We start from the raw sequence: 142,427 nt of genomic DNA on the forward strand, positions 1-142,427 counted from the left end.
AATCACAGCCCCCAGCGCCACGCCAACGAGCCCCACCGCCACCACCTTAAATATTTTCTTCATCAGGCTGCGGGATTGCAACGCCTCCTCGCGCAAACTGGGGCTGGGGGATGGTGGAACCTGTGGTCTTATATTGAGATTTTCCTTATCTTGTGCCCTCTTCCTCTCCTCCTCCCTGATTGCCTCTACCTCCAGGTACATGGCGTTGGTGTAACACCCTCCACCGTTGTCCTCCACAACCTGCTCCACCTTCCCCAGCAGCTGGTGAACTTGCTGCACATCGCTGGGCGCCCAGTTGTTGAACACGTGGTACCTGCCTCCACACCTGTCAATCAAAGCCTTGAGGCTAGCAGGCGCGCTGGCCAGGTACTCCTCTATCGGCCCCTCCAGGTCATCTCCCCTGGTGAACAGCACCACCGTGTGGTTGCTGACCGCCGCTTCTCCAAATACATCAGCCATCATAGTGACGACCATGTTCTCCTCCTCTGTGTAGCGTCCCACCTGGACCACCAAGAGGAAGGCGTGGGCGCCGGGGGCCGTCAGGGCAACGCCTTGACTGATCTCCGTGAGGATCTGCTCCCGGGTCAGGTGTGTGTCTCCAAAACCTGGCATGTCCAACACCACCACCTTCTTCCTCCCCGCCTCTTCCCCCACATGGTAGTCAGTGGTCCCCAGCTGGCAGACCTTGGTAACGGAGCTGGCGCTAGGCTTTGACTGGAAGTGTCGTCAGCCCAGGATTAGGGTTAGGGTTAGGGTTGGGGTTGGGATTAGGGTTAAGGTTGGGGTTAGGGTTGGGATTAGGGTTAGGGGAAGGGGTGAGGTTAGGGTTAGGGTTGGGGTTAGGGGAAGGGGAGAGGTTAGGGTTAGGGTTGGGGTTGGGGTTAGGGTGGGGGTTAGGGTTGGTGTGGGGGTTAGGGTTAGGGTTAGGAGAAGGGGAGAGGTTAGGGTTGGGATTAGGGTTAGGGTTAGGGTTGGGGTTAGGGGAAGGGGGGAGGTTGGGGTTGGGGTTAGGGCAGGGGTCGGCAACCCAAAATGTTGAAAGAGCCATATTGGACCAAAAAAACAAAAACAAATATGTCTGGAGCCGCAAAAAATTAAAAGCCTTATATAACCCTTATAATGAAGGCAACGCATGCTGTATGTATCTATAGTAGCTATATTAGCTTATCAAAATGACTAAATTAACTACAAATACATAATGAGCCTTCATGATTTAGGCCAAGTCCACACGTACCAAAACGATCTTTTTTTTCTCCGTTTTCCCTGGCATCGTTTCAAGAACATTTGCGTCCACACGGATCCATCTCAATACGACTCAACACGCTACTTCATGTTCCAGGCGTATAGGTGGCGCTGTTTTAACCCTTTTGATCGTCTCAATTGGCGCACGCATGGCTGTTGTTTGTTTGTAAAATGTGGCTTATGTGGTTGTCCATCAGTCTTTTTTGCTCAGCGTGGTGGCACAGGAGCATAATATTTTGCGTAGTGGTGGGCCGTTATCGGCGTTAACGTGCTGCGTTAACGCGAGACTCTTATCGGGCGATAAAAAAAATATCGCCGTTAATCTATTCTCAAAATTGAACTAACCAGAAGCTGAGTGTTTAATCAAATATACTGTCCATAATCGCGCCATATGCTGGAGACAATGTAGCAATGATAATAGAAACAACTTGGGTGAGCGATGACACGTTTTGGGTTGATCGTGACATCAGAGCGTCGAAATAGTTGGTGTTGTTGTTGTTGTAATAATCCAAATCTTCCTCCGAGCTACCCGCCTTGGTACGGCGGTAGGCGGACGCGTACCAGCCGTCTGCCGTCAACGCCGCCGCCCCGGCTGCCGCGACGCGCACCGGAGACGAGCGTGCCGTGGACCTGTAGCGAGAGCACGTCCCGGCGCCGTTATATTTTCCCGCGTTTGAGTTTGTGATAGTAAGCGTGTAGTAAATTATACTAGAGTTTGTGATGCATTTTGGAAACAGGAGATGAGCCCCTGGTCTAATGCGCCACCTGGCTTGAGAAACCCCATCTTTTTCCATTTTCAAACATTTTTGAAAAAGCTCCAGGGAGCCACTAGGCGGCGTTAAAGAGCCGCATGCGGCTCTAGAGCCGCGGGTTGCCGACCCCTGGGTTAGGGGAAGGGGGGAGGTTAGGTGTGGGGAAGGGGTAGAGGTTGGGGTTAGGGTGGGATGTGGAAAAAGGGAGGGGGTTAGAGTTAGGGTAGGGGTTGGGGTAAGGGCTGGATGTGGGAAAGGGGAAAGGGAGGGGGTTGGGGTTAGGATGGCAGCCAAGAGGTAGGTTGGTGGTGTGTGTGTGTGTTGTATGGTATGTAGGGTGGAGGATAGTGGTGAGGTAGCTGGTGTAGAGTCGGGGGTAGTGTTTGAAGTTGTGTGTGGGGAGGGTGGGGAGCGAGTAGGAGCGAGTTGTGCTAGTGTGTCTGTTTTAATTGTCCTGAGAAACCTTTTGCTGTAACCACGTGCCCTGAGTGCTGTGAAGAGTGTGCTGATGGCGTGGTGGAGGTCCGTGTGGGGGGTGCAGATTCTGTGGTAACGGGTGATTTAATAATGCCTCTAAATGTATGTTTTGGGTGATAACTGTGTTTGTGAAGGAGTGAGTGTGTGTCCATGGGTTTGAAGTAGGTTGATGGTTGTTGGTGGTAGGGGTGGAGGTCCCGTGGTGGGATCCGGCAATGGTAGGCCGGTCCCTGCTGGTGGGGGTGAAGGTCCCGTAGTGGGATCCGGCGAAGGTAGGCCAGTCCCTGAGGTCTGGCTTGAGAGTTGAAGGGGCTCTGGCGTGGGTTAAAAGTCTTTAATGATTGTGTGGGTCTGTGCCCATTCTGTTCCATTCTGGTTGGGGTGAGGACTTGGTGGGAGGCCCAGTGATGGTCTGGGCCTCTAGCTTGGTAAGAGTCCTACCCACAGCTTTTGAAAACCTTGTTGTTTAATAAATTTAGAAAAAAATCTTTAAAAAGGGCAAATGTGCCATTAAAACAATGAAAATGATCACCTGGGAGGTCTGGTGAAAGAGAAGGTGCCCTGACGTTTCGCAGCTTTACTGACTCTTCAGAGGGCAAAAGAGATGGAGAGATCTCACTGCCCTGGGGTAAACAGGGATAGCCCCTGTCGCCCAACAAAATCCCATTGAACTGTCCTAGAAAACATGAAGTGATCATTAAATACTTGTTTAAGATAGTTTAAGGTTAAAGCCGAAATAAAAAAGGTACTCCTACCTTGTGTAAACCTCCTTGACAGGTCTGATTCCCGGAAAATCCTGGCATCATGGACAGAGCCAGGCCACTTTGCCTCAATATTCGTGATGAGGCAATTTTCTGCACACACCATCTGAAAGAAATGATAGGATTGATGTGAATTGCTTGGTAGAAAGGCAGTGGCTGTGCTCATAAGTAATGTAACAATGTGTTTGATCTAAGATCTAAGTGGAGTGTTTGTCTTATACTAATAACTATCCTGCATATTCCCAGCTGGTCCTATACATACTGTACCTGTATATTAACACTATGGAAGGATTTCCGATTTACATAGTCTGCCTCATCAGGTCCAGATGGCGCCCGGATCCGCACATGGGTGCATTCTATTGCCCCTAGAACATTAGGAAAGCCTGGAGGAGATATTAGTTAGTTATTCTGCTGAGGTATTCCAACACGACATGACTACTTTGACATATATTAATTTGATCATCACATACCTGCAATTGAATAAAATGCTTCCTTCATCCTCTGTGGTGTAAGATGGCCAGGGAAAGTGATGAATACATTCAACAACTTTTTTAGTGCAAGGCACACTCTTCTGATCTCCCTGCAGATGGTGGCTTTGGAGAGACCCTCTGCGTCACCCACAGTGTAAAGGAAAGTCCCTGATGCCAAAAAGCGCAGCGTCACACACACGGACTGTATCGTGGTGAGGGCCTGACTGCGCCGAGTACTTATTTGAGGCTCAAGCAAACAGGACAGGTACACAATACTGGACCTTGTGAATCTGTACCTCTCCCACAAGTACTCATCACTGAAGGCCAGTGGGTTGGTCCAGTCCCTGAAGATCCTCGGGGCTGGTAGCTGGAATGCCTGCCTTATTATCTGCGCACCCACATCAATTGGCTCTTCATCTATAAAAGGGCATGCCATTCTTGGTTTGCTCTAACAGGGATATAAGTGGTGCTGCTTATATACCCTAGTCCTATTGGAAGGCCCCTCCTACCAATCAATTTATAGATTCAATTAACCTAATAATAAACTCACCTGAATGGAATTTATGTGGATGACAATTTCCCATGCAGCAGCTTGGGAAATTGTGTCATTGTCATTGTGACAAAGACTTCACTTTCAGTAACATTAATATTAACATTAACTTTACCATGGGTTTTTGCAAGTTGTATTTAGGTTCTAGGGAAATTGTAAGACACATTTATTATAAAAATAAATTGTTTGGCCTACTTTCTCTGAGATAAAGGGAATGACAAAAATAATCCATTGACATTGCCTGGACGCAAACACCGGTCTCCTACACTTCACCTCATCAACAGCCCACTGACCTAACTGCTGGTGCTGAATTGCAGCACGATACACACATACACACACACACACACACACACACACACACACACACACACACACACACACACACACACACACACACACACACACACATATATGTGTGTGTGTGTGTGTTGAGAAAATATCCACGATGACAATATATAGTAATTCATTGAATTATTTCATTTGCATCATTTAATCTTAGACCCTTAGTGAAAATATACGCTGTTTGTACTTCATATATGTACATTTATGACAAAATTGTGAGGACTAGGCTTGGCGGAACCTTCTGATGGTACAATTGTTGCTGACAGATGGATTTCTCTGAAACACCGCTCAAGTTAGCCTGACAGTTAACCTGCTTCTGACCAGGTTAGTTTGGTCAGATAAGTTGCCATGGTTACTTAGCGGAAATTCCCTTAAGTGACATTCGTGGAACGCAGCTCCAGCTGAAAGAAGCCTGGCTAAGCGGAATAAGCCCGGCTTTGCGTTCAGCCTGGTTGGTGGAACACCCCTCGGGTTGCCTCCGCTGTGTTTGTAGCTGATCAGCTGGCAGGCTGAGCACATCACTGTATATTGTCGCTGAATGCAATTATGGCTTTAAAAAGCTCGGAAACAACGTGTGCCGTTTGAGGATGTACTTACAACCGGACAAAACTAAATAATTGGTTGAAATCGTAATGAATGAATGACTGACGGGCGATTGTTTACATCGATCTCGTAGTAACCGGTAAAGCCCACAATTCGCGCAAAGCATCACGGGGCGGTGGAAACTTGTGGATACAAAAAACTGTCTGATGTCTGACACATTTTATGAATAAAGTGTTCCCAAAAAGCATTGGACATATGACCCACTATGTTGTGCTCCATGTACCCAATGTTGACAACGTGACATGACATGACTAAGCTACCAACACAAACAAAGAAAGGAAATTAACTATGTGTTTAAGTTGTGAAGAGGTAGGCTAAACATGTGGCTAGCACTAAAAGCACTAAAAATGTCAAGATTGAAAAAGCTAAAACTATTTGTTGCACAGCTGAACACTGTATCGCATCATGAGCTGGCTGTTCTCAATTCACAACATGCATCCATCCAATCTAAATCAGGCATTCTGACCAAAACTCATGTACTCCCCGCCACAGTTATTCCACTAATTACTCCACTATCGTCATCTCCACTATACCCAACACTGTACGAACGCAAACCGTGGATAAGTCAGGCTACTTGGTGGCTATGGCCAGTGTTGGGCAAGTTACTCAAAAAAAGTAATTAGTTAAAGTACTAGTTACTTCTCCCAGAAAGTAACTAAAGTAGTAACTGAGTTACAAACTCTAAAAGTAACTACAAACAGAAATCCACAGTGCACAAATCTAAACAATTTTAACGTTGCTGTGGGAATGTGAGACTACACAATATATCTTTTGGAACTTGATATTTATTGAACCTCAACAGGTCACAACTAAGCAAAAATAAATGATGCTTGTAAAGCAATGTACCAAAAATAAATAATAAATATATTTACTCTTTGTAGTGTAAATTAGGGAAAAAAACAGTAGACATACTGTACGTATGGTTTTATGCAATGTAAGTGATTTCTTCCTCGAAGAAATAGAACAGTCAACTGTGTAACAATAAGTGCTTTCAATATTACTGAAAAGTGCAATGTATAGAAAAACATCCAAATATGAACATGTAATACATTGAGAATAATTTTAAAAAATGCAAAAAGAAATCTCTTTCTCTGGCCATTGACAATTTCACCTAAGTAGGCCACAGCCAGGCAACAAATACCGGTATATCTAAATTAAATGATGCTCTCTAAGCAATGTACAAAAAATGTATTATTGCAAATCTAATAAGATGCAGCACAACTTTAGACAACAGGTAGACATACTGTATCCAACTTTAGCATGAACATTCACTCATTCATTCATCTATCCATCCATGCATTCATTCACTCTTCTATCCATTCATCAATCAATCCATCCATCCACCCAAGTCATCCAATCTTCATTCCATTCTCTCCATCAAAGCTAACCTATCTACTTATCCATCCATCCATTCTTGCCACTGAACCAGTGGTTGTATCTTAAAACCAAAAGCTTCTCAAACCTCTGGTCAGAGAACCACACACAAAGAGAATCTCAGCCGATTTGTTGCTCTCCGATCGTAAATACAAATACATGAGATTCAAACACAAGACGGAACACCACACACTATTGGACAATCTTATCCGATAATTGCCCGCTGCAGGGCCGTGGAGGTAGAACTAGAGCCACTCGTCAACAGTGAAAATGGATCAGCGTCTTTTGACAGCAGTGGTTTCCGCGGTGCTTATGCTTACATAATATCAGAGAATATCCACATCAGTTCGGCCGCGGCGCAATTAATGAATAAACATCATAAACTGAATGCTGTACAAGTGTTCTGAGACACGGCTGCAAACCGGCAACTTTCAAAAAAGTAGTGCCGGTTTGGGGACGGTCCCGTGCCGCTGCCGTATCCAGTGGAATAGCCTACATTGACTATAATGGTTTCTAATGTCTTCGGCGAACGTTTTTATTGCCTAGCAGTGCCTTAGGTGCTTAGCAGTGGTCAATTATCAAAAAACAATTCACCGCCGGAAGTCGGGAAGGCCCATGCAAGTGAAGTGAGTGTTCCACAGCACTGAGAAGAGCCGTGTAATAATCCATAATATTTAAACTCAAGTTTTGTTGTCTTTTTAAGTGGTGGGTACAAAGTGAATCTTGACGAAAACTGGTGGGTAGGCCTACTCGACCCCAGCGTAATTGGAAAAATAATGCATACATTAGATATCTATATATCTTAGGGACTTATAGACTGTATCTCTGTTGCTGCAGCAGCAGAGTTTATTCTGTCTTGACACTTTGTATTGATATTTTGTATTACATTCTTCCCTTCAATTATTATGTTTACAGTGATTGTTTTATATGGTTTTTTTTAATGTATGTCGCTTTGGATAAAAGCGTCTGCCAAATACTTAAACATAAATAAACACCTGAAAGTTTTTATATCAGCTAAAACCACCAATCTGTTTCACTGGATTCAGAATAAAACCAAATTCTGTGTTACCCAACAATGTTAGTATTTGAATATTGTTACTTGAGCGACTTATTCATGGTTACAATTATACTGTTAAGAAAGTATTGTCTTATACTTTGCCTAAAATTTGACAAAATAGAACATTTCCTTACAAAGACGAATGGGGCCGGGGAACTAAGTTTTAACTTAATATTTGCCTTGTAGAATTCAGCAAGATTAAAAGTGCAAATATATCAATAACAATTGGGAATTATACACAAGTTAACATTCAATTCAATTTTATTTATAGAGCGCCAAAACATTACACGCCTCACGGCGCTTTACAGAGTATTGAACATTCAGAGAGAGCCCATGAGTAACAGGGGCGAGGAAAAACTCCCTAGAATTGGAGATACACGTAGGAAGAAACCTCGAGCAGATCCACTACTCGAGGGCCTGACCCATCTGCCTAGGGTCAGTTACAGGGCAGTGAGGTTTGTATACGTGATATAAATGAATAGGTTAGTTAGGTGTAGCGAATAGAACATGGTGTTTAGAGCCACCTGGGGTGTATGTTACAAAGAGGTCTACTTATAAGATGCTGCGTCTACTTATAAGATGTCTATGCGCGACACCCTCCTCACGACACCACAGCCACGTGCCGCTTTACGGCAGCTGGGCCACTTCCTTTTAGCGTCGTCAGGCCGACCCGCCGATCTCTCCACCGCCGCGCGGTTCTAATAAATTTCTCCTTTTGACGTCAAAACGTCTGAGGTAAAGCCAGACTCCGTTCTGTGAATATGCATGAAAACGTAAGCTTTACAACCTCGTTTTTCATTTTTCATTTCCACGCCACCGTACTGTCGTATATATATGTGTTGTGTGTGTGTGTCCGATGCTGATTAGCATAGCCATGCTAAGTGGAGCTATGCTAATGCTAACCACCTGGCTGGCCCCTTCTCACCGGCCTAGCTCGTTGTGTTAGCCACAGCAGCATCGGCTACGTGTCATTGTTGTCACATGTTGGTCATCTCGTGTTTTAATGTCACGGCCGGTGTGTCATTGTGTGTGTCATGACGCCTTCGAATCGGCGCACCCTTCAGGCCCCCCTGAGCTCCTCCGTCCGCGGACGCCGGGCTACAGGATGCTAAACCCGGCGCTAACCCCCATCCGGGACCGGGCTGTGCTAGCCTCTGTATGCTGGGAGGCTGGGGGACTCCTTCCTGGGTCTGGTGGTCGCCTAGGCCCTCTGTGGGTCAGCCATGGCCTCAGGATTATGATGCCTTACGGGGTTTATCTTCATTCTGAGGCCATAGCTGCAATACCGCAGTGGTGCTGCTGTGTCCAAGGCCCGATGATGCGTTAGGGACTATAGGAGTTAAATCATCCTCATGTGTCGTCACTTGAGTAATTCAATGTACGTGAACGCACCAATGTCTGGCTCTGGTTTGTGCTTTGCACGTTGTGTCTGTAACTGTACTGTACTGTACGTGTGTGTGTGTGTGTGTGTGTGTGTGTATTTGTATGTGGTGGCCGTTGTTTCCAATACAACCAATACAACATTTCCTTTGGGTGCCCATGAAGTAACATTGAGTGTTCAATCCTGATCATTGGAGGCTCCGGAGATGGCCAAGTTCCACGCCCCTGTGATCCAGGACAACCCGTCGGGTTGGGGTCCCTGCGCGGTGCCGGACAAGTTCAAGGACATGCCGTACCAGCCCTTCAGCAAGGGAGACCGCCTGGGGAAGGTGCGTCTCTCCGTCTCGTATCTGGGGGACGTTTTCTGTGGAGGATTATTTGTTGTTTAGTTTTTTCTCGTTCGTATGTTGTTGTTTTTGTTGGGAGTGTGAGTCGTATTCTGACGAGACGTTGTGTTTCTGCAGGTGGCCGACTGGACCGGGGCCACGTATCAAGACAAGCGATACACGAGTAAGGAAGCTCAGGGTTAAAATGCCTGTTCTGTTGATTTAATGGCACTTAAAAAATAGTACTGAGACCCGTGATGCATCTTATCCTAGCTTCACGGGTTTCACACTTTATTGTCCCCCAAAAAGGGACAATAAAGTGTAACTTAACTTAATCCTAGCTATCTTTGTTGTATACAGGGAACAGGTAAACCTAGTGATGGTTAGTGCTCGGCACTTGGTTCTATGAACATCCTCACTATACCAAAGCTGTATGGTTGTTTCTCTTTCTTTTGACAAATGTACTTAAGTCGCTTTGGATAAAAGCGTCGGCTAAATGTAAAGTTAAATAAGCAGCTGTTGTTGAGTGCCCTGTTGGTGGTGGTGTCTGACCTGGACCTTGGCTCCTCCCCTCTTCAGATAAGTACTCCTCCCAGTTCGGCGGCGGGAGCCACTATGCCTACTTCCACGAGGAGGACGAGACCAGCTTCCAGCTGGTGGACACGGCCAAGACGCAGAAGACGGCCTACCAGAGGAACCGCATGAGGTTCGCTCAGGTAACGTCGCCCTCTGTCGCCTTTTAGAACGCCTTTGTGGCCCGTGATGATGGACCGCCCTTCAGCCTCGGTGTAGTAACCACCAGTCAGTCGGTCCTCTGATGTGCAGGAGGTTTGTTTCCACAGAGGAACCTGCGGCGGGACAAGGACCGCAGGAACATGACCCAGTTCAACATGCAGACGCTGCCCAAGAGCGCCAAGCAGAAGGAGAGGTGAGGCTCTACCCGTCGTCTCTCAGATCAGCGTTGTTATGTTGGTGTGTCCGTGGCTCCGGCAGCTGTCAGTCTCTGGAGTGGATTCAGGGGGCGGGCCACCAGGCAGTGATGGTAGTGACTGATTACCGGTATTGGTTCCCACCGGTGTTGGGGTGGTCTGATTGGTCGGACCCTGTAGGCTTTATTCTCTTTAGTCTTCTGCTGCCCCCGAGCTGAGCCAGCTTTAACGTGAGCCTTGTTCCAGGGACCGCATGCGCCTGCAGAAGAAGTTCCAGAAGCAGTTTGGTGTTCGTCAGAAGTGGGACCAGAAATCTCAGGTGAGCTTCAAATGTAGAATACTGAGTAATAAACCCTCACTAAAGTAACGTTGTTTTGGGAGTCCAGGCCTTCACTTTATTGCAACAGCGTTTTCTTTGACTACTGTTAGCAGTGGTAGGCTGATCAACATTTGCCTGCCGCTTCTCTTTGATAACCACATGGGGGCGGCTGTGGCTCAGGAGGTAGAGCGGGTCGGCTGGTAACCTGAAGGGTCGCTGGTTCGATCCCCAGCTCCTCCTCCTAGCTGTGAGTGTGGAGGTGTCCCTGAGCGAGACGCCCTCACCCTGACTGCTCCTGACCAGCTGGCAGTCACCCTGCGTGGTCTGACTCCGCCAGTCGGTGTGTGAATGAATGAACGGGTGAATGTGAGGCAGTGTTGTAAAGAGCTTTGAGTGAAAGCGCTTCATCAATGCAGTCCATTTACGTGGGTGCGGAGACATACTTGGATTTGTGTGAATGTCAGAAGAGACGATGCATTCTCCATCTAAAAAGGATCAGGTATTCAGGTTAACGTGTCAGTGAAGGTTGGGCCTGACTGTGACCCGGTTGTCTCTCCCCCCCCCCCCCCCCCCCCAGCTGAAGCCCCGCGACTCCTCTGTGGAGGTGAGGAGTGACTGGGAGGTGAAGGAGGAGATGGACTTCCCCCGCCTCATGAAGATGAGATACATGGAGGTGGCGGAGCCAACTGACATGTGAGTCACCGCATAAAATCCAACAATGGACAGACGGTCCACAGTGCCTACCCCCCCTTGTTCGCTGAGTGTTAGCGTGTGTAGCGTACGTCCAGGGTACCTAGCCTCCCTCGTAGCTGAGTGTTAGCATGTGGCGTAGCATACGTCCAGGGTACCTAGCCTCGCTGAGTGTTAGCATGCGGCGTAGCGTACGTCCAGGGTACCTAGCCTCGCTGAGTGTTAGCATGCGGCGTAGCGTACGTCCAGGGTACCTAGCCTCCCTCGTAGCTGGGCGTTAGCGTGTGTAGCGTACGTCCAGGGTACCTAGCCTCCCTGGTCGCTGGGCGTTAGCGGTAGCGTACGTCCAGGGTAGCTAGCCTCCCTGGTCGCTGGGCGTTAGCGGTAGCGTACGTCCAGGGTACCTAGCCTCCCTGGTCGCTGGGCGTTAGCGGTAGCGTACGTCCAGGGTACCTAGCCTCCCTGGTCGCTGGGCGTTAGCGGTAGCGTACGTCCAGGGTACCTAGCCTCCCTGGTCGCTGGGCGTTAGCGGTAGCGTACGTCCAGGGTAGCTAGCCTCCCTGGTCGCTGGGCGTTAGCGGTAGCGTACGTCCAGGGTACCTAGCCTCCCTGGTCGCTGGGCGTTAGCGGTAGCGTACGTCCAGGGTACCTAGCCTCCCTGGTCGCTGGGCGTTAGCGGTAGCGTACGTCCTGCTGTAGCCTCACCCGGCCGTGTCTTGCAGTGAGAGCTGTGGCGCCCTGGAGTTCTACGACAAGGCCTTCGACCGCATCACCACCCGCAACGAGAAGCAGCTGCGCAGCATCAAGAGGATCTTCCACACCGTCACCACCACCGACGACCCCGTCATCCGCAAGGTGAGGGCCCCCCCCCCCCACACAATTAATCACATTTAATTGTGATTAATTGTGATTAATTTTTTTCTATTCTAAATGTTCCTGGAAAAGTGGATCGGCTTGCTTTGTGCAAATGCTTTATATTGAAAACAACATTGGCTTATTTTATTTATTTTCTGACGTCGTAGTTAAGGCGACAGGCCTGTGTTGCTTAGGTGGCTGTCCTCACTGAAGTGCTACTGTGTTGTGGTACTGACGGACTTCCTGTGTGTTTTTATCTCTGCAGCTCGCCAAGACCGTGGGCAACGTGTTCGCCACGGACGCCATCCTGGCCACCCTGATGTGCTGCACCCGCTCGGTCAACTCCTGGGACATCATCGTCCAGCGCGTCGGCAACAAGCTGTTCTTCGACAAGAGGGACAACTCTGACTTTGGTACGTTGTGCGGACCGCGGCCCCGGGGTCTCCGTCCATGTGGCCCCCAGCCTCTCTCCCTCATCAGACCTCTGATCTGATCTCCAATCAGGGTGGGGCGGGCGTCGCTCTTTAAAAGACCGTTTTTCGAAACGATAACAAAAGGCCTGCAAGAGTTTCAAGGCAGGCAGGTTGAAGAGGGGTTTTGAGGAGAGTTATGGAGGTGGCCAGGGATGAGACATTTTGAATGTCGGGGGTGTGAGAGCTCCAGGGGGTGGGGGCTCGGTCGCCACAGGTTCTTATCCTTTTGCCCCCCCCCCCCCCAGATCTGCTGACGGTGAGCGAGACGGCCAACGAGCCCCCCCAGGACGAGGGCAACTCCTTCAACTCCCCCCGCAACCTGGCCATGGAGGCCACCTACATCAACCACAACTTCAGCCAGCAGTGTCTGCGTGTGGTCAGTCATAGTCCTCCTCCTCCTCCTCCTACTCCTTTACAGTCCACCACCTCCTCCACCACCTCCTCCTCTACAGTCCACCACCACCACCTTCTCAACTCCTCCTGCTGCTCCACCTCATCCTCTTCCATACCTCCTCACACCTCCTCTTCCACACCACCTCCTCCACCTCCTGCCCCAGAACGCCCGCTCTCTCCTCGGCCTGGCGGCTCTGTGTGGATCTAAAGTTGTTGGTTCTAATCGGGTGTTTCTTCTTCTTCTTCTTCTTCTCCTCCTCAGGGAGGCGAGCGCCACAAGTTCCCCAACCCCAACCCCTTCGTGGAGGAGGACATGGACAAGAGCGAGGTGGCGTCGGTGGCCTACAGGTGGGTACCGCCCCCTGCTGGCCGCAAGCGCCCTCCAGCCAGGCCTGGGGGGGGGGGGCCTCTGACCTCCGTCAGGGCCAGGGCCTCCAGCCAGGCCTGGGGGGCCTCCACCTCCGTCAGGGCCAGGGCCTCCAGCCAGGCCTGGGGGGCCTCCAGGCCGGAACGCTTAACACTCAGACTTAAGGTCCTTAAGGAGCCACCTAGCTTTAAGATAAGGGTGAGACTAACGCCCCCCGCCCCCCCCTCAGGTACCGGCGCTGGCAGCTGGGCGAGGACATCGACCTGATCGTCCGCTGCGAACACGACGGTGTGATGACCGGCGCCAACGGAGAGGCGTCCTTCATCAACATCAAGACCCTCAACGAGTGGGACTCCCGGGTGAGGGGTGTGTGTGTGTGTGTGTGTGTGTGTGTGTGTGTGTGTGTGTGTGTGTGTGTGTGTGTGTGTGTGTGGACTGTGTGTGTGTGTGTGTGTGTGTGTGGACTGTGTGTGGGGCACTGTAACGGGGTGGACTGTGTGTGTGTGTGAGCAGCACTGTAACGGGGTGGACTGTGTGTGTGTGTGAGCAGCACTGTAACGGGGTGGACTGTGTGTGTGTGTGTGAGCAGCACTGTAACGGGGTGGACTGGCGCCAGAAGCTGGACTCTCAGAGGGGAGCGGTTCTCGCCACGGAGCTGAAGAACAACAGCTACAAGCTGGCCCGCTGGACCTGCTGCGCCCTGCTGGCCGGATCAGAGTACCTCAAGCTGGGGTGAGGACTCCACCCTACTCCACCCTCACCTCCACCCTGTCCCCTACTCCACCCTCACCTCCACCCTGTCCCCTACTCCACCCTCACCTCCACCCTGTCCCCTACTCCACCCTCACCTCCACCCTGTCCCCTACTCCACCCTCACCTCCACCCTGTCCCCTACTCCACCCTCACCTCCACCCTGTCCCCTACTCCACCCTCACCTCCACCCTCACCTCCACCCTGTCCCCTACTCCACCCTCACCTCCACCCTGTCCCCTACCCCACCCTCACCTCCACCCTGTCCCCTACCCCACCCTCACCTCCACCCTGTCCCCTACTCCACCCTCACCTCCACACTGTCCCCTACTCCACCCTCACCTCCACACTGTCCCCTACTCCACCCTCACCTCCACCCTGTCCCCTCCTCCACCCTGTCCCCTACCCCACCCTCACCTCCACCCTGTCCCCTACCCCACCCTACACCCTACGTCATCTATTAAGATGTGCCCTCGTGGTTAATGGGCTCGCCCAATAGTCACTATAAAGAAAAGTCAATCTGATCTAAATGTGTTCTGAGGATGTCCGTATGGGAGTTCGAAGTTTATTTATTTCAGAAAGAAACAAAGAACATTTAAAAAATAATAATAAAGTAAATATACAGGATTATAGCCAAAGGCAGATTTCCATCCTTAGTCCCTGACAGGTAGATAGATGGTCCCTAAATAAATGAAACTAATCAGAGTAAAACATCATAATATACATCATAGAGGAACGAGTGTTACCGTCCCTCTATGGTTCATGACCCCGTCCAGACAGACAGACAGACAGACACAGACAGACAGACAGTCTCCTGAGAGCTGAGCCTCCCTGTGCCCCCCCCCCCGGTCCTCAGGTACGTGTCCCGCTACCACGTGAAGGACTCTGCGCGCCACGTGGTCCTTGGGACGCAGCAGTTCAAGCCCAACGAGTTCGCCTCGCAGATCAACCTGAGCATGGAGAACGCCTGGGGCATCCTGCGCTGCGTCATCGACATCTGCCGCGCCCTGGACGAGGGCAAGTACCTCATCCTCAAGGACCCCAACAAGGTGAGGGCCCCCGTCCGGTCGCCAGGGGCCACTAGGGCCCCGTCTCTGTCTCTCTCGACGCCTTCTATCTCGGCCTAGCTCTCTGCGTATCTCTGTCTCGCTCTCTGTCACTCTCTCTCTCTTTCTCTCTCCCAGTCTCTCTCTCCCTCTCTCTCTCTGGTCTTTCTGTTCTGTTGTCTGTCTGTGTCTGTGTCTCTCTCTCACCCTGGTCTCTCTGTCGTCTCCACAGCAAGTGATCCGCGTCTACAGCCTCCCCGACGGAACCTTCAGCTCCGACGAGGATGAGGAGGAGGACGACGATGAAGAGGACGAGGAGGAAGAGGGTGAGTCTACAAAGCCTCACGTAGACCGGCCCATCGAGGGGTTCGTCAGAAGACCCGGGCCCCGCGCCCGGGCACAAGGCGGACAGACACACGACTGTAGAGCGGGTTCAGGGGATTCCTGTTGAGCGGTCGTTGCTCTCAGATTCTGCTCTCACTTAAACGGGCTTAGGAGCCGTTTCTTCCATTTAATAATGTTTATTTCACACACCCACAGCTTGTCACCATTGTTGTCTTCCACAAAATAAAATTGATTGCTTTAGGATGCAATGTTCATCACAAAAAAATGTCCTGCTCATAGTCTCTGGGCGGGAGAACCCACTGGTGTCCATTGGTCACGCAAACACCCAACACTGGTGTGTCGTGTTGCTGCTGTGCCTTCATGATGACCAGTATCTGCTGTCCTTTGCTTTCCCCAGATGAGGAGAACTAAGCCGGACTGTTGCAGCGCCCCGACCTCAGCGCCGTCACCTCCGCCCTGTGTGGAAACGCTTATCTCCTTTTACACAAGAAATAAATAAAGATATGGAAGATTGGACATCTGTTTATTCGTCATTTCTTCTGTGATATTATGAACACTTTGTGTGTTTGCGCTACCGCCTGGAAATACTGATCCCTGATAGGACAGTACAGACACGGTAACTCAGCACACCTTTCAAATATAATCTGTAAGGGCTAAAAAAAAATACAAAATTAAAAGTCAATTAATCATCTAAAAGTCCAGCAATAAACTCAGTCTGGACAGACGGGGTGTGGTCAGTCATCCAACCAGCCCCCTTGTGTCGTCCTGGCGACGGCCCCCCCCCCCCCTCCTCCAGGTGTCCTCAGGGCGTCCCGCCCCCCTGGGGGGCCGCGTCCCAGGTGAACGCCAGGTTCATGCCCCCCACGCGCTCCTGAACCACCCGGTCGAAGCGCTCGCTCTGAGCCACGGTGAAGCTGTTCTTCCAGTCCCCGACACGGCCTGCAGCGGAGAGACAAACGGTTCAGAACCCAGAGACTGTACAGGTGAACGCTCACCCTAACCTGTACAGGTAAACGCCCACCTCACCCTGACCTGTACAGGTAAACACCCACCTCACCCTGACCTATACAGGTAAACACCCACCTCACCCTGACCTATACAGGTAAACACCCACCTCACCCTGACCTATACAGGTAAACGCCCACCTCACCCTGACCTATACAGGTAAACGCCCCCGTCCAGGTGGAGTTCTGTTACCTGTCCTCATGAAGCTGCCCGTCATCACGTTCGCGGGCAGGAACTCGTAGTTGGCCTTGGGGTCTTTCTTCATGTTGCGGAACGTGGATTTCTCCACGATCTGACGGATGCTGTCGTCACTGAGGGCTTTACCCAAGAAGAGGACGATCCTGCTCACTGCTGCCTTCAGGTCCTGGAACGACCAGCAGAGAGATGCTGACCTTCACACTTTATAGTATCTGTCATTTATTTTGTACCAAATTGTATACTTTACAGATCCATAGCCCTGATATATAGTAAAATGTACTATTTATTAGGGCTATGGATCTGTAGAGTTTCATTTTGCCTTTCATTTTATACTATCCATGGTGCAATCATTCACTAAGTAAAATGAAACTTTACAGATCCATAGCCCCGGTATATAGTAAACGATTGGAACATTTATTTATTTAGCATTTAGGTCTCAGCTCTCTTACTTGTGTTTCTTATACTTTCTTTTATTGCACTGTTGAAGGCGCCTGAGACAAGAATTTCATTGCCAGGGACTGCTTCCATAATTGTTGTGCACATGACAATAAACAATCTTGAAAGGTCAAATGAAAGATGTTGTACTGCTCTCTCTCGGCGTGCCACACCCGGATGTGATCGAACCACGACGAGGCACCGACTGCAAGGACACAAAACAACTTCTCTCTGTTTCAGTTTGCAATTTAAAAAGATCAACATTTTCCAAACTAAACGAAGGCTACTGGTGGAACACGGTGGTGGTTTGGAACCAGTTCCTGAACGCACTGTAGTATCAGTACCTGTGAAAATGAACCTCTGGGCTCACGCCACTTCAGGATGTGGTCAACTGGATTCAAGAGTGAGACGAGGGCAATTCCAAAGAGAAGTTTTATTCACTTCCCACAAAACAAATCGAACAATAAATGAACATAAAATAAATCAATGGTTCCAAAAATACAAATTAACATTTGAAAAGAATGAAAACAAAAGCTGTTGGCAATTTTCTAGCTGAACTACAGCATCATTTAGCCCAACAAGAGGGTGTAAGTAGCGGCCTCGCGTCAAGCCACCTCTTCCTTAACCCTCCGAAGAAACAATGCAACACCCCTTAAATAGGCCACCTAATTAGTCACAGTCACAGGTAATCAAGGCCCATTAGGCCATACCATGTGTCAGGGGGGACCATTTTGAACATAGCAAACCGTCCTGTCGCTGGAAGTGAGAAAGGTTTCACTTTCTCACAGTACCCATTAGTAGAACAGTTTGGTGTTTTCAGAAAGCAAAAACAAAATCTTCCCTGGCGTTGCAGGGTCATGTTTTGTTCCTGGCGACATTCACTGATCAAATATGTGTATAAATGTACAACAACTTTTAGACCATTGCATTTTAGTTCCACTAATAATTCCAAAATGTATGGATGTGTATATATATATACTGTATGCTGTGTTTGTGTATCAATCATATAATAATTAGGTTTACCTTCAGTTAGACTTATGAAGTTGTTTACACACTTGCCACACATAGCGTCATAAAGAGAAAAGGAATACCAGGAACATCTCTACCTTTGCCCTCCAGATACTGCTCCAGAAAGTCCTCAAAGCTCTTGGGGGTTTCCAGGTTGGCCCAGGCGTGACAGAAGTGATAATAAGACACCACGTTGTCCTTTGGGTTCCTCATCACATAGATGATCTGCAGAGAAGACGGCCGATGTGGTTAAAGGGGCTTCAGGTGAGAGGGAGAGTTGTAAAGAGAGAGGGCAGAGGGCACAATTCTGAAACCAAACCACCCAAGAAGAGCTCTCCCCTCCCAGCCTAGGTTTCTCCTTCATTGAGAAGTACTCAAGCACCTGTGATTGACAGGCAAGATGGAATCTCCGAGCCAATCAGGGAATAGGTACCCTGATTGGTCAGAAATGAGTCGGGAGCGTTCTTCTTAAAAAACGACCTCATTGTTTGTTAAGCAACGTAAACTTTAGACTGCATTTCACTCAATGTGATGACTGGGGTTCCTTTAATGCAATGACTGTTCCTTTAATGCAATGACTGTTCCTTTAATGCAATGACTGTTCCTTTAATGCAGTGACTGGGGTTCCTTTAATGCAGTGACTGGGGTTCCTTTAATGCAGTGACTGGGGTTCCTTTAATGCAGTGACTGTTCCTTTAATGCAGTGACTGTTCCTTTAATGCAGTGACTGTTCCTTTAGTACAGTGACTGTTCCTTTAATGCAGTGACTGTTCCTTTAATGCAGTGACTGTTCCTTTAGTACAGTGACTGATCCTTTAATGCAGTGACTGTTCCTTTAATGCAGTGACTGTTCCTTTAATGCAGTGACTGTTCCTTTAGTACAGTGACTGATCCTTTAATGCAGTGACTGTTCCTTTAGTACAGTGACTGTTCCTTTAATGCAGTGACTGTTCCTTTAATGCAGTGACTGGGGTTCCTTTAATGCAGTGACTGTTCCTTTAATGTAGGGTGACCAGACGTCCCCGTTTTCAGGGACCTGTCCCCGACTACTGCTGTCCCCGGAAATGTCCCCGGATTTCACTGTGAGTGAAAGAAAGACCCCCCCCCCCCCCGCGTCAACAATCCCGTCCGGGCAGTGTCCCCGGATTTTGTCTCAGAAGTCTGGTCACCTTACTTTAATGCAGTGACTGTTCCTTTAATGCAGTGACTGGGGTTCCTTTGATGCAGTGACTGGGGTTCCTCCTACCTTTGCCTTCTTGCTCCTGAGCCCTGGAGGTAGGAGCGTGGGGGTGAGGTGGGAGGCGAACAGCCGCGGAGAGGGTCTCAGCGAGTAGTCCTCCCGGCCCTCCAGGTACTCCAGCCACGGCATCCGCTCCAGGTTGTTGGGGTAAGGAACGTGGTCGTCGTCATCCAGCTCGTAGATGGACGTGATGATCTGCTGGGTCCATATCGTTCCTGCGTCAGGATGCAAAATACATTCTTCATATCTCTTTGTATGGTTTGTTTTTAGTTGTAGGCCTTGTACGGTATCACACCAGACTCACCGGACTTTGGGTAAGTGACCAGGAAGACGTCGCTGTCACGGATCTCAAAGCTCTGAAGGGAGTCGATGTATTCTGCGGTGGTCAGACCGATCCCGAAGTTATAATCCTTATACCTACACAGAGAATCACTTATCTTCTCCATAGCTCTCTTTTGATCTGGATCATACAGCACCTAAATGTGTTGCGTAGAGCATTAACCGCAACAAACCTAGTGTGCACACGAGATAAGACAATTGGACAACATGTACTTTGGAGTTTCTGCTTGTAGTTCCCCAGATGAACACTGGGCGGCACTGCAGCGAAGGTCAATGAAGTTGAACTTCATAAACTTTTCTGATGAAGTTTTACGCATGCTGTCACTTAAACGAATAACCAATTAGTACTAAGCGTAAAATCTAGTTCCAATTTTCTTTTTTATGAATATACTAATTTAGTCTTCACCTGTAAAAAGTAACGTCCATATATGTTCCATATATCACCAAGGCTTGTTTATTATACAATTCTAAAATAATTACAAAGTCCAAGGGTAATAGATGTGTTTGAGGTAATAAAGATAAAAGGTATAGCCAGGTAACAGGTGCTCTATAACCCGGATGTAACTTCCTGAGACGGAGGGGAGACACACACACATGAATGATTGAATGCTTTCCAACAGTTTCATTTGACCATCTCTGAGTGAATGAGTTATGTTTAACACAATCATAACCACACACCCTTAACTCAACATATTAATGATGGGGCCATGGTTCTCAGTAATCTGGCCAGTATTTGCAAACAGAACTTTTTAATGGAAGGGCCGGTTCTCGATAATATTGTTCATATTATGCAGTGGTGACTTCAGTTTGAAGCCTGTGGCCTAAAGGTAATTCAGTTCCTCTGGGCCCGGTTCCTTGGTTCCCTTCTGAATCCGGGTTTACACAACTAGACGCTTCTAGTTCTGACAATATTCAAGAGGATAAAAAACACAAGCAACACTCAAGCAGGTTGGCAATGAAGAAGCCTGAAATGAGTGGGGTGTCACAGCTCTTTTTAAACGTCTGCAGAATTATTCAAGTTATGTGTGTGTGTGTGTGCACCCCCCCCCCCCCCCCCCACATTGTCACCAGATTTTGACACATGATTGTATTATTTTTCCACAAAATACAAATTATTGCTTTAGGATACAAAGTTCATCATAGAAAATGTGCTGCTGTCAGGCTCTGGGCGGTAGACTCCCACGAATGAGTTTGACTGAAGATGTGGACGATTGCTCCCGCGAACACACAACATTGGTGTGCAGAATGTGCAATATTGCAACATTTTTATTGACTTTACTGATTGTCCATTTTGTTGTTTGTCAACTGTACGATCTGTCGACTGACTTTGTGAACTACTGGATAACTGAATTTGAATGAAGAATCTATCCATCTATTCTATCTATCTTGGTGTGTCGTATGAGGACCAACATGGTCCTGAGGGCGGCCGTCCTGCCTGCTCCACTACACGTGACTCCTCCGAGTCGGAGGAGTTATGTTGGAAGTTCCAACATAAATCAATGGGATAACATTTTTATAATTGTAACGATTCAGCACATGAAAAATGTATTGGAATAAAAGTATTAAAGTCATCAAAAATATGTAGTGAATTAAAAGTAGGAGAAAAAAAATAATACTCCAGTAAAGTACAGATACAGCATGTTAGTACTTAAGTACAGTAGTTCTATTTCATTACCATACATCTCTGCCGTGGACTCAAGCCACGCCGGACACAATTTAACTTCGATTGATTATTCCCGATTGCAGCCTCTGCTGGCCAATCAGTGGCCAGCATCCTGTTTACGTTACACAAAAGTACAAGTTCAGCTCGCCTGGAATCTCTACGGAGGGGCTAGGCCTACTGAAAAAAAAGTACCAGGTACTTTTTTCGGCGATGGAAACGCAAAAAAAGGCGGGCCAAGTCGAGGCGATTTAAAAAAAAAAATTTACCAGTCAAATGTGAAATGTATGTTCCCTTGGCTTTGGTTGAATGATGCATGTCTATAAATTAAATCATCAGTAAAAGTGTTTATACCAAAGACTAGGCCAAATCCACTGAATTCTGCCAGTTGTACACAGTTGTGTAGCGACCGAGCATTGGATAGAATAACTAGCGTGATACTTTGACTTTTATTGAAAAACAAAAACACTCCAATTATTCCCAGCTTGATAGAAAAACTTTTATTTTCCCCTGTCACAAAAGAAATGAAGGAAGGGATACATCAGTTCACATCCCATCTGCACCAGTTTTTTTTTCTTACTGCTACAACCAATTCATTCGTCGTTTCACATTCTTCTCTAAAGTATCAGGCTCCACCTGTCCCATGGTCGTAGCATCATTGAGACAAAATTAAATGGTCCGCTATAAAACAACGAAAACAAAAAAAATTCTTTACATAAAAAGAATATTGCAAAAAAACTTTTAAAGTCTAAAACATTTGTGCACGTCGGCACAAAAAGAAATTACCCAAATGAAACAAAGTTGAAATTAAAAAAAACGACTATCCTTATAAAAACTAAAATGACTAAAATTCAACTTGTGGAAAACCATTACACTTTAGTCTGCTTATGCATAAAGATTAGCATATGGCTACAACTCGAGGGTTTGTACCTCGATTTTACCCTCTGTCTGGCACCAACATCACTGAGAATTTGTGCAATAAAGCTGTTCTATAGCTGGGTGAACATCTTTCAGTGCCGAGACCGCGAGAACAGTCACACCAAACCATCAACATTTGCCTTTCAGTAACTGCCAGGGAAGTTCCCAATAGAAACCCCCTTCTTGGGGGGGGGGGCTTTTATCCATTATGCTGTTGCATTTACGTTACAGATGTACTAAAATATAACTATAAAAAGAATGCAGACACTGACCTGATGTGCCAGAACACAAAGGAAATCCTTTGAGTATCAAGTATTTACTGAAGTCTATATTAATTCAATGGCAATTTTTGGCAGAAGTAACCTGACCCAGGGGTCTGTGATAAGTAACTCGGTAGTGTCAACTAGCAGGTAAATGTTGATGGCTGGGGAGGCTTCATTAGACAGGCAGGGCCTATAACATATCAGCTAGGGGCTGGTGCAAGATAAGATCTAAGAAACACTCCCTTGTCCACACAATCGAAAGTCAAACGTTGACAGAAACCCGACTTAATTGTCCAGAAGTGTCCACTATGGCCATTGGACAAAACGTTTTGACTCCAATATAGAGCACAACCCTTTCACCCACACACACGTTAGGGAGGACCATTAGGGTAGAGTCAACATTCCCAGGCTTACCCTACACAGTATTAACGGGAGTGTATATGGCAACTGGCAACCAGTCACAAGTTGTATCATATCATATGAACCAAACACTCCAGCAGCGATTTTAATTGCAATAGACAAAGCTCTTTAAAAAGGAAGATCCCTGGAAGGGATTGTTTTATGTCTGACATGACAAACTCAATTCCACAACACACTGTCTGGCAGGAAAACTTCGAAATTATAATACTTCAATTAAGACATCCCCTCCCACTAAAACCTATTCAACTTATTTAAAAAAAAAAGAAAAAAAAAAGGTGCTACCTTAAAGCTTTCCCTATGCACCGATAGCTCAAGTCTAACCAATACATATTCAGATTCCTTAAATGATGATGATACCAGCATTATTATATTCATTCAGTGTCAAAATACCCCATGGAAACCAGAGGCAGTTATTTATTTTTACCCTACTCACAAGTGTTTAGGAAACCTTACATGAATCACTAATTTGAGTACTTTCCTCGAGGATGGTGGCAATAACAAAATTACACAGGCCTTGTGCTTCACCAATATATAATTTGCTTACCTAGGCAAAAATTACATATAAAAGAAAATGCATACCTTAAGACAGGTACATTAATACTCAGCATACCTATGAGATCCTAACTTCTTATAAAAAAAAAAGGAAAGTGCAAATACGCTCATGAGAAACTGCTTTAACTTTTAAGCCCATGTTTCTTCTCTGAAGTTCATTTAGTAAGTACTCTAAAAACAAAGGAACAGCAGCAGCGAAAGTATTATCCTCTTGCCCAGTTTCTCTACCAGGGTTTGCTTTTAAGCCAGTCTCCCCACTACCATATCCAAGATACGCTTGCATAAGACCGCAAAACCTCTAATAAAAAGGCCTGCTAAGAACAGAACAGCCGTAAACCACCAGAACCGATGGAAAACACCAGCTACCGCATTCTTTCTGGATCACCCTTAGAAAAAACTACCAACTGTTGATTGAGCAATAACATCCCGATTTCTTTTTAAGGAAAGAACTCCATATATGGTGGCTCAACATGTCTGATGCAACAGACATGTCTTACTATTCAGGGGAGAATACCATGATCTTGAAAAGGCAAAATAAAATTGTCTGAAGTGTACACTAGACAAGGGAACTCACCCTGTGTACTTCATGTTGTTTGCATAAAATGGTACAAATTATTGTTGTACATATCTCCCATACATTACTGCAAAAGAAAAAAGTTAAATAAATAAAAGTTTTGCTTTTTTTTTTACACCCTGACTAGCCTAGTGGTAGTTAGCGTTAGTAGCATAAGGGTCCCAATCCCACAGTCTGATGGGTTATGTCTTACGTGGACAGGGGCAGATCGCCATGGTAATGTGCATCACCTTTTGAAACCGTCAAAGCCCCTATGCTGATTACCGTTGAACCCGCTACCCCCGCCCATTGTCTTAATAGAACTATTGACGCGATAAGGACCAGGAGGGCCAGCACTTGTGCTAGGTAACACCCCTAACCTCACCCTCCCTCGACCCCACCCACCCCGGCTCCCTGGAACCCTGGTGTGGTGTTATGGATTGTGAGTGTGACAGATTTAGCTAGGTTGCATTTTATCCCCCCAGAGGTATGTATGATTCCCCGCTTCTCCCCTCCCACCCACCCTCAGGACAGAGACACGTTGCGCAGGGCTTGCGAGGAGGCCATCTGCAGAGTGGAGGATTGAGGACAGCTGCTGCAGCTCTCCTGGTCCGGCTCCATCTACCTCGCGCTCCAACCTCTCTCCCCCACCCTACCAGGGCAGTGCAATTACATAGATGGATGAGTTTCCCAGTAACCCTCCCCTAGATTAACCTGGGAAAAGACGAGGGGGGTCAGGAGGGGGAGAGAAAAACAAGAGACGTTGATCCATCATTACAGTGGATACTGGCATTTACTTTCGTAAGAGATTTGATTGCTAATTTGATTATTCATTAAAGCTTGTGTTGGTTGGTCTACCTAACAGGTCAGTTTTCCCGTGTGGACCCCGGGGCTTCAGGTGCTAGACTCCGTAGCAGGCCGAGAGGCGCTCCTTCAGCAGAGGGGGGAACTGCTCAGAGAACTGCTGCCAGTTCTCTTCCCCTACCTGCTCCTTGAAGCCATGCAGGATCTGGAAAAAATAAAAACTACAGTTAACCACCAAGACCAGACTTTCAGACAGAGTGGAGGTTTTAGAGCCTTTGCTTAAACACAAATATATCCTTGAGCTGAGACAATGGTGCTAGTAGAGACTACACTGGATCGTCAAAGACTAAGTAAGCGCCCATTTGTTCAGAGAAAAGAAAGGTATTAAATTTCAAGGAGCCATCATGTCCAAGGAGTATTTGTGGTTTAGGGCTTCTGAAATAAATTCTAAATATAATATTTCAAAGCAGCTTTAAAGGACAATTCCGGTATTTTGTTCCAAATCAATTATCGTAGCGAAATACAGTTTGTCGTGTTTTATTTGGCATTTTGTAAATCGTTTGGTTGTAGTCTTTTCACTGAGACAGAACCGAGCGAAAAGACTACAACCAAACGTAAACAGCCAGCCTTTCTGTTTCCTGTCTCAATGGGATTTACAAAATAGGGTTAGTATAGAATAGAATAGAATAGAATAGTTAGTATAGAATAGAACACGACAAACTGTATTTCGCTACAATACTTGATTTGGAACATCAACGAACACCACTAACCACTGAGTTGCACATTTCTGAAAACAAACGTTTAGGGTTGTTTTAAGGACAGGTTTGTGAATGCCCGAAGCCAGCCATTCTGAAGCAGGCAGGGGCGATGCAAAATGAGCCAAATACCCGAGACGGGACCAATAGTCAAAATACCGGAATTGTCCTTTAAGAAGCTTTTTATTTAAAAATACCAAGCAAATGCCATTAAACAAGCCAATCATGTGCCTAGCAGTCATTAAAAGCCATACCGAGGTCAACGCTTCCTCAGAATACACTTTGGAATAACACTCACCTTATAAAACATTTCCCTCAGGTCATCTTTAGGACTGACCCAGGAAGCCACAGCGTCACAGAAGAAAATAAAGTCCTGCACACAAAAAAAGTATTCATTACGTCACTCTACATGCTATTGGACACGTATATTCTGACACCATGCCTGGTCTCAGAAAATAATATCCACACAAAATTCAGATTTCGAATGTCTGTTTTCAGGTTCCTCATAGACCACATTTTCACAGCAGCTAGACTACAATGGCTTGCTGACCTGCACTACGCCACCAGGGTTGACTCCGATCATGATGCAGATCCCCCGGAATGCAGAGTCTTTCTCCTCGTTGTCTCGGATGTTCCTCAGCGAGGTACACCTGGACGGATCAACCAATGCGTCAAGCCAAGTGGATGAGGTTCACACCCTGAATCTACAGACACACTGAGGTTCTTTAATATCGATCTAGCCATCCAAGTTTTAAAGGTCCCATGACATTCCACCAGGTGTGATTGTGATTAGCCTTACAAGCCGTACAAAAAAGTCTGTTATGACATTACAAGTGGGGGTGTCCACCTAGATGTATTCTGGATAGATCAGTCTACAAGCCAGTGCACTTTAGCAAACGTTGCTCATCTATCCGTCAAACATCTAGGTGGACACGCCCACCTGTGATGTTCTAACAGACAGATTTTCAAAACGACTTGTAACGGCTAATCACACCACACCTGGTGGCATGTCATGGGACCTTTCAGGTGTAAAGCAGTCCCTCACCATGGTCTGATGAACTGCTGCAGCTGTGGTGCCACCTCCTGAGGACAGACGTAACCCAGTCTTCCGATGGTTATGGCTGAGGATTAGAAAGAAGAAAAGACTCAAAGATCCAACACGGGCAGACTTGAGTTATGATCAAACACGTGCATTTATTTTACTGGGTTGTTGCTGCACACACTCAGACGCTTTAACTCCACAAGTGTTAATTCAGATTTCGAATGTCTGAAAAAAAGGCATCATCACTTGTGTGCAGTTATGGAGTCACAAGGCCAGAATAAAGAGGAACCATCACACTGATATTTTCTAGACTAGTAACAGGTTCATATGACTTAAAAAAAAGAAAGAAAAAAGGCCACAACATAAATTCCTGACATCATTAGTCAAACCTTTCCTCATTTTGACAGTTGCCGTTACAGGCCTTGACTTTTTGACTTGTATGAAGCCGTACTTTTATCAGAAAATAGGATGCCGTGATAATAAGTAATAGTTAATTATACATAATAGTAGGCAATATGTGAGTTTATGTACCGGTATTTTCCAGCAGGGTTTTTGGAGTGTTGGGTCTGTTGATGATTTCCACCAGGTGTGGCAGTACCACACTGACGTAGGGCTGCATCTCAGCACCTACACACACAGAGAGACAGAGACAGAGACAGAGAGACAGAGACAGAGAGACAGAGAGACAGAGAGACAGAGAGAGAGAGAGAGACAGAGACAGAGACAGAGACAGAGAGACAGAGAGAGAGAGAGAGACACTTAACTGGGCTACCTTTAATGCCAGTAGACCTGGAGTAAATATAAAGTGAAGGAAAACATAAATCTCATTTGGAGGCGGCCCCCAATATGAAGATAAATAAGTAGTCGTCACATTTTTTTATAACAAAGACTAGCCAATAATTTGAATGAATCTGGATTAATATCAACTCCCATCTTCTATCCCAAGGCAGAAAAAACAAGCTTGTGGCATAAATTTGTAACCAGATTAAAAAGAAAAATGCTGTAAACAGTATGATGAACTAAAATAAAAAATGCCTGAACTACTGAATAATGATTTGCTAGTTTTTAGGGGCGCTGATCAGCTCAGTGAAAAACCAAAAGCCAGTAATCTTGCAGAAATGGTCTTTCTGCCCAAACATTGGTAAACCAACCAATTATTGTCCTCTTAACACCCTAAGCTCACCTGATGACTCCCCTGTCTGCTCCTTGACATCACTTCCTGCAGGGATACCATACACACCATCACTAACCTAACAAATAATCCATCACTGCTTAAGCACACCAAATCAATTCTCAAAACCAGAATGGTTTAAAAATAAGACCATTGACAAATGGAATGTGGACCCTAAAATAGGGTTTGAATCGCACATAGCATTTTGTAACAAGACATGGATGCACACAGCAATCCCCACAAAACCCAATGCAGCTGGAAAAAGGGAACTACGTCATACATTAAGCGAGGAGATAGATCGGGGCAGAGGCACAACAAAAGCAACACGACCACAGCGTAGTTTCTGACTAACTACCTGGGAATGGATAAACAGCAGCTTGCTAAAGGACAATTCCGGTATTTTGAACATTGAGCCCCATTTCTGGTTTGTCTAGGATGAAATGGAGTCAGTGTTTCCCCCAGGAAAAGTCTTAGTCAAGGTAGTCGCTGCCCAGAGCGGCGAAAACTTTGGGGGTATTTTGCTCAAAAATTTCCAATCCGCACTAATGACATAAACAACTGTTTATTTGAATACAAATGGATCTTATTTGTGCCACAGCTGACAAGCATTTGCGCATGCTATCCTGCGTGGCTGTATACAACCACCAGATGCCTCCGTTTCAATTCCATTCAAAAAGCTTTATTGGCTATTGTTGTTAACAGTATTACCAATGCATTATTTATCTATATTTTTTGTACCTGATGGAAGTACGTTTTCCTTCCCTACAAGAGTTTTGTACTTTGTTTATGCATAGTAATAATAATTAAAAAAAATTCTTCAATACATTGGTAGTCAAGGCGGGTGTTAAGATGGCTGCCTTAACCATATAGTGCTGGGGGAAACAGAGGGGTTGACACTGAAAGTTTGACTAGTGGTCCTGTCTCGGGTATTTGGGTCATTTAGAATACCCGAGACAGGCCCAATAGTCAAAATTTCAGTGTCAACCACTCTATTTCATCCTAGACAAACCAGAAATGGGGCTCAATGTTCAAAACACAGGAATTGTCCTTTAAATATCAGGGCAAGATTAAGAGTGCTCTCCTACCCATCTGCATGGAGATCTCTCCAATGGCCCAGGTGGCGTTGTTACACACAGAGATGAACTCCGGGTTCAGGTTCAGGCCAAGGATGGGCATGAACTCCGCTGTGGAGAGGACACACACACACACACACACTCAGGAAGGAACACCTATCAAAGTGCAGGTTGTGCATCTGCATTTACCTTATGAATCCAATTAAGAAGCTGTAAGAAGGGTTTCAACAAGTTAAATGAAAGACCTTTATGAATGCCATTTAAGACCTATTTAACCTACATACTGGCAAAAAAACAAAGGGTATGAAGGAACATCGACTACCAGAATTATTTGCAAAGTAAATGTATACACATTCAAAAGAACAAGACCACGCAGTACTGTGTACGCAAGAGTTGTACTTGAGTATAATATGCAATGCTTCATTAAACAAAAACATAGATCCTACTAGAGACATTGTAGTCTAGGCCCGTCACGATAAGCAATAAATCAATTAATCACATGATCAATTTTAATGAGCTTGATCATTTTGCCGGCCGCAATAATTTCCATTTGCATACTTTTTTTAAAATCTCGTATCTCTATCAAAGAGACCGGAAGAAAAGAGTTTTCACTCCGGAGCATCGGTCTCGACAGACCCCTCTCGCTTCATTAGCGTAATGAGGAGTTAACCCTCGAGTCGTGTCAGCCGCATGGTCTCTGTGTGGGGAGTCAGAGCCCTTCTACGCCCGTCATAGCACTTGAGTCCGAGACTCGAGTCCGACTCATGAGCTAAATAAGAGACTTGACTTGGAGTTGAGCACTGAATGACTTGAGCTCGTGCATTCGGACTCGCGAATTAAGACGAGGACTCAACTTTTTTTTGATGTTGATATGTGCAATTAACTATTTTCGGGGTTAAAACCACACCCCTTTCAAAAGTCAATGGCTCATGGGTGCTTTAAACTTTATTGTACAGACTAATCTTTATGTCAAATTGAAGATAATGGTCCATAGATGATATGGGCTAAAGGATTTTTTTGTAAGTCAAAAAACCTGGGATCCTTAGGCAATTTTAGTGCGGGTTAGTGCAGTGTGGGTCATGCTGGGACCGGACTTTGATGCTCCCAATGTGAACACAATAATATCTGGAGAGGGCAGGTGTTTACCGGTACTTGTTACAGTGGTTTTATGTTTTTCTGACTTCCCATGCGACTAATGCCTATATACCAAAAGTTCCTAATTCAAGTTTTCTTGCATAAGGTGCAGCGCTGTTCTCAAGCCAGATCTTGTTGAAGTTGCACTTACCCATCGTGAATTAAATCAACATTAACAAGCTATTTTTTTGATGAGAGGAGACACCACTAGCCTCCACGACACACTAGCTGGATGTGCTCCTATAAATTCTAACCGGGTTGCACAGCTTGCATTAGTTGTTATTCGTTCCATAATCCAAGACATTTTTAAGACCTGTCACAATCTTATTTAAGACATTTTAAGGCCTAAAATTCTGATTATTGTATATAAGACTTTATGGACCCGCAGAAACCCTGATGTTTGCATGGTTGGGGTTTCATTTACAGCGCTAGGCCATAGTATATTCAAACACTTCCAGTAGAATGGACTCACCAATGCAGGGCTTCACATGAGGGAAGCAGGCCTTGGTAAGATCACCCAGGAGGGCGAATGAACTCTGTCTCACCTCAGGCATGCTGTCCTGTAACACGCACAGAAGATGATGCATACAAATAAACAATCCATAGCAACCACAGGGCTTCACAGATCATATTGTGGAGAATTTCCACCGGAGGGTGCGGGTCGGTTCAGTCTGCAAAGGTGTGGCACAGGTTGCGTCTCCACCGCCAAAAGAGGGCATGACCCGGACTAAGCCGTATTGAGCCGTGCTCGTCTCACAGTACCGCACCCTCACTACTGGGCAGAGGCTTGCTGGGTCCGAAGCATACCCGTCAGTGGAAATGTACCATTACTCAATCATGTTTAGCATCCCGGATTATTGAATATGGATTAACCGGATCTTAAGAAAAATGAATAGAGGGGGCTTTCATTACATCCAGCACCGACATAAGAGATTCTAGGCTCTCCGACAAGGGCTCCTCATACCTGCATGCACTGGAAGAGGAGGGTCATGATGTTGGAGCGAGACACCAGCTGGTCCACATGGCCCCCCAGGCCCTCAGCCAAGCCACTCAGCAGGTCCAGAGCAACGATCATGAAGTCCTTGTCTGGGGCCTCGTACTGGTCAGGGTGCTGGTTGTACATCTGGGACAAACAAGATTTTGTCAATTGCCATATGATGATAATGTGTGAAGTCTTCATAATAAATATAGCTGCAAAGCAGCAATGATGGGGTCAAGCGTGGCTGCAACTTTTGCCTGTCCTGACTCAATGTAACAAGTTTGGTGTTGATACGGAAAAGTTTGGCTAATTTGGCTTTTTGACTTGTGGTGGAAGATTAACAAATGTAATATGCGCATTCAGGATGATGTCACGAGTCCACGTACCAAGTTTGGTGTTCGATACGTGAAATTGTTAGTAATTATAGTGCCCCGGTGGTCAAACGTCAACAAATCTGTTGACGTCCTAAGGATGGGGCCTCGAGGCCAAGTACTAAGTTTAGTTTTGATAAGTTAAAGCGTGTCTGAGATACAACCTCACTTCTTGTCATTATTGTGCCCCCTGGGGTCACTGAAGTTATTGGGCGTCCTCAGGATGGGGTTCCACGAGACTCATAGTGGGGTTATCTCAGCCATGGTTGAGAAGGAATTGGTAACCACGACATGGAGGAAAAAGGGATTGTTGCCCGGGATTGTCAATCCCGGGCAACAATCCCTTTCTCCTCCATTTCGCGGTTCAGTCTGTAGGCCTACTTAATATTGACGTGGAAGTGGAAGAACCAGAGGCGTCTGAGAAACCGACGCAGTCATTTGAGATTCATAATATCATCCAGAGGTGCAAACAGCTTTTGACCCTGATAATATATTGTATTATATAGATATCTCTATATAATATGATATTATTTAGATATAGAGCTCCAGGACTCCCGCCGGAGCACCCGGAGTGTTCAGCGTTCCACTGTAAACACTAGCGCATGGTACCGTGGCAACAAGCTGCTCAGGGCCACACCCCCACCCTCCACCTTGACCCGCCTCTAAAAACGGCATGTTTGTGGAGAGCTCATTGTGGGACTGGCTCGTAATTTTTTGAACGTCTTCAAATACTGTATTAGGGGCCCATTAACACCTATGTATAAGCATCTTCAACCTTCATTCAAACCTTTAACAAGTCAACAAACCTGTATCTTCAACTATATCAGATTTCTTAATATAATTTATACTTTAAACTAGGGGTGTCAACAATAATCGATTCGGCGATGCATCGCAATGCGGGGCATGCACGATTCAGCATCGATGCGGCAACGTGCCGTAATCGATTATGTCGCTGTTTATTTTCTGGCCTCGAGTGGACAATAAAGTTGTGAAGTTTCAATTACTTCCGGCGGCATTTCCGGAGCAACGTAGCTACATGCTAAGCGGCGGCGCTAGCTAGCACAACAGGATGGCTGAGGCGGAGGGAGATGACCACGAAAGACGGGTAATTAAAAACGCACCCAAAGCTTGGAAAGCGGACATTTGGGCACATTTCGGATTCTACGAAGTTAATGGGATACTAGACAAGACTTACGCGGTGTGTAAAATATGCCACACTAAAATCAAGCACGTCGGCAATACAACTAACTTCACGAACCATGTTGATCGTTGGCATCCTGAGTTGGCTTCAACAATTACAACAACAACACAAAAAGTCGACACATCCCAGCCAAGAATTGACCAGTCGCTAGTGTCAACGTTGCCACACAACTCCGAGAGAGCAAAGAGGATTACACGATCAGTGGCATGCTTCATAGCTGCTATTTTACTGTGTGTAAAAAACAAACAAACACTTATGGTCACTGCTGGAAAAAGTTGGCTGTTATTGCTATATTTACATACAAATGGTTCTAAAGCAGAGAGAAGAGAATATTTCTCATTCAAAGTACTGAAAGCAGTGATTTATGTTTTCTTTTTAAGGTAAAATGCCATATCCAACCCTGTACCATTTTATTTTATGACATTTATGTCAGATACAGGAGAGTGAATACACACATAGCAGCCAATAAAATCTGTTGTTATATCTCACTCCTTGTATTGCCTCATGATTGATGAAAAATTTGCCTTATTGTGTGCAGTAGAATTTTGATGCATCGCAATGCATCGCAATGCATCGTAGAATCGAATCGTTACCTGCTGAATCGTAATCGAATCGAATCGTGAGGGCAGTGCCAATGCACACCCCTACTTTAAACCCGCTTTGTATATTTTCAGTTGGTCTTGTGACCTCCGTTGAGGCTAGAGCATGAGAATTCCACCCGCTCTAGCCCAAGATGGCCATCACAAAAGCAAGCAATTTTAGATGTCACAAAGCCTAACATCAATATTTAACCTAGAAACACAATGTTAAACTTTAACAGTTATAGCATTTCCTGTTTCACTGGCGCTAAATAGTGTGTACCAGTGTGCCTGCGTAACTGTGCGTTCGTAACGGTGTGCGTGCGTGTGTCAATTCTAGTGCTACCTCTTTGTACAGCTGACAACAATAATAGGAATAGGAATAAATATTCCTCCTGCGTGAATTCTCCGTAGCTGAATAGTAGACTGCCCTACGTTACTGTATTTTATACCATCGGTCATACTGGTACTTGGGGAGACTAACTTTTTATACCACGTACCAAATATTTGAGAACCACTGCTCTATAGTGTACAGTAACTATAGCGATGGATTCAGCAATTGTGTGCATGTGTATATTTTCACCATGGCCTGGGCTAGCGTCTTCTGGACTAGTGTGACGCAGCGCTGGTAGACTGGCTCACAGTAAGGCAGGAAACCACTCTGCAGCGCGGTGGCCACCGAGGAAAGACACTGCATGTAACACAAAACAGGGTTAGTTTCAAGACATGTTCAGGCATCAAACAGGTTTGACAGATGTTTGTGGGACACGTTGGTTTACCTCCAGTAGAGGGAAAAGATCCTTATCTTCATCCTTCAGTTCATTCCACTTGTTGATAAGCGGAGGCATCAACTTCTGGATGTATTCCTGTGCAGAGGAACAAAAAGGTCTGATTTTACAAGTGATCCTATTGTTCATGAATAATCACTTATAATGCACTGATTTGACCCCTAAAATCTTAAATTTTATGAATTTAGATTATGTCGGCCAACAAGGGAAAAAATATCCTTTAGTCAGTGGTCAATTATGTCAGGTATGTAAAAGTGGATTTGAAACGGGGGGTGAGACACTCACTGGTTGGTTGAGGTGGTGTCCCACCGAGTCAGCCAGGGTTCCTATAGCATCGTACAGGATGAGCAGATTCTTGTGTTGGTACTTTCCGAATGCAAAGACCAACGTGTCCAGGATGAAGCTGAGGTAGGGCACCAGCTCTGTGCACGCCTCCTCCTCCAGCGTGGCAAAAGCACTAATAATAAAAAAGGTAGGGATGCACAGATACCATTTTTTAACAAACCGATACGATACTGATACTTTTATTTGTGTACTTGCCGATACCGAGTACCGATATACTTTCTAGATTTGGTCTCTATGAAAGAAGTGCAATTAATTTGAAGGCATTTTATTTTCTCCTCTGAAGATTATATCAAGCCTTTAGTAAGGCTATACAAAATGAACAGAAGGCTATTCCAAGCCAAAATAAACAGCTTTCTGGTTTAAACAAAAAAGCCTTCTAAGACAAAATGCCATCACATTAGACAAAAATAAATAACAAAAAGTGAGCAGAACTAATTGCTTAATAAGCACATTATCATCACATTTCAAAAGTCTCCTTTCAAGTATTCAATCATTCAATCATATCTTCCCTCTAAATGGGTGGGCCCGCTGTGAGGGACACGAATCACGAGCCAATAAATAAACTAGCTAGCTAGCTTATTCACAAATTATTTGGTTTACTTCACAATGGCAGCCGCCGCGAATAACGTAACCGCTAGTGAGGACATTGTTTCAGATTTTTATTATCTACGCCGTTTTCTAGGTTAACTTTTAATAAAAAGTTGGAGTTAGTCTGAACAGGAAGACCCACACCAGAGCTAAAATTGGTTCAGAAAACCAAAGCTTTTGAAAGGCATTTCAACTCCACCAACTATACGTGATACCGATAAGGAGCAAAAGTAAATTAAAAGCAAAGGATCAGTCACCATCAACCACTTCATCCAAAAGGACAGGAGGATGGACTTTGTTTTCAAGTAATGCGATCATCAAAGGGTAAGTTATTTAAAAACGTATAGCCCGCCGTGCCAACTGATTTTATTCTGGCCGCCTCTGCCACTGTTTTGTGTATGCTAAGGTTTATTTGGGAAAACGGTCATTGTGCAGAATTACCAGTCAATCTGTAAATTTACCTACTCAGCGTTCATTATGCACGGTAAATGTGCACAACATTTCATGTAATGCTGTGCGCACTGTAGCGACAGACTTCAGAACCATGGACAGACAGTGAGAAACCGCAGCGTCCACGGAGTCCACGGACCCGCTCCCAAGGGGGACACGGATCAGCGTTTCGCCGTGTGTGTCGCTCCTTTCCCGGGGCTAGAGTTAGGCTGCGCGTGGTTGTGTATGTCCGGCGTGGCTGGAGTCCACGGACCCGCTCCAGAGGGGGACACGGATCAGTGTTTCACTGTTTCGTTTTTGTGTCGTTCGAGTTTCGCCTCGATCAACGTTACCGTATGACAACAATAGACGCGCACTCATTGCGCTTTTTATTTTATTTTATTTCCCATCCCATTTCCCATCATAACCTTTCCTGGGAATCAGGAAATAGTCTTGATCAGATTCAGATTACTGATATAGTGGTATCGGTGCATGGTATCCGCCCGATACTGGTATCGGTATCAGTGCATCCCTAATAAAAAGGGGTTGGAAAAGTGATTCCATTTGGACCATCATGTGACCGAACGTTACACAAGCATCTGAATGGGTTTCTTAATCAGCGAATTCATATGGAAACAAAAACTATCATTGGCTAATAGGGATGTCCCGATCCCATCCACGGCATCAGGCCGATAATGTCCCAGGCCAGTACGCTGTGTTGGATAGCGGAGAGGAGAAAAAAATATGAACCAATGCACACATCTTTTCTTGCGATAACATTTAGTAGCCATTTAGTCTTATGGCGCATTTCCACCGAGCAGTGCGGTAGTTTGGTGTGTTACGGTTAGGTGCGTTACAGTTCGCATTTCCACCTGCAAAACGTTGGCTGGGTCCCATAATGAGCCGCACCTATTTTTCAGTACTCCTCTGTTGGGGTACCAAGAGGTCTGAAAGGGTGCCAAAAAAGTTGGAGCTACACACACACCGTCTGTTGATTGGTCGACAGAATCATCACTTCTGTGCGACAGGCTGATAAAAACAAACAGTATCCACAAGGTATTTCTGGACAACGGCGAAAGCTTCGGATATTGAAAAAAATGTCGGCAAAAGTTTGCCCTTTGTTTAATGTGTTGCTTTCTTTTTCATTTAATTTATTATTAGCAGGCTACACTGTCGGGCTGCCATGATGTCACGTTGATTATGTAGCTGCTACGCCATCCGGCAAAATCCCGCCCTATCATAAGGGTACTGTCGGTGGTGGAAACACAAGCTGTAACTGAGTGGTGTAGTCAAACCATGCCCCCCCCCCTCTTCTCACCTGCAGGCAGCCTCCTGGACCCTCTTGTTCCCATCCAGGATTCGCTTGAGCAGCTCTGTCATCAGGGGCTTCAGGTGGGAGTCCGGGGGCTGGGAGACCACCCAGTGGGCATAGCGGCTGAGCGTCCAGCAGGCAATGGAGCGCACCAGAGCCTTCTTGTCACAAAGACACGCGATGAGGTGAGGGAGGAGCTCTGGCAGGTAGGGCACCATGCCTTGCATGCAGCCTAGAGAGAGGCGTTACCAGAGTAACCAGGGACATAATGACCTTTTTAATCTACACAGAAGTCTTTGATTTTCTACTTTGGATTAGGTTTGGGAGATTTGGCCTTAAAAAATTTAAATAAATTCAAACTAAGTGACATTTTTCAATTTTAAAGCAAGATTGCTTTTACTAAACTAAAAATACCCCAAAATATTGTCCATCGTTCGCAGCATTTTAAGATGACCCCTTTTTTCTACTGTATAAATGGGGACCTGACTTTTTCGATGTAATACATCACCTCTTCTGTGATCGCTTGCCTGCATGGTCTTTCCTTGTCATAAGGAAAGTGTTGAAAATAGTGTTGCCCAGGTTAACTGCTTTTTTGCATGCACTTTTTGGCTTAAAGGAGACATATTATACCACCATGTATGAGTGTGATTAGCCGTTACAAGCCGTTTCGAAAATCTGCCTCTTCTGACTAGGGTTTAATCCCGGGAGACGGGATTCCCGGGAAATCTGATAAAAACCACTTCCCGATTCCCGGGAAAGGTTATGACGGGAAACCGCAAATAAAATAAAAAACGCAATGAGTGCATGTCTATTGTTTTCATACGGTAACAATGGTGGGAGTGCAGGAATTTGATGGATGTCTGTCCCGTGTGTATCGGGGCACCATATGCCCTTGAGATGGTGGGGGAGGGGGGCAGGCCTAGAGTGAGCAATGTTGATTAGCGCTCCGCCGAGCAGAGTGCGGGTGTGTGTGGGTCTGGCGGGGCTGGAGTTCAGAGTCCACAGACCCGCTCCCGAGGGGGACACGGATCAGCGTTTCGCCGTGCAGAGTACGTGTGTGTGCCCTAATAATGATACAAATAATAAAAAAAAAAAGAGCTATTTCCCGGGATCTGATTCGTCACATTTTCGGGAAAAATATTGAACCCTACGTCTGACATCACAAGTGGTTGTGTCCACCTAGATGTGTGCTGGATAGTTCAGTCTACCAGTGAAGTTTAGCAAACGTTGCTCATCTATTGCGGACGTGGACATGCCCACTTATGACAGAAGAGGCAGATTTTCAAAACTGCTTATCACACTCACACGGTGGTATAATATGTCACCTTTAAGCTGGCATCTGCATTTCTTGGTGCTACACATCTTTCGGAATAGTTAAAAAGAATCCCAAAGGTGACATGAGTCGCCAGACACCCCCTCCTTCCCAGAACTCACAAAACACTGCAAACACTATCTAAAAATACAGCAGGTTCACTTGCTCTTTAGTCTGTTCACTTTCTCTTTAATGCAAAGGGAATCTGCAGAGTCTGAACCGCAAAACAATTAAATAAAGTTCTAAACATCTAATGCTCCGTAGGAAAGTAAAAAGGCAAGTGACTCATTCAACCCAAGATCACCCAGCACTGCTATAATGTATTGGCCAGCTGTGTGAGCTGTGTCAAAACGACTCCCAGGTACACAGGATAAAACTACAAGAGCTAAATAAGAAAAAAAAAAAAAAATAAAGCTTGTTTGGGCCAGCAATCAAATTGAAAGGGAGTTTAAAAAAATCCACACCCAATTAGCAGATTTGGCAAACGAGCATTTAGATGTTCTGCCATGTTTGACAGGCATTCAAGAGAACAAAGCCAAGAAAATATATGTCAGGAAAATGCTACCAAGAAATGCTGAAGTAAAGAATTATATGATTTTAAGGAGCACACTGGATCAGAGTATAAGGAACATGAATTTTCATTGTATTTCAATGAGCTGGGTTTGTCATCATTTCCAGGGTAGTAATATATACAACAGCATAATATTAATTGAAAAAGAGTATTGATTGTATGTTTAGCTCGACATTTACTATTGTAAAACAGCAACACTTGGAACCTGACCTATAAGCAGAACCTCTCCTACATTTACATAGAGCAGCCATTCCACATGACTTAAGTCAGCAGACCCCTTGCTACCACCAAGGTTCCCAAAGGGTCACTATTAAAGGTCCCATGGCATGACATTTTTGGTGTAAAGCGATTGGTGTTAAGCAAGCCCTGGGTATCCTGCGCTTTAAAGCTACAGACACAGAAACGGCACGTTTCTGTAATTCTGCACCAAGGCTGAATATGGGGAAAGACTTCAGATACAGGATTAGGGGACCACTAAGACCTATATAAAAGCATCCAAAAAGTAGCATGCCATGGGACCTTTAAGCCCTCAATTAATTCGCTCCATGTGTTGACCCTTAAATGCAAGGAGACAAATCTGGGGGTAGATGGCCCAGGGCGAGGCTGGACTTACCCTCAGCGATGGCGCCGAGCACCAGGATACCAGACTCCTTGATGACCCAGTCGGGGTGAAAAAGCAAGCCCTTGAGCAGGGGCAGCAGGTGCGGCAGCAGCTCGTCGCGAAACACGTTGGCCAACACGTCCAACGCCGCCGCCGAACACTTTCCTGCACGGTCATGAACACAAGCACTGACTACAGAACGCAGTCAGATCATACTCATTTCTAGTCCAGGGCTTCCAATGCATTTTAGGAAATCAGACACCCTGAAAAGTGGGAGACATTAACAAAAGAAAGGACCAATATAAAATGGTGGCTGGGTGTACCCTGGATCAGAATATAAGGAACATGAATTTTCATTGCATTTCAATGAGCTGGGTTTATCATCATTTCCAGGATCCTTAAATAAAACCACCACCAGCAATAGTGAAACTTACAAGGAGGACCCATGAGCAGAACATAGTCCACCTCATAAATAAATTAAAAGTAACAAACACCACCCCCCCAAACGGATGACAGGACTCACGCAGGTTCCAGTCTGACAGCGTGTCATCATCGTCGTCGTCGTCGTCATCGTCTATGTCCTCTTCCTCCTCGCCGCCCCCGCCCTCATGTTGGAGGGTGACAGTGCGAGACTTGTGGAAGCGCGGCTTGATGTCCTGCTCGCTGTCGGGCACAGCCTCGTCTTCCTCCACATCGCCCTGCATAGAGCAGCACAGAACCCTGCCATCAACCCATCACTGGCCCCAGTGACACTCTAATGGGGTGAGGGGGGTGGGAAAATTGCCACTACAATGGAAATATTTTTTCGATTCATCTCCAAAATTAACTAATGACATTTGATGGCAATATAAGGTAATGTCCACGTTAACCTGACTTCAGCACAAAACCCATTTAGATTTTAGATCAGATATGTAGCGTTTTATTTATACTTAAAATACTTAAGTATAGAATATTATATTTGTCGGGGGCGTTCAGTTCTGCAAGCAAAGCAACCCTTTTTTGCCAGAAAACATTGAATAGTGTAAATGAGCTTTAAAAAGAAGCGACAAAAAAAAAAAAAAAAAAAAAACTTGTTTCAAAGGTGGTGAGTTGTCACCAGTACACTGAGAACACGTCCGGTGTCAGGAAAAGGGTGCAGAATTTAATAAGAAAGTATGAGTAGACAGACATCAGTCTCATGGTGAATAAGCTGTCATCACAGGCATGTGTGAAGGAGGGGGAGCAGCACATAATTACTTTTCTATTAAAAGAGACTACACAAGCTCACCTTGAGGAGAATGATGTCTATCTCAGAGTACTTCATCCCATTCACCAGGATGGGAATCAGTCTGTAAGAAGTAGAAGAAAAGAAAATACACAAAACACACGACAAACTCAAACAAAGCACCCCACTGTGTTAAGATGAACACGCTGATTTGATCCATCCAGATAGATAAGAGAGTAAATGGACATGGAGTGTATTCACGTGTCAAACATTGTTCATGCCCAACAAGGACGTTTCTGACAAACACTTGAAAAGAAAATGACAGCACAACATGATTGAAAACACACCCAGTGGTCAGCGACGCCAAGTGGACCATAAGAGGTCAGTTGTCACCTTAATGAATTAGAGGGTCGCCATTAAGTTAGATAAGTTTATGTTAGGGCTGCTAATGACCATTGTTTAAATTGTCCATTCACCTATCGATTCTTTATTGACCGCTTCTCTAACAAAATTCAATCAAAACATACCAGTTTCCCACAAAGAAAGATATGAAATAGTAGCACCACAAAAAAGGGCTTGTGGCTTTGGGAAGAACCCTGGATCAGAATATAAGGAACATTAATTTTCATTGTATTTCAATGAGCTGGGTTTGTCATCATTTCCAGAGTATTGCACTATATAAAATGCTGATTAAAATATGACTCAACCTAGGGAACAATTTGATCAACTGATTATTTCCACAGATTACTGTGGAAAACGTTAGACTAACACAACACATTTGTTTTCCAGTGTGAGCGACCACTGCAGCGGGCCAGGGGGTATGTCCAAGGGGACTTACTGCACCAAGTGTCCAGAGAGCACGTCCTTACAGATGGGCTGCTCTGCCAGGGTCAGCCAGAATTCGCAGGCCTCCAGAGCCACGTTCTCATCCGGGTCCTGGGTCCGTTGGAGCATGTACTATAGAAGAATGGGTACGATACACCAAGTTTGTGATAGGCCTTAACTGCCTTAAAGCCAACATGTTCTGGTCTGGGTTTGTCATTGGACAATATAAGGATGGTGCTTGAATGGTGGAGACCCTGGATCAGAATATAAGGAACATAATTTTCATTGTTTTTCAATGAGCTGGGTCTGTCATCATTTCCAGGGTCTAAAAGCCCAGTCTCATGTGATAATAGAGGTTGGGTGATCATTATGTACTTTCTCATTATGTTTGGCCTGCAGAATGGTGGTTATTATTTTAGATAGCAACTATATTTGAAGCTGGTTTCAGTTTCTTAGAGTAATATGGGGGATGGACCTCTATGATGGTCTTACGGTTGTGACAATTTATATTGCACAACCGAGAGAGAATTGACAAGAGTCCAAAAGTGTCCATCAATAGATATTTCCCTCCATTGTTCGCATCGTTATTTTAGTTTAAGGCAGTATTTTACGTCATTCTGACCAGGTTCACTACATATGTGCGACAAATTAGACAAACTTCGCACAACAGACAAAACATTTTGATGACCATGGTCGCGATTCAGGTCATATGGACTTTAGGTCATAATATGGGCCATTTTCAACTAACTCCAATTTGGCCGTATGTTAAATAAATCAAACTAGATTATATGTAAATAACATTATACAAATATTGGAGAAAAAAAAACTATACCAAACTATTTTTTTTTTAAATTGGTGGCAGCATGGCAGTATAGGATTAGTGTTACGATACTGGATTTTCCAACTTGATACAACACCTTGAAAAATATTGATATTCAATACTATTTTCAATACCACTGGGAAAACTTCAGACAATAACATACAAAAAAAAAGTACATCTCCACAACTGTGAGAATTATTATAGGTCTTCTTGGTGCCAAAAGATTGTTGTGCAAGTTAAATATTCAATGTGTATACTACTTGGTTAGAGTGAATTAAGCTGGAACACAGCATAAGTGGAAGATAACATTTCCACATTTCCACCTTAAATAATTATCTTTATAATAAAATTATTATATAATGTACTGCAAAACAAACGGGTAGATATCTTGAGAACCCATTGTACAATTTTGACACTAGACCCCTCTATTGAAAGTTCAGGGCAGATACAATTGAATGACACCAAACCAAACACTTGCAAATACACCATATGGCCACCAGATAGCGTTGAAGGACACGTGTTCTGATTGAAGGGAATTTATCCATTTCCTCTATCCTGGAAACCCAGAGTTCTCGCGAGAGCACGATTTGAATTTGCTCTGCGAGTCACTCTGGGAACGAGCAATATACTCACTCCTTTTTTTTTTTTTCATCAGCCTTAGCCGATGACCAATACGCCGATACCGATTCCCCTTGCCCAGAACATTAACCAATCACATCGGTGTATCTGATATAGGCGGGCCAAAAGCGTTGCTGTTTTACCGACCGAATACGGCAAAAGTCTTATCTATTGGTTAGCTCCGCTGGTCTGGATACGTCACCCCTTGTATTCTTCTGATTGGTCATAGTGTTATCCAATTGCGTGCAGTGACATTTTCAAATGCATGCTTTGTGCAGCCCCTCAAGTTGGGCCATTTTCATCACACCTTTTAGTCATAGATGTTTAGTTGGAAATTTGGCCCAGAGACTGGATTATCTGTTTATGGTGGTTTATGGTTTGTTTTTGTGGACAAAAAGAAAAAAAGGTATGACATCATTTTTGGTGTTAAAAGAAAAGGGGAAGTTTGTGTTCTCATATGCAAGAACAGTATTCTTGCATATGGGTATACATGCATCTTTTGACTTTCCTTTGTAATTTGCCTCAAAGCATAAGTAGGCTAATTTTGAACAGCACTCCTGCCATTTTCTTTGTCTACCTAAAACGTTCGGAGGAGCTGCACTTGACATGGCAGCTGTGTTTATCGATGATTATCAAAGAAATCAATATTTTTGACAACAGATAATAATAGGATTATTTGCAAGTAGTCATGAGTCGGTTACTCTGAGTAGACATTTCTCATAATTTACAGAAAATGTACTATATCCCCCACTAATATGGGGGATGTTCCATGGAAAATATCAACTGCTTTCTTGTCCCCAAAACAGAAAGACTACATCATTTTGTAGTCCTTAAACAAGGGGACCAACATGTCTCAACTGGGCAGTACCATATTGAGAGTGTGTTTACCTGAATGATGCTGAACATGTGGGGGATGAGGCGGTCGACACGGACCTCCAGCAGCATCACCAGTGCCCTGCAGACATTCTTCCTCACTTCAGAATCTTCATCGGCTGCCAAGGCAAAAAGGCTCTGGATGGACAAGCACAAAAACGAAAAAGGACAAATTGAGAAAGGATTTGTTGATTAGGAAAATGGGATATGGATGTTTTAAGTTCACTCCCCTAATGGAGGTGGACACATGACGAGCTTGCCGTCCAGGTAAACTCGCCTCTATGAAGGTGTCAATGTTATCCATCAAGGCCTGGGCGCGGCCGATGATGAACTGGTTTACACAGGCTATGGCATGGGACCTGCAATCGGAGAGAGAAGCATGCATTGAAGTATTGAGGCATCACTACCATCTGCCTCCTCAGGGAGATGGACAAGAGGAAACCTAACACGGCATCAGGAGATGAAAGGGCCAAAACCAATGTTTACTCAAGGATTGCAGCCTTTGGATCAGACAGTACAAGTAATACCGTAGAGTATATAATAGAGTAGCATTAAGAATGAATGAATGAATGAATAAACATCACTGGACCTGATCTTTGGACTGCAATGCTTGAAGAACTGAAGGAACTTTGGGATCATGATGTTCAGTGGTCTATTCAGGGCATCACTGTCCAGCAACTCAGACGAGTCCTCACAGATCTTCTGCAGCGCTCCAAAAGAGCCCTGTGAATGCACAAAAACTTGTCAGATAAAATACAAACAGTACCAAACCTAAAACGTGCTTGGGGATGAACCCTGGATCAGAATATAAGGAACATGAATTTTCATTGTATTCAATCAGCTGGGTTTGTCATCACTTCCAGGGAGTGAAGTACCAGTCTGTGGTGGATACCGACCATCAACTGAATGTCAGAATTTATCTAGTTTGTGCTGCAACTGACATTAAAAGTGGCCACTCTTGAGACAAGTCTCTTCCGATCCAATGATCGGTTTTGAGAATATTTTCAAATATGCAGTGATTGCCGCTTTACACAACACTATAAAAAAGAGGCACCATCAAGAATGGTGAGTGAATGAGTTCAAACCTCGCATGTATTGTAGTCCTCCGAGTTGAGCAGGTTGCAGAGCTGTGGCAGCAGTTCAGGCCATGTCTGCAGGTCGCCCTTGGAGGCAATGGTGGTGATAAGGATGCCTGGTAGAGGGAGAGACAGGGCAACCATGAGAAAGACTGAGATACATGCCTGAGATGCAGCCTTCAGTAGAACCAAGGCATGATGAATAAAAAGGTCATGCTCATAGGAGAGGACAAGAGTGCCAGAATAGTCCAAAAAATAGTCTATACATTAGTCATTTTTTGGGAATGTTAGAATGTCCAGAGCATCCACAGTTAGGGTCATATTATTAATAAAAGGCAAATACGATTATAATTTTATGCTGAATATTTATTCAAGTCTGCAAGCCCATTACTTAGATCTCATATGGAAAGTACTTCAGTTCTGTGTGTGCACCATCTGTAGTGGGAAGGCCTGTATGAGTAAAAACAACTCCAGTTGTAGGGGGTTTATGCATTGCCTACTGCCATAATAGACATAAGGTTCAGGAGGAAAACATTAACCAGAACGGACGATAAGTCTTGACTAAAAATTTCTAAAAAGCCCTTTTTGTATAAGTTTATCAGGAACAACTCCATTCATACAGACCCAAATTATCAGATCAAGTATCAAAAAGGTAAAACATACAAAATGTGCTTTTGGATTTATTATGGTGACCCTGGATCAGAATAATATAGAACAAGATTTTTCATTGTATTTCAATGAGCTGGGTATGTCATCATTTCCAGGGTACAACAGCACTCAGAGGACAATTCCGGTAATTAACACATTGAGCCCCCTTTCTGGGATGTCTAGGATGAAAGTGGTTTTGACTATTGGTCCAGTTTTCGTGAGAGCACAATTTGAATTTGCTCAGCAATTCACTCTGAGAACGAGCAATATAATCCCTCCCCGATGCCCCTCTCCCAGCACATTAGCCAATCACATCGGTGTATCTGCTATAGGCGGGCCAAAAGCGTTGCTGTTTTACCGACTGGATACGTCAAGTCTTCTCTATTGGTTAGCTCTGCTGGTCTAGATACGTCACCCCTTGTATTCTTCTGATTGGTTGTAGTGTTATCCAAGTATGTGCAGTGACATTTTCAAATGCATGCTTGGTGCTGCCCCTCGAGTTGGGCCATTTTATTACTCAATGCCAGACCCTACAGCTTTTTAGATGTGGGTCCGGATTTCCAGGCTACCCATCTCGGCTATTTGGCTAATTTAGAATCGCCCCTGCCTGCTTCAGAATGGCTGGCTACGGGGATTCACAAACCTGTCCTTAAAACAACCCTAAACGTTTGTTTTCAGAAATGTGCAACTCACCGAGTGGTTAGTGGTGTTCGTTGATTTTCCAAATCAAGTATCGTAGCAAAATACAGTTTCTGTCGCGTTTTATTTGGCATTTTGTAAATCCCATTGAAAAGGAAACCGGACCGGAACCGGAAAGGGGAGCTGTTTACGTTTGGTTGTAGTCTTTTCGCATGGCTCTAGCCCTACTGTTGAGATGAAGAATGGAGCGAAAAGAACACAACCACTTTCTGTTTCAATGGGATTTACAAAATGCCAAATAAAACAGAAAAAGTAGTTCGCTACAATACTTGATTTTGAACATCAAGTAACACCACTAACCACTCGGTGAGTTGCACATATCTGAAAACAAACGTTTCTGGTTGTTTTGTGAATGCCTGTAGCCAGCCATTCTGAAGCAGGCAGGGTTTGATTAGAAATGAGCCAAATACCCGAGACAGGACCAACAGTCAAAATTTCAGTGTCAACCACTATTTCATCCTAGACAACCCAGAAGGGGGGCTCAATGTGCTAAATACCGGAATTGTCCTTTAGACTTTAGATAACTGAGTCTCAACTATTCCAATGATCATGCAGTATTGAGTATTTAACATGTTTTGTTTGAGAGTTTCCTTCTCAATGGCATTACTTGTAAATGCGTAGTGTGTGAAAGTGCCAACAAGTAACAAAGGGATGAGGTCCTACTCAACAAGTGATATATAGTGAAATGTAGGGTTTCGTAAGACTGCGATACACTCCATCATATTTTTCAGTCAGTAACATGATTGTCAAGGTTATAAAATAAAAAACCCACCAATGGTAGCACGGATGAGAGGTGATGGATCCCCGATGTTGGAGAGACATTCCTGTTTGATGAACTCTGCCACAGTGGTCGGAAAGTTCTGGTAGTGGGCCTTCACATTGTTCTTCAGTATCAGGCCGCTCAGTGACCGAGTGGGCTCATCTGAACAGACAGAATGTTAGGAACGTTAGGACTGGTCAAAGTCATACGAGGTGAGAGTCAATAAAGGCACTTCAATGCTAATTAATGTGCTAATAATGTAGCACTGAATATTTGAGTAACAGTTCAGCTATGTTTGGAAATGCTAATACAACTATACACATTACCTGGATCAGAATATAAGGAACATTATTTTTCATTGCATTTCAATGAGCTGGGTTTGTCGTCATTTCCAGGAAAAGATTTAATAAAAGACATTTACATTTTTGACTGCATTATTTAAAAGGTCCCATGACATGCCACCAGGTGTCGTGTGATTAGCCGTTACAGGCCGTTTTGAAAATCTGTCTTATGACATCACAGGTGGACGTGTCCACCCAGATGTGTGACGGATAGATGAGCAACGTTTGCTGCAGTCCACTGAGTAGGCTGATAGACTGATCTATACAGCTGTTCAAAACCTGGCAGATACATAGAGGCTCTTCTGATATTACTAGTACACACTAAATTGCTTTACAGATTTGGCAGTGCTAGAACATGCGCTACATTTCTCACACTGCTACATCTTGGGCAGACAGCCAAACCAAAATAACAGCATGCATGACATTTTGTGTATGCCGTTATGTCAGAAACTGACTCACCTTCAGTTTTAAGACGTGTGAGGACAAAAATAAGATAGTTGTTGAAGTCTGGGAATTGGTTGAGCTGTTCAAGTTTCTGGTTTAACGGTTAAGGACCAGGGTTAAACAGAAATATTCAGTACATCTTTATCTATTTAGCAGAGGCTTTTATCCTAAGAGAATGCAGATACAGGTGACCAAGCAGAAGGTAGGAGACAGATGTCCAGCTCAAGAATGCCCACAAGTATGGCTCAAATCAAGCACTGTTTGTCTGAGAGCCAAAATAGTAACTAAGGTAACAGGTGTAAAGAACAGGGGTGCAAATTGGTTATAAGAAACATTATTCTAAACAAACTAGCAGTGCTAAAAATTAGATAATCAGTCCCATTTAAAAAAACAACAACATTTTTTGTGAAATGTCAAATAAATTAAAAGTGACTTGCAAAAAGATATAGATGTACTTTTATGAAAAAGTGCATTGCAATGACTTGATCATTTTTGCTAGTGAAGACCGTTCACCTACGTACCTACCTGCGTTTTCCTGCACATTTAAGCATTCATTTTACACAGATAAATCTTTATAAAAGCCAGTAACAAAGCCAGAATAACATAACCTTACAAAATGCTATCCATGGAACCAGCTTATTTCAGACTAGGGATGCAATACTTTTTATATAATACAGTCCAAATATCAGCCAGTATGCGTTTTGCAGGTGGGATATTTTTGTCCACGATTGTTTTCAGTCATTGTAAAAAGCCCCTTTGTTCAGAGGGAATTCGAGGCCACTGAGGAAGGATACTTGTTGGACAGCTCTCTGTGTGGCCGTGTTCGGCGACTGGGAGTCCTTAAGAAGCTGTAGGACCTGCTGCAGTCCCTGCTCATCCGGCTGCCACTCCATCCTAGAACCCAAACACGCATTACCCATTTTTTAAATTCCTCCCTTGAAAAGAATGTGGAATAAGTAGAATTCACCCTACATCGTCAATGGCTGGATCAGGCCGTATGAATACAAACACCATCACTGGTTTGTCAGATGCAATTTTATACACCATCCCCAGATTGGGAATCAAACATCAATATACTCAAGACCTTAGAAAATAACAGACTATAGTTTCTCACAGGGCATATGTGGAAATACTCAAGCTTTGCCTGTATACATGTCAATAATAGCATGCCAGTACGAGTGTATGTGTTCTGCTGGAAATATTTATCGAACCTACATTGAATACAACTTTCATGGGCTTGAATTATAGGACCTCATTTGTCTCAGTCTATTTATTTGCTTTCATAGTCCCACTTGGGTATAACGATTTAGGATACATTATCATGTTGAGATTTCCGTTCTCAACCAGCCAGCAGACACGTGTCAGACGCACAACGGAATTGCTTGCGGTTCGAGACCTCAAATGTGTAGATTGCACACCAACGAAGCCATAAACAAAGGAATGGCGTTATGATATATGATATTGCCTTAGACATACTAAGGCAATATCAATCACCAAACAACGCGGCTTAAAAAAAAGAAGTTGAGCAACTCTGCAATCAGCTACTAGATAACGACGGTGTGTCGTGCACATGGTGCTGGGGTCGTGGTGGAGTAGGAGGCCTTCACTCAACCAACGCTGGCTGAATCCTTTTTCTGATAGATTAACCAGGCTGTGGAAAAACAGCCCGTCTCAAATAGAAATGCCTGCCAATGTAGGTATAATTTATATATGGTGATGGCGCACGGAAAAACCCGATGACGTTCAGGACCGCAAGACCAAGAAAATCTGTGACTAGACATAATCGTTTAATACTCCCCACTCCACCAGCCGCCTCGACAAAGTCAAAGTCAAAAAAAATGTTGTTTTTTGAATACGCAGGAATTAAATCGAACCGATGACTCGAAACAGACCACACCAAAGGTGCGACGAGGGTGGGTCTTCAATGGATCACGTTTGTTCGAAAGCGTTTAAAGTTGGAGGGAACGGGCAAGTATTGTGCGTTTCCTGTACTGCCGCCCATGCCGAGGAACAATTGGCCATGTGGCGATTGCACGTATACAGACTAGACTAAGGCTTACTGATCGATATTGGATCTATTAATCGGACCCCTTCTGATCACACCCACCCGTGCAACGAGGACGAGTGTTTTTAACGCCGAACCAAACAACGTGTCCTTGCCGGGCCTGTGGGGCTGTCACGAGCTCAGGGGCTAGAACGTGTTGTCTCGATACAGTTCAACACAGAGAAGCGACAAAACACTTTAATAACGAGCCATCATCGACGAATGTATATTAATACAATCGTTCACAATACAAATGTGACTTTGCTGGCGCCAAGGAGAAACGAACTTGCAACAACACGTTTTCCTAGCAGCTAAGCTAATGAGCTAGCCGCGGCTTAGACTATGCTAGTGCTAGGTAGCAACTATTGGCTCATTCTAGTCAAGACTCCCATCAATCCCTCCAGTAAGGCATTCTCAAATAGACATCCCCAACTTAGATGAACCAACGACTTCATAGTAGTACATATAGTTTTAGAACAAGGTAAGAGTACTTTACGTACAATATCAGCTTTTCAGTTGCTCGTTCACCACGGGGCCGCTGCTCTGGCTCGTGCTGCTGATCCTCGCAATTGTTTGAAAAAAACGCACAGGCGGAAATGGTTCTTGCTCGGCTTCCGTTGAGAGACCATGTTTGAATTGTAAATAGGTGTATAAAATTATATATATATGTAAATAGAAACCTGGTTATTAACTATAACCCATAGTCAACTTGGATTGCCATTGCCCATAGTTTTACTTTTACCTAGTCACGGGTTATAGGCCTAATATTAGCATATAGGTTACTGTAATGTGCACTATTATTAACATTGTTTATAATTTTTTGCATCCCCATCGTTAAGAATATTCCTAATATTGAGCACCATTATCGAGTCAGGAAAGTACGTGGAAAGATAGATACTTGTTGTACCGTCTTTGGTTTTGCAAATTCAATCCATTGCTTCATCACGTTACATGGTAGGATGTAACACTGTATACGTTTTACAAACATGCCTTTTTGCAAGATAGGCCTACACCACTTTCAATTCATTTATAAATTACTCCTGCTGCATTTTTCCAAGCTGAAACTTATAGCAAGTAGGCCTTCTTTAATACCATTAATTCACGTTTAACACAGTCCTACCGTTTTCTAAAGTGCATTTTGGCAACATTTAAGATACATTTTTTAAGAGCTTGTTTTGTCAAGGGGGAACTGTATTGTACACTTGAGACATTCACACACGTGGAAACATTAAAACTATTTAATAAAAAATGATTTAACAGTGATAAAAAAGTAAAAATAATACATTGCGCCGTTATTGACAACGCCAATCCATCGCATTCCCATCAAAGACACATAATTTCCATAGCAGTTGGAATGAAGTGCTTCTCATAATCCGAAGGCCACATGTCTCTGTCCTCGTCTGAGTCTGTCATTTTGCTGTAGCAGTCCTCTCTAGAAGCAGCGTTCCCTTCGCCGGCCAATTCCCCCTGGTCCTTCAGACCCTCCATGGCCCCCTGTGATCCTCGGTCTCCAATCTTTCCTCCGGCCAACTCATCTAGGTATTTAACAATCTCCAGGTGAGACAGCACAGGGTCCGGCTCTTCCACAGAGACGCAATTGTTGAACATGGAGCCGTTGATCTACGAAAACAAGATTAAATTCGGTTGACGGACCATTCATCATCAAACTATTGTTGAGTACAGCAAATTAATTATTGTGCATAGGAATGCACAATCTTGATATCCCTTTTCCGTTCCGTTCTTCTTCCCACCAAACTTGTGCAATTAATGTGGCCAAAACTACCGAACCAATCGATTCCATTCACAAAGGCCTTTTTGTCATACATTTGGGCAATGACTTTTTATATTTGTAAACTTTAAACTTTGAGATATTCTCTGACACGCCCATTCTCTGACACTTACTACTTTCAGACTTCGTAACTTGGTCAATTTTTTATCGTTAACCTTCTTTCAAAGGTTTAACAAATGAAGACACTTATATCACACACAGTATCTTCAATAATCTGAAAACAGACTTTCAATTACCTTTATACTTTTTTCATCTCATTGATTGCGGTTACATTGTCGGACCAGATCGACTTATCATGGATTAAGCCATATAACGATGTTGCCACTCGACGGGGGGGCTGTCACTTGTCTGAGTATACATACATCGGATCAGATTGGAATAATGGTCGGAGACCTGGCTGACTCCGCTATGCTAGGTGGCGCTGTAGCCCTTTCAACAAGTGGTACTAGAGCCACTTTTGGTTCACGGCAACGTAAAAGCAACAACAAACTATCTGGCGGCCCCTGTCACTCTGGTGTGTTTTGGTCTGACCGCAGACAGCAACGGAGGCAGAATGGGCAGAACTCATCGCCATCATCTTAAATGTTGCTGCAGCGATCCATCATATATTCCATTGCACAACATCCGCATCAATCGATGAATTTTCTTGCCTAATTTGACTACTTTTAAACACGTTAGGCTGGAAAGCGAGTACATTCAATTTTGGCTGGTTTTAAAAAGAACTGGCGGGATTATTATAATTCTTTCTACAACCATCAATCAATACCATGCCTTTCATATGGCATATAGTTTGTGCAGCTAGTACAACTATTACTTCAGCTACTACTTCTACTACTACTACTACTATCATCTTCCAGCTTTGACAGTATTACAGTTTAGCTTCCAGCTTTTGTAACAATGTATTTCAGGACTTTGCTTCTTCAGGTAATGCAATTCAGCGTCAATAAGTTTTCGATTTCAGCTTCCAGGTTTTTCAGCAGTGCACTCCAATACATTTGACCTTTCAGATTCTTCAGTTCAATTCATTTTACATTTCTGCATTTTTAGCAATGCTTTTCATTCAGTTGTCACATTATTTGTTTCCAACTATTTACATTTTTTGAATGGTGTGCATGTTTACATTGTTTACTCCATTTTGACTTTTGAACTCTGTTCAAACCCCTTCACTTGATTTAAGCCATTTAACATATTTATTATTTGTTATTAAAACATATTTTCAACCTCAATTTGTATTACAGCACTCACCGCATTTTCTGCAGGAAGGTAATTTTCTATTATTGAGTGTGATTTACATTTTAAGAAGCATATCTAACTACCTCCCTCATCTTACCCACAGCAGATGGCTTTATCCAAAGCGACATGCAAAAAGTTCATAAAGATCACAGGCATTTCTATGCACAGTAATCCCTTATGCGTGGGATTACATTTTCTAGTTAGATAGATATAATCGTAGGTCTATCCAAAAAGTGGGTATCTCACCTGGTGGTTCATCTTTTGAAAAACATGGCTGTTGCTTGGGTCAGGCACGTTCTTAAAACCAATGCATTCCTTAAATACACTAAACAGAGACATACATATAAATATGGGTGTGTAATACAACACACTATCCTCAAATCTGATTTAAACAAATATTACAAAACAGTATAACGTCTGATCATTGACAGGGAGAAGTGCCTCACCAGGAGAATTTCCTCATCAAGAGGAAGGATATGAATGGAAAAAGCACAGCCAGGACAAACAGAATGGTATAATCTGTGCAGGGAATGAAACAAATTATTAAACAAATAAAGAATACATCATATAGAAATAACCTGACATTCAGATCGATAAATGCATTTTTTTTGTGAACCAAGATGAATCCCTTAGTTTAGGCCAAAACACTGAACATACAGAAATTAGAGAAATATATTTTTATTTGAAAAAAGCAAGGGCACAATGCATCCAAACACACATTGTCAGAATAATGTTTTAGGCACGACTTCATAACTCGTAATAACTTTATCATCCGGATGTGTCAGTAGCTGGTACCGTATCTAAGGCACCACTTTTAAACTTTTAATAACTTTATCATAGACAAAAGAAACTGGTACCGTACCAAAGTCTTCAAGGTCCTCTGTTTTGATCGTCACTGTGGACTTTGGTCCTGGCCCAGCCTCAGTGATGGCCCTGATCCAAATCTCGTAGTTTTGGCCAGGGTCGAGGTAATCCAACCGAAAGCTCCCGTTTTTATCACCTTGATGCTTACTCAAATTATACACTGGGAGGGGGAGGGAGAGAGAGAAAATCACTTTAATCAAGCAGCCAACGTAGAATAACAGCTATCATATGTATTCTGTGTTCTGAGTTCTTATCTCTCTCAATCAATTCGGTCTGTGGATTACTATGGCAGGAAATTCTTCATGCATTGCAATAGCCAATCATTTTGTGGATATGATTCATTATTATTAATATAATTCCACCATTTAGTGATGGCTGCAGTAATGTAATAACACAGCAGAGTTTAAAAAATGTTCTACCTTTTTGGCTGTCCAATCCTATTTGATAGCATACAATCACCCCTCTCCTCTGAGGAAGGAGAATTGGCTTCCAAGTCACCGTCACACTGTTGGCCTCGACGTTAACCACTTCGAACAAGGGCACTTTGGGAGGGACTGAGAATAGATGAGGAGCGGGGTGAGGTTATTTTAGTGCTTAAAAGGGGTAAATTAAAACATTAGAAAGTACTTAAACATGAATTCTTACTTCCTTGATGAACATATCCAACAGTAGATGAAATGTGATCACTTGTCCCGTTGGGAGATACTAAGAACAATGCCACTTGGTAGGCAATGTAATTCTCAAACTGGCCTGTAGACGGAGACAGACACAAAGCTGGAAGGTCACACGATTTCAAATCTAATATAAAGTTCACTTAAGATTACTTAATATAATTTAATATAAATTACTTAATATATAAATTAAAGTATTATGTCCCTAAATGAACTAGCTGGAGTAATATGGATTTCTGTCTGAAAATGAAACTAAAGGTTACGCAGACCTGTCAGGGTGGCAGACATCTGGGTCCTGTCCAGTCTGATCCAATCAAAGCCTTTAGTTTGAAGTTTGAGTCCAGCCTGCTTATACTGCACAACATATTTAGATTGGTTGTTTATGAATCGAGTAGGGGGATTCCAAGACACCGAAAGTCCTTCAGAGTTCACTTTTAGCTGAAGAGCTTCCCCTCTGTTTTCTTGTTCTTGAGAAAGAGTGCAAGAGTGAATGTCAATTGAGGTCAAAGTTACTTTTTACTTTTTAATTATTATTATTATTTTGAATTATTTTAATTTGTTGTTTGCATTGTTTTCAAAGGACAGACATACCAGTGTTATTAATTTAGAATACAAAATTACTAATTTAGACAACACAAGTATATAAGCAAGTATATGGCTGCTGGTAATACAGATATCATAATCCACTAGATTCAACTAACATCCAAAAAACACATATTCTGCTTGAAATCAGTGGCAACATGAACATATGATTCAATTGTGACCAATGGTGTGTAATTGTACAGGTCTATCAGAATCACAATGTACCCAGCAGTCATTTATGTTGATGAAAACATTTTTTCACGTTACCTGTCAGAGGTAAACGTAGACAAGCAGGTGTTGTGGCACCATATGCAGTGTAGGCTGATACATTCACAGCTGTCACATCTATAAGAGTGGCCATAAGGTGGCACATCTTCTTGTCACATGTCAATTGGTCGCTTGCCTTAGCAACCGTGGATGCATTCACCAGGGTTACCGTGCCGTTACAACGGGACAACGTTACCACATAACCGAGGATTTCACTTCCAGCATGCCACCTTGGAGGCCTCTGTGTGAAGAAAGTAAATTACTATAAGGTAAGTTTGAAGGATAGTTTGTGCTTGCAAAGCTCCAACATTTCTGAGGTCAGCCACAGGCGACAAATTTATCGCTGTCTGAACCCTGCCCGAGGGCCTGGATGACATCATTCCTGTTTCATGTTAGCTTTATTTGGTTTTAAGGCTATGCTGCTAATTTAGCTACACCGGAGCACATAAGATGGTAATGCTGTTCATCCACTTTATGTTTCAAGCTGAATAAAATGTTTTAGGTGAAACTGGTTTGCATACCTTCCACATGAGCACGCACTCAGAGCTTTGAGGTGATAATTTGCAATCACTCCATATGTCCAGCAGACCAACAGGAGCTGGAACACAAACACATGAGGCCAGAACGACAGGGAGTGAGAACACAATCCAAACCAAACCATTTTTTGTAGTAAAATCATGTAGTTAAAGGAAGACCTGGATTTTTCGATCATTTTAGATTTAAGGGACTATATGGACAACATATTTTTAACCATCATGTATATCCTATACATGTCAAAGGTGCATGTTTTCATCATTGACATGCTCAAATATATATTCTAGCATTATGGAAAGGATCCCTACAGAGAAATAAAACAAGCTCAACCACTCAAAGAGTTGTTGAGTTGAGAAGAACTGAAAGAGCTTTGATTTGATTTGAAAATCTTTAAGTTGTTGCAGGAAGAGAACTGACTCTGAAAATTGGACTACAGAAAGCATAGCTTGGTGTTATCTAAAATATTGGGGTGAAGGAGTAATGCCAATAGAGAAATTACCTGCAGCAACAACGAGATTTCAAAGCAAGACTATACTTGAGCGAAACTTGGTTGAACAAAATAACAAACAGACAGGTATCAAGGGAATGGTATAGAAACACGTTTAATTTCTCTGTAGAGATCCTTATAATGTTATATAATCTCAGCCTGTCAGTGGCAGAACCTAGCACTTTTAAAGGATGTACATTGACAGTTGTAAGTAGTTGCAAACATATCGACGGTCATTCTAGATTGAATGTAGCATACACTACCTCCAGATGTGGTTTTGACAATGGTTGGCTTAACTGACCTCGCCAGGGGCTTCTCCGGGGCGGAAGCTAGATGCTACTCAACCTTGTGCTACAAAATTAGTATGAGTGGGCTTGGGTGGGGCTGGGTCCGAGCTGGGTCTACGGCTGGACTTAGAAGTGGAGCAGGACAATGCCAAGCTCCACCTATTGGTTCTACAGTGTGCAGCCTCTCTTTGAGATGGAGAAAACGTCTCACTTTGCACCACGACCTCACAACCGTTTTAAATTCAGCATTTGAAGAGAGATTCAAACTGCTCATGTAGGGGCAATAAAGAACTCGACATGCAAGAATTAGGGGTGACCTCAAATAAGATTTTGCATAGTCTAATATGATTCTTCAGGCCAGACCCACTGTCGAATGACCAATAGAATAACTGATCAATGATGCCTAATTTAGTTTTTTACTTTTGTGTGGTTTAAATGCTTTCAGGGTTTCCTACAACTGTCTTCCAATCACCCCTACAAACAAATTTACATCGGCAATGTATGCGTCCATTCATATCAGCATCTTCATTATTCAGAAAATAAAAGGCTACTATTAGACTAATATACTAAAATATTAGCATATATAATATACCATAAATAATATAATTAATGAAATAATAAAATATAATACATCATACAACATCCTGCATTGATAAAAAAAGACTTCAGAAGCATTTGACTGATTACAAATTGAATATACATGTTCATGTACCTTCATGCTGCACCACGCGAAAATGCACTACCGAGTACTGACCGAGGGAATCATTTTCTCCAGCATGAGACTGTTGGCATTTGCCTTTTTTTGCATCAGCTTTAATGGTTTCTAAATTAAGGAGACTGAGTCAATCCCCAACCCCAACGAAAAAACATTATAGAACTTATAGGCTGTTACTTCTAGAAGCCCAGCAATGAGGGGGTATCACTCATTTAGCACCCCCATCCTTCCAACAAAATGTCCTGCTGTTACACACGCACAGTTTTCTTGACGCAACGATTTGACTATTAAAGTCAAATCGTGAGTAAATGTCTTTCTAGCAAAGATTCTATTACATTTTTCATAACTACAAACATGAAAAATAAAATTGTTAGAATAAATTTTGTACAAAACCATGTATATTCATGAAATATAGATAGGTCACTGTATGCAAACTATGCATATAAATAAGATAAGATAAATTTTGAAAAACGTGCGTACTTATTAGCAACTAAAAGTACAAGAACAAGAGTGACATTGCATAGTATGTTGTGGACTGACCTGCTCGGGGGCTCTCCACTTTATACACTTTGCTCCAGTCACTCAGTGAGCTCCCAAGACACACACAGCGCACTTGGAACTCATACCATGAATATGGAAGGGCATTTTCTAAGCAGTAGACGCCCTGGAAGCCTTCCTCTACCTGAATAACAATGAGAAATATGTACCTTAAGTGATCTAAAGATCTCTAGTCAAAAAGCGTGGTTAAAGAGCAGGGCAGATTTTAAATGGTTTGTAACGGCTAATTACACTATAACCTGGTGGTTAAATAGGGGCCCTTTAAAAAGAGCAATGCAGAGTCATTTTTGTATACACACTTTTTCACTTTTTATTTGGGGAGGAAGCGAAACTACTGAACTATAGAAAGACGAGAGAGAGAGAGAGAGAGAGAGAGAGAGAGAGAGAGAGAGAGAGAGAGAGAGAGAGAGAGAGAGAGAGAGAGAGAGAGAGAGAGAGAGAGAGAGAGAGAGAGAGAGAGAGAGAACTCACAATGTACATTACATTAAATGAACTAAAACAAGGCAAAATACAATAATAGTCCTAAAGGAAAGACCTCTGCTGTAAATGTCTACACAGAGTAAACAAATGATAAAGGCTGTGTTAGTGATACAAACAAAACATAGAAGTAGTCAGGAAGCTCTTTTACAGCAGGAAGTAAGAGAGAATATATATATATATATATATATATATATTACTTACTTTGGTTAAAAGCCTGTGCTAAATGACAAAAGAGTGTTAAACCAGAAGCCTATAATGCATTAATTGAAGCCTATCTGAATACAAAAAGATGTGGATAAAAAAGCCTATCTGAATACAAAAAGATGTGGATAAAAACCTCTACTGAATGACTAAAAGTTTTTTCTGTCAACAGCCTGTTGTTGTACTTCATATAAATAAAGCATGAAAGAAATTATGAATAAGATATCTCTATCCATTTATCAAGGGTTAGGGTTAGGTAGGATTAGATACAAACAGCACTATTACTGCATTACAAGTCCCACTGACCTCTGCCCAGCTTACATCTGGGGCCACTCGGTGGCGAACCTGGCAGTGGCCCTCAGAGAGACCCTGCTTTGAACACTTTGACTCCCAGTATATCTCCAGGGGCGCCAGTTCGTGCTGAGTGATATTGGGAGTAGCTGGTTTCACTACACACATACCCACACAAAAAATAAACACACACACACACACACAAAAACTTAAGGACTTGATTGGAATTATAAATGACAGTGAACACTGCTTAACAGCACAAAATGAGAAAACCACAAAATAAACATCCTGTTAGACAGAACACGCAGTTTCTGTTGCACAAAGATATTTTTAAATAAGACAAACAGCCACGTGTGTATAGGGTTAGTCATTAAAGTCATTCAATTCAAGTGTGTCATGAAACAATCAGAAAAAGGACATTTCAGACCCAGCTGCTCCCTGGTACCCATTGGGACAGACGTGCCAAGGAAGTACTCACTGATGTTGGCTGTGTTGAAGGTGGACCTTGGAGAGGAGGCAGAACCGTGCTGGTTCTTGGCCTCAACCCACACACTCAGCTCACTGTGGCTGGACACCAGCGTCGGTGAAATATACGCACTTGAATTACTCCCCCTGACACTCTGCTCTCTGTTACACAGAGAGAATAGGAAAAGAGAGTAGAAGAAAATAGGAGGAAAGGAGAGAAGATTACAGAAGTGAAAAGGGGAGGATGAGAGGAGAGTGGAGAGGAGAGGAGAGGAGAGAGAAGGAAGAGGAAAAACGGTAACCACATCATAATCATTATAATGGACTCGCTTTGAGCTTTGTTGATCAGCAAGTATGCCATACCTTCTGTCAGCAGACTCCCAGTGTAAGGTGTAGATGGAGGGGGTCTCTGAGTGAGGCCCTGGGTCCCAGACGCACTGGATGGCTGCCCGCACCATCATGCCGCTATCCTCCTCATAGGGAATATGGCATCCAAGATGAGATGGGGGAGGCGGACCACCTTGACATTAACACAAGAATGTTGGGAGGAGGGAACCGAAACATCATTCACATACGATATGATACATCTTTATTAATCCCCCGTAGGATACATTTGTTTGTTGCACGCACGCACGCACGCACGCACGCACGCACGCACGCACGCACGCACGCACGCACGCACGCACGCACGCACGCACGCACGCACGCACGCACGCACGCACGCACGCACGCACGCACGCACGCACGCACGCACGCACGCACGCACGCACGCACGCACGCACGCACGCACGCACGCACGCACGCACGCACGCACGCACGCACGCACGCACGCACGCACGCACGCACGCACGCACGCACGCACGCACGCACGCACGCACGCACGCACGCACGCACGCACGCACGCACGCACGCACGCACGCACGCACGCACGCACGCACGCACGCACGCACGCACGCACGCACGCACGCACGCACGCACGCACGCACGCACGCACGCACGCACGCACGCACGCACGCACGCACGCACGCACGCACGCACGCACGCACGCACGCACGCACGCACGCACGCACGCACGCACGCACGCACGCACGCACGCACGCACGCACGCACGCACGCACGCACGCACGCACGCACGCACGCACGCACGCACGCACGCACACACACACACACACACACACACACACACACACACACACACACACACACACACACACACACACACACACACACACACACACACACACACACCTGGGGGGAAATGAATCTGTGGCTAAAGGTGCTCCCCATCTGCCACAGCTCAACATAGAGGGGATGGGAGGGGTTACCCAAGATGGACTTGAATTTGTCCCTCATTCTCCTCTCCACCACTACCTCCAGACTGTCCAGTTCTAGTCCCACAACAGAGCTAGCCTTCCCAGCTCATTGAGTCTGTTGGACTCCCCAGCCTTGATGCCTCCTCCCCAGCACACCCCAGCAAAGAACAGTGTGCTGGCTACCACAGACTGATAGAACATCTTTAATAGCCTGCCACACACGTCAAATGACCTGAGCCTCCTGAGGAAGAAGAGTCTGCTCTGGCTCTTCCTATAAAGGGCCTCTGTGTTGTCTGTCCAGTCCAGCTTATTGTTTATGTGCACTCCAAGGAACTTGTACGACTCCACCGTCTCTATTTCAACCCCCTGGATGGTAAAGGGGGTTGGGGGCTTCCTGCTCCGTCCATGAATCAACTTTCTCAACATTGTATTGCTGTGGGTTTGCTGTGGGCTACGATGGATGTTTATTACTTTAAAAACAAATGTATGACATTATACAAATGTATGCTGTTTGTGTGTGCATTTCCTATATCATAATGCTATATTGAGGTCAGAAGAGTAATTTAGTAATACATGTAATTTCTAGTTCATAAGCACTCGTAAGACTCATACCTCATATGACGATGAGTCAGAAAAGAAACAAATGACAAAACACACAAACCAACATCTATCGTAACTATTCACTTCTGCATACAAACAGTTAGGATAAGGTATGTTATACAAGGTTATACCAGGAAGCAAACACGTAATATTCCTCCTTTCTTTGATTGTTGGTTATCCAGAAACAGGCCTAGGCCATCAGATATGACCAGTAAAATGATCTGTGTACCTGGCGTCCATTTTACAATATCTTTTTTTCAAAAGTCTTTAAGGTATCCATAAATAAAGTAGCTCAGCTTATGAATAGCAAGAGCAGGAAGACCTCCAGAATCGTTTTACCTTGTTGGGTTAGACAGCCCTTCATGTTGTACATAGTGTCTGGCACGATGATCAAAAAGATGGAGAGAAGCCATCTGTTGCCAAGTCTGTCCATGGACACAAGGTCTTGTGTGTGCGCGCGCGCGCACACACACACACACACACACACACACACACACACACACACACACACACACACACACACACACACACACACACACACACACACACACACACACACACACACACACACACACACACACACACACACACACACACACACACAATTAGTAGTAGTTGAAGTAGTAGTATTAATATTATTTTCTCAAAGTATATAGTCGGTAAGTGGTTAACAACTAACAAAAAGTATTAGTTATCAAAACTATGAACATAATTCCTTTACCTCATAGAAAGAGGGCAAAATCCAGAGAAGATGTCTTCGCCACCATTTACTCACGCGGAAACTGTATCGAGTTGCTACAAGATTTGACATGAATAGCTCCGCCCCGCCCAAAATGCACTTTTGAGTCCGCCCTACCAGGAAATTCCTGTGACACATTTCCTAGCAAGCAACCTGCAAGCAACCGGTTAAATGTCCACTTCAATGGGCTGCATAGAACAGCTTTTTTTAGTGCGTCGAAAGTCGACGGTCATTGGATAATGCTGCGATTATGTCCCTCCCACGGACGCTCAGCGTCTCTGGGAGTGAAAGGAGGAGTAGGCCGGCCTGGACGCTGGGCATCTGCGTGATGATTGGCGGGTCTGCGAAAGACTGAGTTGCCGTTTGATTGACAGCGATTTTGAACTATAAAAAGTCGCCGGAGCGCTCTTCATTCCTCAGTCCCACCGTGGAGTTTGCAAGCGAGTCGAAAGACGAACTGCAACCTATTTCTTGATATTTGCTTGGCGAAATTGCTAGACAATTTTCATCGTACATTTCATACATTTTTATTCACACAATTCCTTACTTCAGTTTAACATAACATTCCCACATTTCCTTTTTCAAGTTTAATATCGTTTTGGTAGTTGGCCATCACTTTGATTCAGGGAGCCTGAGGTCTGAACTTCAAGTCCTGTATTCAGATCAGGAATTGCAGGATGACAAGGGAAAGCTGTGTTATTTCTTGGTGTTCCTTAAAGACATGGAGTGCAATGCCTCAGCTTTACAAACTGTTCTCATTAGTGGCAACAATTGGAGCTACATCTGCAGGTGTAGAAAGGAGCTTCTCCTGTTTAAAGTGGCTCAAGTCCTACACCTAACACAATGGACCAAGGCTGTTTAAGCAGCCTAGCTCTGCTGGCCATTGAGAGGACACTGGTCAAGTCACTGGAAAAGACAGCTAGTTGGTATGACAGAGCATTTCCTTGAAAAGGAACAGAGAGCATAATTGACATATACATAAATTGACAATTTATATGATGGCCGAAAATGAGCTTCCCCTCTTTGAAAGACCAAAAGACCAGCAGCCACCACTGGTATATATATATATATATTTATTTATTTAGATATTTAGATTTTACTTCTCCTCCTTCCTGCTAATAGAGCTTCTTGAGCACTTCTATGTTTTGTGATTACCACTAACACAGCATGTAGACTTCCTTTCTTTTCTCAGTGTAGACATTTACAGCAGAGGTCATGACCTGTGTGTGTGGGGGGGGTTACAGCTGTTTACATATAGAGAAGAGAAGAAAGGAAGAGAAAGGGGGAGGGGAAGGGAAAGAAAGGGAGAGAGAGAGAGAGAGAGAGAGAGAACCAGGGACACATTCAGAAAAAAGTTGTAAATAGAAAATGTAAATGTGTTTTTCTGATTGGAAAAATAGCACACATTCATCAGAGTGGGTTATTTCATTTAATATAAATAAACATCAACACAGAATTACCAGATCCTAACGACAACTAATTTGTCATTTGTTTCAACTTCAGACATAGAATGAGTAACTAAATACCAATTAAAAAATACAAGACGTGTCCAATATAGGAAATGAAAAACGAAGTGTGTGAGTGTGTGTGTGTGTGTGTGTGTGTGTGTGTGTGTGCGCGTATCTCCATTCTATCCGTTTTTGTTCCTCCCAGGGTTGTATGTGTGCATGTTCCATCAGCAGAGAGAGCTGATCTCGCTCTTGCTGCAGCCCCACTTGCAGCAGGCGTTGGACAGCCCCACCACCACACCGCGGCCTTTGCGGTCGTCCCTGCGCAGGGCCTGCAGGATCTCCTCAGAGATGACAGATCGGACCGTCCGCCGGGACCTGCTAGGGTCTTCCAGCTGGAGGCTGCTGTCCACACCACTGCCCTCAGAGATCGGCTCGTCCTGGGAGCCCAACGCATCTACCTCTGGGGGGGGGTAAGAAGTAAAGGGTCTGATTATCTGTCTGATTATCTACAGTAACAGTATAGATAAATACACATACATACACATATACAACACATGATACATGATATTAGCAGATGATAAAAAGGTGTTCAGATTGCTTCCCATTCATTTTGTTTTTGATCAACTGATTTTTCTCCAGACTACAAAAAAACAAAGAACACTTATTCAGATTTATAATTTTGTGTATGACAAATAAACTGCATTGAACACATTATATTGACTAATGACTTTAGAAGAATAGATAATACCATAAATACAAAGCAACATGTAATGCAAACATAAATAAATGCCATATAAATAAACATGGCAATACACATCAGGCACTAAACAATACAACACAAGGGTAAAACAAAACAAAATTTCCTCCAAACATAACTAACCCAACATGACCAATAAATAGACCTGAGTGTCCACAGTGGCACAATAAAGCAGTAAGTCTCACCTTTGCCACCCAGGGATCGCTTCCAGCGGGAACCCCCACAGGTGAATATGACTGCTCGGATGAACTCCCGTCCGCAGAGCTTCACGCCGTATGACGGTCCCTCCATGCCACGGATCCCCGCCACCAGCAGACACACCACCAACACTACGGCTTTCCACATACTGACCCCCCCCCGCACACAGTCACACCCACACACACAGCAAGCCAACAGCTAGTGCAAGTTCAATTGTCAAAAGGAGATAACTGAATTGCAATCAACACTTTATCCTCCTGTGTCTATCTCTGTCTATTTATTTATTTTTATTCTGAGGAAAAGCACTCGCTCTGTGTGGTTTGGTATGGCAGTGACTTTTCAGGGTGACCCTGGCCTCGTTTATAAAGGGGGTTTCACAGCCCATGATGACGACGAGGGCCCGACTACGCATGTAGACGCCTGTCTGAGGGACTAAGAGATTGGGGCGAGAGATAGAGTGAAAGACCTTTAGGAAAACAAAAGCAGGAATAATTAAGAAATACTGTGGATATCCCAACCTCTGGGATTTGACAGAATTTCAGAACTGAATTGTGAGAATAATGTTTACACAAACTTCAAATATGAACCCTTCCGCACACTTTTATGTAAATACTGTCCACAGTATAATCATAAAACATTTAAATAAATATGTATTATGCAGTGAATATTATCTGTACGTGACATTATCCTCATATTGATCTTCAATGGAAAACAGCTCGAAAAATGTTATGGTCACACAATATAATTATTAGCAGCAAAGGGCCTTATTCACATAGCAGCCATCTTGGTGACATCTTGGCTCTTAATGCTAGCTGGGTGGTGGAACTGTTCCGCATTCAAGTCCGTTGCCCAGCTAGTGTTTATAACCCAAACCCCAGGTGAAAAAGGCCAATTGCTCATACCTTTATACAGTAATATCCCTGAGTCTGTTATGACCTCCTTTCCATCTTATCTACCTAGACCTATTCATTTCATTACCACTCTGCAAACCAACACTCACTCTCTTGGGTTTGGAATATAGGGTAAAGGATCGGAACCGGGCCTGTGGCATTTCCAAAGTCAGATAACATAGAAGTCATTATATAAGTCACACAGAAACTACGGTATTATCTGGATCATGGAGGTCAAAGACCCCTCGTTTTGGAAATTACAATGGGGATAATGAATGTGTAATTATTCTGTTCATAGGAAGAAAACAACATGACATTTCCCGAGGTTGCTTGCTGGCCTTACATATCAAATATGATACATTATAAATAAATAATTAAGGCCTACACAGAAAAAGGACCATATTGTTGCAAAATGTTGCATCAGCTATGGGTGTTGATGGAAAATTTCTGTATGAGAAACAGGTTATATATAATTTTTTAATGCACGTGCTTCAAAACGTTTACGTTTTGAAATTAAAGATATAGTAAAATAATAAAAGAAGTTGATAAAATCATAAAAGATGAATTCCTTTATTTTAATAAATATAGAAATAGTACGTATAGAAATAATACATTGTTTGATGAAAGCTTTTCTATAAATATGTTATAATAATAAGCTAGACCTGACTCTGCAAGACATATCTATTCTATCTATGGGTTATAGATAAGGGATTTCCGAATTCTTGTCTTCACAGTTATTCAAAATATCGGATATTATTATAGCCCAGGTCTGCTAGGGAGCCCTACATTATCACAGGCACGGGTACAGTTACAATAGAGTAGTTGTCGTTGTGTGATGTATTATTGTTGCTTCCAATGATCCTGAATAGCCTTATGTACCATTGAGTGCACTGGCTTTAATAATGCAGAAGAGATTAATAACATAGAACCTACAACCGAGTACTGGTCCTGAATAATGATTGTCAGGTCCTGGTTATTATTGATGAATACAACACAACACTGAGTCGCCTTGTAAGAATTCACGTAATGCAGAATTCTGTCACGCACCATAAAGACTCTTGCATTGATTCTGCCATAGCTATATCGTTTAATCTTCACAAGACAGTGATTTTCGGCACCGTTTAGAAATGCATTGTATTGATACGTTTAACTATCGTTTCTCTTTAACAGAAATTCGGAGCGCTTGGCCAATCAGAACAATGAAGGGGGAGGGAAGAAAGCGAGTGGGTAGCAACAGTTGCCCTGGTGAGGACGAAGCGCCATAGCCGCGGTAGCCCTGGCGACAAGAACCCCAGCAACGCGAATCAACAACAACAAACGAATCCTTAAAAATAAAAACAATTTACCGCTGGAAAGTTCACTCGGAAAAAGAGGTGAAGCTCTAAGGATATTTTAAATATATTAATTCCAGGCGGTATTTAAATTAACATTACGCCGTCATTCAGTAGCCATAACATGATTGTAATGTAAGTTAGCCGGTTAGCTAGCTGCTTGGTTATAATAATCACCAAGCCTAAGCGTTGACCGTGCGGATTTGTGCTCGCGGTGCATTCGGTGTACGTTGTAATGTGCTTGCCATGCCGACGCTTCCTCCAATGCATGCTCAGGCAGGCCGTTGTTATGGCGATGTCAAATGCAAAGGGTACAAAATGGCGGTTGTTATAGAGACCAGATTTATTATTATCAATGCTTAGGTTAGCCATTATGTTGGCTGTATTTCCATTGCTGCTGTACGATAGGAGGACATGTGCTAATATTCATGGTCAGCGGCAGAAGCCCATGTTTCTTGTCACCAATAACCGAGCAACTGCCACATTTAGATGGTATTCCGCTATAAAATGCTTTGATTAGTTGGGTTGAATTTGCCATTTGCTGATCTCCTGCTATCTTTTACGTGCGGCCAACTTTGTTGCCCTTATCAAAACCAGAAAGGAATGGGATACATGTTATGTTGCTTTTGTTCTTCGGGTGTTGATTTGATGCTATGCTTATTTGGAAATCCGTACAAAGGTGAAAGCCACGACTCCACAACGTCAAGTGTCAGAAGTTGAATAGGGAAGGGGCGTGGCAGGGAAGGGCGTTTTTACTTTGTAGGTGCGTACAATTCAATTTTTTTTAAGCAGTTTGGAGTCATATTTTTTTTGTCTTTATAAGTGCAACTACTACTACAACTGCAACTGTTAAAACGAACTAGCCCCATTCATTAAAGGACTGGCATTGTTGTCAGGAAAGCCATTGAATATATTTACTGTGTATATTGTGATCATATTACAGGTAATGTGACACCGCACTTCTTTCTACAGTCAGTACTCCTCCCCCACAATTCCTTTCAAAGAGAACAACCAAGCAATAAAGTATTATCCATTAATATTGGTCAGAATGATAATAGGAATTCAACTTTTACCTTTTTAGTGGCAGTATCTGTGATGATAGTAGTGGTAATAAATATAAAAACGATTTGCTATGCTAATAATTATATTTTTTAGCATAGCAAAGCTTTCCAGGTACTTGGGTTTTCATGAATTCACTTGTAGGCTAGAAAAAAGGGGTCTAGACAGGTGTGATGATTAACCAACAATGGGTCACAAAAATGGGAATTGCTAAGTGTTTAATAAACCTTATTATTATTATTAATTTTGTTTTACGTGGTTGCATTTGCCTTACCAGTGGGGATTCCCAGGTGGAGCCATGGCCACCTCAGGCTACGTGGGAGAGATACAGCCGGCGAGTCAACCCCAAGGGGGCCCTGGCGTTTCCATGTCGTCGGTGGCGGTGGCCACCTCTACCACCACCACCACTCAGTACCTGGCTGAGATCCAGACGTCCCCCACTGCCAGCACGCCAGGGGGTACGGGGGTGTCCAGCGATGCCCAGAGCCCCACCATCGAAGGTCAGAAGCCGGCAGGGGGCAGCCAGGCCCCCCAAACGGCGGTTGTGGCCCAGACCCAGTATGTGACCGCAGAAATCCAGGGCTCCCCCACACAGACGGGCAACGCTCAAAGCACGCCACAGTACATTGTGGTCACAGTCACAGGTAAGACCAGATTGGACAGGTTAATGTATAGGTAAATAATAACCCACTCAATTACCCCCTTTTGTCTCAGGATCTACTCTAGCAGCACAATTGCCATAGACGCTTAAATGCCCTATTCAAAAGTTTGTGTATGACAAAATGAGACCTTGTGCATTGATCATTTACAAAGCATATTAAAACTCTTTGAGGTGCTAAAGTCGACACATTTCCTACTAGCAGTGAAGTTAGCTAGATGCTTAAGGGAAGTGTGTCTCTGATAAATTCATATTGAAACTACGTCCAGGGGTCGCTACGTAAATTGGCCAGTCCAGGAGATGAGTGCCCAGTAGTTAATATACAGAACTGAAATCATCCGTTTCCTCTTTCTTCTCCAGAGGGATCCCTCCACTCCAGCGACAGCGTCTCAGACTCCAGCCCCCCTCCAGTTGTGGTTCAAACAGGCGTTCCCACGCAGGTGGTCCAACAGGTGCAGACTGCTCAGCAGGTGAAAACACACACACACACACACACACACACACACACACACACACACACACACACACACACACACACACACACACACACACACACACACACACACACACACACACACACACACACACACACACACACACACACACAGCCTGCCAAAGGGGCTCTGATGTAACGTGCGTGCATAGTGGCCGGTCATGAACGTGGCAGGGGGCGGTGTTGTGTAAAGTGTTTTGGCTGTGTTGATCCTCCAGCGGTCCGTTGTGCAGGCTACCTCTCAGATAGCAAAGGCTGAACCGGGCACCCAGCTCACGGTCACCAGTCTACAGCCTGTCCATATCAGCCAGGAGGTAAACCCAAATGAATGAAAACACACACATACCCAACTACTGTTTGCTTCTATCTATATCTAACGACCATTGATGAGCAATTCTAGGTTTTCAGAGAAAGTCCCCTCATTAATGCTGCACACGGCTATTACACCTGTGTTAGTCAAAATACAAGGGAGGGCTCTTATTTTCATATCCTGTCTGCGCCGCCCAATGCGCAGGGACAGCAGATCAATGCAGGCCCTAGTATTCATAGCATAGGAGTCGCAGCTTTCATAACTTAACCACTCACATCAGAAGACATTGTAGATTAATTTAAGGAAAACAAACCCACAACAAAAATCCCTTGTGTGGGTTGAACTTTACTACTACTGGCTTCCAGCTCCTCAGTTTGGGAGCAGAAAGAGCAGAAGGAGCAGAAGAGTGGTTCAACCTTAGCCTGCCTGGCCTGGTCCCCCTATGCCCCGGCTTCGACGCACTAGAGGCTGGCTTCTTAGGCCCTGTTCATGAACTGTTTCTGCCACCGCGGTTGCTGCTGGACGAGGCCATGCTGCTCAGAGTAGGTTAGGGAAGAGCAAGGTGAAGGGAGGGAGAGATACAAAGGGAAAGGATGAAAGGGAGACAGCAAGAGAAAGAGAGGGAGAGGAACAAGGGAGAATGTGGTAGAGAGAGAAATGAACAAGGGAGAGACGAAGAGCGGGAGGGAGAAGGGAGGAGGAAGTGAGAAAGTCAGTTTTGCTATTTTACTAACGTAGGGATAAGGATGCAAATGAACCTTGGAGTTGCACTTAGTGTAATTAATGCTTGAGGAGGTTATCTTATTGTGTGTGTGTGTGTGTGTGCGTGCGTGCGTGCGTTCGTCAGGTGCAGCAGCAACTGACCCAGGTGCAACACGTGTACACCAACCAGGTTCAGTATGTGGAAGGAGGAGACACAAACTACACAACCAGTACTATGTAAGAATCCCCCCCTCACACACACACACACACACACACACACACACACACACACACACACACACACACACACACACACACACACACACACACACACACACACAGTACAGTAGGTCAGTCTTCCCAATCCCAAAATTCCCAGTCTTCCCAGCCTGTTGCGCATGTTTTGGAGGGAGAGTCGGGGGAGGTGGCACTCCTGGCAGGACAACTCCCTTACATCCCCTGCCTCCGCCCTCCCCCTCCTCCTTTCTCTCACCTACTGGCAAGCCACTCCGGTAGCTTCTCCTATGCAGACGCGCCCCTCTACACCCAGACGACGGCGTCCCAGTACTACGAGGCCAGCACCACCCAGGCCTCCACCCCCGGCACCCCCCTTACTGTGTCGGTCACAGCCGGTTCTGCGGGGGCCGTGTCGATGTTCGTGGCCCAGCCCACCAGCGTGGCGGCGGGGCCCGGGGAGACCGTGGCGGGGTCCGTTGCAGTGGCGTCCGGGGCCAACGGTGGGGCAGACGGGGCTGGCACCAACGGCGGCGCGGCCACTGGGAGCTACGTGATCCAGGGGGGCTACATGCTGAGTGGGAGCAGCAGCAGCAGTGGTGGCAGCACGGGAGGTGGTGGAGGTGGAGGAGGAGGAGGGTCAGGTGGAAACGGTCAGAGCTACTCGCTCGCAGCCCGAGCCTCCCCAGCCACCGTGAGTATTACCGAGGGAGAGGAGAGTAATGTGCCATCGGCAGACAAGAAGGTATGCAGAGGTGCCAAGCGTGGGAGCCCATTCTCTCATCTTGTTTGTTCGTTCTACCCTCACCCCCCTACCACCCTGTGAAGTTCTGGTGGTGCAGGCTGATGATGTCATCGTGTTGAAGTCTAGCAGGAAGCGCAGGTCCTGCCGAAGTGGGGATTTGAGCGGGAAGTTGATCTGGATAACATTAGCACCCTTTGTGCGCACTTGTGGTATTGCCAAAAGTTGTTATGTAAACTGTAATCTTTTAACTTTGATTCGCTTCTCATGGTCAACACAACCATGACCTCATCATGCTTCCTATCATTCAATTGCATGGGACTCATTCCAGACTCCTTTCATATCACCTGATATGATTATTGCCCTATCAATCTCATTGCATACCAACATTGTATGCCACAGCATGCAAACAACAGTTATCATGTTTTTGTCTTTGATGAAATTCAACACAGGATAAACAAAATGATTAAAAGCATTACTTTGTTTTAATCATATCTGAATTTATTTAGATCTCCTATTTTTCCAATGTTTGCCTGCCTCCTCAGTGTGCAGGCTTCTCGCTTATGTACCTTGACTTTATATATTTAGTGTAATTTTATTCCAATCCCCCGCCCTTGCCTCCCTTTGCTAACTGCTGCAGCCTGGCTGTCTGCCTCTGCCTGTGTGCCAGGTACAGTGGTTGCTGGACAACTACGAGACAGCTGAAGGCGTAAGTCTGCCCCGCTCCACGCTCTACTGCCACTACCTGCTGCACTGCCAGGAGCAGAAGCTGGAGCCTGTCAACGCTGCCTCCTTCGGCAAGCTAATCCGCTCTGTCTTCATGGGGCTGCGCACACGCCGCCTGGGCACACGGTAAGAGAGACACGTTCATGAGAGTCACACGTACCAATAGCCGTATTACTGCAACAGTTTGGTTTTATGGTTTTATTGTAGTGAGCTTTCCAGCCCAGTGTGCAATGGTTTTATTCTTGCTTTAAGAGGGCAGACTTAAGTTCCTGGCTCATGGTGGATACAAATGTGTCATTCTTTAAAAGACTTGTTTATAGACAGAATATATTGATGCATACAAAATAATACACAAACAATATACTGTATATATACATATACAGTTGAAAAATGTATACCATTGAAAACTCTTGAGACTCTTGCAGATGAACACAGCAGTGTATACACACAATTCTGCACATAAGATCCCTGTTTTTCTTCTCCCCACGTCAGGGGTAACTCAAAGTACCACTATTACGGCCTGAGGATCAAGGCTAGCTCGTCTCTCATTCGGCTGATGGAGGACCAGCAGCACTTGGCCATGAGGCAGCAGCCCTTCTCCCAGAAGCAGAGGTACTAACACTGCATGCCAATATGGTGGTACAGTACACACTGTCCTATAGGCTCTCTCACACACAGGAAATGGTGGGAGCTGGCGATTATTTCCATACTACAGACTACATCTATTTGCTATTTAGTGCTATTTGGCCATTTAGTGCTATTAAGTCCACTATCAGGTATCCAAAGCTACATAGATAATGACCAAATATGGGTTTGGTATCTTTCTCAAGGATGCCTACAGGTAGACTGCGGACATTGGGCTTCGACCCTGAACTGCTCAAAGTCCTAAACACCGTAACTACTAGAGTATCATGCTCCCTAAATGCATCCATGATGACCTTCGCCTCGAAGACAAGTGTAACTTGATAACCACTCTCGCATCCTGACATAGGTTGAAACCGGTGCAGAAGATAGAGGGAATGACCAATGGCACAGGATCTGGGGCAGGGCAACAGCAGCAGCAACACGGGGCGGGGCTGTCTGACATCAGCGCCCAGGTTCAGCAGTACCAACAGTTCCTCGGTGAGTTCTCATGTGACTGATGATACCTAGTCCACACTAGGGATGCAACGAGATAGATTTTGATGGTACGGTTACACAGTAGTCTGAGGAATAACCACCACCGTTTGATGGTTTCACGATTATGATGCAATAATTTATTTCACGACACCACAGATGTATAAAATCATATGAGCATTCTTTAATTAGAGATTATATTGTATTTTTCCCCACAACATTATTCTTTTTTATTATATTGTTTTGTATTGTTGGTTTCCAGTTTAAGTAAAAATTAAAGAATGGAATTGAGTATATTTCTTATGCAGGTGTTATTACTCACTGCACGTAATTAGGTCCCATGGTATAGTGCTGAAAGTTCTTAACGTCTATAGTAGGGATCGACCGATATGGATGTTTTAGGGCCGATACCGATTTCTTTTCATCAGCCTTAACCGATGGCCGATACCGATTCCCCTTGCCCAGAACATTAACCAATCACATCGGTGTATCTGATATAGGCGGGCCAAAAGCGTTGCTGTTTTACCGACCGGATACGGCAAGAGTCTTATCTATTGGTTAGCTCCGCTGGTCTGGATACGTCACCCCTTGTATTCTTCTGATTGCTCGTAGTGTTATCCAATTGCGTGCAGTGACATTTTCAAATGCATGCTTGGTGCCGCCCCTCAAGTTGGGCCATTTTCATTGCTCGTTGCCAGACCCTACAGCTTTCGGATGTGGGTCTGGATTTCCAGGCTAAGCCAATACTGCTTTTGCTCCCTCAATTGACATCATAAAAATGACACAATGATGATAACAAATGTTATAAGTCTCGAAAAAAAAAAAAAAAATCTGCCAAAAAAATAATAATCAGCCGATACCGATAGACGTAAAATACGTGAATATTGGCCGATATATCGGTCGATCACTAGTCTATAGTAGTCAACACTACTAGCGAACGTTTACTTGCACTGCAGAATGTGAAAATAGCTTGCTTTTGATAACATGAAGGCGTGCAGTTGTATTGCAAAAGTTTCCTTTTGGACACAACTTTCTATGAGAGAGCGATAGTTTATTTTAGTTAAAAATTAACATCTCCAAAACAGACCCACTTAACATAATCCCCCTCATCCACAAACAGCCATTCGCTACAGCAGTAAACATTTTATACCGCGTACCACCTCAGAAAAAATTTGTCTCTCCAAGTACCACCATTATGACAGATGTTATAAAATATAACAAAATACAGTGACACACACAGACACACACACACACACACACACACACACACAGCAAGTGACAACATTAAGAATAACAGTTTTTCACACACAGAGCACACACTGTAGGCTAAATACAAATAATATCAAAAGTTGGCCAGCACGTTGATAACTGAACTTCCATAAGCCTAATGAGAAGGGTGCGCCTGCCTCTGCGAACACAGTCCTGCGATGTCTGGATCAGTCAAGGTCAGCTTTAGTTTAGTGTTTGTCTTGCAGCACTGCGTGTTCGGTTTTAAGATGACGTTTGCGATGGTTCCATGGATTCATTGCTAAGAACATCAGCACATACCACCGCATACCACCCGCAGTACGAATATGCTTGGCTTTCATGATTAATGAATCAATACTGGTTCTGCTGTTGTGCTTGCTTCTGGTTTTAAAGGGGTGGGGGTTTCCTCTCTTGTCTCCAGACGCATCCAGAGCCCTGCCAGAGTTCCCGGAAATCGACCTGCAGGGGAAGGCTCTGCCCGAGGGCGTAGAGCTGGAGCACATCAAGAGCTTCCAGCTGCTCTACAGAGAACACTGTGAGGTAAACTAGGGCTCAACATCCATTGTGAATTGTAAGTCGCTTTGGCTAAAAAACATCTGCTAAATGCCCCAAATGTAAATGTAATGTAAATGAACCGTCCATCCTACCTTGGTCCTTGTGGTCAGTGAAGGGGACTCCCTGAGACACAAATGGCCGCGAACGATGGTTGACAGCCGGAACTTGAGGTCTTGTGACAGACAAAGAGTAGGGAGAGAATATCCAGACAAAGTAAATGTCCCCCATCTGTCAGTTTTGGGTTGTGTTACCTTGAGTGCCATCTAACAAGGGAACTATAGCTGCAGGAGTGAAAAGATGGCAGTGTGTTTGCATAATGATTCCATAATTTCATACCAATATGATTGTCCTATATGAATGACTAGTTATTAATTAAGTGTCAGCTGATCCGTGTTCTTGATCCAGGCTATCCTGGATGTGATCGTCAACCTGCAGTTCACGTTGGTTGAGACACTGTGGAAGACCTTCTGGAGGTTCAGCCAGAACCAGCCTGCTGACTCTGCTGCACTGGCCGTGTAAGACACACACACACACACACACACACACACACACACACACACACACACACACACACACACACACACACACACACACACACACACACACACACCTGGGTCAATGACGTTAATGGCTGACCAGCAGCCCTGTGTCTCTCTCATGTCCAGCCACGACGAGTCTGAGAAGCGTCTGCCCAAGTCCTGTCTGGTGGTACTCTGTAAGTACGAGCCTGTGCTGCGGTGGAGCCGAGACTGTGACAACAGCCTGTACCAGGCGCTTGTGGAGATCCTCATCCCTGACGTCCTCAGGCCCATCCCCAGTAAGACCATGTCAGCGCCCACAGGCCTCACATCCAGGCCTCACTTCCATTTCTCCAATCCAGGCCTTACGTCTAGGCCTCACATCCATTCCTCCAATCCAGACCTCACATCCAAACTTTAAAACCAGGCTTCACAACCATGCTTCACATCCAGACCTCAAATCCAGGTGTCACCTCAAGGGGTCGCATCAAGGCCTCAAATCAATCCCTCACATCCAGATCTCATATCAAGGCCTCACATCTGGACCCTCACATCCAAGCCTCACAGCTATTGTGTCAAGCAATAAGCAATAAGCCCAAGATGTTAGGGTTCGATAGCTGCTGGACCCAAGAGCAGAACACAGAGACAGGACTGGAGTTGGAGTAATGAAAATATTTATTTGGAGTAGACCAGGTACGAATATCTACCACTGAAGTTTGAAGTACGATCTGACGATGACTGCAGAGGAACCAGGTGTGAAGAAGGGGAGTTGATGAGCTGATGCAGGCCAGTTGTGAATAGTTTAGGTTTAGGCACATGACAGAGACAGACAGGGGGTGTACAGGGGGAGAACACACAGCACAACAGCTGTGGCTATAACACAAGTACAGTTGTGTCCTGTCAACATCCTTTCAATGCGAGACACTATCACACACACACACAGCATTTTCAAGCTCTTGAATTTCCCCCTCTCTAGGTGCCTTAACACAAGCCATCCGTAACTTCGCCAAGAGTCTGGAGAGCTGGCTGACCAACGCCATGATGAACATCCCCGAAGAGATGGTCCGCATCAAGGTACCCTCTGTGTGTGTGTGTGTGTGTGTGTGTGTGTGTGTGTTGACATGTGTGTGCATGCGTTTGCCCGTGTTTGTGTGTGTGTATATGTATTTGTATATCTGTATTGCTACGCAAGGCTCTACAGTGCAACCATTTGTCTAGCATATGCGAGTAAATGGTCCCTTGTGCAAACATGAGTTAACATTTAGGAGCACATGTGGGAGTGTCATTTTTATTTTTGAATTAAGATTAAACGGATCACATTCAGGCTTTCACGAATAGCACAACAGGTTTGCCGACTGACCAAATAATAGAAGCCAATATCACACTTCACACATTCAAATAGAAGATGGGAGAGGTCTTGTTGTTATCGCAAAATCAGTTTTGCCACACAAACAAAATAAAAATCTGTTTTTCCCTAAAAAGTCCAACTCAGAAGCACAGTGTTGGCAGGGAGAAAGGTCAGCATAGAGCTCTGACCACTATATCCACGCCTGCTCCAGGTGGGTGGCTGGGGTCTTACCTCAAGTTCCTTCCTGTGGCCAGGTGACGTCCGCCAGTGCGTTTGCCCAGACGCTGCGTCGCTACACCAGCCTGAACCACCTGGCCCAGGCGGCCCGCGCCGTGCTGCAGAACACTGCTCAGATCAACCAGATGCTCTCCGACCTCAACCGCGTTGACTTTGCTAACGTACAGGTACATCCCTATGGAGAGAGATTTGTATCATAATTATTAATAATAGTCACAAGTTTACTTGTGTCTTGTAAATTGACATTTGAATGACATTTGAATCTAATCATATGATCATATGTATGATTCCAAGTTTAACATTTCACATAAATATAAATACATTTTAATATATTTCTAAATACCTATACATAATAATAATAATAATAAAAAGAATATAATTATTATTGTGTTACTCAATACTCAATTTCATAATTATTAACAATAAATAACAATATTTATGTTAAATTAATTCAATTATATTATAAAGGGAAATATCCCCAAGTATTAACCAAAGAAAACAAGCTCAATCTAACATGACATAACCAACAATACAATGATTTTTTTTCTTCCACAAAAGTAATTCACTTCATATCAGCCTAACGTTGATACACAGTCCTCTCTTGAGCGTCTAGCAGTGATTATTGCTGCTATGCTAGACACGACAGTATAATCTATTATCGAGAAGTAACTGGAGACAAAACAGTGTTTTTCCACATAGATCACAAACCATGAATATATGAACGACTCATTGAAATCAGTTGAGAAATGTAAACATTACAGTTCTTTTTATCCATAAAACCGCAGGATTCATAAATATGTATGCATTTTTACAAATCATTGCACATTCATTCAAATGTCCATTACAAGACTCAAGTTGCTATTCTCTACAAACTTTGGGACATAACGGACTTTAGGACTAACCAACATTTTTCTATTCCAATTTAAAAATGTTTGCATGGAATCACGTGGTATGATCCACATTTTTAAAATATATTTTATACTTTATATAATTTTTTATATTTAAAAGTCACACTGTACATGTTTACCTTTAAACTTTGTTCAAACATTCAACAAATATTTATTAAAACATATTTTCGATATAATTTAGTACAACAGTAGTGGAGGAAATGAGGAAATGAGTCCTTAGCCCAAGTGAAGGAGTTTAAGTACCTCGGGGTCTTGTTCGCGAGTGAGGGTACGATGGAGCGTGAGATTGGCCGGAGAATCGGAGCAGCGGGGGCGGTATTGCGTTCGCTTTACCGCACTGTTGTGACGAAAAGAGAGCTGAGCCGCAAGGCAAAGCTCTCGATCTACCGGTCGATCTTCGTTCCTACCCTCACCTATGGTCATGAGGGGTGGGTGATGACCGAAAGGACGAGATCGCGGATACAAGCGGCCGAGATGAGTTTTCTCAGGAGGGTGGCTGGCTTCTCCCTTAGAGATAGGGTGAGAAGTTCAGTCATCCGGGAGGAACTCGGATTAGAGCCGCTGCTCCTTTGCTTAGAAAGTCAGTTGAGGTGGTTCGGGCATCTGGTAAGGATGCCCACTGGACGCCTCCCTTGGGAGGTGTTCCAGGCACGACCAGTGGGGAGGAGACCCCGGGGAAGACCCAGGACTAGGTGGAGAGATTATATCTCAACACTGGCCTGGGAACGCCTCGGGATCCCCCCGTCAGAGCTGGTCAATGTGGCCCGGGAAAGGGAAGTCTGGGGCCCCCTGCTTGAGCTGCTGCCCCCGCGACCCGACCCCGGATAAGCGGACGACGATGAGGATGAGGAACAGTAGTGGAGCCTTACAATGTCAATATTTATCCTAGAAACACAATGTAAGGCTTAAACTGTTACGGTATTTCTTGTTTCACTTGCGTTAAAATCAATAAAATAACATCGGGTTGTTGTGTGTTGCGACCGTCATTATATTCAAATGGATCCCTATTGAGTCCAACAATACAAGCCTTATCATTCTGAGACCTAATCTCAGTTAACTGATGTGAAAGAATACAATTAACACAAAATTAACACTTTTTTGAGCCGACGACACAACTATTTATTTTTATTTTTTTACAATTTGTTGTCTGACTGCCCCTTGTTTTTTTTTATATAATACAACCTTGTATATAATTGTACTGTAGGGGAATGGGTAAGAACGGAGACGGAGACTTTGTTGCCGGTAAAAATATATAGGAACAGATTTATTTCAAACAGACTACCGACGTAGCCAGAGATGCTTCGCATAAATAAATAAATAAATACCCCCCACATCAGTCTCACGCCCCCTTCCTTAAAGGGGACACGCACAATACACCATACACACAACAGTGAATTACGATACCGCTACAGTACGATGCGCGGCGGTTAGTAACAGAAGGAGGATTACTGTGGCCATACACAGACAGAGAAGAGTGCATTGAGCTCGGCCCAGTGCAGTCGATCAAACTTCAACAGATAAATAGTATATTGTATAATAACTTAAAAAATACCTATTTTTATGAATCCGTACTTAAGTAATGTGTTAAAACAGGTTTTATTTTGATCAATGATATATGGCTTTCTGGGATATCTGTTTGGTGTTCTGGCATACAAATTCCAAACCTATGATCTTGTTTTGAACAAGCCAATGGGACAATGTTTAGGTCCGATCTGTCAAAAAATCCCAGACCTGGTGGTCAATCACTGCGTTGACATGCTGGAGCATAATCGTGTAATGAACGTATTGAATGACGATTGGATTCATGTAAACAGGTTTATTCGATCTGCTTCGCCAAAAGGATCGTCTCAGGACCGGATTTGCGAAGTCGATAGGATAGCTGGGCTTGAGCCGGTCATAGGCGACTATCTACCTGCATGTGTACTCGATCGTATCGTATTGCCGGGAGTTTGCGTCCTGCGCGTGCTCGAGAGTTTCGGCCGGGGATTTCACCCGGAAGTTCTATCGCCACCGCCGCAGCAAAAAGCTCCATTTGTTCCCTCATATGCATTTGTATACAGTGAAAAATGCACAAAATGTACGCTACTGTTGCCTCGTCAAACTCCTTGTACACCATCTTTGTTTGTATGCCGCCAGATAGTTTGTTGTTGCTTTTACGTTGCCGTGAACCGGAAGTGGCTCTAGTACCACTTGTTGAAGGGCTACAGCGCCACCTAGCGTAGCGGAGTCAGCCAGGTCTCCGACCATTATTCCAATCTGATCCGATGTATGTATACTCAGACAAGTGACCGCCCCCCCATCGAGTGACAACATCGTTATATGGCTTAATCCATGATAAGTCGATCTGGTCCGACCATGTAACCGCAGTCGATGTTGATCATTGATGAGGTCAGTGATCCCTCTGGTGGCCAAAAACTTTTTTTTTTCAATGCTTATTTTGCGTGACTGGGGTTAGGATTAGTGGTTATGAAACTTGTGAATGGCTGCAAATAGTTATGTTTCATTGCTTCAAGTACAGAATTATATATATAAATGCCTTCAACGTAAAATTATGTGCACACGTGCAAAAGATTTAGGTGGGCTGGTCTTGGCCAAAATGCCAGGGCTGTTGGCGGAAAAAAATAAATAAATCGGCCGATACCGATACACGTAAAAAATGCAAATATCAGCCGATAATATCAGCTGGCCACTAATATCATATAATATTATATATAGAGCTCCGGGAGTTGCAAACGGCAACAATCACTTTCTCCTCCATGCTGTGGTTCACTCCAGACTGCAGGGAACGGTTAGCCCGGCCGGTTGAACGCTGATTGGTTGTTACGTTACGTCACTCAGGGAGTGAATGCTGATTGGCTGTCATCATGCGACTGCCGCGGCGAAGTTCAAATATTTCAACACGAGCGAATGTGTCGCATCGTGTCACGCTACTAAATCCTCGTGAGCGCACTCGCCCGTACCAGGGAGCAAATCATGCTCCAATCTTTCATTGATTGATGCTTCGGATGTTGTGAATGCAACAGAATATATGATGCATCGTTGCAGCAACATTTAAGATGATCACGATGAGTTCTGCCTGTTCTGCCTCCATGCTGTCTGTTGTCAAACCAAAACAAACTAGAGTGACAGCGGCTACACTTATCCCGCCTCTTGGGAATGTAGACCCTATGTCATATCTCACCCTTTGCAAGCCCACCCCCCTTAACCCCCCGTTGATTCTAATGATGTCTGAACGACATTGATGTCCGCATATAAAGCATCAAGTGTGAATCACCCTCAGGGTCAAATCTCCTGATATACAAATGTGGTGAAAATGCAGAGGACATGTGTCTTTAAAATGATTATGCTTGCTTCATAACGTAAGGAGAAAATTATTATGCTTGCTTCATTACGTAATAGGTGAACCAAAATGTTATACGTTGTAACATTATAGGCAAAATTGTATCATATTATGCCCTCAGAAATGCTATATTATCAACCGGGGTCTCCACATTATAGCTATGGGTTAAATTACAGCAATTACAATTTTAAATTAAAACTGCGCGCAGTGATGAACAGGACCTCGTACCGGCTTGCGTCCGCGTCACGTGCCGTCGTAACATGTGGGCTGACAATTGCGCACATGTTAGGACCGCACGTGACGCAGCCGCAAGCCGGTACGAGGTCCCGTTCATCACTGCGCGCAGTTTTAATTTTTTTTCGAGAATTTATGTAACTAATTGTTTTGACATTAACATGTAAGACCAGATTTAACAGAATTACATGTTGTAAGATTTAACTGAATTACATGTTGTAACAACTTTAACTAACATCATTAACCCTACATCAACTTGTTACAATTCCATACATGAAGCCATATCATCACACTCACAGTAAAAGCAAAGGAATTCAAAATGGCCAATTTGACGGCACGCCACGGACACGCCCTTCAACGTACAGTCACAAATAGCATGGCGTTTATTCAGCACCACTTCATGACTGTACTGACCAATTTTGAAGCAGATCCGATAAATTCCCTAGGAGGAGTTTGTTCAAATACAAGGCGAAGATTTGAAAATGGCCGCCGAGAGTGAAAATGAAAAATGAAAATAGCTGACTTCCGGTGGGTTTTGGGGCATGCGTCCAAGAGGCTTTTCTGTAGGTATTGCCACGTTATACGTGCCTACCGAGTTTCATACATATTGGTGAAACGTGGCGCAGGGGCTGCTTTTTAAAGTTCCTGTAGGGGGCGCTACAAACACGATGTTGGGTTCATCTTGTTCAGAATTTGATTCCGAACAACTTTTGTAATGGAGTCAAGATCATAGGAGTCCAACTTGATGTTGATATGGCTATTCGCGTTTTTTTGACGATTTTTAGCCTCTGGCGGCCATGTTGTTATGTCAATCAACTTAATTTTACTTGAGGAGTTGGACCTTAGGACCCCAATAGGCACTGTGTCGGTCGCGCTCAAATCAAACATTGCGTCTATGAACTGTGGCGGTTTTAGTGACAGGCCACGCCCATTTCGATGCCACGCCCTATTTGAAAATATGTTGAGTTCATCTTGTTCATAATTTGATTATGAACAACTTTTGTATTGGGATCAACATCATAGGAGTCCAACTTGATGTTGATATGAGCAATTAACTATTTTCGCGGTTTAAACCACGCCCGTTTTAGAACTCAATGGCTCATGGGTGCTTTAAACTTTATTGTACAGACTAATCCTTTGGTCAGATTGAAGATAATGGGCCAGAGATGATATGGGCAAAAGGATTTTTGTCAAAGTCTAAAATCCTGGGATCATTAGGCAATTTACAGTTTTTAACTAAAAATTACTTTAACTCAAAATGGCGAAAAATCTTGCAACCCGGAAGTGTTCAGTTCAAGAGGCTTATTTGTTCAGCATGTGTATATGCATGTGTGCGCAAAGTTTCACGAGTGTAGGTCAAACCGGTGGCGAGATATGCTTGTGCAAAGTTTGCATATTTGGGCAGTTGGTATAGCGCCACCTTTGGGCCAATCAGTGTAATTTTTGCTGTGTGCTAATCTTGGGTCAACCTCTACGCGTCTAGTAAGTTTCGTAAAAAGCGTGCGATCGGTGTGGCATGTGCAATGCAAACGTGGCGGAATAATAATAATAAAACCAAGAATTACAAGAGGTTCCTTGCAGGTTCCTGCTCGGTCCCTAATTAATATTTAGAATATGAATATTTAATATGGAAAGTGAATCGGGCATGAATGTCAAAATCAACCTCTCCAAACCTAATTAAATTAGCATATGTAGACCGGATGTACAGATGTCTCCAAAAAGTTTTGTCCCACTATGACCACAGGGGGCGCTATAACTAGTGGTCAAATACATACGGCTGTGAGCCACACCCCTCAACATGGGGGCGCAATAGAGCGTAACAGTGACCGCCCCCTTTTTTAACAGCTCTGGTTCTGGAAGTAAATTTCCCATTCATTTTCACCGTAAAAATCGTTATATAAAGAGTTTTAAGCCTGGAACCAAGCCAATCGTTCGTAAAGGTAGTCGTGACCAGAAAACGTTTGATTCAGGGCAAAAAATAATTTGGAAAACGGAAGAAAAGGCAAAGGTACATGGTTAATAAAAGTTGTGTGTGTGTGTGTGTGTGTATTGTTTCACATAGTGCATATCATAGCATGGTATGTTCCTTCGTTGCTGACTGCAGTCACATGTAACGTTACTCATTTTTAATACATTTTAAGTCTCGTATTCAATTTAACTATTCATTCAACATTATGTATTCCTTTGCTTTTATACTACCCAAATTACTAAAAAGCATCTTATATATATATCATATATTTTAATTTTTATCATATATTATATATCAACATATTTTTCAACATGTACAGCTCATTTCCGCTACAGCTCTTACCACAACTCAAACTTTCCATTAATATAAATGATGGTTGCCTTTGTAAGCTATCGTGTTCAGTAGCAGTAGCAGTCATTCACTTTTCACGGTTGTAGTAAACGTTTCCTGTCGTGTCACACTTCAGGATTCATGGGTAGTGTAGTGGTTTCAATGACATTGCGAATAAAACATGTTTTTCTACTAAACTACATGTTGCCTGATTTAACTTCTGGTATAAAAATGTAGCCAATTGCAAAGAATTGCAAATATATCGGTACAGTACGCTATTCCTACGATTTAAGAAATTGTATATACTTTTAAAATTTATATTTACAATGTTATTATTAAATATTGAAAGTGAACGCGGAAAAAACGCTAAACTCAACCACTCCAAACCTTTGGACAAATTCAATTGGCATATGTAGACCAGAAGTACAGAGGTCTCCAAAAAGCTTTTTCCCGCTTGACCAGTTTCAGTTAATCGCTCTGCATGTGCGCCGTGATTAATGAAAATTCTGATACTTGGTTTTCATGCCTTATTTTGCATGCTGAACATTTCTGCCATTGTGACCCATAATGTCCGTCAGGGTAGATTTTGCCGTACAGTGACAATTTTGTGGAAACTTCAAAATTGTTCTTAAAATCAACCAAAAGTCCAAATGACCCAAATTTCCGTCCACATGATTTTCAGACATGCCTTACTCAGAGATCTAATTGGAATTTTGAAAAGATTCTAAATGGCAGATTTATGCAATGAGCATTATTCATTAATCAGTGTTATGATATTTTAGTCCAGGAAAGGCCGCCGAGACAGGATCGCTTTTAACTCACTTTATTTGGTTAAGGTTATTGATCTATTGTCTATCGTCTATGAAACAAAAGGAGAGGGATCGTATATAACACGCGTGGAGTGTCTCTAAGCTTTACATCTAATCGATACGCCGCCCAAGAGATTCTGATTCTAAGATGGCGGAGTCCGAGTTAAATAAGAAGGTAGAGGTGGGCGTGTTCTGTGGCTTTAAAAGCCCGCCCCCTTTCATCTATGTATGATCAGCTGCTGCCTGGTTGTGCAGCAGTCTTAAGGCTTATGTTATGTTTACTCAGTATTGTGGCTATGGGAGAATATTATGGCTGAAATATGTTACAACAGTCACAATTAAGAGGGAGTCAGGGACTGGAAACTACTTGGGTCACATATGGCACATTTCCACCGCAGGGTGCGGGTCGGTTCAGTCTGCAAAGGTGCGGCACGGGCCGCGTTTCCACCTCCAAAAGTGGGCGTGACCCGGACAGAGCCGTATTGAGCCGTACTCGTCTCACAGTACTCCTCCGTCGGGGTACTGAGAGAAAGGGTCCCGGCAAGTTTGAGCTACACACGCCGTCCGTTGATTGGTCGACAGAATCATCCCTTCTGTGCGACAGGGAGATAATAACAAACAAACACAGTACCCGCAAGGTATTTCTGGACAACGGTGAAAGCTTAATTTATTGAAGCGCAAAAGTTTGCTGTCCTTCATGGATGTCCTACATTGTTGCTCTTTGTTCATTGTGCGCGTTCTTCTTTTTCATGAATTTATTAGCAGGCTACACTGTGTCGGGTTGCTATGAGATCACAATGCTTTTTTATCGTTAACCTTCTTTCAAAGGTTTAATAAATCAAGACACTTGTATCTTCAATAATCTGAAAACAGAATTTCGATTACCTTTATACTTTTTTCATCTCAATGATTTACGCTGAGGGAGAAGCACGAGGATGTGCAGGCAGTATTGCCAGATTGGGTAGTTTTTGCAGCTCAATTTGATTACTTTTTATGACTTCAGGCAGCGTTGCCAGATCGGGTGATTTTTCCCGCCCAATTAGACTTTTAATCACGTTAGGTTGGAAAAATGGGCATTAGGCGAGTACATTCAATTTTGTCTGGTTTTAAAAAGAACTGGCGGGATTATTATAATTCTTTCTACAAACATCAATCAATACCATACCTTTCATATGGCATATCGTTTGTGCAGCTAGTACCACTATTACTTCAGCTACTACTACTACTACTACTACTACTACTACTACTACTACAGCTACTACTACTACTACCATTACTACTACTACTACTACTACTACTACTACTACTACAGCTAATACCACTACTACTACTTTCTTCCAGCTTTGACAGTATTACAGTTTAGCTTCCAGCTTTTGTAACAATGTATTTCAGGACTTTGCTTCTTCAGGTAATGCAATTCAGCGTCAGTCAGTTTTCAATTTCAGCTTCCAAGTTTTTCAGCAGTGCACTGCAATACATTTCACCTTTCAGATTTTTCAGCAATGCAGGGCAATACATTTGACCTTTCAGATTCTTCAGTTCAATTCATTTTACATTTCTGCATTTTTAGCAATGCTTTGCTGTTTTTATTCAGCTGTCACTTTATTTGTTTCCAACCATTAAATTTTTTTGAATGGTTTACATTGTTTACTCTATTTCGACTTTTGAACTCTGTTCAAATCTCTTCACTTGATTTAAGCCATTTAACGTATTTATTATTTGTTATTAAAACATATTTTCAACCTCACTTTGTAATACAGCACTCACTGCATTTTCTTCAGGAAATGCATTTTCTAGTATTGACTGTGATTTACATTTTAAGAAGCATATCTACCTCCCTCATCTTACCCACAGAAAACAGATAATTGTTCAAAGGTTGTGCAATTAAGAGAAGAAGAAGACTGAAGTTGATGGTTTCTATGTTCAGTGTCTGATTTCTGTCCAACCATAACTCAACTCATCCACACTCTACCTATCACTAAACGATCACTCTTTGCATTGGCTATACAACCCTCAGCTGAATCTAACTGAAATATTTTTATGGTTCTTAGCAGATGCCTTTATCCAAAGCGACGTGCAAAAAGATCATAAAGATCACAGGCATTTCGATGCACAGTATTCCCTTATGCGTGGGATTATATTTTCTAGTTATTATTTGTTCTTCTTACTCCCTTTTCTTACCCCCTATTCTGTAAACTGGGTGATTTTGTGATAAATAGCAGGCATATGTTGAAGCAACACTGCAATATCAATAGTGTTTAAAAAAAATAAATAAAAGTGAAATGAAATGTAATAACCAAAAATGCAGAGCCAAAGCTAAAGACCACTACTATAGTACCAACAGGGGTGTCCACCCCCCCCTCCTCATGAGCCTCTGTCTCCGTCCTCCAGGAGCAGGCATCCTGGGTGTGCCGCTGTGAGGACCGCGTGGTGCAGCGGCTGGAGCAGGACTTCAAGCTCACGCTGCAGCAGCAGAACTCCCTGGAGCAGTGGGCTGCCTGGCTGGACGGGGTGGTCTCCCAGGTCCTGAAGCCCTACCAGCACAGCGCCGCTTTCCCCAAGGCTGCCAAGCTCTTCCTGCTCAAGTGGTCCTTCTACAGGTGAGCGCAAGACCAAGGAATCCGTTTGAAGGAGTGTGTGTTATGGGTGACCAATTCATCAAAATACTAACAATATCACAAGATGGCGAAGTGCAATATCAAAAATCTCAGGAGCCGCAATTTTGTGATAAGGGTAAAATGTGTGAATGAACACCGAAATTAATGAAATACTGCAGAGAATCTGACCTTCATATTCTTCTTCAAATGGAAGAATTTATGTTTGTTTGGTGTACACCCCAACAAATATTTATTTCAGTGATTTTTGCACAATACCATTCTGCCCTACTTGGGTGTATGTGTGTCTGGTCAGTATTTGTGTTTATATTTTTGTATTTAATTTGTGGTGGGGTACAGGTTCATTGTTGCTGTATGCATCTCACTGACTGTTGGCAGATGTTTCTGAGAAGATAAAGACCGGCCTGCTCTTGGTGCTCAGTTCCTCCCTCTGCACTTTTACAGTTCCTCTTCACCCTGCATCCAACTTTCCATGCCTTTTCAATTTTTTTTTATTTCAATTGTTCAATTTGTAAAAATCAATTGTTCAAAATATAAATGTATTGTCAAACAAAATGTCATCAGACATACTATCTCCTCTTTCAGACGTTAGTATCAGTTTTGCATCAGGGCTGTGGCCTGTCTTCTAAATGGCATCACTGGCTTTGGACCAGCATGGTTTTTAGATCCTGTTATCAGTAACTGAATTTTTTAATTTTTGCTCAGAACTATTCTCTACTAGAACTAGCATAGACACAGAACCAAATATGAAAGCACAGACGTAGAGACCCAAAGGCTTACCTTTGGTGGCTTTTTGAAACATAAGTGTAATCTAGGCTTAGACCTTTCCATGGATGAATGTAATAACGCAATAACAGAATGACGTAAAGGACCTTGAAACATACTGCATTTCAATATTCAACAAAAATGAATGAATGAAATGGAAATGTTTCTTTAGAAAAAATGTCCTTGCGATGGCTTGTTGATTCAGAGATGCATAGAAAAACACCAAACAGATGACGAAGCCTTGTTCACAATGGGTTACTCCTTTTTTACGTGCTCTTCCAAACCCGTCTGTGCTTTCAGCTCCATGGTGATCAGGGACCTGACCCTGCGCAGTGCGGCAAGCTTTGGTTCCTTCCATCTGATCCGGCTGCTGTACGACGAGTACATGTACTACCTGATAGAGCACAGGGTAGCCCAGGCTAAAGGGGAGACCCCCATCGCGGTCATGGGAGAAGTGCGGGTCCAAACACACACACACACACACACACACACACACACACACACACACACACACACACACACACACACACACACACACACACACACACACACACACACACACACACACACACGCACACATACATACATACATACATACATACATACACACTATAATCACACACACACATCCACTCACACAAAAGGCCACATTGCTGATGATGATGTGTTTTATTTATCTTCATCCTCAGTTTGCCAGTTTAGGCAGGATGTTAAATCCACTGGACCCAGATAAAGGTAAGAAATTATATTTTCTTCACACACGAACACCCTGACGAGCATCTCCTTCTCTCGGTATGGGCCGCAAGCGTGTCAGCATCGCCTAACCTTCAGCTCTATGTCTGTTACAGAGGAGGAGGAGGAGGAGGAAGAGGAGGAGAGCGATGACGAGGGCCAGGAGCTTTCCCTCCAGTCGGACGGCGCCGGGCTGGGGGAGGAATCTCTTGAACCCCCGGCCAAGCTGGCCAGAACGGACCAGCGGGTGCTCTTCCCGACCGACTCTGTGGACAACTGACCGAGGTTTGACCCAAAGACAGACCACATTACGACGCTTGGTTAACCAGGCAGCCACGTGCATGGCACCGCATTGTCCTGTACTGGATGGAACGTTAGGAGGGAGAGGAGGGTATGTCCATGCACCAACCACGGCTGCCACCGTCGTTGAATCCCACATTCCACCTTGCCGGGTCCGATTTTTCTTCAGGCGCCCATTCAGAACTACGCTATATAAGGTTAGGCGCACCATATCCCCCTGTCTATCCCACAGGGTGTGAGAGCAGAGTTTTTACCCAGCACAATCAAACAGGTAGTCAGACAGGCATTGCTGCAACAGAAGGGGACTATAAGCCGCTATATACGATGATGATAACACCTGATTGCCTTGTGGGAAATTGGAAGCAAAGCAAGACGCAAATAGTTTGTTGACCTTGGCCAGGGTCAACTTGTGAAGAACTTTATTTACGCTGGAATTAAACATTAGACATGGAGTCCAAGAACTTGCCAAAATGATACGTCACGTCGTTTTTTTTTTCGAAACGTTGCTTCCGTGTGTAGTCTCGAGTCTCGAGGTTTTTGTTTTTTGGTGAAGAGAGGTGATACATTAGAAAAGACAACCTGCTGCTAGACAGTTAATGGTTATTGCCAGCCCCTTTAGCAGTCACTTTTAAGCTAATGTGTATCTCTGTACATGACGGACGATTCTTAAAAAAAAAAGAAGGGATTTTGATTGTGTGAATGTTTTACAAACTCCTACTGTGTGCTCTCTGTACGCTTGTGTGATCCACTGCTTTGCTGTCGCATTGAGCTTGAATGGGTGGGTGTGTGTGTGTGTATGTGTTGGATATTGTAAATGTGCAAGTGCAGTTGTGGGATGTTGCGTCATGACAAGTGTTGATCGTTTTTGTTTCTTTCTTCCTCACGTGGATGTTTTCCATTGATATATAAACATGTCAAAAGAGATTTATTATAATTTTTTGTTGCCTTAAGAAATGTTTTGTTTGTTTTTTCCATTGCCTGTCATTGTTACTTGTTGTCGTTACGAGTAATTATCGCAAACCTGGTTCACACCCTGTGATTTAAAGTGCTCCCAGTGGTTTCTGCAAAAACCCCAACAAAAACAATGTTCCATCGTTCTCAATTTTATTTAACATCTGTTGTGTGTGTGCAATGAGAAGAACTTCTGAGGTCTGAGTGCTTGATTTCTGACCATTTCCCTGGTTCCTCTGTGGCCTATTTATCCTGTGACATATCATTGTTTTAAGCCTTACTTTATTTAATTTACTCTTTCATTCTAACTGTGCCAAATTGTACGATTTTCGTCTTGTATGTTAATCCCACATTTCACGTTTTTATTCTGTTCTGTTTTCCGTGTGTGTGTGTGTGTGTGTGTATGTATATGTGTGTATATATATATATATATATATGTATGTATATATATGTATATATGTATGTATATATGTATATATGTATATATGTATATATATATATATATGTGTGTACAATGGTGTGTCGTCACATATTGTAAGCATCCTTGCTGTGCATTTGTCCTATTATTATTATTATTATTTTTCTCACACACAAGCTATTCTTTGCACAGCTTATTAAAAAAAGTATATGTTTGGAAGTACACAGAACATGTTAAGGTTTTTTTGGTTATTGTCATCACAGGACTTTCTTGCTTGCCTTGAGATTCATGTATTTAATTAGTGGCGTCCGCCAGGTGGCAAGTAATACTGAGATGCTGTATCCGTGTCAGATGCTTCTGAGAAGAGAAAGGCCTGTTTGACAGCTCTTCCTGCACAGTTCCTCCCTTGGCCACCAATGTCCTGTCTTCTCTTTACCCTGCATCACACCTTCCATGCCTTTTGTTATTTTGTTATGGATTTCATTAGAAAAGTATTGTTTGTGTGTGAGTGTGTATGTTACCGTTGTTACAGGATCTATCGCTAACACAGCTAAATATATATCGCTGGCCATTCTCCACCCCATAAGAAAACCTGACACTTTTTTTTTTTTATAGTGCTCCAATTTTACTTGTACAAGAAAATACTGATAAAAAATAGAGGAAGAAGAAAGACAATTAGTGGCAGTGTTTTATGAATTTGGTCTAAGCTCTAAGTATGCTTGTGCCTTTGGAGGTGGTAGAGTGCTATTGAGATGTTTTTAAATAATTTAATGAATTAAATAATTTAAAAATTTGTGTTAAAAACATTTTTTTCACCCTCCCAAGTGTCTTCCTCTTATGATTCTATGCAGAAGACAAATATTATTTGTAAGACAATATCCTGTATTTCATTTGTTTCAAACTTTAAAGAAATTCTTCAGAGTGTGGAAAAAACAGCATTCTGTGTTGAAACTATAGATGTAGTTTTCTGACATTAGGTACAATTGTGCCAAACACATTACTCAATGCGTAGAGAGGTTGGAAATAAAAAAATCAGTTCTCTTTTGGCCAAGATCGACACATTTATTGAAATGTATTTGTTTTTTATTATTCCTACTTTGTAGTAAAATAGGCCTACAGGACATGTCCCAAATACTCACATTATGTTTGCATTTGTCAGCAGACTATTCATTACTGATATAATGATTCACAGTGAACTAGACATAAACATATTCCACATTTAAATATTAAATCGTTTTTTAGCGAGTTGAAGCAGGACCTTCTTCTTTGTAATGAATGAGCATTTAAATGACGCATGCGCATGAAACATGAGTGAAAAACATAACCGATAGGGGCGCAAGTGGTTACTTTCCTTGGCGGAATCCATTTTTGTTATGGGCGAAACCCGTCTCTGTGATTGGTCAAAATGTTAAGAGTCAAAGGTTACGTATATTTGGCGCGGTTTGTTCGTGGCCAGTCAGACTAGTCCGGCGCGAAATAATAAACGTAGTCGAGCAAGTATTGTTTTGATGTTCGCTATTGGCATTATTGGATATATAAGTAACGAATTTAACGTTTGTACTTAATATTTTACGCTGGTGTGTTCTGTTAGGATAATGTTTCCACCGTTCAGTATAATGATTTGTTGAGAGTAAAATGACTAAGTCAGCTGCTTTGAGAGCGACGCCTAGCGTGTTATGGCTACGCTAATTCCTCGGATACTTTTTCATACTGGATTTGAAGTCCGATATCGCCAAACAATGGGCATCGCTATTATAGTTTTTTTCAGAAATAAGGAAACATAAATAAAGGGACAGAGACTGCAACGAAGCCACAGCATTCCGACTGGGTAAGGTCAACTTAGTATTTTAGCTGTGTTTCTCTTGCGGTTATTTGTTTATCTATAACTACTCTAGAAAACCGCCTCTGAATTGTCAATACTATGGATTGTCATATTGTAAATGTATTTGTTGCATACGATTTAAGTCAATAATATTGTTAACATCGAATGTAATTATGCCAATAAGGAATATAGAATTACCAACAATAGTTGTTCCATTTCGAGTACGACTAACAATAGTTAATAATTAGTCCTATAGTTGCTATCTCGTCTAAGACCATTCAGGCAACTGATTCTTTGTTGAAGCAATTAACAACCTCTTTATCTCTATAGGTCCTCGAAAAACAATGGCTGGGATTGTGGCAATGGCGGCTGTTATTGAGGACTTTGAGATTCGGGTATCTTTTATCAATAATTTTCGTACTTAACGATGTTCACACATGTAGACTGTTTTGTTGCTGAATTCTAAAACTAATTTTTCTCCCAAACCGATTACTGCAGCGTAAGAAACCCCACAAAGATGGTGATAGCCCTGGTGCAAAGACAATCACAAACTACTTCTCCCCTGTTCCCAAGACCGCGGACAAGCATTGCTCTCCTCCTCGATCGAGTAACATAATGGACTACTTCAGTCGTAAACCTCCGTCCTCGTCCAAGGAGACGTGCAGCCCCCTGGAGCAGTCCAAGGAGAACTGTCAAAGGCTACAGTCCATAGAGAAGCAAGCAGGAGTCACACAACTTCCTGGAAAACCTTCCCAAAGACAGACAAAACGTAAAAGCAAAGTTGCCAGGAAGCTCCAGAAAAACGAGCCCGTCAACAGTTCAGTCGATGAGAGTGGTGAGACAATGGGGGAACTGGTCAGAGGTTGTGTTTCTCCCTCCATGCTGTGCAGCGATATCGGAGCTCTGCTCAACCCGCCTTCTGCTGAGAGTTTGACAGTTGACAAGGTCTCAGACAGAGCTAACACAGAGACTTTAAGCGCTGGCCCGACTCAGAAAAACGGAAGTCGCAATGGTGGCCTCAAAAGTGGGAAACGTGGAAAGGCTAAGGCTAAGTCTAAAGATATAAATGGCCTGTCGCCAGTAGTGCCTTTGAAAGATAAGGCGAAGCAGCAAAGATATCCTGTGGGGAATCCCAGGAAAAAGAAGACCAAGGAGGAGAAGCCACCACCAGCAGGGCCCGAGGCAAAAGAGGCAGAGCAGTCCCTGTGTGATGTGAGTATGGAGGTCAACGTGGACGAATACTCTCGCCTTAACCACAGTACTGTCACAGTCTCCTTTGAGGACTTCCTACAAAGTCAGAACCAGGGGGACGGAGCAGAGGAAGTGGGGGATAAAGAGGAGGCCATGTCTGAGGTAGAGGAGATGGATACCGGAGGCCAGTTGGAAGTTGCCCTCACAAAGGAAAATACAGAGACCAGTCATCAGAACATCTCTCCCAGGACCCTCACCGTTCAAGCGGAAGTGCATGCTGTCTTAATTGAGCCGGTGAAATCTGCCAAGAGATTGGCCTCCATTTTCACCAAAAGGAAAGAAGCAGATTTCAGCTTGTCCCCTCCAGCACTCACAGGGCCCTCCCCTCCTCCTCCTACTACTTTGCCTCCCAAGCGAAAATCTAACGTGGTTCTGCAAGAGGACGACCTAGAGCTCGCAGTGGTGGAGAGCCTCTCCACACCTAAATGCAGTCAGGCGGAGCGTAAGCAGTTCATGGCTGCCTTCAAGCGACCAGGCCCTGACAGGGCCAAGCCAGGCAAGAGCCAGGCCAAGCAGAAGCAGCCTACGGAGACGGCTGCAGAGGAGGGAAAGGAGGAGGCCACAGTGGAGCTGCCGGGGACCCCTTCAGATGCCCTAGCAGCCATAGAGGAGAACACCCTAGCCAAGAAGAAAACAGTGGCGAAGGGGAAGAGAAAGGCCTCTAAGAATATGGAGGTGACCCCCTCATCTGTCCCTGCTGCCTCCACACCCGAGGAGGGACCTGAAGCTGCACTTGAAAGGACTGAAGCCGCCACCACAGCTGCTGGTGCTTGCGATGCCTCCACGCTGCCAGTCAGGAAGTCCAAAAGAGAAGCTTTACCCAAGCACGCAGCCGAGGCAGAGGGGACAGCGCATGTCCGGACCTCCAGGCGCCAGAAGAGGGGACAAATGGTGGACCTGCCACAGGACGGCCCCCTTCAGATGTCCACACCGAAGTCACGCCATAGGTCCAAGCACATGTATAAGGCAGATTTGGTTGGTTCGCCTGACAAGAGAGGAAGCCCGATCAGGTATTTTTATTTGTTAAAGGTCCCATGACGTGCCACCAGGTGTGGTGTGATTAGCCGTTACAAGCCGTTTTGGAAATCTGCCCCTTATGACATCACAAGTGAGCGTGTCCACCTAGATGTGTGCTGTATAGATCGGTCTACCAGCCTACCCAGTGGACTGCAGCAAATGTTGCTCATCTATCCTTCACACATCTAGGTGTACACGCCCACCTGTGATGTCATAAGGGGCAGATTTCCAAAACGGCTTGTAACGGCTAATCACACCACACCTGGTGGCATGTCATGGGACCTTTAATCATTCCATGTTGTTGGAATTGTAAAATATGGAATTCATAGGGTCATCCAGGCAGATTTTTTTCTAAATGTATATATGGTTCTTTGCACTTTTAGGATCAAATTCACCAGAATTCAAAGAAACTCGTCAAAAGGATGGACTGTTTTGGAAAAAAACATTCCTATTGCATTTAAGGTTGGGTTATATTTTCATACGTTCATGTAGTACCACCATATCACAAACACATTCCCAAGCAAGCCAACTGACCATGATTGCATTCATCTAATCTAGACACCAGTTGCATCCAAGAAGAAGACGCGGGCCAAGAAGTTGGTGGAGAGGGCCAAGGTAATCAAGCAGCAGAGCAAGACGACAGCAATGCTGGGTGAGGAAAATACCTCTCTACGGCGCTCCTCCAGGTCTCAGGCCATCGCCAGCAAGGCCTATGTTGAAGATAAGGTACCGATCAATATCCCTGGGTGATGGTTCAGTGTAAAATGCAGATGTTTATTTGTATATATATATAGATGTATATTTTTGTTTTGTATCACCATTCCATCTCAACACTACACATTCATACAGTGCTTTGATTTTGTATTATTTCGCGTGCGTGATTGAGCTGTTTGGGTAATGTGAGGTGTGTGTTTTGTTAGAATTCACTCGTGTACATCGAGGATGCCCAGGCGATTCAAAGTGTTTCTGAAAGGCCACCCAAGAAAAAATCCAAACAAAGGCTACGCAGCCTGAATGATGTTCTCGGGAAAGCTACAGCTCAAGGTTAGTCTCTTCTTGCTTGTTGACCGATATAGCTTGTTGGCCAACATAATCAGACCACAACACTGGAATTAACATGAACAGTGCACAATGGAAGTTACGGCATTATGTTTGAGTAGGAGGTAGTTTCAACATCATAAATCCATAAACATAAGTCTTGATGGATAATAAAAGAAAAGCGCACAGTGCCATTTAACATTATAAAATGCACCAAGGGGGGCACTTTCCCAATGGAGCGAATGTAAATGTGACTTCTTGATTTCTTTCAGACTCCAAAGTGGCTCCTCTGTTCCAGGACAGGAAGTTTGGAAGGCTGTCCGCAGTGGGGTCCATATTTGACGAGGGCAGCCGCGAGGGCTCGGAGAACTCCCTGGACGACGAGGCATGCCGCGCCCGTCGCCAGTTCCTCAAGAGCGGCCTGCCAGACTCCTTCAAGAGGCTGATTGTCAAGACAGAGGCTACCATGGAGGCCTACTCCCTCTCCTGCTCCTCCTTCCACCCTGTAGTGCACGTGCTGCAGACTCCTCAGGGTACAGCCTCTCCTTCTCCCCAGGGCTCTTCCCTCCCCCAACGACTCCTCACTGACCTAACAAGATGGCTTCCTTTACACCTGCCTCTATAAAAAAAATAATTTGCTTGTTCAGTAGAGCGTCATTGTCAACCTATAGACGTATCGATATCTAGATTTATCTATCGGTAGCTCTTACATTCAATGGAGGGGAATCACTAAGATGTCACTAAGGAAGGTGAAAATAGTATAGCAATAGCTCAATGTCGTTCTTTAATACACCAGCCAGCTTTATGCATGACTATGTTGTTGTGTGTTTATATATGTGTGTTTATACAGATTGTCCTCTATCCATTTTACCTTGGCCTGTGTCCTCCTTCCTGCATTCTGTGAAGGACAGCTGGCGTCTGCCGTCCAGCCCCGTCCTAACTCACGATGGCCCCCTACAGCTTACCACTCCATCGGCCCCAAGAGCCTTGTGTGATTGGGTAGGTTGACTTTCATTCATAGTCCCTGTTAGGTTTCTCAGTTTTCTAAGACCAAGTTCAAGCACAAGTACTTACATTTGGGTACTCGCCCATACCAAGTACCAATATGAGTAATTAATAATACAATTTTAAGTCAAAGTAAAAAAAACACGCCCCACTCTAGGAAAGAGGGGGTGTGTGTTTATCGCCATACGACCCATAGCAACTTTGGGATAATTTTTTATTACCGTTGTGTATGAGCGATGTTGGATATGAAACGCGCTACACACGGTAGCGTTGTACTAAATGAGTCCGGGAAGCCCAGCCTTCGGAGGAGGGTATTAAATACATTTCTGTTTTGATCAATATTGCTCTAATAGACCGACCCCCATCAGCTGCTAACTAACCGGTTAATCATTAAGAAAAATATAAATGCACACTCGCAAACATGGGGTTTATGTAAGTACATACAGTCCATTTGTGCACAGGTAAAATTGCTGTCTAGCTTGCATATCAGATGTCTTGAGATGTTGATAAATGCACTTTTATTGAACATAATGAGGTAAAATGTTCTGAGGTAGTTATATTTTTTTGCACGCGTGAGCCATAGTTGTTCCAAGCGCATTTCTCTGATGAAAACGATGCATTTCAGATAACACTGCAGTACTCATGATGCCCAACAAACATTTTGATGTACAATATAAAACCTTAAAAGTGAAGGCGTTAAAGTGTGTGTGTGTGTGTGTGTGTGTGTGTGTGTGTGTGTGTGTGTGTGTGTGTGTGTGTGTGTGTGTGTGTGTGTGTGTGTGTGTGTGTGTGTGTGTGTGTGTGTGTGTGTGTGTGTGTGTGCGCGCAGTGGTAGGCATAAGTTTAGGCACCCATGCTAAAGTTGACTAAAAAGGGGAATAAAAAAATAATCATTTGGAAATTTATCTTAATGCCTTAATTAAACAAATGAGGAAAAATCCAACCTTTAAGGACACCAATTTGCTTTGTGAATGAATAATGTATCGTAAATAAATAAATGTTCTCCATTAAAATACAGGGTGCATAAGTATAGACACCCCTATGTTAAATTCCCATAGAGGCAGGCAGATTTTTATTTTTAAAAGCCAGTTATTTCATGGATCCAGGATACTATGCATCTTGATGAAGTCACTTAGGCCTTTGGAATTAAAATAGCCCCACATCATCACATACCCTTCACCATACCGAGAGATTGGCATGGTTTTATTTCAGTTAGCCTATTAGCTGGTTTGATTTGCATTGAGAAATCATTAGGCTAACTAACAGCTGTAAGGCTAACCAAAAAGAACCATGCCCATCTCTAGGTATGTGGGGCATTTTAAATCCAAAGGCCTAGGTGAATTCATCAGGATGCATAGTATTCTGGATCCATGAAATAACTGGCTTTTAAAAATATGTCTGCCTGCCTCTATGGGAATTTAACATAGGGGTGTCTATACTTATGCACCCTGTATTAATGGAGAACATTTATTTATTTACGATACATTATTCATTCACAAAGCAAATTGGTGTCCTTAAAGGTTGGATTTTTCCTCATTTGTTTAATTAAGGCATTAAGATCAATTTCCAAGAGATGATTTTTGATTTTTAAATCAACTTTAGCATGGGTGCCTAAACTTATGCCTACCACTGTATATATGTGTGTGTATCACACACACACACACACACACACACACACACACACACACACACACACACACACACACACACACACACACACACACACACACACGTGAGTACACCCCTCACATTTTTGTAAACATTTTATTAAATCTATTCATGGGCCAACACTGAAGAAATGACACTTTGATACAATGTAAAGTAGTCAGTGTACAGCTTGTATAACAGTTTAAATGTACTGTCTGCTCAAAATAACTCAACACACAGCCATGTCTAAAGCGCTAGCACCAAAAGTGAGTACACCCCTAAGTGAAAATGTCCAAATTGGGCCCCAAGTGTCAATATTTTGTGTGGCCACCATTATTTCCCAGCACTGCCTTAACACTCTTGGGCATGGAGTTCACCAGAGCTTCACAGGTTGCCACTGGAATCCTCTTGTCCTTGACGACATCACGGAGCTGATGGATGTTTGGCAAAATACAAAACCTTAGCAGTCATCATGAAGCGGAATTATGCATCAGGAAGCCAGAAAAGAAAGAAGAGAAAGGAAGAGGAGGCTTTCTGACTATTTTTGGTCTGTTGACCTCACATTTTGGATGATGGTTGTGGGCGGCGATTCTAGTTGAGTTTAACGTCTCATGAAATGTTGGGGCAGGGCAGCTCAGCAACCACGTTCCTCCGTATGTTTATCACATAACCCTGCAGGCTTCAATAAGGATTTCAATCCACGCTAACAGTGGATCCCCCGTTAGCCCCCTTGTCCGTTCCATTTGGGAGACCCAGAGGTGAACTGTCCCCCCGCGGCCCCTCCCCTTTCCCCTTCTCACAGCTTCTGTGACGGCACCTCCTCAGCGAGCAGGGGCGCCTGCAGCCGGAGGGGACGCCAATATGCCAATTCCCCACACAGCGATATGATAGATAATAGAGAACTGCTTCGCGGCGCGGATGATTTTGTTTTTTCTCGTGTGCTTGTGCCGCCCCCAATGTGACGTAAAATAATGCCGCCCCGGGCGGCTACCCGCTTCGCCTGTGCCTAAAACCGCCACTGTCGCAAACAGCAGTTTTAGATAATTTGCACATGATGGCCTGAAAGGTTTATCGTGTGTGTGTGTGTGTGTGTGTGTGTGTGTGTGTGTGTGTGTGTGTGTGTGTGTGTGTGTGTGTGTGTGTGTGTGTGTGTGTGTGTGTGTGTGTGTGTGTGTGTGTGTGTGTGTGTGTGTGTGTGTGTGTGTGTGTGTGTGTGTGTGTGTGTATTTATGTTGGATTTTTAAATTACTACACAACCTGCACTCTTTATAGGTTGTTTGTGAACAATGCATCCTTTTTCTGCATAAGATGGCAGTGTTTTATTTTCTCTTTTATTTTTTCTTTGTGAGAACTGAATGTGTGTGTGTGTTTAAGTGTGTGTTTAAGTATGTTGGATTTAGTTCTTGTGCACTTTTTTATGTATATTGGACTTTATGGTACAGTGGTGTTTTTTTTAAATATTTTTTTTTACAAATGTTCAAATCTTATGCACAGTATATGCAACAGCAGTATTTGCACTGTCAACATTTTTTATTTATATAAAGTGTGGGTGAACTTAAACTGTATGCTATGCTGTGGTTCCTGTAGGCTTCGCGTGCGGGGGGGGCGGGCAGGGATGTCTATTCAGGATGACTACCCAAATGCCCACTACATCCACTGCTGCAGAGCAGTGGCTGTAGTGGGCATTTGGGTAGAATTCTGAATTCTCAGCTGAACACCTGAAGTGGCACCCCTCATAACACTGGCTCCATCATATGCCTGGCAAAGGAGTTTACCTTTCTGTTCATCAGGAATGATTCCAGCGAGACGTTCACTAAATGCTGTAACAATGGACTCTTGCTGAGTGCAGAGGGATGAACTCAAAAAAACTTTCCTGCACTGTTTCTGTCATCGCCTCGTCTGCCTGGATTGACAGAAAATCACTCTTCTGGGCTTCTTTGATAATCTGTTCCTTCACAACATCTTTATGCTTGCTACCTTTTCCTCCTCTAACTGACACGTCTCTCTGGCAGAGCTATCTTATCTACGAGAAAGGCGGAGCAAGAGCAACCGTAGTCCATGCTTACCGTGTTTGATGCAGAAGCAGCTCCAACTAGGAAACAGCCAATACAATACAGAGTGCCGTACAGGTCGCAGATAACAAACCGATTTACGATATCGCTAAATGACAATACAACTTCACAAAGTATTTAGCAGATCGACACTAAGCGTCCTTGTAACCAAACAAACCAAGCCGGCTAGCCGGAAGTTGTGTCAGTAGCGTCACACAGCAGCCTCGGGTCGAACCATGGAGAGAGAGAGCACAGGTTATGAGCACGAAAACTTAGTGTCTTGGTAAACTCTGTCAGACTGTGGTGTTTCATTGCCCACCTTAATGTTTTTTCCTTGTCATAGAAGTTGTGGAAGCACACAATGAAAGGCCTCAACCTTGAGGATCCTCGTTCCGGTAGCGGGGCCGGTGCGCACGCTCGATGGGCGCTGGTGACGTGAATATAAATATATATTAAATATATATAGCCTCCATCAGAAAGTCGGCTATGAACTGTTTCGGCTCCTTACCTGTCTCGCTGCCGCCCGATATATTCACAATTCGGAGATTAGATCGGTGCAATCTGTTTTCCAGGTCCTTTACTCGGTCTAATGGTGTTTATTTTGGGACCCCAGGGATTTTACTGTTGCCTCAGCAGAAGTGATCTTTTCAAAGTTTTCTCCCACTCTTGTTTGTTTCAGTGGTGGAGTTCATTAAATTTGTTCACTTCCCCTCACAGCATGTCAACGGGAGCTTTGAATGACTGAGATATGGTTTGTATCAGCTTCGCCATATCATCCTTCATACTGGCTCGTTGGTTTTCAAGCATGGCTGAGAGTTGTTGGACTGTAGCGGGCTTGTCAATTTCGGAAACAGGTCGAGTGTTGTCGAGCATGCGCTCGTCGCCATGCTGGCTAGCTGTGCAGGTTTCGAATTAGCACGAGTTATGTAATCCTGAATTCCTGTTTGCAAAATTTTGATGGCATTTCTTACCTATTACATTTCTAATGCGCATTCAGCAGCTTGTTGTGAGGAAAAAAGTGAAACAGGACCGTATTGAAGGTAAATAATGCAAATTGGGTCAGATTCTCTCCTCGCGCGTCTGCTCACTACATCGTCTAACCCGGAAGTCTTGTAGTGTGAGAAGTGTGAGTACATGAGCACAGTATTTGGTCCGAGTACTGGTATCGGTGCATCCCTAGTCTCCGTGGCTGTAATGCGCATCTCACTCTCCTTGTAAAATTCAGAGGTGCGTGAGACGAGAATGAGTAATAATCTAGATATGTATATAGCTTAGGAAAGGGTCATTCATTTCTGGGCCCCTTGACTATTTTTTGGTAGTGGTGAATGATGGCAGTCCATTTGCAAATTCAGTTACAATTTATTTGTGTAGCGTATTTTCTGCATCTTGTTTTTAATGGGCTATACAAAGTAACACATGCAATCATTCTGATGAACATAATAAAATACAATTTGTAAGTGTGTGTTTTACAATTTATAAAACTAATGGCCCTCATCCTTCCCCCAGGGTATTGGCCAGAGGCCAAAGCTCTCTGAACAGGTCCGTCAGCTCCTCATGGAAGAGGTCATCTCCTCCGATCCCTCCTTCCCCACCCAGAGGTTCCTCACACGCTTCCTCAAGAGACGAGACCATCATCTCCAGCAGACAACTGCCACGGGTCAGTAAATAATACCAATCATAAAGCACCTTTCAAAACCTGTTGCAAAGGGCTTTACATTATAAAAAGACACTCTTAGAACAGTAAAAATGTTAATCAAATGGAAGTGGAAATACTAGGCTAGAGCAGCATCGATGGACATTATTCTGCATTGTTCTCTTCTTGGTTCTTGCTTAATAGAAAACTCATGTATACATGTGATGGAAAAAAACACTACTACAGTTTAATAGTGACCATTAGGGGTGTAACGGTACCCAAAAATCCCAGTTTGTTACGTACAGCAGGGTTAAAAGTTACAAAACATAAATATAGCTGCGAGCAGCAATGAGGGGGCCAAGCAGAATACTAATCTTGGTGGACAGACATAATTGGTTCGGTGGCTACATGATGACTGTCTCAGTAATTTCACTTACAATGAAAGCTATTGGCAAATGGTTATCACAATGAAAATGCATTGAAGTTGCTTTCTAAGGGCTGGATTAGACTTGCTGCTAACAACACATACGCCTACGGATCAGGGCTGCCGTACGTATTCTGCAATCGTTTGGTGCGTTGATCGTGCACGTCGTCGCAAGGTAACACGAAGCGTCTGCAAGCAGAATAGACCAGAGTAGCCACATCAGACACACGGCCTTCAGCACTTTCAACAAGTTTCACATCAAAAAATAAAAGATCGACTGAGATATGATCACACTCACTGTGGTTTTAATGCCCCCTAGAGGTCAAATGTCATCAGATTATTTGGGCATCATCAGGATAGGGTCATAAGACTATGAGCCACGTTTGGTTTGGATACATGAAAGCCTCGCAGAGATATGAGCTCACTTCCTGTTTGACATCCCCCTGAGGTCAAAGGTCACCAAATTGTTTGTGTATCCCCAAGATGATGTCATGAGTCTATGGCTGTTTCCCAATGTGAAGTAAGCATGCTCAACGGAAGGAAGCATGCTTTTAAGGACGCCACGTCATAGAACGCCAACATGCAGTGTTCCAATGTTGAGAACACTCAGAAATTCGCACCCTTTTCGCATCCTTTGTTTTTGAGAATTCCGAGATTTTTCAAGGATGCATCGATGGTTCCTCAACGAGCCAAAATCCCCACAATTCTTTGCGTTCACATGCTGAGTGGGGTATTTAAAACATTGCTTTACAGTTATTTGAAAGTTTTCAGAAATATTTCGTCACGTATTGCTTTTTATAGATTAATCATGTAAATGCAAACAATTTGTGGGATTTTTTTTTTTCCAAACGTTTTTTGGAACATAATGATAGGGTGTATTTTGAATGGATTGATTTGTTTTAATATGTACATAGCTGGTGTTTAAACAAACTACTGTATCCAATAACAATTTAAACAATTAAAATATTACAATCTTTACTACTGGAGCAGTATTAAAAAGTGGAAGCAGAAGCACTTCCACACTAGCAAGTCGTTCCAAACTCGCTACAAATGCTAGGCAGCACTCTTGCCTCATCTCCATAGGACGTGACTCGCAAGGAAGTGTTCTAGCAAGGCTGCAGCCTTCATATTGGGAAACAGCCTATGTACCAAGTTTGGCTATGATATGTTAAAGAGTTGCTGAGAAACTCGCTTACTTCTTGTTTGGCGGCTTCGCCATCAAGTTTGATTAGCAGTCACGGCCAAACGGTTTTGAATTTAAAATAGCTGTTTTACACATTTGTTCAGCTTGGAGCTGAAGAGCATATATGGCAAGTTTCATGAAGATTGGACAGAAGTTGTGGCCAGTGGATATGTACTATTGATTTTGACAACTTTCAACATGGTGGCCAAATTCTGATGTTTACATGAGAAGTAATTTATTAGCTATATGGGGGAGGTCTGACAGTATCACCAGACATTGAAAATAAGTTTGGAATATACTGATGTGAAGAGAGAGGAGTTAAAAACACATCTTTATTAAAGGTGTCCCCATGATGATGTCATGGGTCTATGTCAGTGGAGGCTTCTCCAGTGAGGAGAGGGAGGAAGATCCTCCTTAACATTGTTGAGAATAAGAAGTGTATTGCCCAGACTACTGTAATGAATTAATGCCCTTAAATCTGACTACTTTAATGCCTTTGTATATGTAATGTTCATTTCCCTGGATAAAGGGATATTAGCACCCCCTATCGCCTATTGAATATAACTTCGGGGAGGACGTTCCTCCCTCAGCCTCCATTGACGCCCATTCATTTCTCGGGAACTACTGGCGGCCGGTGGATAACATGGGGTTCAATGGGAGAGAGGAGGAAAGTCCTCCTCTGAGTGGGTGGGACTAGCTGAGGGATCTGAATCACGTCAACGTCTATTCACGAATAGGCTGGAGCCCTGGCTGTGCTATGAACCAATAAGCAGGAGCCTGGCTGGCTCGGAGGGAGGGTTTATCCCCTCAAGTCTCTAGGCTAAGAGAACCAACAAACCCACTCGTATGCCTCGTTTCCACAGAGCGGTGCGCTACTGTTTGCACTGGTACAGTGCGGCTCTGTTCGCTTATATTGGCGTTTCCACCGAGCGGTGCGGTTCGGTTCGCTTATACTGGCGTTTCCACTGCCAAAAGTCCACCGAAATAAACGCGCTGAGTCTACCTATTTCTCGGTACTCCACCGTTGGGTTACCAAGCCATCTGAAAGGGTGGCGAAAACTTGGAGTTACATTCACTGTTATTCTGAAATCACAAAATATCCTGTTTGGTATGACCAGGTCACTGATATCTTTGCAACACAAACAGCGAGGAGGATTGACTTGATCTATTAATGAAGTCCCTCAATCTTATTTGACTTAACCAACATTCTGAAACATCCATTAATATCCACATTTGCCTCAAACAATGTTAGGCTTACAGCCCATGTCAATAGTTGAAATTATGTTCTTGTTAGGTGCAAAGCACAAAGTGCGAGGCAACCTATTGTAATTGCCATTCTTTTTATTCCGCCACGTTTGACTTACACAGCCTACACCGATTATTGGTCGGTAGGGTTAGGTTTGATGGTTTATTGGTCGGTAGGGTTAGGTTTGATGGTTTATTGGTCGGTAGGGTTAGGTTTGATGGTTTATTGGTCGGTAGGGTTAGGTTTGATGGTTTATTGGTCGGTAGGGTTAGGGTTAGGTTTGATGGTTTATTGGTCGGTAGGGTTAGGTTTGATGGTTTATTGGTCGGTAGGGTTAGGTTTGATGGTTTATTGGTCGGTAGGGTTAGGGTTAGGTTTGATGGTTTATTGGTCGGTAGGGTTAGGTTTGATGGTTTATTGGTCGGTAGGGTTAGGGTTAGGTTTGATGGTTTATTGGTCGGTAGGGTTAGGTTTGATGGTTTATTGGTCGGTAGGGTTAGGTTTGATGGTTTATTGGTTGGTAGGGTTAGGTTTGATGGTTTATTGGTCGGTAGGGTTAGGTTTGATGGTTTATTGGTCGGTAGGGTTAGGTTTGATGGTTTATTGGTCGGTAGGGTTAGGTTTGATGGTTTATTGGTTGGTAGGGTTAGGGTTAGGTTTGATGGTTTATTGGTCGATAGGGTTAGGTTTGATGGTTTATTGGTCGGTAGGGTTAGGTTTGATGGTTTATTGGTCGGTAGGGTTAGGTTTGATGGTTTATTGGTCGGTAGGGTTAGGGTTAGGTTTGATGGTTTATTGGTCGGTAGGGTTAGGGTTAGGTTTGATGGTTTATTGGTCGGTAGGGTTAGGGTTAGGTTTGATGGTTTATTGGTCGGTAGGGTTAGGTTTGATGGTTTATTGGTCGGTAGGGTTAGGTTTGATGGTTTATTGGTCGGTAGGGTTAGGTTTGATGGTTTATTGGTCGGTAGGGTTAGGTTTGATGGTTTATTGGTCGGTAGGGTTAGGTTTGATGGTTTATTGGTCGGTAGGGTTAGGTTTGATGGTTTATTGGTCGGTAGGGTTAGGTTTGATGGTTTATTGGTCGGTAGGGTTAGGGTTAGGTTTGATGGTTTATTGGTCGGTAGGGTTAGGGTTAGGTTTGATGGTTTATTGGTCGGTAGGGTTAGGTTTGATGGTTTATTGGTCGGTAGGGTTAGGTTTGATGGTTTATTGGTTGGTAGGGTTAGGGTTAGGTTTGATGGTTTATTGGTCGATAGGGTTAGGTTTGATGGTTTATTGGTCGGTAGGGTTAGGTTTGATGGTTTATTGGTCGGTAGGGTTAGGGTTAGGTTTGATGGTTTATTGGTCGGTAGGGTTAGGGTTAGGTTTGATGGTTTATTGGTCGGTAGGGTTAGGTTTGATGGTTTATTGGTCGGTAGGGTTAGGTTTGATGGTTTATTGGTCGGTAGGGTTAGGGTTAGGTTTGATGGTTTATTGGTCGGTAGGGTTAGGGTTAGGTTTGATGGTTTATTGGTCGGTAGGGTTAGGGTTAGGTTTGATGGTTTATTGGTCGGTAGGGTTAGGTTTGATGGTTTATTGGTTGGTAGGGTTAGGTTTGATGGTTTATTGGTTGGTAGGGTTAGGGTTAGGTTTGATGGTTTATTGGTCGGTAGGGTTAGGTTTGATGGTTTATTGGTCGGTAGGGTTAGGTTTGATGGTTTATTGGTCGGTAGGGTTAGGGTTAGGTTTGATGGTTTATTGGTCGGTAGGGTTAGGGTTAGGTTTGATGGTTTATTGGTCGGTAGGGTTAGGTTTGATGGTTTATTGGTCGGTAGGGTTAGGTTTGATGGTTTATTGGTCGGTAGGGTTAGGTTTGATGGTTTATTGGTCGGTAGGGTTAGGTTTGATGGTTTATTGGTCGGTAGGGTTAGGGTTAGGTTTGATGGTTTATTGGTCGGTAGGGTTAGGTTTGATGGTTTATTGGTCGGTAGGGTTAGGTTTGATGGTTTATTGGTCGGTAGGGTTAGGGTTAGGTTTGATGGTTTATTGGTCGGTAGGGTTAGGGTTAGGTTTGATGGTTTATTGGTCGGTAGGGTTAGGTTGATGGTTTATTGGTCGGTAGGGTTAGGTTTGATGGTTTATTGGTTGGTAGGGTTAGGGTTAGGTTTGATGGTTTATTGGTCTGTAGGGTTAGGTTTGATGGTTTATTGGTTGGTAGGGTTAGGTTTGATGGTTTATTGGTCGATAGGGTTAGGTTTGATGGTTTATTGGTCATTAGGGTTAGGTTTGATGGTTTATTGGTTGATAGGGTTAGGGTTAGGTTTGATGGTTTATTGGTCGATAGGGTTAGGTTTGATGGTTTATTGGTCATTAGGGTTAGGTTTGATGGTTTATTGGTCGGCTCAGGCTTGGCACCTTAAACGCTGCTCACAGCTTTAATTGTTCTTTTAATTGTTTGTTACTCTGACCGTTCTGTTTAATATTGTGGAAAGGATGTCAGTAAATGATTGCATGATGCATTTTAAATGGCATCACTTTTGGTCTTGTGTCTTCATTTTTCTTAAAACAATTGTAGCTGAAAATAAACAGCGAAATTACAACCAATAGCTTCAGTCATTGAGGGCAAAAATAGGCCCAATGAATGAGATTTTTTTATTTAGTTTTACAAATCAAGAGTAGGCCTGATTTGACTATTTGTGTGCTGTTTCAGAAACCATGCCAGGATATTTACCAGTACTGTTGGGTAAGAGGAAGAGGGTGACTGAAGTGGAAACCTCTGGGAAGCTGGCTAAGAAACAGAGGTCCCTCCGCACAGAGGAAGATGAGCAACACGCCATTCCCTCGCCAGAGCTTGAGCATCCCAAGAGAGGAGGTCGTGGCAGGGGTGGCCGTGCCCAGAGATGCAAGCTGCAGAAGGGCAAACAGGAACTGAAACCACAAACTGCATTGGAGACCGCTTCTACTCCAGCTCCTTCCCAGGAGGGCTCTGTGATCGTGCTGGACGACTCTCCTCTGGCTGGCAGCGACGGCAAGGAAGGTGAGGGAGCCTCTGCCTCATTCTTATCGGGTGACCAGAAATGATCATTAATGCAATAGTTTGTCAGAATATCATTAAGTTTGCAGCCTTTCACACTTATTTGATCATGATTTTGTATGATTTTCCCAAAATGATGAATGGTTTTGGTTGTGAACACAGTATTTATAAAGAGGCCAGAAAATGTCAACACTGTATCCCAAAATGAAAATGTATAGCTGTAGTCCACCGTTAATGTAAGTTCAGCAGACATAAATGATATTCTCCTATTCTGATACAAATTAGAGTGCTTGCAGAGAAATGTTAAGTTTTGTGTTAATATATATATATATTTTTTTAACGTTTCTAGATGTAATGAAGGAGGAGCTGTTGTGGACTGAGAAGTATCAACCTCAGCACTCCAGCGACGTCATCGGCAACACCGCCTCAGTCAGGAAACTGCACAGGTCAGTCTGCGCTGCCTCTGTCGGCTCTGCCTACTACTGCCTATCTCTGTCGGCTCTACCTCAGCCTATATGTCCACCCTACTTCTGTGTACCACTGTGTCACTAAAGCACAGACAACAGACAAGCATTGTCAGTGGTGAAATGTACAGGAAATCTCCCTTTTGACTGTAGATCTTGTCGTTCTTTAATCTAGAGATTAGTCAGTCAGTGCTTTATGGAGCTTTTCACATTGAAAAACCCTTTAATCCTTTTATTCAGAATTATTTTTTCATTATACCTTTCTATGTCAGGGAGTCCCCCAATCGCAGTGCTTGGGTGCCACTGTCATGGTTCTGAAACGTATCCTGTTAGTAGGAGTACTCTGACATCACTGAAGTGAAGCCTTCTGTTGTCTGTCCTCCAGCTGGCTGAAGGAGTGGAAGCTACGCACTGACCGTGAGGAGGGGAAAAAGCAAAAGGAGACAAGACCAGAGGAGAGCAGCAACGGTGAGAGAAGCACAGTCATTTTTTTTTTTTAGCCTTCTCCTGTTTTACTGCTCTCCACAAATGCCATTGTTGTACTGCTGTGTGTTGTAGTAACAGAAATATAATATACATATACACTTCAAAATACTCTTCTATATAACAAACAGTTAACGCCCGGTGGTCCTTTTTTGTTTTCCTCCAGACTCGGACTGGGGCTGTTGCGACGACCCCTCCCAGGACCTGGAGGACATGCTGTGCAACACTCTGCTGATCACTGGACCCACCGGGGTGGGCAAGACCGCCGCCGTCTACGCCTGCGCCCAGGAGTTGGGCTTCAAGGTAAGCTCAGCAACGGCAGTTTTCCCAGACATGCGTCCACTAGTGGCACAGCTCCACCACTGGATTACTAGCACCACTGCTGTCAGCCCTGCAGAAATCATCTGTAGATGGCTTTGGGTGGAAGTGCCTGACCTAATCCTCCTCCCGGTAGGTGTTTGAGGTGAACTCATCGTCCCAGCGTAGTGGCAGGCTTATCCTGTCCCAGCTGAAGGAGGCCACTCAGTCCCACCAGGTGGACATCCAGGGGGTCAACGCCAACAAGCCTACCTACTTCAACAGCTACAGCACCAGCAGCCCCTCAGGCCGGCCCGGCTCGTCCCCCAGTAAGAACCACAGTCGGTCATCTGGTTGATTAGACAAGATAGGATGTTCTCTATTAATCCAAGACAGGAAATGTTTGCTTTGTTTTCATCTAATTATTAAAAATATACATACTCAAGTTATCTCATTTACATTATGATCAAAATTATAATAATAAAAAAAATGTTACTTTGTTTAGTGTCTTTTTTATTTATACTATTATCTTAGTTCAGGATCTGATGGAGATGATATCTCTCGTCCTCATAGGAAAGGTGAACTCTCCTCGCAGGGTGGTCTCCTCCCCGAATAAGCAACCTCAGTCCCCGAGGGGACCAAAGCGGGGTTCCCTAGCCCCGACTTCCCTGGCCAGCTTCTTTAAAATGGGACGACCTAGAGGCAACAAGGAGGTGGCCGTGGGGAACAAGACAACTCAGCGCACTGGTGAGATGCAATTCCTCTTAAAGCATGAACACTGCTGCTAGCAAATGGAATATCTACTCTGAAACCATAATAACGATAACCGGAATTTAACCCCATACCCTGGCTGTGTTAATGCCACGGCTCTACCAAATTGAACTTTGTTACATAACGACACATTACACCAAATTATATTACCATTTACTCTGTCCTCCAAAGCGGCTCCAAATAAATCCATAAAGCCTGCTGAAGATTCCAGTAAGACCAAGGAGCCGCCGTTGAAAACACCCCTGGCAGCCAGCAGTGGCGGTAAGGAGTCATCTGGCAGCCGCGAAGAGCAAAACAAGAAGACGGCCACCTCGCTCATTCTCTTCGAGGAGGTGGACGTTATCTTCGATGAGGACTCTGGGTTCCTGGCGGCCATCAAGACCTTCATGACTACCACCAAGAGGCCAGTCATCCTCACTACCAGCGGTCAGTAGATGGTTTAGTACGGTGATTTAGGCTACTGTCCCCACAGTGGTTAGTATATGGCTTAATACATTATATTAGGCTGCTGTCCCTACAGTGGTTATTGTTATGTATGCATTGGATAGCATTGTTATTCCCATGCCTTAGGGGGCTCTCTACGGCACCTGTTAAGTGTAACCTGTAACATTTTTCCGGTGCTAGTAAATCAGACTTAAAATGGATATCAATCACTCGACCTGCGGTCTTGTGTCACTCCGTTACTAACCAGTTATCCTTATATTATATAACAAACATAATAGTTAGTATATGTTTTAGTACTGAAACCTTTAGTCAAATGTAATAAACCCTAAAATATTCAACAATATTTGGAAGATTGTGCATTTTTTTTGTTTAACTAAACTCTCAATTTTTAGATACCCACTTCAGCACTATTTTTGATGGCTACTTGGAGGAGATTCACTTCACAACACCCTCTGTGGTAAGCCATCGATTTGTATAGAACTACATCTATATGTTTCTCTTCCATTTAGTAGGAACTTCCAGATCAAATAACATTTTGTATTTTATTATATACTATTTAGTAATTTACTAAATTTACACTCTTGGTTGAAGTGACATGCAGGGAATTCAGATATACGGTATGCCATTAATGGGCAGATGGGGATTATGCATTCTACAGCCATTGGGGTTCAAACCAAGAATATTTCAGCTGGTCATCTTGAAGGCCAAAGAAAAGAATCGAGAAATGCGAACAGATTGCGGAACCCCTTCCCCTTGTCTACGCTTATGGGCAGCATATCTCCGGCTATAACTTTTAATTGGTTATTTTGAAAACAGAAAGGTGTTGCAACGTTCTGAACAGCACATTTAAGACATGAAAAATATATATATATAAAAGTATATATACAGTGGAGGAAATAATTATTTGAGTTTGCCCACTGACAAAGAATTGATCGGTCTATCATTTGGTAGGTTTATTTCAACAGATTGAGATAGAATCTCAATTTAAAAAAATCCAGAAAATAACATAAAATGAAATATATTAATTGTTTTGCATTTCATTGAGTGAAATAAGTATTTGATCCCCTATCAAAACATTGCTTAGTACTTAGTGGAGAAACCCTTGTTGGCAAGTACAGAGGTCAGATGTTTCTCGTAGTTGATGACCAGGTTTGCACACATCTCAGGAGGAATTTCGTCGCTTTGCAACTCGAAGCTTCAGCTCCCTCCACAGATTTTCTATGGGATTAAGGTCTGGAGACTGGCTAGGCCACTCCATGACCTTAATGTGCTTCTTCTTGAGCCACTCCTTTGTTGCCTTTGCTGTATGTTTTGGGTCATTGTCGTGCTGGAAGACCCATCCACGACCCATCCATTCCACCCTTTTTAGTGTCATGGCTGAAAGGAGGTTGTCAGCCAGGATTTCACGGTACACGGCCCCATCCATCTTTTCCCTGCGGTGAAGTCGACCTGTGCCCTTAGCAGAGAAACACCCCCAAAGCATAATGCTTCCACCTCCATGCTTGACGGTGGGGATGGTGTTCTTGGGGTCATTGTCAGAATTCCTCTTTCTCCAAACACATTGCGTCAATGCTACCAAAGAGCTCACTTTTTTTTTTTCATCTGACCACATCACCTTCAGCCAAGCATTCTCTGAATCATCCAGGTGTTCATTGGCAAACTTCTGACGGGCTTGTACATATACATTCTTGAGCAAGGGGACCTTATGGGCACTGCAGGATTTTAATCCATTACAGCACAGTGTGTTACCAATGGTTTTCTTGGTAACTGTGGTCCCAGCTGCCTTCAGATAATTTACAAGCTCCTCCCGTGTAGTTCTGGGCTGATCCCTCACCTGTCTCATGATCATTGATACACCACGAGGTGAGGTGATCTTGCGTGGAGCCCTAGACTGAGGGAGATTGACAGTCATTTTGTGCTTCTTCCTTTTTCGAATAATCACACCTATAGTTGTCACCTTCTCATCTAGCTTCTTGCCAATGGTCTTGTAGCCCATTCCGGCCTAGTGCAAGTCTACATCTTATCCCTGATGTCCTTAGACAGCTCTTTGGTCTTGCCCATGTTGGAGAGGTTGGAGTCTGATTCCAGTCTGGTTCTGATAGATCGATTCTGTGGACAGGTGTCTTTTATACAGGTAAAGACAGGTGTCTTTTATACAGGTAACGAGTTGAGATCAGGAGTCCTTTCTTAAAGCGAAAGGACTAATCTGTGGGAGCCAGAATCATTTATGGTTGATAGGGGATCAAATACTTATTTCACGCAATGAAATGCAAATCAATTTATATATATATTTTTATGTGATTTTCTTTTTGATATTGTCTCTCAATGTTAAAACAAACCTACCGTTACAATTATAGACCAGTCATTTCTTTGTCAGTGGGCAAACTTACAAAATCAGTGAGGGATCAAATAATTATTTCTTCGTGTGTGTGTGTGTGTGTGTGTGTGTGTGTGTGTGTGTGTGTGTGTGTGTGTGTGTGTGTGTGTGTGTGTGTGTGTGTGTGTGTGTGTGTGTGTGTGTGTGTGTGTGTGTGTGTGTGTGTAAACGATTTTCTGATTTCTAGTTTTAGAGTCGACTTGAGCATGAGTCGAGAATCGATCGTTGAGTCGACACATTGTTAACATCCCTACTTTGGGCCTTAACACGCTATCCACCACAAGACCATCCTGCCCACATCATTTTGAAACTCAAAACATGGGTTGTAAAATTCTTTACTAAACATGCATTTTGTCTGCTTGCTGGCAGGTTAATGTGAGCAGCTACCTACGTCTGTTGTGCTTGACGGAGGACAAGAGGACAGACGCCCAGGATGTATCCACCTTACTCAGCCTCAATAACTGTGACATCAGACAGAGCCTGCTGCAGCTGCAGTTCTGGACATGCAGCACTGGAAGGCGCCACAGAGCCAAACAATCAGATCAATTGGATGTCATTGGTTAGTCATCTCTGTGGATCTCTCTGGGAGCTCTGTAGTTGGTTGTTCTGACCCGATCATTTTGGAAACCAAAATGTTAATGTCTACTTGTTGCTATCGTAGTGTCTGGATGTTCTTGAATGTACAGGTTATTAGTAGTGTGTTAGTATACTGCTTTAAACAAAAAGAAAAATCTGACCCTACGCAAAAAGAAAAATCTAGTTTTTTATATATATTATGAAACTGCATTCATTTTAATACCATGACTATTTCAACGATCAAGGATTAAATGTGAAATCCAGGTCTGACTCAGTATCTGCTGTCGATGACCTCTTCTATATTTTGTTGAAGTTCATAACTGTCTTACTGATTTAGTGTACTTTCCTGTGTCGGCTACAAAAGCAGAACTGAAAACCAAGGAGCCAGCATGTGTGTCATCCTGGGGTGGCAGCGGCCTACCAGACCTCCCTCTGTGGGACACGGGCTGTGCTGAGAGCATGCTGGGCCTAGTGAACATCCAGCGCCAAGGCAGTGTCCAGGACATGCTCAAAGTAAGCTAAGACAGTCATTTATTGATCCCAAGCGGGAAATTCATGGGCCACAGCAGCCAAGTACAGGATAGTAGTAGATGCAAGAGAGATACAAATTGAAAATAATATAAAATATCTATTAACTAATAACGTCAAGATTTATTTAAGTATGTATAAGAGAAGTAGAAAGGTAGATGCAAATTATAGTAAACTTTATGAGGTTATGGTCGGGACTAGGGATGCAATGATTATAGATACTGATGGTACGATTATAGTCTAATGAAAAACCATGGTTTGACGGTTTCACTTAACTTCTAACACTACATTCCCTAAGGGCTTCTATTGTATATTTTCCCCAGTTTTTATTTTTTCTTATTCATTTTTAATCAATTTAAATTAATTTAAATTAAGAAAATCCTTTCTATTATTGTTTTTTGTTATTGCTGTTAGTTTTAGTAAAAAGGAAAGAATATAATTTTGAACATCTCTTATGCAGGTGTAATTTATCACTGCACTTAATTAGATCCCATGGTAAAATGTCGATTTACTTGCACTGCAGTAGATGAATATGGGTTGCTGATGATGATTGTGTGCAGTTGTATTGCAATCCAACTTTTAAAAATGAGTGATGGCCTATTTTAGTTATTGAACTGCAAAAGTTAATGTCGCCAAAATACACCCACTTATCATAATCCTCTCATCCCTGAACAGCCATTTGCTAAACTATTTGGATTAAAAATTAAAACTCCAGTATTATGGAGTCTTCTAAATATATAGGATATTTTGGTGAAAGGACAGCGTATAAGCCCGTCTTCACTAGGCTTTATAGGTTGATTAATCTTTTTCGCTGCCATGATTATATAGGAATATGCCAAATCTCTGCATAGTGGCAGATGTAAATAGTTTTGACGCAACAATTTCCTTTGTTTCTCTGGAATGTGTAGTGTCAGGTGTTTGCCCAAACTTTTTTTGTTTTGCAGATCTTTGCAATCGCTGTTCTTGTTGATATAAATATAATGTACCAATGTCCCTTTTTTGAGAGTGGGACAAGAAACTTGTGTGGTGTGGCTAAGCCTTTGCAGTTACCAAACTGTGACTGTGTGAAACTTACCCACTTTACCCATGTGGAGACATTGACCCTATATACTACTTTATTATTGAAATGTGTGTGTGTGTGAGAGACTATTACCACCGAGCTAGCATCCACACAGCTAGCGAGGCCTCATTCACATTTAGGACAGATTTCTGTATACGTTTTTTTGGATGATTTTCCTTGGGTATAGGCCTCGCCTATAGTTGAACTTTATGGTGTTATCAAAGGAAATATTCATTTAGGATTTCAAAGCAATACTTCAAAACTGTCAAACCATAAAGCAAATGTGTTTTATCCACAGTGTCCACTGAATGAGACTGCAGCATGCTGGGAGCTGGTGGCTGACTGCAGGCACCGCAGGGTGGACCTGCTCTACTCAAACATGCACACTCTCCTCCCGCTGCCTGTCACCCAGCTCCAAGTGTCACCCCTGCTGACACCAAGCCAGCCCTGCCATGTGCCAATGGACCTGTCCAGCACCTCTGCCCGGCAACGTTTGGAGGCACCACCGCCCCACTCAAAGACCCTGAAGCTGGCCGAGGTAGTCGACGCTGTAAATGACGGAAGTCCAGTCAAATTGTCGCAGAGGATGAGGAAGCACAAGAGGCTTGCCAGGAAAGACCCGTTGCATTCGGACTCCGAGGACGACTTCCTCTCTCTTGCCAAGCCTGCATTCACTGCGCAGTGCGAGGAGGAGGGGGAGATGGTCTGCAAAGCAGGGTCTGGGGACACCCTTCATCCTCCACAGAGGAGGAGGAGGAAAGAACCTCTGACTCCTCAGCAGAGAGCCATCAGTGGGCCGGTCTCTCGCGGCCTCGCCGCCATCGCTGATTTCCTGGACGACATGTCCTTCATGGATGCTTGTTCACCGCGGGGGGGTGACGGAGGAGGTCGAGGCCGGGGACTGTGCATTGCACAGCCCCTGGCACAGGTGAAGGATGGCATGATGGACGAAGCCAGGCTGGAGGACCCTGGGCCCAGCAGCATGGAAGCAGAGCAGGTTGTGGAGATCCAGGCTGCCGTGGAGGCCCTGAGCTTCCAGAGGTGTCTGGCAGGTGTGACTGAGGCCCAGGGAGAGGCCCAGGCCCTAGGAGGAGGAGAGCTGGGGAAGCAGGCAGGGCTGGAGCTCAGCCTCCCAGTGGCTTCCCATCAGAGAGGGTTCAGCCTTACCCCTCATCCACCCTGCCAACCCAAGTGAGTCCATGTATTCTCTGCTGTGTTCTTCAATTACGTTTATTTGGTATATGTTTTACTTTTATAAGAATTTCTCTTGGGCCGAACACATTTTTTCCATGTTAGGAATGCATAGTCTTCATCTTTACATTTTCAATCTGATCAGGTCTTTCACTTAAAGGATCACTTTTTACACGTGATTAGAGATGTTCCGATCAGCATTTTTGGGCCCGATCACTGATTACAGAATGGCAGGTGAATGGGAATCTATTATATATATATATATATATATATATAAAATTTATGGAAGATTCCATATCTTTTATATATAATCTGGATAGCAGGCAAGCACCAGTTTCTGTTCCAATAGACTCTTTATTTTTTCTCTTTGGATCCCCAGTGACTGAAACATGTCGCTCAATGCGTTCATCAAAGCCTCTGCAGAATGTGACTGTCATATAGGATACTGAAATGTGCCTGCGTGCCTACTGCTGTTTTTACGGTACTGAAATGTGCCTGCGTGCTTACTGAGCTATGCAAGTGCTCCGTAGACGAAACATAACGTTAAACTGCCTCCTTTGCCATCATTACAGTGACCCCGTGAAATCCTGACCGTGTAGCACAATGTTTTAGACGGGAGAACCCATACTGCCACTGGCAAGTTCCGATTTGAAAAAAAAAAAAAAAAAGTTGCATGAGTAATTTACGTCAAGTGATCAGTATTTTTGATCGGTGCTTTTGGGGTTCTCCGATCACGCTATTTTTAGCCAATATCGGCCATCATCTCTACTTGTGATGACACTGAATACGATTACAGTTCATCATGTTTTTCTAATTAGAGACGTCCTTCTTAACACACCTATAAATATAATTTATATATTTTTGATATACAATATAGCTGATAACTGACTATATAGCTGCTTTCTAAGGCTGTAACGATACACCAACTCACGATTTGGTTTGCATCATGCTTTTTGACCCACGGTTCGATATATCCTACGATTTTTTTTAATTTAAAAAGCATTTATTTATTTAAACATTTACTTTTATTAATTAACTTAATGTAACATTTAGTTGGCGGATGCTTGCAAGTAGGCAAAAAAATCCTCAACTAGATTTGTGGTTTAGGCCTACGTATTTAAAAAGATTAATGTCAAATAAATAATAGTAATTTGAAAAGTTTGGTAGCACTAACCAGCGTTCCCGCTAGAAAAAAACAGTGCCGGTCAAAGTGACCTGCATAGGTTTCGTTTTCCGGACATTTTGATGATATGCCGGACAAATATCCTATTATCGCTTCTTAATTAGGCTATGTAGCTTACATAATGACATAATCAGGCCGTATAGAATGCAACATGTTTAATAGCCTAACTTTCAAATAGATGGGAAAAAACATCTGATTCGCAATAACGAAGCATAGTGTTATGAGTAGCGTGTGTGTGCGCGAGAATGGCAGTGTGAGTGGCGTCAGCAAGTGAGTGGACGAGCAAGGAGAGCGAGTGTCACACCACCGCACGGCAACTCACCGCCTCCATTCAATTCAATGAGGGAAGGGCGGCAGAGGGGAGGCAGTTACAACCGCGGCGGTTGGACCAGGAAGCAGTTGCCGCCCACGTAAATGCACACAGATTTTACTGCTACCGCTCAGCTTTCCCCGTGTTGAAACTTTCGGCACCGGCAGCAGCCGCTTCTAAAAACGCCTGGCCCTTTCACACCGCCGTACGGAACCCTCTGGCAGCGAGGTGGTTATCAGGGCATTTGCATGTTGAGTGGCACCCTAAACGATAATCAGCCTGTTGCCTTTTGTTCGCTGAATGGTTTAAAAAGATTTAAATGTTGGCACTGCTTTTCCGAGTCATTCGTGGTGAACGCTAAATGATAGGTCTTATCGTAACCCTCAAAGTACACATCGTACAATCAATTACAATACATGAGTTCACAGCCGCACGCATATATAGAAAATGTTTTTTTTTATTATTATGTTACACGTTTCCTGCTGTCGGCTCCCAGACTGTAGTCGAGGAGCACATTACAGACGTTCCCTCCAGGGCCGATGACACACGCTACCGCTCGCTCTCCTCGCTCATCCACTCACACACACACACTGCCATTCTCGGTCACATACATATGCTACTCTCTTAACACTTATTATTGACAACAGTTAGCTGAACATTATAGGGTCCCGGCCTTCCACTCCTTTTTTCTCAGTTAAACACAGAAATCAACTACATTTGTCCGTGTTTGTTATATGTGAAGCAATATGTGTGCAATATATGTGAGCAAAAAAAGTTGCTTTCTTCCTCCATTAACGCAGTCATTTGCAGCGCCTTTCTTCTTCGCCGTTTGTTCTATTTGTCTCTAACTCATGCTCCAATCTTTCATCGATCAATGTGGATGTTGTGGAGGCAACAGAATATATCAAGCATCGCTGTAGCAACATTTCTGATGATCGCGAGTTTTGCCCATTCTGCCTCCGTGCTGTCTGCGGTCAAACCAAAACAAACAGTGACAGCGGCCATCCTTATCCCGCCTTTTGATAATTTAGACCCTACGTCAGATCCTGACCCTTGCAAGCCCACCCCCCTAAACCAGCCGGAGATTCTACTGATGTCTGAGCGACACCGATGTCTGCATGTCGAGCATCAAATGTAAATAAGTGAATGACCCTCACGGTCAAACCTCCTGATATACCAATGCGGAGAAAAGATGGATGTGTGAAAACGGCTTATATCTAAGATTGCACTATTTAACCAAACTATTCGTTCTCTGTGTGCCAGGCTGCTCCAGAAGTGCAGGGAGGTGTCGACCAGTCTACTGTCCAGGGGAGTGTTACATACGGTGGGCAGCAGACCCGAGCTCTCACTGGAATACCTCCCTACCCTACGCACCATCTGCAGAGCCGAGCAGCTTAAAGAACAAGGAAAAGTGAAACGAAGGTGAGCTCCCATTTTACAAGCTGCCGATGTCTGGACTGTCACAATTTTACTTACAAACTTACTTACGTCTTCAGAAATATGCATTTTGCTCAGCCAAAATTTCTCTTTTGGATAGTGTCACGGAAAATCTATTAATTTGTGGACTAATGTGTCTTTGCGTGACCGTAGCTGTTAAGAACATTTGTCACTGTGTGCAAGAAGTGGTATAGTGCTTATCTCGAATGCCATGTGGTGACTAAAAGGAAACCACTTTTAGCAAATCACGGTTTGATGAGCAAACCCAGGTAAAGGAAACGTGTTGCTTTTTAAATGCATGTATGTTAAAGTGTAACAGATGCAGAAGCCTAAATACATGCATCAGCACACACAAATAATCTCACCCAGCTCATGGTTTCAGAAGGACATTTATTCATATTACTTTTTCTTATGCTTTAGGTTTATGCACTACCTCGACTTTATCCACCTGGGTCTCTCCCGGGACACCCTGCAGCACCTGGCGGGAGACTTCCCCTGAACACCTTGAGCTCTGCTCTCCTTTAGCTGGCATCAGCTGCAACTGTAAATGCAATTGTCTTAGTACTTGTATACATTGTGTGTGTGTGTGTGTGTTGTACATTAGTGTTTGTATGTTTTGAAGTCAAATTTTGCAATTGAAATTGACACTTCAAAGTAACAGATCTGGTGCTAATATTTCAAATAATTTTGTGACCTGTAAAATAGTCATTGTAAAAAAGGATGTTTGAATGTGGCACATCAACTATTCAAAAGTAATGTCAATGTATTATGTTGTTTAAATAAAGTTGACAAAAAACATAACTTTTGACATCTACATGCTATATACTAGATCTAGAACTAGATAGAACCTGGTGGCAATCGGGGGTACCCACTACCCAGTGCTCCAACGGAATGCTTACAGCTCAATACCTGCTGAGGCTCCTGAGATGGCCACTTTGAGGAGAGAAGGGCCGTATTTCTGCGCACGCAAAAATTGTTGACTTGCTAAAAATAAGTAAATCATTGCGAAAACAGGTGAAAGTCTTGTTTTTGTCAGTCTCCGACAAAGAGTTTATGAAAGATCTTTGCACCCAATTCGGGTTGGGTGACGAAAAGGTCATGACGAAGAGACGCCGGCGAGGTGGTGTGTGGAGCTCTGTCTGGGCAGCGGTTGATAAGAAAGTGAAGCTTCTTGGAAATTTGTATGTTTTGTTATCTAAATGACCAACCGTTGGATTACGCACCATTTGCAACAGCGCCACCCATGAAATCGGGCCATAGGGTTAGCGGAAACAAGCGTGTATTCAATGGCAATATAAGAGGAAACATAATATTTTTCTGTAGCCTATTCATATTTATGAATAAATGTTTTAAAATTTGAAAAAATAAATACTAAGTTCTGAAATACAATTGCAAGTGAAGATTCACAAATCATATCACCACAACATTTTGCTGTTTAAATTTCAGGGGGTCAAAGATGCCCCCCACATCCCTGTGTTTCACACCCTTGATGCAAGTTATTTGTGGTCAATCTAAACATTAAAAAAAAAATGTGGGCGGTCACTTCATTATAAATTTTACTGGACGGGAGTAATCCTGCATGGATTTCTTTACAAACTTCCCTTAATACCTTGGGTTCAGATTGGATCTCATTAACTGGGTGTTTGTGTGTCTGCAAAGCTCTGGGCCCCGTTTCCCGATAACGATGGATCCATGCTCGTACGATCCATCGTACGATGGATCTCACGATGCATCGTTAATTTTAGGGGAGCGTTTCCCGAAACTCATCTTAACATGAACGCGCGTGCTCTGCTCTTACGACGTCGTAGGATTGTAGCTGTCTACTGACACGGTGCTGAAATGGGCTCGGTAGGAGGGGGAGACGCAGGATTGTTGTTGGCTTCAACTATATTTTGTGGCAGCAAAAAAATATCTCCCCATCAAGGCCAACAGCAGAGTAGCCTATGAAAAGAATAGACTAAGATGAATGCTACAAATATTAAAACACAATTTATTAGGTCTAGGCCGACATATGCTATATCAGTCCTAATCCCGAACGCACCGTGCGTACATTGTTTCACGGCATTTTCTCCCCTGAAATAATTCCATATTAAAAAAATAAAAAATAGCATGTGTCTGTGTGACAACTAGGCCTATAGCATTTATTTAAATGTGCTGATTTCTGAAACATGCTTTGCGCCGCAAAGAGGGCAGACTTTCTCTGATTCCTGCATTCCGTTTCATTCATTCATTCATTCATTCATTCAGTGATTGACGCGCCGCGCACTCTCTAGAAACTTTGGTGTCAACATTAAAAATGCAACGTTCCATTCATTCATTATCATTCAAACGCAGAGGCATTGACATGGCTATTGCTGTTGCTGGTCTTGATCTATTCCTGCCCATATTCTTCGGCAGGGGTATGGAAGCATATATGTAGTAAAATTCTAATGGGAATGCAATTTGCAATTTGCAATTCAATAAGTCATTACATTGTGCAATTGACAATTCATTATGCAATTTAATAATGTAATTTGTAAATACGTTATTCAAAGTGTATTTTAATATGTAAAGTGACAATGAAATCCTCAATAAAATTTGCAAAAGTTATAACAATAAAACTAGAATAACATTTCGTCAAATTTTTTGAGTTCCTTTATTCAAATTGAAAAGCTATAGCGTCCCCGTGATTGCAATGCACTTCGCCACGCTCCGTGTGTTGCAAAATTCAAATGACATTTCAATCCGCAAAACACTTTGCAAATCGTTTTGCTAAATGTTTTGCAAAACGTCATCAGCCAATCGCGTCTAGGCGGGAACTACGTCACTTGCTCGTAATTTCCGGACCCTGCATCCCGCTGCTCCTCTAGAGCTGTAGCGACCTCCCGCAGCAGCTGCCAGACCGTCTTTTCCGCTATTTTCAGTTATAATTACGTAAACTCAGTCAAACCATAGACCTATTAAGTATGGAAGCATATATGTAGTAAAATTCAAATGGAAATGCAATTTGCAATTTGCAATTCAATAAGTCATTACATTGTGCAATTGACAATTCATTATGCAATTTAATAATGTAATTTGTAAATACGTTATTCAAAGTGTATTTTAATATGCAAAGTGACAATGAAATCCTCAATAAAATTTTCAAAAGTTATAACAATAAAAATAGAATAACATTTTGTCAAATTTTTGAGTTCCTTTATTCAAATTGAAAAGCTATAGCGTCCCCGTGATTGCAATGCACTTCGCCACGCTCCGTGTGTTGCAAAATTCAAATGACATTTCAATCCGCAAAACACTTTGCAAAACGTTTTGCAAAACGTATCAGCCAATCGCGTCTGGGGGGGAAATACGTCACTTTCTCGTCAGACCAGCTGATCATCCACGCACATTGCAATTTATTTATTTATTTATCCCGCAGCAGCTGCCAGACCGTCTTTTCCGCCATTTTCAGTTATAATTACGTAAACTCAGTCAAACCATAGACCTATTAAGAGTCAAATCTGGCACAATGCTAGGCATAGAAAATAAATTGCAACGTGCGTGGATGATCAGCTGGTCTGACGAGCAAGTGACGTAGTTCCCCCCCAGACGCGATTGGCCGATACGTTTTGCAAAACGTTTTGCAAAACGATTTGCAAAGTGTTTTTGCAAATTTGTGTCTGGGTGTGTGTATGCTCAGAGTATGTGCGTGTGGGCCATGTACTATTCCTAGAACACTTTTACACATGGCCCTAAATTACGCTTTTTTTCCAAGTTATTTTTTGGTTTAAATTAAATTATTTTGCGTGATCAGAAAGGGGACCTTACACAAATAGTAGCCTAGGGGCCAATGACCACCTTAATCTGCCACTTGGCGCCTCGACTCTATGCAAAGTCAACGTAGAGACGCGCATCACGTGACTTGTCGCTAGAAAAACCTGCGGCAAGATTTGACATGTGGTGTGGCATGAACGCCCTGGCATGGGCGAGTGCGTTCACAAGGATTTTGTAGCACAACACGTCGCTCGAGTTGAAATATTTGAACTTTGCCGCGACATTTGTGTGATGACAGCCAATCAGCGTTCATTCCCTGAGTGATGTAATGTAACAGCCAATCAGTGTTCAACCGGCCAACTGTTCCCTGCAGTCCGGAGTGAACCGCAGCATGGAGGAGAGGAGAGTGATTGTTGCCGTTTGCGACTCCCGGAGCTCTATATATAATATTATTTCATATAATATTAAATGTCTATATAATATAACATAATATCACGGCCAAAACGTGATCCATGAGCTAAACGGTGCATGTGTTTTCTCCAAGCTAGACCTTAACAAAGGCTACCACCAGCCATGGTGGTCTGTCTGAGATGCGCCATACACTATGATTTCATCGCTGAGGTTCTTGACACCAGGGATGCCGTGCAGGGATTGACATATGGCATTCTGGAAGACTTCAGCAGCAGACGATATGCCAAAGCTTAGTCTCTTGTATCGTCTCAGACCAAGGTGATTAGTGAAAGTGGTGATATACCGGCTATCAGGATGTAACTCTAGCTGTTGGTAGCCTTTGTTAAGGTCTAGCTTGGAGAAAACACGTGTACTGTTTAGCTCATGGATCACGTCGTCCATGGTTGGTGTGAGGTGTCGTTCTCACTGTATGGCCGTGTTCGCTTGGCGCATGTCGACACAGATCGTCCTACTTTATCGGGATCTTTGGCTTAACACCATGACCAACTTGGTCATGGTGTTAAGCCAATTTAGATTGAGGGACTTCATTTATAGATCAAGTCAATCCTCCTCGCTGTTTGTGTAAAGATATCAGTGACCTGGTCATACCAAACTGGATATTTTTTAAGTGATTTCAGAATAACAGCGTGTGTAGCTCCATGTTTTTGCCACCCTTTCAGATGGCTTGGTAACCCAACGGAGGAGTGTCGAAAAATAGGTAGGCTCAGTGCGTTTATTTCGGCAGACGTTTGGAGGTGGAAACGCCAATATAAGCTAAGCGAACCGCACCGCTCGGTGGAAACGCCAAGAAAAGCGAACAGAGCCGCACTGTACCGCAACGAACAGTAGCGCACCGCTCGGTGGAAACTAAGCATACGAGCGGGTTTGTTGGTTCTCCTAGCCTAGAGACTTGAGGGGATAAACCCTTCCTCTGGGCTGCTCCACAGCCAGGGTTCCTGTTTATTGGTTCATAGCCCAGCCAGGACTTCTTCTTATTGGTTCATAGCGCAGCCAGGGCTCCAGCCTATTCCTAATAGGCATTGACGCGATTCAGATCCCTTAGCTAGTCCCACCTCCTCAGAGGAGGACTTTCCTCCTCTGAGGAGGTGGGACCATTGAACCCCATGTAATTCACCGGCCGCCAGTAGTGCCCGAGAAATGAATGGGAGTCAATGGAGGCTGAGGGAGGAACGTCCTCCCCGAAGTAATATTCAATAGGCGATAGGTAAGGGATAATCACCGGGCAATAAACAGTTTGATATGCCCGGCTCGTGGACGGCTTACCTTCCACGAGCCGGGCATATCAAACTGTTTATTGCCCTGCCTTGAGGTGATTATCCAGTTTATTCTACTTCTTGCTTGCCAACATAATAAAACAATTCAAATACTTTAATAATTATGCTTTTTCTTATTCGTATTGCATGCTTATTAAATGTATACTCTGTTTGAGTTCATCTCTCTCAAAAAGTAGTCCCCTTTAGAACTACGGTGAATAACGTTAGCTCAACTGTAGCTAATTAGTTTCTATAGCAACCACACAAGGCTGCATCTGATCACTAATTTAATAACGTAGTTGCTACATTGTATCTTGCTTGCGAAACTATGTATCGACTGACCCTCTGATAGATTTCCGACACATTTTAGAAACTTTTTTTAAACAAGATTTATTTTTACAATGAACCTCATGTTTGATATTTCTGTGATAGAAAAAAAAATACAAGCAGCGTATTGATCTACTATTTGATGACGCTGTGCTCAGTCAGCAGCAAGTACAACCGACAAGTCAGCGGGAAACCTGCGGGGTTAATGCCAGTAGTCATATTTAAGGGCATTAATTCATTACAGTAGTTAGGGGGTCCTCCGCTGCGCATCGGGACGGACAACGCCCCTTAACTGTGGTATAATGAGGACATTTCACTGACTGAAGTGTCTATATATCTATTGCTTTTATAAAACGGTTACGTAAGTATGGCGAAATGAAAGTCATAGACACCCTCAATTTTGAAAAAACGAGAAAGTCGGAAAAGCATTTTAAATGGCATCACTTTTGGTCTTGTGTCTTAATTTTTCTTAAAACAATTGTAGCTGAAAATAAACATAGCCAAATTACAACCAATAGCTTCGGTCATTGACGGCAAAAATAGGCCCAATTTTTTTTTTTTTTTTTACAAATCAAGAGTAGGCCTGATTAGACTAATTGGCTTTGCATCCTTTCCTTCTGCCCTTGTAGTCCAAGACATGCTGCCCACAAGCTTTCAAAGTACAATGCTGCCACTGGTTTTGGATTTGTATCAATTTTATTCACATAATTATCCCTCCCTGCTTTTTTGTAGTTCACCAAAACACCCTGAAACAACTTCCCAAGGCAAACCCAGTCATTGGGGCCCTCCACATTCTCGTTCTGCACTGTATACTGTATATATATATATATCTATATATATATCTATATTGTATAACTCTCAACCCGCGCCAACTAGTTTGTTTTGGTACCGTCTTCCTGAATCAAGCCTGCACATGCGCAGTAACATGGAATAGTCCATTGCATGAGAAGGGAGGGGGGCAGTCAAAAGATCATGATAGATTAAGCATTTTTATGGATTTTTAAGTGCGCGAATAAAGACAAATAATAATTGCTTTAAATCAAAGAAAACTTTATTAATCAGATTTGTATGAGACGTTTGTGGGCCCCTGGAAATCTCGGGGCCCCAGGCAATTGCCTGTGTTTGCCTAATGGTAGGTCCGCCCCTGCTAACAGTGCAAGCAGGCCAATGGCAACCAAGTGCACAGTCCTACATATATATATGTATATACATACATATATATATACATACATACACATATATATACACATACATATATATATATATATATATATACACCAGGGATGGAAATTAACACCCGCCACACGCCATTTGCGGGTGGATTTGTATGGTGGCGGGTGAATTGTGTCACTTCACCCGCCACTGTGTCGGGTAATACTTTCCAATACGTTGTAACTAATTCATTCACTTTTCAACCGTTAACCTTCATTCAAAAATGTCACTAATCTACAGACTTGTATATTCAATAATATCCAAACGAAATGTCGATAGCATTTATATTAGGCCTAGTGGTGGGCCGTTAACGTGCTGCGTTAACGCGAGACTCTTATCGGGTGATAAAAAAAATATCGCCGTTAATCTATTCTCAAAGTTGAACTAACCAGAAGCTGAGTAGGCTATTTAATAAAATATGCTGTCCATCATCGCGCCATATGCTGGAGACAATGTAGCAATGATAATAGAAACAACTTGGGTGAGCGATGACACGTTTTGGGTTGATCGTGACATCAGAGCGTCAAAATAATTGGTGTTGTTGTTGTAATAATCCAAATCGTCCTCCGGTATGGCGAGTGAACAGTGCCAAACCTAAGGATAACCAGGAAGAGGCGAAGGAGCAGTCTAACCCTACGCCGCCGTCACAACGTGTGAAATTTTGTATGGGACTGATTGGGACTGCAGACGAGAGACCAGCAGCGACGCCACGGCGACTGCATGGAAGTTCCGTCCACCGGCGGCGGTGTCACGGCGACGTACATACGGAAATTCAGACAAAATGTACGTCTGCTCACGGACGTCTGAACGAGTTCGTCGCCACAAAGACGCCTGCTAACCTACGTCGCCGTGAGAACGCCTGAACTAAAACTTAAAACAGTTTTGGTCTTTTCGACACACAAAAACTAACGTTTTTTATAAAATGTCATCAACTTATTCATCAACAAGTATTTGGACATATTAATACCAGAAAAAAAAAATAATAATAAAAAAGAAAATATATATATAGACTGGGAATCGAACCCCAGTCTCTCGCGTGACAGTCAATTACCTTAACCACAACATTGTCTGGACCATGACCAAAAATAAATAAGTAAATATATATATATATATGTATATATATATATATATATTTATTTATTTTTGGTCATGGTCCAGTCAATGTTGTGGTTAAGGTAATTGACTGTCATATATATATATATATATATATATATATTATGGCGACGGCGTGCGTATCCTCTCCCCACGGCGGCGGCGTACGTATCTCCACACGTGCATTTCACACGATGTTATCCTTCTCCTGGTAATCCTGGCACTGTTCACTCGCCATAAAAATGTACGTCTGCTCACGGACGTCTGAACGAGTTCGTCGCCACAAAGACGCCTGCTAACCTACGTCGCCGTGAGAACGCCTGAACTAAAACTTAAGAGTTTTGGTCTTTTTGACACACAAAAACGAACGGTTTTTATAAAATGTCATCAACTTATTCATCAACAAGTATTTGGACATATTAATACCAGAAAAAAATAATAATAATAAAAAAGAAAACAAAAAATATAGACTGGGAATCGAACCCGTCTCTCGCGTGACAGTCAATTACCTTAACCACAACATTGTCTGGACCATGACCAAAAATAAATAAATATAAAGTAAAGTAAATATATATATATAAATTTATTTATTTATTTATTTTTGGTCATGGTCCAGACAATGTTGTGGTTAAGGTAATAAATAAATATATTTATTTATTTATTTTTGGTCATGGTCCAGTCAATGTTGTGGTTAAGGTAATTGACTGTCATATATATATATATATATATATATATATTATGGCGACGGCGTGCGTATCCTCTCCCCACGGCGGCGGCGTACGTATCTCCACACGTGCATTTCACACGATGTTATCCTTCTCCTGGTAATCCTGGCACTGTTCACTCGCCATAAAAATGTACGTCTGCTCACGGACGTCTGAACGAGTTCGTCGCCACAAAGACGCCTGCTAACCTACGTCGCCGTGAGAACGCCTGAACTAAAACTTAAGAGTTTTGGTCTTTTTGACACACAAAAACGAACGGTTTTTATAAAATGTCATCAACTTATTCATCAACAAGTATTTGGACATATTAATACCAGAAAAAAATAATAATAATAAAAAAGAAAACAAAAAATATAGACTGGGAATCGAACCCGTCTCTCGCGTGACAGTCAATTACCTTAACCACAACATTGTCTGGACCATGACCAAAAATAAATAAATATAAAGTAAAGTAAATATATATATATAAATTTATTTATTTATTTATTTTTGGTCATGGTCCAGACAATGTTGTGGTTAAGGTAATAAATAAATATATTTATTTATTTATTTTTGGTCATGGTCCAGTCAATGTTGTGGTTAAGGTAATTGACATGTATGTTGTCATATATATATATATATATAAATATATTATGGCGACGGCGTGCGTATCCTCTCCCCACGGCGGCGGCGTACGTATCTCCACACGTGCATTTCACACGATGTTATCCTTCTCCTGGTAATCCTGGCACTGTTCACTCGCCATAGTGAACAGTGCCAGGATTACCAGGAGAAGGATAACATCGTGTGAAATGCACGTGTGGAGATACGTACGCCGCCGCCGTGGGGAGAGGATACGCACGCCGTCGCCATAATATATTTATATATATATATATATATGACAGTCAATTACCTTAACCACAACATTGACTGGACCATGACCAAAAATAAATAAATAAATATATTTATTTATTACCTTAACCACAACATTGTCTGGACCATGACCAAAAATAAATAAATAAATAAATTTATATATATATATTTACTTTACTTTATATTTATTTATTTTTGGTCATGGTCCAGACAATGTTGTGGTTAAGGTAATTGACTGTCACGCGAGAGACGGGTTCGATTCCCAGTCTATATTTTTTGTTTTCTTTTTTATTATTATTATTTTTTTCTGGTATTAATATGTCCAAATACTTGTTGATGAATAAGTTGATGACATTTTATAAAAACCGTTAGTTTTTGTGTGTCAAAAAGACCAAAACTCTTAAGTTTTAGTTCAGGCGTTCTCACGGCGACGTAGGTTAGCAGGCGTCTTTGTGGCGACGAACTCGTTCAGACGTCCGTGAGCAGACGTACATTTTGTCTGAATTTCCGTATGTACGTCGCCGTGACACCGCCGCCGGTGGACGGAACTTCCATGCAGTCGCCGTGGCGTCGCTGCTGGTCTCTCGTCTGCAGTCCCAATCAGTCCCATACAAAATTTCACACGTTGTGACGGCGGCGTAGGGTTAGACTGCTCCTTCGCCTCTTCCTGGTTATCCTTAGGTTTGGCACTGTTCACTCGCCATAGTTCACTCGCCATACTCCGAGCTGCCCGCCTTGGTACGGCGGTAGGCGGACGCGTACCAGCCGTCTGCCGTCAACGCCGGCCCCACCGCCGCCCCGGCTGCCGCTGCTGCCGCGACGCGCACCGGAGACGAGCGTCCCGTGGACCTGTAGCGAGAGCGCGTCCCGGCGCCGTTATATTTTCCCGCGTTTGAGTTTCTGATAGTAAGCGTGTAGTAAGTTATACTAGAGTTTGTGATGCATTTTGGAAACAGGAGATGAGCCCCTGGTCTAATGCGCCACCTGGCTTGAGAAACCCGTTCTCAAAGACTTACTTTTAGTCATTATTTAGGTAGCACACACAAATTATGAATGCCTTCGGCAGAATTAAAATGAGCCATTTTAATCGAGATTAATCTACATTAATTTCAAAAAAATTAATCTATGCCCACCACTAATTTATATTCATTCAGAATCACAGTCTAACGGAGTCCTTTTCAGTTGACTTCACGTTGACACTCGAGCGAGGGGACGTTCAGCAGTGTTGCCAGATTGGGCAGCTTTTTGAGGATCAGACAGTGTTGCCAGATTGGGCTACCTTTTGAGGACGTTCAGACGGTGTTGCCAGATAGGGCTACTTTTTGAGGACGTTCAGCAGTGTTGCCAGATTGAGCTACTTTTTGAGGACTTTCAGACAGGGTTGCCAGATTGGGCTGTTTTTCCAGCCCTATTGTGCTACTTTTAATCACGCACCGGCTCCGCTATTCTCTTAAAGAGAATACCATTACTAATACTATTAGTAATACAAATTCAGCTACTATTACTTCAGTTACTTCTACTTCAGCTATTAGTAGTATTATTTCAGCTACTACTACTTCAGTTACTTCTACTTCAGCTATTAGTATTACTATTTCAGCTACTTCTACTATTTCAGCTTCTACTACTACTTTCAGATTCTTCTGATGGAAAAAATGATGTGTATGAAAAACACTTCTTATCTATTGTTACTATTATATTGTTTAAAATGTATGCATACATCAAAAATATATAGCGTATAAAAAGTTGGTAAAAAAGATGAGTGGCTGGTCGATTTTTAAATCTACCAGCCACAGTGGCTGGTAGATAAAAACGTTTAATGTTGCTTTAGGACCGATGTTTCATGCCCATCGACCTGTACACTGGGATCTGACGGGGGCTAGAAAACTCTGGCCGTTTCTCAATTTGCGTTCTTGTCTTTACTTCGAAGTCCGGACTTGCCAAGTACGCACTTCCAAGTCCGCGAGTCCGTAGTTCACGTACTTGGTATAGACCTCTGAAGAATAAGTCCTGCCTCCGAGGCTCCCGGTTCCCTCTGTCAAATGTCTATGAGAAATAACATGGGGTTTTTGAATGATCGTACATAACAAACGTACATAACCATCTGGTTTCCACTGGGGTTTTGGATTGTTGGTGCCGTTAAAGTAGTAAACGATTATTAATGCTAACCGGGAGCTAGTTCCAATCTGCGCAGACTTTATACGTCATACTTGTTAGGGAGGAGGGAGTGCTCGCCACCAGTCACAACCTACCATGATGGTAATTTCACGCGTGATTTCAGTGGTCTATAAAACTTATTCGCTGGCGAGGTTCAACCTCTTTTCTCCACGACTTGACTTTTTGGTTCGACCGTGATAAGAGTTTGTCGACTGTTATTGAGATTTAGATCGATTTCACACATGAACGAGCAGCGTTGGCGCCATCTCCGTAGGCGGGCTCTGGTGCCACTGAACATTTCAGTGAAGACAAACTATGAAACATTGCCGTTCATGACGTCCTAAGTCTGCGCAGATCCGGGTTAGCATAATGTTTCTTCATAATAGTTAACTACTTTAACGCCACAGACAATCCAAAAACCCAGTGAAAACAAGATGTAAAAAGTGTGTAGTTCAAAACGTGATGCAGCTTTTACTTCTTCGCCACCAACAGAGTTTATGTACGATCATTCAAAAAATGTTATTTCCATGTTATTTCCCATAGACATTTGACCGAGGGAACCAGGAGCCTCGGAGGCGGGACTTATTCTTCAGAGGTTTATGTCTCCCTATAACCGTGTAAGACGGTTACGTAACTTTAGTTCACTCACACCCCCTCTCCACTTGGGGGGCCGATGGGCTTGGAAGCCATCATCCTGTCTTGAGGTGGAGAAGAACAGACGTAGAGAGACCCCCAACCAACCACCAGTACTTCAGTAGTATGCAGCACAACAGAGACAACAGTGTAGCTAGCAGCGATACTTAGTCAGCTTTATGCACCAACTTTAACTTCGGCTGCCATGAAGAAGTGGTCTGTGTGTCTCATCTATTTTCTCACAAAGGCAGCTGTTGGTAAGGCACATTTCTTATTTTTTAAAACAGGCTAATCCACATCATTTTCTCATTGATCGCAAAGAGCCACACTTTTTATTGTGATAAACGTGATGGGAATAAAAAAAAGAATAAATGGTAACGTAAAGCAGTAACATTAAATCAGCAATGTTGCATGATCATCGCCATATTTATTGAAATTCTTTTTGGAACCGATTTTTTTTTTTTTAAGTAAAAGAACAGTAAAAGGTTTAAGTCTAAGGACAAGGGACAATATTCTCCTTCAATCAACCTTTGAGGGATATCTTGGTCTCGCTCCGTTGGATGTAAACAGTCTAAATCCAGGTCATCTTCCACCTCCCCGTCTGCCCCAGTCTTTGCAGAGGTGCTGTTCATCCGCAGGGCAGAGGGCCAATCAACAGACTTCTCCTGTCCCCCTGAGGGGCCCGCCAGCTCTCTTAAAGGCTTCAAGCTGTCCCGCCTGTACCCTGGCAGCCCGGGTCAGCAAACCACGTTGCTATCGGTGTGGGCGGGCTCCAGCCCCAGCCTCGGACTGGACCTCCGGCTCTGGCGACGTCTGGTTGTGGCGTCTGGAGGGTTGGGCGCGAGCTGGGTCAACCTTACTTTGACCCACCTGCAGCCCGGGGACACGGGGCTGTACAACCTGGAGCTCACCAGCAGCACCACAGCCAACAGCTCGGACCGCAGCTTCCTCACCTGTCCACAGGTGCTTCTGTTGGTGGAAGGGACTGGTGAGTGGTCGTCAACAGACACACACACGTCAGGAAAACACGTACCTCTGACAATACACACACACACACACACACACACGAATATACACCTAAAACACGTACACATTTTGTATTTGGCAGTCTAGTTTAATTCAGTTTGTGTTTGGATTAATTAATGGAAAGTACAGTATGTACGCCTATTTCTAATGCCGTTATTTTCTTTATATATGTGTCATCATGCAGATAGGCAGTGCCACCAGTGCTATAGTAAGTACACATCCCTGCTCTATAGCATCTTTACTGCTACAGTACTTCTGCTGCTGATGTCTACCTGGCTAGCGAGAAAGAGATGGGTGAGTGACCAGACTCATAACCGACTGTAATCATGGCAATGCTAGAGGAAACCACTGACCTCCTTTTGATTGGTGCCTGTGCTGGATTCATGTCTACGTTGTTTAAAATTGTAACATGTTCAGAAGGTCACTTTGGTTATTTTGCCCAAATGGTAAAGAGTCTATCTCTTAGAGATATCTATCATTATAAGATATGCATGATATCCTAGTATATCAATCTCTAACGTATATGTTATGGCTACACATGGTTTAAGTTTTGCCACTTTTGCTAGTTGCAAAACGATCCCATCTATAGTCGTTCAAAGTTTCATTAGGCATTTCATTAGATGTGGTGGTTAGAAACGTCAAAACCAAAAATTTCCGGCTGTGAAGTCTGTTTGATTTCACAGACAAGGGCAAGGTGTCGTCACAAACCACAGCCGCCACATCCGATCTACGAGGAAATGAACAGCAAGAGTAAGCGGCAGGGCGCAGGAAGCCCCCAGAATAACTCCATGAGCACTTCAAACCTGGAGGAGACCGCCTTCCCTGTGTACACCAACCTCGGCATCAGGCAGGCGGAGGACAACTACTACGCCTGTCCCCGGCAGATCACACACTCTCTTATGTTCTGAACCTCCTAACTTACTTTTATGCATCCATGTTCCCACTACAACTTCAGGGGTGTGTTCCAAATAATTGTTCTATGGCGATTCCCCTCGCTTCCTAAATATCCAGATGTTCTCCTTGATGTGCATTGTAGCCCCTGCCCTGTCCGCCAAAGCAGCTTTTGACCGAGGATACAGCTGTGTATCTTACTACATAGGAAGCGCTGTGGACATTTCTCGGACAAGTCAATAGACATAAGGCCATAGAAGAAAGTCTCAAGTGTGATTGGCCCAGATCATAAACAGTTTACCTTTGAAGCTTAGGCAGCTCTGCCATCTTTCTTCCTGCCTGACCTCTAAAGGCTAAAGCCAGTCTCCAAGTCGGTATAGTGAAACAACAGGAAGGAGGATGGAGGAAGTAAGATCATACAAGAGCTTCCATGCAAAAACAATAGTTTGGGGCCTATGATGAAAGGTACAGATATTTCACAGAAATGTGCTACGCCTGCAAAGCTTTGATTAAAATCAGACGGACGACAAGATTATCTTTAACAGCCAAGAAAAAACTGCAGTTTTATTCATATTTGAAAGAAGCGCCATAGATTATTAAAACCATTGTTTTGTTTTGTTTTTTCCGGTGCATGTCATTTAACAATCACATTCTATGAGGAGAAAGATATACAGAGAGAAAAATAAAACATTACAAGCCACTGAATTTTCATTTAATCTCAGTACAGACATTTTTCCTTAGCATTTCAAAAACAAGGAACAAAACAAGGCAACCCAGCAACCCCCCCCCCCCCCACCCACCCAACCAAAATACTTTTAACTGAATAAATGGGACCAAGGGACAGAAGGAAAAAACAACAAGTGAACCAAGATACACCCCTGATGGGTGTGAATCCCACAGTGCTCTAGACTAAGATGCTCATTGGTGTTTTTTTGTAAGAAATACACAGCATGGCGATGTAGCGGTACATAGATGTGGGGGGAGGAAATTGGAGTAGGGAGGTGGTGGTGGTGCAGGCTCTAACATCTGCATTGATAAAGACCTCTGCAGTCCACCCACCGCTTTAAGATAACACAATACATTGGACACCCCTCCCCCCACCCCACAAGACAAAGCAAAAAATACATGGGTCACAGAGAAGTAGGTGATGACACTTTTCCTAAGCGCCCCAAAACTTTGTGCATAGATTTGTGATCTTTTAAAACCAGTCGGTTACAAATAAAAAACGATCCTGCAAGTAAGACCCACCAAAAGCATTCATAAAAATGGTTTCAAATGTTTCTATTGTCTTATACCCGCCATATATATATATATATATATATATATATATATGAGAGATAGAGAGAGAGAGTAATGCAAAATGTTCCTGATTCAGTCAGGACGGGACCTCATAATAAAATACAATAAAGATTCAAACAGCAATGTTGCATGTTATTCACTTTTTTCTTTCACAATCAAAATCATTGACCACTTTTTTTTTGTAAATGTAAAGCAATTTTTAATATATAGATTTATATATAAAGCACTCCATTTTCATTTAAAGTCCATTGTTTGGTTAATATGTAACTGCTACAGATTTAGAAAACAAAAGATAACTTTCTTCCTCTGAAATCCATAACTTTCAGTGCTTACAATTTTTATTTTTTGTATCAACTTTTTATAATTGTAATATTCACTTGTAAAAACGTACATTAAAATGGCGTGGAGTCAGTACTCTGGAAACCCAGCCTTCCTGAGACGAAATCCACTTTTTTGTGTGTGCAAGATAGTGAGCAATTATGTCTTCTTTCAAAAAGAATAAAATAAAAAGGAACAAAACATTTTCATATATCATCAACATTTAAATTACAGGCTTTTCAGATAGTCCTTAAAAATCCACATTGACAAAACAAAGCAGCCCCAGGTCAAACAGAACATGGCACACTGTTTGATCCCAGAGCTCTTAAAGACAATAAGTCTTCATAATGCAAAGCGTGTTGTACTTTATAAATGGAAGCATTTGTCCTTTTCAAAAATTTCACAAGTTCCCATAGTATAATTTTGCTTTATATTTTTTACATTTTTCCGTTTTTATTATGAAAAACACCACAAAAGAAAGTGTTTGGTGTAAACGGTCTGGTGGCCTTGAGAGAAGGAAAACTAAAAATGCTAGAGGACTGAACCTCTGTAGAAACTAAAACAAAGCTAACAACCCCCAATGAAGAAAGAAATAAAAGTAAAAAAAAAAAAAAGGCACCCTCTGAAGAGCTCTGGAAGCTTCCACAACTCTGTCTGATGTCTTGTCCTTCCATTTCAAACCACGACGACGCTTCGCACCGGAGCTAAAGCGCTGACCTCCCGCACCAGTCCACGGCCACAGGTCAGAAACATACTTTTTTTTGTTGCATTTTCTATGTATCTATAAAAAAGATTTTTCTGTTTTTTTTTTCTTTTTAGAATCTGAAAGAAAATGGTGCAATACTAAATATATATAATCTGATTCATCTCAGATTATTCCAAGATGAAAGCCACTAAGGTAGATAAACATATTACAGAGAATCTTTTTAAACACACTTACATTTTTAGTCCTTGAGTAAACATTTACACATGAAGTGTCCCCGCCTGTTTACTCCCCCGCCCCCCATACTTGGATCGGGTTGTTCGATTGGCTAAGGAGGGGGCAGGGTCGGACACTCCGTGCAACGCTATAGGCTAATGACGACCAACATTGGAATATACTTTTCAACAAGCAAAACAAATCAAACAATGAACAAACAGACACGCGCAAATAAAATCCTAGTATAGCCTACTCAAATTAAAAATACACAGTGAACCATGTCCAACCATGTCAAATTCACAGGCTCAAAAATGTTGAGCCTTGCACACACCCTTGATATTCACACACACACACACACACACACACACACACACACCAAGCAAACTTGTGCAAACACACAACTACATCAGATGTCCAAATGCCTTAATATTAAATCTTTGTTTTTCCAACAATGCTTGTATTTCAAAAGTTGTTTAATCTGAACCAATGTTGTTATAAAAATCTCTTGACATCTACGAATGAGACAAAAAGGAAAAAAAATCACTATAAAAAGTGTTCACATTACATTATTGGCGCTTGTTTTGATTCAAGTATTAGTTAATGTTTTTGTTTTTGTATTATTCTGATATGTTTATGTTTATGTCTGGGAAATGTGAAAAAGATACAAAGCATAAGGGAGAAGTAGCCGAACACACAATACACTCCTTAAAGGACTCTTGATTGTAGACATGTAAAAACTAGCATGTGCATAAATGAGCCAGGCCATTGCATTTTTATGTTTAATTATTTCTTGTATGTGTCTCTCCTAAGCCAGGTTATCGATCAAACTCCAGTTGCATTTCAGTCCAAGTTCATGAGAACACAAAAAAACACCACTTCTTTCCAACACTCAATGTCCTTGACAGGTAGATCATAGAGAGGAGAGTGTTGGGATGGGTGAGAGAGGCGGGGTACACAGCACCTTGCATACTCGCCAGTCCCTTCTCATCAAGACCAGTCAGAAGAGGGAGGGAGAGAAAGAAAGAGCGAAGAAAAAAGGATTCCAGAGATAAAAAACCCAGAGAAGAACAGGCAATAGTGATTGTTGTGTTGAATTTCTCCAGCGTATGGAAGAGAGGGCATGTTCCCAAAATGATACAGAACATGAAGTGTGTCCATGTGGTCTTGCTGATTCAAGGAAGTGTACCCCTGTTACATTAGCTGGTGCCCCCTATGGGTCAGAGGTCAGAAGTGAACGCTGTGAATAGAGCTGCCCCTGAATGGGGCCCCTGGAGCCCAGCTAGTTGAAGAGAACACAGAGTGAGATGAGGAGTGCACAGCGCAGGCACACTTAAGAATTAGGTTGCTTTTTTGTCTGTGACAATCATCACAATAACTTTTTATCACATGTTTTTGGTTTCTTAAAAAAGATGTACCAAATTGTGACCCTTTTAGTGCGTCAACAGCCCACACTCACACAGCCACACTAGAAATCAAACCCAAAACCTCTAAACTCTTAGCTACCACTGGTTTCTCCAGGTGCCCTGTTATTAATTAAGACCGGCACCGAGAGGCTGCCTTTGCCCCCTTCCAGGCCAGCCAACCTCCTCCTTCCTTGCCATCTGCTGGAGCAGGACCCCCACCCACCACCAGCTCAATGACAACAACACAGGGGGGGAGGATGTAGTATCAACAGATTCCACCGAAGATGTGGCGTATGGCAAAATCAAAGGCGATGTATCTGCAGCGAGTTGTTATTGCGTACAGCTTCTGTGTCAAGCCCCTGCTTCCCGCCCGGGCCGGTCAGGTAGTGTTGTTCCCATATCCACCCCTCCCTCTCTGTAAAGCAGGTATTAATCACATAGCTCCTACAACCCCAAAAGGTTGAGAGTGAAGGGGGTGTTACTCAAAGAAGAGAGGTTCCCGCCACATAAACTACAGCAGGCCAAGGAAGGTGGAGCACTGGAATATTAGCGGTGGGACACAGTCGAGGCCTGGTGGAGTGTCGAATGCAACACGATGGCCGTCAAACCCACAACCTTCCAGTTATTCTAAACAAATAACTATATATATCGTTAATAAAACACAGGAAATACCAGAAGTGAAACCAGAAAATGTCAGACATCCTCTACCTCTGGCTAAAGTGATTCTTGCATGAGAGAGTTAGAGAAAGAGTAAGAGAGGAGAGAGAGACAGATGTACAGACACAGGGTTACTGAGGACAGACTGCCACAGCAGCAGTAGCAGTAGTGATGTAATGGTTAATACAGGTAGGCCAGTGGTCCACAGCAGGTAGGCACTCGGCAGCCACGTGATTGCAGCACGCTGGCATGGGGCCTTCTGGAGGAACAGACGACGGAGATAGAAGAGAGACACACACACACACACACACACGGACACAGGTGGCTAGCATACCCCCTTGCAGGATTGGTGGAAGGGACCCTCCTGGTATCCTGGACACCAAGGCTAAAGGAGACCTTAAAGTCAGGAAACATGGGCTGTGTCTCAATTCAGAAGGACGCGGTCTATGAAAGTGTGGCCTTCTTAGACCGTGAAGGCCGAACGAGCGTTGTTAAATGAGACGGTCTGGCCTAGGGAGCATTTCTGGTTTGCGTAACAAGCCGTTAACGCCCTTTACCTTGCATGACCACACTCCACTCCTGTCGCCAATCAACCCTGACAGCTGCGGTTTAAACCGGAGAGCGGAGGAGAAATATTAAGCCAGAAATAATTTGTTATGTTTTATCTTTTATTGGAGGAGGGGGAGAAGATTCACCGCCGGAGCCGTCGGGTGAAGAGGAAGAGAGGACGTTGGCTTAACGTTAATAAGTTTAACGTTATATGGCTAGCATTAATGTCATTGAATTTTGACATTAAAGTTACATATTTAAAATAGTCCCAACCTTACTTTAATATAAAAAAAATGGTTTTACATAGTTTTGTCATTAAATATGTAATTTGCTGCAGCTGCCGCTTCCGCTCTCCCTGATGCCATTTCTGAAAAAATCCAACGCACAATGAATGTTGGGATACGTGGCGCCAAGGAGCCAGCCGGTGGATCCTTCAAATCCGGGAAAAGAAGGCTGCATTTCTCGGCCGCATTTGAAGGAGCCTTCGAAATGGGACAGCCTTGACGCGCCGCTGTGACGCAACCGGTCTTCAAATGCAGCCTTCGAAGGATGAGGATTGAGACACAGCCATGATGTTCACTGATCTACTTAAAGAGGACCCGGAGCGCTCCGCACAGACTGCAAGTCCGGGCTTTTGTTTTTTTATGTTTGTTCATTCCAACTTTGCTACAGGTTCTCACTCTCTTTCTTCATCCTTCCTGGTCCCACCAAATCGAGGGAGGAAAGGACTAAATCTAAAATAAGAAAATACACATCCTTGTAAAGGTTCAACGATAAGTATACAGAGAAGTCACTGAGCAGATTGCTTTTTATAAGAACGCTTTCGTTTTTTATGTAGTTTTTGTTTGCCAGTGTCCCTTCTCACCTCTACTGATTTGTTTGCATTAAAGGTTGCTAAGTGCTATGATAAACACCTCTTTAGAGTTCATTCCATACCATGGTACCAAGAAAACACAGGCAACACAAAACTAAATAAAATTAATGCCTCTTTCGTCGTCTTCGTAAAACATACAACTTTCTCAAATTTGTTTTTCACCATTATAAACATACATACTTTCTCTCTCACACACACACATACACACACACATTACCCCAATAGTCACTAGTGAGGACCGGCGGCTTGCTGAGGAAAGTGGACCATGTCCGTTGTGTCAACCGAACAGAACCGTTCGAGGAGGCATCAGTCTCAAGCTTCTTCGCCTCGCACAGTAACACCAAGTGTGAACCAGCACTTTGGACATCGTTATATATGCGTCCAACTCCATTTTCGTTTGTGTGTTTGCTCTCTGCGGGCTGTGTTGGTACTTGGACGGTAGAGTCTGTGGCTTATATTGCACATCACTTTACATGGTTGAGGAAAGTACACCCTGCTGCAACAGACATTTCCCCCACACGGCTGCTCACCGCCCGGGGGTTCAGCTGTCAGTCTGGTCAGTTGAGTCGGGGGTTGGGGGATCCCAGGAAAGTGGCGGGTGGGCGGGGTCGTAGAGTTGGTTTATAGTGGGAGAGCAGTGATTCGTTAGACCGGTTGGTGCTGACCCGCACGTACATACACCAGCCAGCGATAAAAATTATAATAATTACATTTAAAAAGCTTAACCCACCGCTGAGCGCAAATAAAGTTGACACATTTGACCTCGACTACAATTGCAGTGTTTTTGTTTTGTTTGCGTTTTCTTCTCCCTCTTCTTCTCCACCAAGGAAGTCAAAGTAAACCCAACCAAAAATAAAAGGCGGGAAGAGAGTTGCATCTTTCCCTTTAAACATATACTGGGATCTGGTCCATGGTGTGTGTGTGTGTGTGTGTGTGTGTGTGTGTGACAGATGCAGAGGCATGCAATGCACCTTTCTAGGGTCCACTGGCTCAGAGGAGAGGCCACGCACATCGTTGAATGTGCGCGCCGAGGGAAGGGGTAGTATGAACGGTTTGAGAGGTCAGAGGTCATAGTGGGGTCACAAGAGGCATGAGGAGGAGGGGGTTATTAGAGGTTAAGGCTAGTAAATAGTACTGAGAGAAAAGGGCCACTTATAGTCCAGAGTGGCGCCTAGCTCTAGAACCTGATTGGGCAGGCTGGGCGGAGTGGCGGTTGTCAAGTTTGGAGATGGCAGCATGTATCATTGACATTTATGTTAGGTTAAAACACGTCGCGAATGTCACAGAACAGTTGTTCGAAAACAGTTGTACTTCTGCAAAAAGAGAGTTATCCCAGGTTGAGACTTGCTGTCCTGCTGCTTTTCATGAGAGTGAACACTGTTACCAATAACCTCCCTCTGAAATTCACACACCCAAAAAAAACGAAACATTTTACACTTGACATATTTCTAACACTGAAATCAAAAGGACAGACGACCACAACAGAAAGACGAGGTTGAGGATCTCCGAGGACAGCCTGGTCTTCCCTGCTCTCTCCCGACTGACGGACGCCACACTGATTATCCCCACATTGATTTGCTGTCTTGTTTCTCTCGTTGTGTTTGGGGGCCCCCCCAGGGGGCCTCTGTGCTTTTACATGGACTCCCCGGTCAGAAGGTCCCCTGGCAGCAGAGTGTTGATAGGGATGGGGCTTCCCATGACCTGTCCATCCTCACCGCCACTGGGGGGCCCCCACAGGCTGGAGTACTGGGGCCCTCCACCCCACAGCATGTCCCCTCCGCATGCCTTGCTTCCCCCACCGCCCAGGCCTCCACTCCCGTTACCTCCGCTGCAGCTGTTGTGGTTGTTCCAGTGGGGCGAGTGGTGTCCGATGGGGTGGGTGGGGCCGCCACTGCCCATTCGCGTCTGGTTGGAGTTGCCAGAGGGGTTGGCCTGCCAGCTGGTAGTCGCCCCTAGCGACTGGCCCTGGGCAAAGAAGCGAGCCACTTCCTCCTCCCCAGCGAACTCCGCCAGGATGGTGGTGTTTCCCAGGACGCACCTAGAAACACAACGGTTAAGAGATGTCACATGGTGGGGACCGTGGTTCAGGGTGGTGAAGCGGTTCTTCCGGGGGCCGGTGGAGACGTACATGTGCAGGGACTTTTGGGCCTTGGCAGCCTCGTCCCGGGAGCTGTAGCGCACCACGGCATTGCCCTGCGTCAGGTTCAGGTGGAAAGTGATCAGCGGGCCATGCTGCATGCACAGAGTGCGCAGGGTGGAGCCGTCGATCTATGCACAAACACACACACACACACACACACACACACAGGATGCATGAATCAATGCAGTAGTATGGAAATCAGTAAACTGTAGACAGTAAATCTGCTATGGTCACTCAAGAAAAGGATACTTTACTGCTGCGTCTTTTGAAACGTGGATTTAAGCATGCCAGCAGCTGTCAATCCAGCATGTGAATGTTGAAAATGTCAGTTTAAGGTCACCAAAGTTTTGGAGTTGTGGAGGAGCAGTTTAAAATGAATGGAGCTTGGGTGCGGCTATGTGATGGAGGTAGGACCGGGGTCTAAGGAGGGCGCAAGTCCAGACCTAATGAAGGAATGGCAGTACCTGTGGCGTGAGGTTCCTCAACACCAGCCAGCTGCTGGTTCTGCTGGAGCTGTCTGTGCTCCAGGTGTTACCAGCTGAGAGAGACCGAGAGAACCAACTCCAGGGTCAACAGAAATGCCCAGAAACAATTTGCTTCACTTTGTTTATTTCACACTAAGATTGGAGTATGCCAAGTGCTAGCAATGGTTGGATCGGATGATACAGTGTTTTATTTATTGTCACACACGGTTACAAATATCCTAATTTTACTTGAACTGAAAACGACTTGAATCAATATATATATACATTTCACCACACAATTGAGCTTAATGGTAAAATATATGGATATTGAGTTAATTTTTCCAAAATATATTTCCATATTGAGGTATCTTTTTACAAGGCCTACTATGAGGAACACTGATGGAACAGGGATTGTGTCAATGTGGTTAACCAGTTTCATCAACTGGAAACAGATCCAAAATGGGGACTGGGGAAGTGAAAGCTTGTGTTACCTGAGGTGTAGGAGGAGCTCCAGGACTGGCCCAGTCCTAGGGAGTTGCCCCCCCAGGTGGAGGAGGATGAGGACGAGGAGGAGGGTGAGGGCTTTGTGTTGGTGAGGCCGGGCGGGGGCCTCGAGGGGGGCGCCGAGCTGCGGGGCCCCTGGGGGACCTTCCACAGCTCGTGGGACAGCGAGCCTGTGGCCTCCCTGTTGGAGATGGGCCCTGGGGACCAGGTGGACTTCATGTCCGGCAGCTTACCTGCAGGGAGGGGAGGGGGTTGGCATCGGTGAGAGACAACCGACCAATAACCACATTCATGCTTTTTCAACCAAAACGACAGACAAGTTGCATCAAAAGGGTGGGATGCATTTGTTGTAGGGCTGTGCGATTCATCTAATTTTGATCACGATTTCAATATAATCTAGTTTTTTTTTTTATATATTTATTTTATTCATTAAATGTCTTATAAGAATTGCAGAACAGCTGGATACCAATCTTTATATTATTTTCTATCTGAACATTTTTTTAAGGGGAAATTTCAAAGTTCTCAGTTACAAAGTGTTTTTTTTGGAGAGAAATATATTATATTCGTGATTATTTTTTCCATAATCCTAATGCGAATGTGTGTGCACTTGATTCTTGATTCTTCCCTAATTTGTTGACCCCATTCCAGGAAGTATTGCCATGGACGTCCATACAACTATGCTGTCACCAAAATTGTAATGTAAATACTTCCACATCAGTTTAATAAATAACTTTTTGACATGATTAAAGGTAGTAAAGCAGAATTCCCATTGTGAGTGGTTATTGGAAATGCATGGGCTTGTTAAGTGTGGCTGCTCACTGTGTGGATATATCTACACCAGGTCTGAACATACTGATTGAGAATTCTGCCTCCCCAAAATCACAGTTGTGTGTTCAAGGATGTCTGTGTGTATTTGTGTGTGTGTGTGTGTGTAAGCAAACGCGTCGCAAGGCAAACAAC

The 142,427-nt window shown here is 43.6% G+C and overlaps 10 protein-coding genes across 18 annotated transcripts in view; 4 read left to right on the forward strand and 6 right to left on the reverse strand.

Moving 5' to 3' along the window:
- The window catches only part of LOC311400204 (GTPase IMAP family member 4-like), a gene marked incomplete at both ends in the record, with an annotated part of 1,026 nt that extends 300 nt beyond the window's left edge, over window positions 1-726 (reverse strand). The window contains one exon of the mRNA XM_084488812.1: window positions 7-726. Coding sequence (XP_084344938.1) covers window positions 7-726 — 720 coding nt within the window. The remainder of the gene's footprint in view (window positions 1-6) is intronic.
- Window positions 727-8,270: 7,544 nt separating this feature from the next.
- eif3d (eukaryotic translation initiation factor 3, subunit D) lies at window positions 8,271-16,017 on the forward strand. Of its 2 annotated transcripts, none has more exons than XM_084488036.1 (16): window positions 8,271-8,363; window positions 9,206-9,337; window positions 9,473-9,518; window positions 9,914-10,050; window positions 10,177-10,262; window positions 10,510-10,582; window positions 11,160-11,275; window positions 11,995-12,127; window positions 12,393-12,540; window positions 12,846-12,976; window positions 13,256-13,341; window positions 13,590-13,719; window positions 13,950-14,092; window positions 14,967-15,159; window positions 15,389-15,482; window positions 15,899-16,017. In XM_084488036.1, the coding sequence occupies exons 2-16, from the start codon at window positions 9,215-9,217 to the stop codon at window positions 15,910-15,912; spliced, it is 1,653 nt and encodes a 550-aa protein (XP_084344162.1). In that variant the 5' UTR covers window positions 8,271-8,363; window positions 9,206-9,214; the 3' UTR covers window positions 15,913-16,017. The 2 variants fall into 2 exon arrangements, with proteins under 2 accessions (XP_084344162.1, XP_084344161.1); XM_084488035.1 differs by having other exon boundaries at window positions 8,276-8,401.
- sult3st1 (sulfotransferase family 3, cytosolic sulfotransferase 1) lies at window positions 16,009-19,909 on the reverse strand. The gene is made up of 6 exons (XM_084488101.1): window positions 19,692-19,909; window positions 19,394-19,602; window positions 18,246-18,372; window positions 17,258-17,344; window positions 16,699-16,893; window positions 16,009-16,440 (listed from the first exon to the last, which is right to left on the reverse strand). The coding sequence occupies exons 1-6, from the start codon at window positions 19,831-19,833 to the stop codon at window positions 16,304-16,306; spliced, it is 897 nt and encodes a 298-aa protein (XP_084344227.1). The 5' UTR covers window positions 19,834-19,909; the 3' UTR covers window positions 16,009-16,303.
- Window positions 19,910-21,875: 1,966 nt separating this feature from the next.
- Window positions 21,876-50,063, reverse strand: LOC311369450 (transportin-2). Of its 2 annotated transcripts, XM_084487645.1 has the most exons (26): window positions 49,999-50,063; window positions 48,249-48,348; window positions 47,470-47,545; window positions 46,682-46,831; window positions 44,572-44,678; window positions 44,076-44,209; window positions 43,764-43,845; window positions 43,502-43,624; window positions 41,189-41,307; window positions 40,414-40,474; window positions 39,670-39,844; window positions 39,159-39,311; window positions 36,669-36,894; window positions 34,274-34,445; window positions 33,980-34,066; window positions 33,784-33,891; window positions 31,036-31,194; window positions 30,544-30,631; window positions 28,950-29,048; window positions 27,877-27,912; window positions 27,225-27,320; window positions 26,697-26,772; window positions 26,202-26,301; window positions 25,950-26,024; window positions 24,951-25,101; window positions 21,876-24,806 (listed from the first exon to the last, which is right to left on the reverse strand). In XM_084487645.1, exons 2-25 carry the CDS (start codon window positions 48,345-48,347, stop codon window positions 24,994-24,996), a joined length of 2,709 nt encoding a protein of 902 aa, XP_084343771.1. In that variant the 5' UTR covers window position 48,348; window positions 49,999-50,063; the 3' UTR covers window positions 21,876-24,806; window positions 24,951-24,993. The 2 variants fall into 2 exon arrangements, with proteins under 2 accessions (XP_084343771.1, XP_084343772.1); XM_084487646.1 differs by lacking the exon at window positions 27,877-27,912.
- Window positions 50,064-50,700: 637 nt separating this feature from the next.
- Window positions 50,701-61,657, reverse strand: il12rb2l (interleukin 12 receptor, beta 2a, like). 3 transcript variants are annotated; one of them, XM_084487806.1, is made up of 15 exons: window positions 61,557-61,657; window positions 61,175-61,279; window positions 59,286-59,442; window positions 58,936-59,084; window positions 58,473-58,615; window positions 57,468-57,609; window positions 55,426-55,502; window positions 54,905-55,145; window positions 54,325-54,522; window positions 54,030-54,134; window positions 53,804-53,938; window positions 53,383-53,544; window positions 52,967-53,039; window positions 52,767-52,845; window positions 50,701-51,118 (listed from the first exon to the last, which is right to left on the reverse strand). In XM_084487806.1, the coding sequence occupies exons 2-15, from the start codon at window positions 61,266-61,268 to the stop codon at window positions 50,822-50,824; spliced, it is 2,052 nt and encodes a 683-aa protein (XP_084343932.1). In that variant the 5' UTR covers window positions 61,269-61,279; window positions 61,557-61,657; the 3' UTR covers window positions 50,701-50,821. The 3 variants fall into 3 exon arrangements, with proteins under 3 accessions (XP_084343932.1, XP_084343934.1, XP_084343933.1); XM_084487808.1 differs by lacking the exon at window positions 61,175-61,279 and having other exon boundaries at window positions 61,557-61,593; XM_084487807.1 differs by lacking the exon at window positions 61,557-61,657 and having other exon boundaries at window positions 61,175-61,338.
- Window positions 61,658-63,249: 1,592 nt separating this feature from the next.
- On the reverse strand, window positions 63,250-64,127 carry rln3a (relaxin 3a; the record flags this gene model as incomplete). Its single annotated transcript, XM_084488813.1, has 2 exons — window positions 63,250-63,485; window positions 63,968-64,127. 2 exons carry the CDS (start codon window positions 64,125-64,127, stop codon window positions 63,250-63,252), a joined length of 396 nt encoding a protein of 131 aa, XP_084344939.1.
- A 2,003-nt stretch (window positions 64,128-66,130) lies between these two features.
- Window positions 66,131-90,248, forward strand: rfx1a (regulatory factor X, 1a (influences HLA class II expression)). Of its 3 annotated transcripts, none has more exons than XM_084487641.1 (18): window positions 66,131-66,243; window positions 67,538-67,904; window positions 68,279-68,388; window positions 68,630-68,725; window positions 69,569-69,660; window positions 69,940-70,402; window positions 71,070-71,251; window positions 71,618-71,737; window positions 72,117-72,247; window positions 73,911-74,029; window positions 74,450-74,559; window positions 74,710-74,861; window positions 75,539-75,636; window positions 76,165-76,314; window positions 86,129-86,337; window positions 87,418-87,571; window positions 87,807-87,852; window positions 87,966-90,248. In XM_084487641.1, exons 2-18 carry the CDS (start codon window positions 67,559-67,561, stop codon window positions 88,127-88,129), a joined length of 2,742 nt encoding a protein of 913 aa, XP_084343767.1. In that variant the 5' UTR covers window positions 66,131-66,243; window positions 67,538-67,558; the 3' UTR covers window positions 88,130-90,248. The 3 variants fall into 3 exon arrangements, with proteins under 3 accessions (XP_084343767.1, XP_084343768.1, XP_084343769.1); XM_084487642.1 differs by having other exon boundaries at window positions 69,940-70,351; XM_084487643.1 differs by lacking the exons at window positions 87,418-87,571; window positions 87,807-87,852; window positions 87,966-90,248 and having other exon boundaries at window positions 76,122-76,314; window positions 86,129-86,259.
- A 745-nt stretch (window positions 90,249-90,993) lies between these two features.
- On the forward strand, window positions 90,994-118,557 carry atad5a (ATPase family AAA domain containing 5a). Its single transcript, XM_084487640.1, has 22 exons — window positions 90,994-91,346; window positions 91,671-91,735; window positions 91,839-93,601; window positions 93,992-94,070; window positions 94,167-94,334; window positions 94,529-94,652; window positions 94,919-95,179; window positions 95,497-95,645; window positions 100,856-101,006; window positions 106,525-106,851; window positions 107,198-107,294; window positions 107,698-107,780; window positions 107,962-108,098; window positions 108,250-108,421; window positions 108,666-108,839; window positions 109,035-109,289; window positions 109,700-109,764; window positions 112,054-112,243; window positions 112,628-112,773; window positions 114,147-115,039; window positions 117,796-117,954; window positions 118,390-118,557. The coding sequence occupies exons 2-22, from the start codon at window positions 91,685-91,687 to the stop codon at window positions 118,466-118,468; spliced, it is 5,523 nt and encodes a 1,840-aa protein (XP_084343766.1). The 5' UTR covers window positions 90,994-91,346; window positions 91,671-91,684; the 3' UTR covers window positions 118,469-118,557.
- A 12,022-nt stretch (window positions 118,558-130,579) lies between these two features.
- On the forward strand, window positions 130,580-132,357 carry LOC311400536 (uncharacterized protein; the record flags this gene model as incomplete). The annotated part of the gene is made up of 4 exons (XM_084488814.1): window positions 130,580-130,680; window positions 131,034-131,411; window positions 131,634-131,743; window positions 132,133-132,357. Exons 1-4 carry the CDS (start codon window positions 130,629-130,631, stop codon window positions 132,355-132,357), a joined length of 765 nt encoding a protein of 254 aa, XP_084344940.1. The 5' UTR covers window positions 130,580-130,628.
- A 395-nt stretch (window positions 132,358-132,752) lies between these two features.
- LOC311380671 (trinucleotide repeat-containing gene 6C protein-like) overlaps window positions 132,753-142,427 on the reverse strand; it is a 103,686-nt gene continuing 94,011 nt past the window's right edge. For all 3 annotated transcript variants that reach the window (XM_084488405.1, XM_084488404.1, XM_084488403.1), the window contains 4 exons: window positions 141,455-141,700; window positions 140,964-141,037; window positions 140,488-140,627; window positions 132,753-140,397 (listed from right to left, as the gene is read on the reverse strand). In XM_084488405.1, the coding sequence (XP_084344531.1) occupies window positions 139,992-140,397; window positions 140,488-140,627; window positions 140,964-141,037; window positions 141,455-141,700 (866 nt within the window). In that variant the 3' untranslated portion in view covers window positions 132,753-139,991. The remainder of the gene's footprint in view (window positions 140,398-140,487; window positions 140,628-140,963; window positions 141,038-141,454; window positions 141,701-142,427) is intronic.

This window comes from Micromesistius poutassou, assembly GCF_964030765.1.
Source record: "Micromesistius poutassou genome assembly, chromosome: 1".
Taxonomy (NCBI): Eukaryota; Metazoa; Chordata; class Actinopteri; order Gadiformes; family Gadidae; genus Micromesistius; species Micromesistius poutassou.

What these genes read in the sequence shown, in the direction of transcription:
- atad5a (XM_084487640.1), top strand. Translation starts at nt 91,685, where the DNA reads ATGGCTGGGATTGTGGCAATGGCGGCTGTTATTGAGGACTTTGAGATT. An exon ending in TCAGTCAGGAAACTGCACAG is followed by an intron (nt 107,295 to 107,697) that starts GTCAGTCTGCGC and finishes TCTGTCCTCCAG; the next exon opens with CTGGCTGAAGGAGTGGAAGC. An exon ending in CCCAGGAGTTGGGCTTCAAG is followed by an intron (nt 108,099 to 108,249) that starts GTAAGCTCAGCA and finishes TCCTCCCGGTAG; the next exon opens with GTGTTTGAGGTGAACTCATC.
- il12rb2l (XM_084487806.1), bottom strand. Translation starts at nt 61,268, where the DNA reads ATGGACAGACTTGGCAACAGATGGCTTCTCTCCATCTTTTTGATCATC. An exon ending in CAGATGTAAGCTGGGCAGAG is followed by an intron (nt 57,610 to 58,472) that starts GTCAGTGGGACT and finishes ATTGTTATTCAG; the next exon opens with GTAGAGGAAGGCTTCCAGGG. An exon ending in GATGTCTGCCACCCTGACAG is followed by an intron (nt 54,135 to 54,324) that starts GTCTGCGTAACC and finishes CTCCGTCTACAG; the next exon opens with GCCAGTTTGAGAATTACATT.
- rfx1a (XM_084487641.1), top strand. Translation starts at nt 67,559, where the DNA reads ATGGCCACCTCAGGCTACGTGGGAGAGATACAGCCGGCGAGTCAACCC. An exon ending in AACTACACAACCAGTACTAT is followed by an intron (nt 69,661 to 69,939) that starts GTAAGAATCCCC and finishes CCACTCCGGTAG; the next exon opens with CTTCTCCTATGCAGACGCGC. An exon ending in TCTACAGAGAACACTGTGAG is followed by an intron (nt 74,030 to 74,449) that starts GTAAACTAGGGC and finishes TTCTTGATCCAG; the next exon opens with GCTATCCTGGATGTGATCGT.
- LOC311369450 (XM_084487645.1), bottom strand. Translation starts at nt 48,347, where the DNA reads ATGGAGTGGCAGCCGGATGAGCAGGGACTGCAGCAGGTCCTACAGCTT. An exon ending in GCTCGGCGCCATCGCTGAGG is followed by an intron (nt 36,895 to 39,158) that starts GTAAGTCCAGCC and finishes GCCTCTCTCTAG; the next exon opens with GCTGCATGCAAGGCATGGTG. An exon ending in GCAGACAGGGGAGTCATCAG is followed by an intron (nt 27,321 to 27,876) that starts GTGAGCTTAGGG and finishes CTGTGTGTGTAG; the next exon opens with GTGCTGAGATGCAGCCCTAC.
- eif3d (XM_084488035.1), top strand. An exon ending in AGTGGGACCAGAAATCTCAG is followed by an intron (nt 10,583 to 11,159) that starts GTGAGCTTCAAA and finishes CCCCCCCCCCAG; the next exon opens with CTGAAGCCCCGCGACTCCTC. An exon ending in GTGGCGGAGCCAACTGACAT is followed by an intron (nt 11,276 to 11,994) that starts GTGAGTCACCGC and finishes CGTGTCTTGCAG; the next exon opens with TGAGAGCTGTGGCGCCCTGG.
- sult3st1 (XM_084488101.1), bottom strand. Translation starts at nt 19,833, where the DNA reads ATGGAGAAGATAAGTGATTCTCTGTGTAGGTATAAGGATTATAACTTC. An exon ending in TCAGGAGCAAGAAGGCAAAG is followed by an intron (nt 18,373 to 19,393) that starts GTAGGAGGAACC and finishes TCTTCTCTGCAG; the next exon opens with ATCATCTATGTGATGAGGAA. An exon ending in GCAGTATCTGGAGGGCAAAG is followed by an intron (nt 17,345 to 18,245) that starts GTAGAGATGTTC and finishes GTGTCCTTGCAG; the next exon opens with TCGGTGCCTCGTCGTGGTTC.